At 41.1% G+C, this 123,031-nt stretch overlaps 8 protein-coding genes across 16 annotated transcripts in view; 6 read left to right on the top strand and 2 right to left on the bottom strand.

Annotated features, from left to right (window-relative positions):
• Nucleotides 1–10,534: 10,534 nt before the first annotated feature.
• Nucleotides 10,535–20,318, top strand: LOC147137614 (14-3-3 protein beta/alpha-1-like). 3 transcript variants are annotated; one of them, XM_086048964.1, is made up of 6 exons: nt 10,535–10,699; nt 11,274–11,665; nt 17,558–17,681; nt 18,060–18,223; nt 18,299–18,394; nt 19,259–20,318. In XM_086048964.1, exons 2-6 carry the CDS (start codon nt 11,372–11,374, stop codon nt 19,331–19,333), a joined length of 753 nt encoding a protein of 250 aa, XP_085905090.1. In that variant the 5' UTR covers nt 10,535–10,699; nt 11,274–11,371; the 3' UTR covers nt 19,334–20,318. The 3 variants fall into 3 exon arrangements, with proteins under 3 accessions (XP_085905090.1, XP_085905091.1, XP_085905092.1); XM_086048965.1 differs by having other exon boundaries at nt 10,567–10,699; nt 11,226–11,665; XM_086048966.1 differs by having other exon boundaries at nt 10,588–10,695.
• An 823-nt stretch (nt 20,319–21,141) lies between these two features.
• Nucleotides 21,142–34,706, top strand: adam17a (ADAM metallopeptidase domain 17a). Of its 2 annotated transcripts, XM_086049919.1 has the most exons (20): nt 21,142–21,390; nt 21,667–21,799; nt 22,401–22,534; nt 22,757–22,845; nt 23,412–23,598; nt 24,909–25,039; nt 25,139–25,225; nt 25,718–25,852; nt 25,933–26,077; nt 26,278–26,369; nt 27,080–27,232; nt 27,766–27,965; nt 28,790–28,893; nt 30,109–30,243; nt 30,336–30,466; nt 30,546–30,624; nt 30,704–30,792; nt 30,877–30,936; nt 31,572–31,608; nt 33,219–34,706. In XM_086049919.1, the coding sequence occupies exons 1-20, from the start codon at nt 21,285–21,287 to the stop codon at nt 33,593–33,595; spliced, it is 2,604 nt and encodes an 867-aa protein (XP_085906045.1). In that variant the 5' UTR covers nt 21,142–21,284; the 3' UTR covers nt 33,596–34,706. The 2 variants fall into 2 exon arrangements, with proteins under 2 accessions (XP_085906045.1, XP_085906046.1); XM_086049920.1 differs by lacking the exon at nt 31,572–31,608 and having other exon boundaries at nt 21,143–21,390.
• Nucleotides 34,626–36,258, bottom strand: iah1 (isoamyl acetate hydrolyzing esterase 1 (putative)). The gene is made up of 6 exons (XM_086049921.1): nt 36,126–36,258; nt 35,987–36,039; nt 35,754–35,899; nt 35,243–35,404; nt 35,060–35,181; nt 34,626–34,935 (listed from the first exon to the last, which is right to left on the bottom strand). Exons 1-6 carry the CDS (start codon nt 36,186–36,188, stop codon nt 34,759–34,761), a joined length of 723 nt encoding a protein of 240 aa, XP_085906047.1. The 5' UTR covers nt 36,189–36,258; the 3' UTR covers nt 34,626–34,758.
• A 1,354-nt stretch (nt 36,259–37,612) lies between these two features.
• Nucleotides 37,613–39,940, top strand: LOC147137611 (dnaJ homolog subfamily C member 30, mitochondrial-like). The gene has a single exon (XM_086049637.1). The coding sequence runs from the start codon at nt 37,631–37,633 to the stop codon at nt 38,543–38,545; it is 915 nt and encodes a 304-aa protein (XP_085905763.1). The 5' UTR covers nt 37,613–37,630; the 3' UTR covers nt 38,546–39,940.
• A 131-nt stretch (nt 39,941–40,071) lies between these two features.
• On the bottom strand, nt 40,072–47,261 carry LOC147137610 (cleavage and polyadenylation specificity factor subunit 3). The gene is made up of 18 exons (XM_086049636.1): nt 47,093–47,261; nt 46,933–46,996; nt 46,588–46,685; nt 46,110–46,238; nt 45,850–46,027; nt 45,206–45,295; nt 44,949–45,099; nt 44,417–44,592; nt 43,544–43,702; nt 43,164–43,310; nt 42,066–42,218; nt 41,612–41,720; nt 41,448–41,546; nt 41,035–41,129; nt 40,870–40,957; nt 40,687–40,753; nt 40,515–40,611; nt 40,072–40,425 (listed from the first exon to the last, which is right to left on the bottom strand). The coding sequence occupies exons 1-18, from the start codon at nt 47,161–47,163 to the stop codon at nt 40,300–40,302; spliced, it is 2,097 nt and encodes a 698-aa protein (XP_085905762.1). The 5' UTR covers nt 47,164–47,261; the 3' UTR covers nt 40,072–40,299.
• Nucleotides 47,262–47,359: 98 nt separating this feature from the next.
• Nucleotides 47,360–51,315, top strand: itgb1bp1 (integrin beta 1 binding protein 1). Its single transcript, XM_086049638.1, has 7 exons — nt 47,360–47,636; nt 48,316–48,434; nt 48,656–48,734; nt 48,807–48,937; nt 49,721–49,813; nt 50,465–50,614; nt 50,716–51,315. The coding sequence occupies exons 2-7, from the start codon at nt 48,363–48,365 to the stop codon at nt 50,785–50,787; spliced, it is 597 nt and encodes a 198-aa protein (XP_085905764.1). The 5' UTR covers nt 47,360–47,636; nt 48,316–48,362; the 3' UTR covers nt 50,788–51,315.
• Nucleotides 51,316–53,996: 2,681 nt separating this feature from the next.
• Nucleotides 53,997–105,317, top strand: asap2a (ArfGAP with SH3 domain, ankyrin repeat and PH domain 2a). 4 transcript variants are annotated; one of them, XM_086049404.1, is made up of 28 exons: nt 53,997–54,525; nt 73,320–73,392; nt 80,090–80,235; nt 81,260–81,334; nt 87,432–87,481; nt 89,346–89,475; nt 90,167–90,252; nt 90,610–90,685; nt 90,762–90,848; nt 91,578–91,681; nt 91,884–91,953; nt 92,106–92,193; nt 92,750–92,798; nt 93,052–93,218; nt 94,340–94,473; nt 94,756–94,850; nt 94,939–95,128; nt 95,513–95,598; nt 95,834–95,949; nt 97,565–97,632; nt 97,707–97,814; nt 97,927–98,152; nt 98,931–99,083; nt 99,243–99,327; nt 100,341–100,399; nt 100,586–100,665; nt 100,764–100,883; nt 103,689–105,317. In XM_086049404.1, the coding sequence occupies exons 1-28, from the start codon at nt 54,400–54,402 to the stop codon at nt 103,761–103,763; spliced, it is 2,922 nt and encodes a 973-aa protein (XP_085905530.1). In that variant the 5' UTR covers nt 53,997–54,399; the 3' UTR covers nt 103,764–105,317. The 4 variants fall into 4 exon arrangements, with proteins under 4 accessions (XP_085905530.1, XP_085905529.1, XP_085905531.1 ...); XM_086049403.1 differs by having other exon boundaries at nt 99,222–99,327; XM_086049405.1 differs by lacking the exons at nt 53,997–54,525; nt 73,320–73,392 and adding an exon at nt 77,567–78,512 and having other exon boundaries at nt 99,222–99,327.
• Nucleotides 105,318–108,531: 3,214 nt separating this feature from the next.
• Nucleotides 108,532–123,031, top strand: part of mboat2a (membrane bound O-acyltransferase domain containing 2a) — a 53,798-nt gene continuing 39,298 nt past the window's right edge. The window contains exons 1-2 of one of the 3 annotated variants that reach the window (XM_086050539.1): nt 108,532–108,636; nt 108,993–109,222. In XM_086050539.1, coding sequence (XP_085906665.1) covers nt 109,139–109,222 — 84 coding nt within the window. In that variant the 5' untranslated portion in view covers nt 108,532–108,636; nt 108,993–109,138. Of the gene's footprint in view, nt 108,637–108,963; nt 109,223–123,031 lie in introns of those variants that run through there. The other 2 variants (XM_086050538.1, XM_086050537.1) reach the window with 2 other exon arrangements.

Here is a 123,031-nt window from a genome sequence, read left to right as displayed (position 1 = left end):
ATTCATAAAATTGAGTTAAAAAGGCCAAATGTATAACATGTAAATCAGACTTCATTCATGCAACAAAACCAAAGCATATTCTAGAGTGTAACAGATCTAAGCTGTTTGGTGGTCTCCTGTGCTTGTGCAGAGTAAAAAAAGAAGGCTTTTAAGAGGAGCAGAGCAGCAGATGGGGGATACATGGCACATAAGAGGAGGGAGGGGGGGTTGACGAGTGTTGCTGCATTATAACTGAGTGAGGTCACCTTGGGAGAGGAGAAGAGGAGGCCTTCAACAAGCACTTTCATGAAAGGAAGAAAAAACATGTTTAGAATACATAGGGCAAGATAACACACAGTCACTTATCTAATTGTCTTTGTCATACTTTACATACCTGGTTTTAACATGATGCTTTTTTCAGCTAACATTACAACATCAAAAGCTACACTGCAAAATTCTGTTATTGAATGTAGGGGAAGCAGTGTCCATATTTGGGACATGAATCCTTCCTTTTGGGAGCAGGACATAGACGAAGTGGCACTTCCTCCAGGGATATCCTTTGTGTGTTTAGACAGCAGGATATTAGTACCAGTCCTGGCTCGACGCCTGTAGTAAATATAGATTTTACTGCAAGTGGACTTTACATAATACAAAAAAGAGGACAGACAGCCACCAAAGCTAAAAATATGAGTCACTTACGAACTCAACAAAGGAAGATCTAGGATCTTAATAGCTAAAAGGAGGAAAACTTTGTCAGCTGATCGGCAATCTGTCCAGGGGGAGTAACCTATAGTAACCCTGCAAAGAATAAACTGTTTAGTAGATGTTCTCCCCGTGCTTGCATGAGTTTTCTCCGGCTTCTTCCCACATTCCAAAACATGCTTCTTACAGTAGGTTAAAAAATGGATCAATGATCAGTACGATATGACAGCTTCCGACAAAGCTTCTGATGCATGAAAACACATTTTTCAAATGAGATCATTTGAGGAAAAACAAAGTATTTAGAAAATATTACTGTTAACAATGGAAATTTTTATGTTATTATGTTTAATATCCTGCGATTGGCTGGTAACCGATTCAGGATTTCCCCCGCCTACTGCCCGAAGACAGCTGGGATAGGCTCCGGCACTCCCCGCGACCCTTGTGAGGATAAGCGGTATAGATAATGGATTGGAAGGATGTTTAATATCGAAATTAGTTCAAATCTGATAAAACTAGTGAGAATAGGTTTACTAAATTAGGAAATACTAAAAAAATAAATAATACAAATACTAGTTTAATTATCTCTGAAGTTGACAGATTTCTTGTTGGATCATCACCAAAAGTTAATTTGAAAAGAATCCAGGTTGCCAACAGGAAATTGCACTTAAACAAACAGCCTCTTTGTCGGAAGTCATGAAGACATAAACATTACAATCTCCAGTGATGTGTAGGTGACTATTATCAGTGTCATATAGAGCTCCCATTGGAGCCATTCTCTCCAGTGATTGTGCAACACTGCCATAAAAGTAACTGTACTGTGACGTTTAAACAGAGATAACAGCACCATATTCCTGGTAGCAATTTGCTTTCACCTAACTGCCATGGCTTTGATTCAGCGGCGTGACCTCCTTTACCTGCTGCACAGTGCCGCTGTCTCCAGTCTGAGCCACCCTGCCCGCCCCCCACATAAGCCATCTCGCTGTTACTAACTTTATCTTCTGTGCCAATCAGTGCCCCAGAGGCATGCGGGGCCAGACCATGAAAGACAGGGAGCGCCGCAACCAGTTAGCCAGACTCATGTTAAGAGAAGGCACACTATATTCTACACAGGCTGTAAAATGCAGAACAGTGTGGGCGAAGACGTGCGTTTGCTTTGGTGTGTGTGTTTTCATCTATTTTTCAGCAAGTGGGTGTGTGATAGTGAGAGAATGATCAGAATCGTTGAATTTGCCCTCGCATTTGCATTACGTAACACAGCCACCACAATCCTGCGTAGGGCTGCGGAATGACAGCAGCACGTGCTGTGACCTTCTGCTGGTGTCGGCCTGCAAAGCCGCTTGGATTAATAACGCACACAAACTGATGCAAACCTGTTCAACCCAACTGTGTAGATGATGCTTGTTATCAACATCATGAATTAAGTTTGGATTATAATATTATTTTTTATCATTATACTATATTATTCTGCTATACAGAAAAAAACTCATTACAAATGCATTACCAGGGGTGCACTGGAAAAAATGCTCCAAACTCGTCAGTCAATAAATCCATTGGAAATGAGGCATGCTGGTGAATAATTGAGTCTGCAGCCTGCTGACATCACCATTCTGCCGCTGTAGCCAAAAGCCCCCCTGGCCAGGACTGGGGAGAGCTCTAGCCTGCTGGTCCACACTGGAATTGGATGACATAGTGAAACACTAAACAAAGATCTTTGGAGCCTGACGTTTACACTGAAAATAGAAAGTAACAGTTTGGTTTGGGAAGACATTAACATTTTGGAGTATGAAAATAATACACATTTTCATTTCTAAGTGGAGTTGGGGTTTTATCATACTGTATGACACCATTACCATTTCCATGTAAAAACGGTCGTCAGTTAAAACAGAAACTATTTGCCTCCATGTTAAAAGGAGCATATTGTATTACACAACAACTTCATGGAGCAATAAAGTATTGTAAATTATTATGATTATAAGCCAACACTGATATATAACCATATTTCTCCCTTATGCACACAGAAAGGGTGCGCCCATAAAGATTCTATTTCATCACTAAGCCACTGAATTGCACTTCTCAATTATGCAACGGTGTGGCACATGACATCCACAAACAAAAATGTGCTTTACGCTATGTCAACAATTTAGACGAACATTATATCATTATGATCAAAAGCTAATGCTGTTAACACTGTTAGCTAATGCTAATCTGTGCTAACACCGAAACTCTGCTTGCCTTACAGCCGTGACACACCGCATCAAAGTGGGTCTTTTGTTCTAGAATGTCAAGCAGCCTATCTTATCATGTCAGTAGCTTATAAACTTGAGCCTTTTCTCATTATGAAGAACGCAGAGTATACGGTCATGTGAACTCTCTGTCTTCCAAAGAACATGCGCGACAACGTTCTTCCTAACAACATGTCTCTTTGTAAAGTGGAACAGCTGCGTACTTATTAAATTCCCCCCCGACTCTGATGTATTTCTGTGATAGCAGCACGAAATGCGTCTTGAGATATTTCGGCTAATAAAATATTGCCTACTTCCAATTGAAACAGTAGTTGGGCCCCGCCTGATAATGTTTAACACCATCCCAAGGATGTAAGAACGGACAAAAATGCCAATTGAGAAATGGATTCGTTGTGTAGGAGGTTATTATATTAATTAGCCCTACTGTTTCGTCACAGTGCGGCGGAAGTTCAGAACGGCTCGTTCATGGACACTTTTTCAGAAACTGGCAGATAACGATCCTGTACACTTGATGCGTGGGCAGGTACTAGAGAGACTTAACTATTTGTATACAGACATTAAAAAATCAATCCATATCAGCTTCTGCTTCACTTTTGCTCCTCTGCTTCCAGCCGCGGCATTTGAATGTATTTCAAACTATCTATCAAAAGCCGTTGTTACTCTCATTGGAAAATCACTCACACTATGATTGTGAACGCTTATTGTCTGTGGCTGTGCTGTATATGTTAGCAAAAAAATGTTTGCGTTGACTTCCACTTTAAATTCCTGTGTTTTTTACATCGTAGTTGCCCTGCAATTAGCTGGCAACCAGTCCACAGTGTACCTGCCTCTCGCCCAAAGTCGGCTGGGATAGGCTCAAGCTCACACCCAACCTTAGTAATGGCAAGCTCGATAAAATGTAGATTGTAGGACTCCGGTTGACAATCTTGAACATTTGTAAAGTCTACACAGCAAAAACCTGAGTGTTAAAATAACTCCCACAGAGTTAATTTCAATACTTTTTCAGGGTTTATATAGCTCTACACTCTACAGTGGAATGAACATTTTGCAATGAGTTACCCATTTTACACTGTGCCAGAGTTACTTAACAACATTATAGGAGTAGAGGGGTAACACTGCTGAGATATATTTAACAACCTGGTTAGTGTTAGTTTCACTCCCACAAGTGTTAAAAAAATTTCAATTGATTATATTTCTGTTTTTCTTCGTTGCATGAACTCCTATTACACAAATTAGCTTTAGGTGAATTGATTATCCTCATTTCACCCTAACTGTGAAACCACAACATGACAGGTACAGGTACATGTAGAGAATTCTCTTGCTGTTTTGTGGCAGGAAGTCATCTGACACACTGGCACTTTCAGTCACAGTGCCCCACTGCTAAAAAAAGAAAATACTACCGATGCAACCCTGATGTAAGAGTGAACTTAACACGTCTTTGGTTGTTTAAGAATTAAACATGAACAGCTACATTTAACTGTAACACTTTGCATGCCCAGAAGTCTTTGCGGCAGAGCAGTTCTAATCGAGTGGGCGAATCTTATAATTAACTCTATGCAGAGTTGGTTAACACCAAATAAATCAACTCTGTCAAATAACTCCAACACCAACTTCCATTTGAACCAGTCAGTGTTGAAAATACACTTTTGGGATTGAAATAAACTCTGAAACATTTGACCCCTATATTTTAACACAATTTTTGCTGTGTACTGTACCGTATGCCTTTCATTTCCAAGCAGCAACGTTCTTTCTATTGCATGGTTGCAGGCCCACTGCCTACCAATGACTCATAAAAGCCAACATGGTAACGCTATTGTGCACGGTTGCCCTGCAATTATGCCCATCTCCAGGTCTGTGTGTGTCAAATAGATTCAGCATTGACCAATCTCACTGGTTCTGCGGTACTGAGGGAGGACACGTCGGTAGTAGAACCACAGGGAGTGTCATAGAAATTTGAAAGCAAATTTGCCATTGCATTTTACCTCACGCAAGAGCAGGAAGGGAGAGGCTTGCGTGGAAGAAATAGGGGAGGCTCCGTGGATGTGACTGAGCTCTTAGTCACTGATCATGATTCAGGCAAGTACCTTCCAAGCCCAAAGAAATTTTGCTGATACATTTTCTGGTGGCGTCCGCACAGAAGAGGGTATGAATATGTAACAAGGAAGTGACATAGGTGGTAACTGAAAGAGAAAGTCTCCCACTATGGATGGGAATACTGTTGTGTAACACTTCATTCCTCCTCCACACCATCGCCAAACTCTGCTGCAACGAGGTTGAATCACAACAGCTTTTGCCATCCGTTGTGGGATGTTTCACCCTTTTGCGCTGTTTTCATGCCTCCACACTTTCACTACATATTGAGTCAACACCAAGCAGGCTCAGTTAGATGAACAAGCACATCTAAACTCATATATAATTAATTAGCTCAAATTGACACATTTATTACCTGTACAAGCACTGTTTTAGGTGACATTTGAACATTCTTTATTGTCAGTGTGCACTCTAAAAACAGTTGGGTTATTTCATGAACCCAATTTTTGGATTGTTCGTGTTGGGTCAAAATTCTGGGTTATTTCTTATAAATTAACCCAATTGTTGGTTCAAATTAACTATATATTGGGTTATATGCCAGTAATGTTTTATGTTGGGTCAAAAATCAACCTTACAGGCCTTTAATTAAGTATGACTGCCGACTATGAACGGTGGTTGACTGGTTAGCACGTCCGCCTCACAGTTCAGAGGTCGTGGGTTCGATCCCGGCTCCGGCTTCCCTTTGAGGAGTTTGCATGTTCTCCCCGTGCCTGCGTGGGTTTCCTCCCACATTCCAAAAACATGAATGGTAATTTGATTGGACTCTCTAAATTGCCCCTAGGTGTGATTGTGAGTGCGGATGTTTGTCTCTGTGTGCCCTGCGATTGGCTGGCAACCAATTCAGGGTGTCCCCCGCCTACTGCCCGAAGACAGCTGGGATAGGCTCCAGCATGCCCCGCGACCCTTGTGAGGAGAAGCAGTATCGATAATGGATGGATGCCGGCCTTGACAGCCACTGACATACTGTTCATGTCGACACACACTGCATCGTGGTTAAGTCAATGACAATTTTGACATTTGGATTTCTTCATTTATCACACTGTTTTGGTAAGTACTTCACACTGTAATCTTTTGAAAACGATTTGCTTGTAACTGAGTATGTGTGTTGGACAGGACGAGTGCTGGAATCGTAAAAAAAAAAAGGCATTAGTCTGCTGCCATTGTAGGATTTGACACTTCACAAGAACTGTGCGTTCTCCAAATAATGTTCCATATTAACATTATGTGTTTACTGTAATCCACTGGAACAATTCAATGATTAACAGAGTGGTTCTGGTTACCTTGCTTGGAGATTGAAAACTGTTGAGCACAAATCTCCTCAAGAGGTCAATATATCTCAACACACTTTTCAAGATGGACCTACCACTCATCACAGCCCGTGTGAAAGTGTGAGGCAGTTGTCTAGTGATGAACGCAAGGAAGCAATGCTTGGTTGAAAGAACTGAAATAAATTGTATACCATTTTACACATTCATCTATCTCATGCACTGATTGCATTTCCTGGCTGACAGCCAATCAGAGTGACTGTCACCTTATTGTCACTGACACCACTTTGCAGACTGCCATTGGTGTCTTTTTCATTCAATTCATATCTAAAAAGCACCATGACACAAAACATATGAATTTGCCACAATTCTAAACACTACTTTTTAATTTAGATTTGTTCTCACTTAAACCATGAATGTACTGAACAAAATTCTGAGCACGTATGCATTCTACTTTATGACACCACGACTGAGGACCGCTAAACAATGACGTCCCTGCCATGTGAACATAAGCATATCACTGAGTAGCCTGAGATGAACTTCGGTTGCCTCGTGACCATGCCACACGCATGAGGACTGCTTAGTGGGCTGGATTAAAATCCACTTCTGCCCTTGCTTAATCAAGTCCTTCAAATGGGCGTCCGGCCGGTCCAGCCCTGGAACCGAGTGCCCAGCTCTGATCACATGTATGTACTGTTATTGTTGCTGAAATTATGTCAACGTCCGATGAGATCTACCTGAAAATAAACACAATTTTTTAAAAAACTTTTACTTGTTGCTATTAATACATTTTTGGGAAGGGGCAGTATCCTTAGCATTATAAATGAAACGAATGAATAAATAAATGAATAAATAAATACATAAAATAGTGCAACAACCAATTATTTGCATTTTTTGACCCAATTTGTTGTGTTAATTTAACCCTAAAAGTTGGGTCAAAACTGAATAACCCAATTTTTTGGTTCAAATTGACCCAAGTCTGGGTCGGTCCTTAATTAACACAACAACTGAGTGAAATTTAACCCAAAAATAGTTATTTTTGACCCAACTGTTTTTAGAGTGTGAAATTAAGATATGGACTGTTTAAACAAAACATGTTCTCAACTTTCTTCTGTAACTTTAATGACCAGAGATGAAAGTGTATGGCGAAGTGGAGAAAGAGGATAAAGAATTCACACATTTCACTTACCGGTATTTACATTTCCAGCTGTCATGCATGGAATGAAAAATATTATATTAATTTGATAAATTAATTGCCCACCCCTGACTTGCAGTATGGGACCCTGTGATCAGCGAGCTCACTTAGTACAGTTCTCTAGGGCAGAAGTCCAGTGTCCAATCATTTTTGGGCACCACGGCACTGCTTTCGTGTAAGGACACATTTTCACAGGCAGTCAAAACTGCAGCGCAGCGACACAGGGACAACTGACTCGCCGGCCACCGTCTCACGGCGAATTTAGCTGTTAGCTGTTGGCCAGCCTAGTCAAGCCAGCTGCTACAAGTTGTTTATGGGCTATCAAAATAAAAGTGAAATAAGTAATACTCTACAGGGATATCAATGCCTTACTTAGCTTTGATTTTTTTAGTTGGCCCTCAGAGGCATTCATTATGGTGGCTGACTTAACTTCAAATTGAGCCTGGCCTAACCTGTTATAGAGCGCAAAAGCACGGTGACAGACTTGAACTAGAGTGCAATATTAATTTTCTAGTCCTCATGCGCACCGGCGCACTGCTTATGTACACCCCTAATTATGAGCAAACCTCAGACACACCGCCGCTTGAGTGAAAGAAAATAAAATGGGGCAAATAAGGTACAATAATAGCGTCGCATACAGGCATGGAGAGTCATAATCGCTGTTGTACTTTCAGTCGTTGAAACCTCCAAACGTCTCATTTGTCACTGGCCTTTTGCTGACTAGAACTGATGAAACAGCATTTTAGTTCATTTTAATGGTGAAAACTGATCTAATATATGCGTCATGGAGGTGGAAGTCCAATTCATTACATGATTTTTTTTTTTTTTTTTTTTTTAGTATGTGCTGAGATGATCTTGCCTTCCTCATTCTAGGATTAATGGAGTCAGAATAATAAAATGGCGTCCACATCAGCATTGGATTGTCTCTTACCCCATTGTTCTGTACTGATCTCTCACTGGACCAGTCCAATAGCTCTGCCGCTGACTCGGCCAGTGCGGCTGTCAGGGTAATTACTGCCCATCAATAATTGATTGTCATTGCAGTTTATCTGCTGCAGCAGGGAATATAAACAATGTAATGGTAAAAGCATTTGCTGGACCTCATTCTTTCTCCTCAGACAGGGAGGGGGCGGGGCTCACAAAGGGGCTGCAGCCGGGTGCAGTGATGCTTGGCGGCTCTGAGGTAGTCAGTACTGCAGCTCTGCAGCATGTCGCATGCATGGGACTGCGGAAAAGGGTGCATAGAGTTGATTGACAGGTGGAGAAAGCACGTGTTTTAATTGGCCTAAATTATTGGTAAGACAGGCGTAGAGAACTGAAGAACAAAGTCTTAAATGCCATGTGACAAGCTTCCACTCACTAGAAAGGCATGGCACACCTTTTAAGCATTTTACTCAGTCATGATTTTACAGTATCGGTTGTAACATGGAAAACAAGAATTCGCTACTCATCATACTTGGTGTGTTGAAAACACAAGAATGGTTTATCAATGGGAATTACATTCCAGGATGTTGGTCTACTTCCCATTTGTTGGTGGTGGCTACCTAGTTAGGAGCTAGTAGTGACTAATGTTAGCCGCTAGCATTAGCAGCTGACTCCGCTGTCTGGATTTCATCGTCGCTTCAATCTGAACATTTTCACTCCCCACTCCATCTGGCTCGACATCATGTCAGGCTTCTCCTCGCAATCCCCCTTGAATTGTAGGCTGAGATTTTGAGAGACATTACACATTTTGTAGCTTTTGAAGTAACTTTTCTCAAGTGTATAACCTCAGGAGTCAGGACTGTGAAATCTTAAGGTTCCATTATATAGCATAGCAATGCTTTCTATAGTACTTATGTACACAAATGTCAATTGACTTGAATATCTTCATGTTCAGCATTCAAATCAAAATGTTTCACACATTCGGCTACAGAAGGCCTGCTGCTCGCTAATATCAACGGGAGTGGCTCAAATCTAGAACTGACGCGGTGGGATTTCCTATCCTATTAATACTGCTATTTCTAGCCATCTGGCCTACTGTGGACAAGAAGCTCTATAACTGAGAATGCCACTTCTGGTAACCGAAATAGATGTCTTACTTCCTAGACTGGAAGGCAAATGTGAGTCTGCTAAGAAGAGAGTGGGGCCTAGTTTCATTTGGTTGCGTACAGGATGTTAGCCTTTATGTTCTTTCCTGTTGAGAGCAAATGTTGCTGTTTCGGTGTCCTCTGGCCTACTTCACAGTGTGTGCACTGGAAAGTCTCCATGAACACGTCCCATTGGGTAGGAAGGCGGTCTGGCTTGGACAAGAAGAAAGTTGAAATTGCCACTCTGTACTCATACATTTCAGTCAAGACCATATAATATAAGCCCGTATCGAGCTGTGAGTTTGGTACCTGGGCCTTCAACAGGGACTTGCTCGACTAAATCTACTTAATGTCACCAGTACCACACTGCAAGTATATAAACCATCAATACTATATAAACACGCATTATAGCAGCACACAAATGTGCCATGTACATCATCTACAAGTGACGTGTCCTTTCCATGGCTTCAGTGGCTTGTCAGTGTGCCTTCCTATGACTAAAAGAAGGGTGGGGAATAAGCGAGAACAAAGGTTTGAATTTGTAGAAGGAGAGCAACAAATCTTTTTTCGAATGTCCTTTTTTCCTCAAGAATATGACTGACAGCAAATGCATCTTGAATTGAACCGTTTTTGTAACCTTTTTTAGGGCGTGAAAATATAGTAAAATTTATGTAGACTTTGATTAGCTCTCCATAATAATACGTGTTCATTTAAGGGAGAAATCATTAAAATAAAAGCTGACTAAATGGCTTTGTGCTTTGGGTGTGTGATCGTGCCACGCCCGCCATAGTGTCCACGCGTCGTGCCAAAGTAGGGAACGATTGGACCGATATCACCATGGCAACGCGATGACGTCTTCTCCCTTGCTCTAATTGGAGGAAACCCCGTGCGACCAGCCGCTGCAGCGTTCCGGTCCGTCAAACTACTCTCTGATGTCCCGCCTCTCACCCCCGCGCTCAATGTCTATTCGTCGACACCCCAAAAATCACCTGTCACTCAAAAGAGATAGCGATTTACAATTGGAGAGTCGCCCTAGATAATCCGCCCTCCTTTTATCAAGTTCAGTTGGACTTTAGCTACCGCTGCTTGTTCTTTGCCTTTCTGCCCAATCCATCGAATCGGACCAATTCGTGAAGCGAATTCGGACCTCTGTAGGTGAGATACATCGACTATTTTATTTTGTGCGTTCTAGGTAGCGTCCAAGATTTCTTTCTGGTAGCTGGTGTGATTAAATAGGACGCGGTCCGTTTTTGTGAGCTGCGATCTCTGTGACACTTTTTCATTGATAGGAGTGGCCCGTTAGCTTAAACCTGCAGCTTTAGCTTCACTAGGCTAGCTTTGTAGCTAGCTAGGTAGCTAAGTAGCCGCTCTAGACAGCTTTGTGGCGGGCTGCGGTACCGACGTGACTCAGCTTGGCCTTTTCAGAGCCCTGTTTTCGGTGCTAGAATCCCATTTTATAACGATCTTAAGTCATCCAGTTCGCTATATTACATGAAAAGACCGTTACGTAATCGCGTTAAAGCGCTATTGCGTACCGCAAGGCGACGTAGACTCACTTAAAACGTTCACGTCATTTTCTGTTACAATACATTTTAGCTTCACTATTCCCATGGTTTATAACTGGCTGGGTTTTCTTTTTCTTACACATTTTCTCCAAATGTGATCGTTTCGTTTTTCTCAGCCTGTCACGCCGCGGTGGAAATAACGCCACTCCTTGTTCCACTCCCAGTTCACAGTCCCCGACTCTCTCTCGTCCGGTCCGTGTCGTCTGATCCACCGCTCCCCAATCAAATATATATATATATATAAATATATATATAAAAAACTATGGATAAAGCGGATCTGATCCAGAAGGCCAAGCTGGCAGAGCAGGCCGAGCGTTACGACGACATGGCCGAGTGCATGAAGGTGGTTACGGAGAAGGGCGAAGACCTGACGAACGAGGAGAGGAACCTGCTTTCCGTCGCCTATAAGAACGTGGTGGGGGCCCGGCGGTCCTCATGGCGGGTGCTCTCCAGCATCGAAGGCAAGTCCGATACCAGCGAGAAGAAGCAGCAGCTGGTTAAGGAATATCGGGAGAAAGTGGAGAATGAGCTGCAAGAGATCTGCGAGAACGTTTTGGTACGTGACCTCCTCCTATTTATTTTTTTTAAATACCATAAAGCCAGGCATGATATGCAATGTAAAATACCAGAGTCCAATTGGTAATTCCCCAACCTTGCTTCCTTCAGTGTAGCTGAAGATAAAAAGATATATAAACTAGTCAAATAGCTAAAAAGTTTCTCCCATTTCAATCCCCTCAACAGGATAGTTGAATACATAGAAAAGATAGATACAGGTAATTTGATACAGATTTCATCCCACGAGGGAACCTGATTGTGTGAGCGCTCCCCTAGAAAAAAGACGACTGCATTTCTTAACCAGTTCAAACTTGATTTTAAAGAACAAAATGTGCAGCTCATCCAAGAACAGTTGAGCCACTACTTATCTCAGTTCCAACATGTATTGTTTTATTTTCTACAAAATATTGGACACAGACATTAAAACGCCATAACAGCATTGTAACAGTGTTGCTATATGCTGTAATGTAGTTCGACTTTGTTTAAAAAAAAAAAATTTAACCCAAGTGACAGGCTTTGCCAACATTCCTACACCATTCCTGAGGAGCTTGCAATTGCTCATCGGAAGGTTGTACTGTAATTTGTGGTAAACTCAAATGTTGCAGGGCAGTCATTCCATCTCAATTTAAATTGTCTTCTAATATTTCATTTATATCTACTGTAGGTGTGATACATGAACATAATCTCAGCCTTATGGAATAACACATCGTTGCTTTGATCTAGGTTGGCTATTTCAGTCCAGTTTGGTGTCAAATGCTGTCACCCTCTTTTCCTGTTGGCTGTAGTTCTGCAAAGATAGGGCTTTTCGTGCTGGGGAGTACAAGGAAGTATTATGCACTCCTCCTCCCACTGCTTCTGCCTTTCTGGAATCAAGATTTTTGGATACAATGTTATTGCACTACTGTGTGTGTGTCCTCTGATAAGGTCATCAACGCCTTGATTTATATATTGGTATAGAGAGAGTGAGCGCTACATCTATAGTGGAAAGTCACAGCCAATTTGTCAGATGCTGGATGACTTCCAGATTGTTTACATTTAAAAAAAATCCTTGTGAATTAATTACAAGTTCAAGCAGATTCCTTTATAACACATGAAATGCAGAGTCGATGTTTTAAGTAACATTTTAACATTAAATGTGGCGACAGAATGAAATGGTGAATTTTAAAACAAAGTAAAATATTGTAATCTTTGAAGATGCCTGATAGACAAACAGCAGAGTGACACTGTCACCTAGTGGCGTTTTATATGAATTTCTGTAAATAATACATTAAAGTGTATATTTATGGTAGCATCATTGTGGTCCAATTGATTGTATTGCTCATCTTGTACTTTAGCCAGATCCTTTCCCATGAGTCAGTTCCATTTTTGGTTTGACGGTTGTCACACTACTTTTTTGCTTTCATGGAAGTGGCAGCACAAAAAGTCCGAACACTGGTGGACATGCTCATGGAGCTCAATAAATAGGAAGTTTGCCTGATGACGCAGTGATGGTTTTGGGGCTTCAGAGCTTCCACTGCAATTGAGAGACACCTCACCAGGACCCATGCGCTAAACCCTTCTATGTAAATCTGTGCTGTTGTATCCATGTAGTCTCATCTGTCAGATGGATAACTAATGTGACAAGCCATGTGCAATAATTGACATGCACAAACAGTTCCCACTAGTTCAGCAGGATACCTTTCAGTTCATTTCAGTAATGACTTTGGCCTACATTTAAACTAGTTCCTAGCCTGGATTGACTACTAGTGGGGGCGGGGCATGCTTTCACTTCTTGATTAATCTATCGCAACAGCAGGGAGTGTGCTTCGCATTATTTCCATCCTGCCTTGATAGTGGATTAGAGGAGATCTGGTTGGAAGATTCCAGTAATGTCCCTGGGCTACTGTCTGACTGAGAAGCCGCAGGGGCTGTTCACTTTCAGCATGCATGTTCCCTGCCAGTGACTCAGCCTTTTGTGTTGCTCTTGCTAAGTGTTGCAGAAGGGTGTGTCCCTCCTCAGGCCTCAACTCGTCTGCCCAAGCCTTCCGGACTGCTAACTTTCACCAAATAATAAATCGCTGTTAGACCATGTTGGCCGTGAGGGAGGATTGACACAAGATTCGCAGCAGACTAGGGTTGCTTGGCTGAACCATGCTTGGAGCTAAAGGGGCTTGTCTGACTGCTAGGTTGGTTCAACTTGGATTCTATCTTGAAATATGCAATAGTGGTTTGGAGATTGCGGCCCCCGGTTGACACTCTAAGGCTGTCATTTTGATGTGGTTGGAATGCACAGCACCCCAAGCGTTCAGTCATTTGTGACTGTTACCTTTTGTACAACGCAGAGTTAAGGCTACATTTGGGGGACTTTTTTTTTTTTTTTGAGGGTCTACAATTAAGGGAAAAATGTAAAGTTCTGAAAGTTATAATTTTAACAGGTCAATGTCAAAATTCCCACAGAAATGTAAATGTAGCATTCGCAGACTCACAGCCGCAGTCTCTGTGTCTCTCGAGACCAGCCAGGCCCAATCATTATTTGTCAAACAGATTCAACAGATGGTGATTTGAGGCTGTGTAGTTTTGTTTTTCTCACAAACCTTTACACAGGTGCATTAAACCGAATGTGATTGAGCAATAATTCCATAAAGATTCTCAAATCAAATATATTAACTGAGTGTAAAACAAATGAAAAGATGAATGTGATTTTTTTTTTTCCCCTTACAATTGCTTTTCTAGTTTAATTATTGTATTTCCCTCCCCACTTATGTGTGTCCCTATCTGCCTTTTCTCAATTTACTGTCAAATAAAATTTTAAAGTCACCGTGGCCTGAAGACAAATTCTGGTCAGACATGCGAATTGAGTCAGCCTTGGACAGCGACTAGTTGGACCTTTCATTCTGCAACGTCGTTTGCACTCTCTCGTGAGGACCGGTGACTGAAATCAGAGCTTTGTGTGAAAGCACTGTGGAGAGTGCATCCCTCCTCTTGTCTTTTGTGCACAGCTTGCAGGGGGAAAGGAATGCTCCGTACACGAGCCGTGCGCATGTTTTGACCAAGCCAATGGTGGCTTGTGGACATGACTTGGGAGTGGCTCCCGGGAGGGATTTGGCTCAGACAAGGACACTTTCTTCCTGCCAAGGCTTGGAATCCAGGCTTCCTTTTTCTTCCTTAGGTTTGAGGTTTATGGTCCTTCGCAGATGGTTAATCTGTATTGTGTAATTGAAGCGCGACACATTTTCTGGTTTTCTCTCCGTTGAAATGCCCATGATGTGTCCTAGAGGGCAATCGCAGGTTATGATTTTGTGCTGGAGCTAGGGGTGGGCGATATGACGAAATTAAATCGTTAAGCGCTTTAATGTGTTCACGATCTCATAAAGCCGAAAGATCGTTTGATCGTCTACATGGCACAGTTTAGCTCTATGGTGGCGCCATAGACGCGCGTATACCCGACCAACCAATCACAGCACGCAAAGTGCACCGTACGTGACACTCCCCGCCTCACTGTTTGTTTGTGTAGCGGGAGGTTATAGCGGCCTGAAAGTCACCACGAAGCAGAGTTGGTCCCGAAAACAAACTCGACATCCCCAGTGTCGATTTGGTTTGGCTTTTCCTCGGAGGAGAAAGCGCAAACCAGTTATTTGCAAAGTTTGCAAAGACTCTGTTCGGACGTCAGCGACGGCCAAAGCAAACTGAGATAATCCATTGGTAGCTGGAGGCAGCCGCTAGCTCCAAGCTAACGCAACCCACGGTAACACAGCCAATTAACAAGAGCACTCCATATGAAAAAACAAGCAAGCAGTGTAAAGAAGTAACTGAGGCAGTGACTTATTACCTTGCTGAAGACATGATTCCCAGTAAAACAGCAGAAAACGAGGGCTTTAAAATACTCGTCAAAGTACTAGACCTGCGTTACGGGCTGTGTTTTTATGTTTACATTGTTACCTTTTATGTTTACATTCACTGCACATTTTGATTAAAAATTGTCACTAATCACTATTCAAATTAAAACCTGTCCAGAAATCTTAGCAGACTTAAAATGTCTTTTTTTTTTTTTCTTTTAGAGTTTTATACACATTTTAATTTGTTTTATATGTTTAACATGAGGAAAATGGTCTGAAATGTGCAAATTAGTCTTGTAAAAAAAGAATCATGATAAAATCGTGATCGTGATTTTATTTTTAAAAATTTGTGGTCTGATATTTTTGCCAGATCGTCCACCACTAGCTGGAGCTATAATCCAATTTGGGCAATATGTTATTTATAGATAACATAAGGCATTGGGTCCATAACGTTTTGTCATGCCTGTCTTTGGAGGGAGAAAAAAAAATCTCCCGGTTTTGTGAAAATGCTTATGAAGTTCCAGCCCCACTTTTCGAATTTTGGGGGGGATTCAATTAAATATTTTCTTAATGCGGTTACAGTGGGTGTCAATTATACACAGATTTTCGCTATTTGCAGGCTGGCCCGGTCCCCATTCCCTGAAAATAGCGGGAGTCCACTGTATTATATGTTAAGCCACTGTTAAAATTCATTCATGGGCTTCTGTTCCCAAAATGGGATCCCGCTCACAACTTAAAACATGTGCAACCACATTTCATCCCACAATATACAAAAGGTATTGGTCTGAATAGGATCTGTTTTTGTACTCTCAAAATGAGTCCACAGCCCTGAAACATTACTGCTTCGCTCGATTTCCAACCACAAAAATTGTTCCATCACATGTTCTCCACAGAGGGTGGAAGTCACAATTTAAGCACTTTTTTTTTTTAAGCCTGTGGGAGATGACCTTATGACTTTGTTCGTCACTGTTCTCTATGAAAGACAATGACACTGAAGCTGAATGTCAATCTAGGGCTGCTCGATTATGATTTTTTAAAAAAATCACGATTATTTTGGTCATTTAAATTACTATTCAGACGATCATTTATTATTTGGTACAAAACAAGAAAATGTTTTAACATAAAAAAATACAAGGACAAATCCATTTCTTTGAAACACTATGTAAGTTCCTTTTGGACCAAGCAAAATTGATTAAACTATTATAAAATAAAAAAGGTGCAAATGTATGATGTCTTTGTGCAAACAAACAGTGCGTTGGATATAAATGCATATTAAAATGATTATGCCAATTTTGTGATCGTGGAGTGTAATAATCGTGATTATAATTGAATTTCAATTAATTGCACAGCCCTACAATTTTCCATGTTTGGGAATCAAACCCTTTTATAGAAGCGGCACAGTATGGCACCTGTGTGAAGGGGAACTCTGGAAAGGCGGGGCCCAACGTTGAGCTTTGCAACTTGCGGCTCCAGTGCTGTTATGACGAAAGCAATTGTTGCTGCCCAAGTATTAGGCTAGGTTCACACCACAGGCAACTGCGACCCAGATCGAAAAATTTTTTGCCCATATGCAACCTGTATCATGATTTTTATTTTAAATTTTTTTTTTATGACAATCCGAACGACTCAATTCCGATTTTCCTTTTTTTTTAAAAAAAATGTTTTTATTATTATTTTTTAATTCGACCTGGGTCACTTGCATATGTGGTCCTAGCTCGGAATCTGCAAAGTTGTTTTGAGTAACGCTATTGACTTTATATTTTACTTTAATTTAATCCCACTTGAAACATGAAGCATAAAGTGGACATTTATGGATTGTTGTGAAATGACTTGAGTTCATTGCCACCATCTAGAGCTCTTGCGTACATCATATTTTCTGGCATGTGTGTTTCTGGTGAAGGCTATCTAGCTTGTTTATTATCAAATGGTGTTTTTGGGAATATTTCCTCTTCGCCCCCTTTTTTTAAAATTTTTTAAATTTTTTTTTACCTGATATCACATTGAGTATTTGATTTGTCCTGTGGCCGATGTCTGTTAATATCACCCCATCTAACCGAATGTTTCTCCCCCCTCAACAGTCACTTCTGGATGAGTATTTAATTGGGAACTCCAAACAACAAGAGAGCAAAGTTTTTTACCTGAAGATGAAGGGGGACTACTATAGATACCTCGCTGAAGTTGCCTCTGGAGATGACAAAAAAAGTAAGAGTACTGCATTTAACTATTATGAATTGCACATATTTTAATTATTACAACCTGCTCCATATCTTTGCACCCAAACTAGGAATGTGTCATAGTATGTTTCACTATTGGCTGGAAATGATGACACAGGGCCTCATTTCGGAAGTTAGAGTGGTAGTGGGTGGTCGCTGACTCAGCTTTCCACACAAACACTTACTGTCATTTTAATGGTCTGATTTGACCTGTCAACATTTTTGTTTGATTTAACTTATTCACCATGTCAACTAATAGGCTACAATTGATCTGTTGTCTACCCTTTAAAAGACAAGCATCAAAGGAGTGGGCTTTTGTACAGCGATGGTGTGTTTCTTGAAGCTGAATTGCGTGTTTCTTCATCAGAGATCATCGACAACTCGCAGCAGGCGTACCAGGAAGCGTTTGACATCAGTAATACCGACATGGACTCCACACATCCCATCCGCTTGGGTCTGGCTCTTAACTTTTCGGTCTTCTATTACGAGATCCTCAACTCTCCAGAAAAAGCTTGTGAACTCGCTAAAAAGGTTTGTGCACACAACCTCACGCTGTTCTCCACTCGGAGCCCGTTCAATTTGTTCCATTCTTCATTTTGCTGGCAGGCGTTCGACGAGGCCATCGCTGAGCTCGACCAACTAAACGAGGAGTCCTACAAAGACAGCACCCTCATCATGCAGCTCCTCAGAGACAATCTGACAGTGAGTGTCCTCTTCTCACATCACACAAAATGAACGCCACTCATTGCAGCAGACTTCAAATTTCACATTTTTCCTGAAATGTAATCTTGCCTCTTGTCTATCTCTCGTATTGTTCGCATTAAAGGAATTATCGATTAGGGATGGGCCAATCCTCTGGATCAATATCGCATTATTTTTATTAGAACCAGTCCGATCGAATCCATAAACCCAAACTATAACCATATTTCCTGAACTTGACTTTGTGTGACGCACCATAGCACAGACTACAATAGTGTTGAATGGCATACCAAAACACAAACTACAGTAGTGTTGCACCAAGTTACGGTACCAATACCGAATTGTGAATTTTAGGGGGCAAAAATAACACAATGGTGAAGAAAGCACTCCTACTCTGTGTCAAACAGGGCAGGCGCTCAGCTCATTGGCCGCCTTACAGAAGGCGTAAGGTTCAATCTTTCCGAGTCTGGATGTGTACTGTGCCACGTTCATGACCGTCTAAACTAACGAGCACAATTTTCTTTTTATAAAGGACTGTGTCAGCCTCGATTGCCCCTAGTCACGGAAACGCGTTACCTGCTTGGAGCCGGCGCACTTATTTCATCCAGTGTGGTACATTTTTAGAATGGAATTAAGAGTTACCAACACTCATATTAGGTGCTGCTGTGAGACTCTATGTATATGGCCGGTTTGGTCTCCAACTATCAAGTGATTGCAAGCTTAATGTCCGGGAATGTGTAAATTGAGCAATTTGTTACACTGAAGCATGCCTTTCTAAATGATTAGAATAATAGCATAGTTTCTGAAAATATTCAAGATACAGGGTTAGATATTGTTTAAAATGCAAATTGTATCTTGTTTCCTCAGCTATGGACATCGGACACCGCTGGTGAGGAGGGCGATGCCGGAGAAAGAGGTGACGGCGGTGAAACTGAGAACTAGAAGAAAGTACTTGGCCTCCAAAAAACAACAAAAGGATTAAAAAAAAAAAAGAAAAGCAAACAAAAAAAAAACTTTTTACACATCTGTCATTCCTTATTGCTCCAATCCAACATTCTTCCAATGAAACCCATTGCTGAAAAAAAAATTGTGTAATCATGGAAAAAAATAAATAAATTGGAGGAAAAAAACTGATTAGGATGACCTGTTAAAGTAAAACCCTCCATTCCTTTGGTTTGTGTGTGTCCTGGCCTTTCAGTATGTGCAATTTCAGCTGTAGAAAAGTATTGATAGCTTGACATGGTATTACGCTCTTTTCCTAAAGTTAGAGGCAGAAACCCTCAGTCGTTACATCAAACAACTGGAAGTTTATCCTCTGAGGAAGATTTCGTTTCCAGGTTATAATCTTAGGTTCCTTTTCCTGCTCTGTCTAAAAAATAAATAAATAAATAAATAAAAAATAAATTAAACAATTGTGGTACGGTTACAGCGTCTGAAATTCCACTTCAGATAGTTTTCTTGCTGCAGGGAATGCCAGTGTTCCATGCATGCTGGCAGCAAATGCTTAGTAGTGCCCCATTGGATTAATCCTAACTTTATGATGCCACTCTTTCACTGAAGCATGTCTGTTTGGGGGAGGGAGGTAGGGGGGGTTTGCGGGGGGAGGCTTGACTGACTGACACGCCGGGACCTTTTAAATGGGAAGATGAAGACAATTCTGTCATTGCATGTCTCTTGAGATATTACACTGGAATGGGAACAAATGCTGTAACACACAAGTTCAAGTGTCAAGTTTAATATTTTTCAATGCAGGTTTGTACACATCCTAAAAGAGGGTGGTCTGTTTGTCTGTCCAGTGATTGTCATTAGAGATTTGGACCACTATTGTTTTGCTATTCATTCAATTGTAGTCCCCTAAAGCCTTGTGGAACCGTTTGAATCCCTGTGTAACAGCTATGTTAACATGAATAAATCATTTTATAAACCATGCTGTGTGTTTGCGCAGAATTTTTTGTATTGTGCTGTACCTCACTTAACCATTAACCATCCGTGTCCACAACTGTGCCATGGGTGATATTTTGCCTATCCAAGCAAACCCGGTTTGCAGTCAGAGGACATGGAAGACAACCACTCATACACGTCTACGGACCAGTTAGTCTTCAATAAAATTCAAGGGGGGACTACAGCATATTGTTTCTGAGTTGTTGGGGCACTGAAAAAAGTTACCTATTTAGCTATTTTAAATTCTATAACTGTCATTCACGGCTCATGTGACGTCTGCACAAGGTAAGTTGTGATTGGTCGTTACAGACCGAGTACGTATGTCAATTCGGTCAACAGCAAGTGGCAAAATGCGTTTTTAAAGGTTTTAAAAAATAATGAAGATATCAAATTCATTATAGACGAAATATTGATAGTTGATAGATAATTTTTATTTCTGCTGATGATGGAATTTTTTTTCCCCTTACACCTCTCTTAAAGATTTGACAATTTCAAAGACACCTTGTTATATGAGCAGAGAGAAATTACACTCGTCAACATGTGTGTGTTGTTTGTTAAAATTTGTTTTTAAGTTTTATCTCGGATTTGACAATGCGTTGCACTTTATAGCTTTGTCGTTTCAAATGAAAGCATTTAGTAAAAAAATGTTGATCACTTTTAATGAGCCCAATAATTACAAAAAATGTTTCACAATGTCACAGTAACCAGTAGACTGGTGACAGATAGATGCCATGCAGTCATGTTAAAATGCTCGACCGTAGGCTGATGACGCGCTTGGTATGAAAAAAGGATCCCTGGATGACGTTGCGTGATGAATTTCTTGATGAGACTTCGAGCGGAAGTTGTCGTTCTGTCGACTTCCGCTTTGTTCCTGCTAGCTTCTCAGACGAGCTGGTAAACTCTGTGACAATGTCGGCGTCATTGTGATATTTGTTATCAGCGCTGTTTCACCATGTGGAGCGTGTGCTTATCATCTTTTCTGGCTCATTTATGCTTGAGCGGAGCTTTTAAGTCAAGGATTACGCCTGAAGAAAACCGCGAAACTAACCCCGAAATTGGTAAAAATTGCTAGCTTTTTTAAGGTCGTCATTCTGTAGTTAATGAAAATAACTTCGCTAAACAATAGCCGCTTCATGTTACTTTTCATATGTCTGCCTTAATTCTAATAATACATTTTGTTGTTTAAAATGTATCAGATTTGTTCTCGTTGCTAACAACCACAAGCGTGTGGCATGGCAGCTGTGTTTTTCTCAGATGCTCTATTTTTAATATCAACAAAATCAAAATCGCTTCATTATGTACTTATTTGTGACAAGTTTCACCCTGTCTTTCAGATGCACTTCATTCCATTCTGTCTGATTTTGAGATTCTGCCAGTGTCAGACCTCCAGTTGCACTCTGTGAGGAAGAGGGATGTGCAAACCCCGTCCCGCCTGGAGCGCCTGATCAGCTTCAGAGCCTTGCAGAGGTGCACAAGGAGCATTCAAACTCCATCATTTGTCTTCCATTGGCGTCATTTTACTTTAGGATTTGTGTTGGTTTAGGAAAAAACAGCTTCGAGTTCAACAAAGTATATGCTTGCTAGACTTGGATTTGTTTTTACTGCAGTATTTGACTTGGATAAAATACCTGAAAGAAATGCTTCAGTAAAAGTACAGTTATCTTGACAGAAAATAACTGGTGGAATTTTGATTCCATTTTCATATCTATACTGTACCGCTTATGCTGTTCAGGGTCGCAGTTGAGATGGAGTCAATCCCTGCAAAGGGGCATTCAGAGGGCTTCGGCAACGGGGCAGTCTTTTATTCGCGTAGGTGCTTGGTGCCTAACGTCCGTGAATAGTGAGGGTGCACTGTGTTGATATTCTGAACCGCCTTATGGGGCTCCCTCGGCATGCCAGAAGACTCACCAGTTCGTTCAATTTTGTGTACACTGGTGAGAATTTACGTATTTTAGGGGCCCTGAACATGAACCCCCCAGCCCTCCCTCAGTTTTGCCACCTGGAAATGGCAGGTGTATGTGATATGCCTTTGTAGCTATTATGGTTTTATTTTTTATGTTCTTTCCAGACATTTCAAGCTGTACTTAACCACCAACACAGACCTTTTCACTGACAACTTCCAAGCTGTGTTTGTTGATAAACTCGGAAGGGAGGAAAACTTCAACGTTCAGCGTCAGAACTACTTCACGGGACATGTGGTTGGTGAGTTGATGCGAAATCACCTGTATATTTAGCTGTAACTGTTGACTAGTTTGCATGGTCAAAACACGTATCATCACATTTCCAGCCCAGTGATACTTTTATTTTGTAGTCCTATTTTTTTATTTACATTTATAACTTTTAAAAAACATCTGGAGTCAATGACAGGACTTCCTTTTTTTATAGGAACATTATTTCCAAATGTAATGCTCTTTTTATTTTCAGGTGAAGAGAATTCTCGTGTGCAGGCACACATTGACGGAGATGAGTTTTCAGCTCACATTCTAAGTGATGAAGCTGAATACAATGTAGAGGTAAGGAGACAAGTCATTGTCTTGGTTTGCATATAGTATGAATTGTGCTGTTATACATTGTTCATTAATTAGTTTACATTACCCTGTTGTCGGATGCTTCTGGTTTTATTTAAAAGAGACGAGAAACGGGGATTAGTTACAGATGCATTATGCAAACAAACCTCCAAGGTCGAGCAAAATCCACCCCATGATGCTGGTAGACCTCACGTTTGTTTGTATTTGGAAATGATTTTTCTCATTGGACAAAGTTCCCCCCCCCAAAATCAATTAAATTGCCGTCCTCCTTATTGCAAGAAAAAAAAAAAAAGAAATTAAGGAAATCAAAACACACTTGTTTAGTTAATCCTTTAAATGCTCACTGAGCTCAAGTCTCATAAGAGATGTGAAGGTATTGAGTGATGCCATGCGTTTGTGTGATTTAAGGGGTGTATATTGCTGAAAATGTTGTGTATTAGTATTATTATTAGTATTGGTTATTTATACGGTATTCACTGAAGTGCAATTTTTAATGCCTTTCAAATATTTTCCACAATTCTTTAAGTCAAGTGTTTTTCCCTTTTCAACAGCCCTTATGGAGGTTTGCCGACACCACTGGCACTGATGGCAGGTTATTGGTGTATCGCTCGGAAGACATTAGGAATCTCAGCCGCATAGCCTCCCCAAAGGTGTGCGGTTACATGCACGCCAAGAACCTCTTGCCCGAGTCCACCAGTGCGGGTTGGGACGAGCCCCAGGTGACGGACAACGTAAACGGTGTGTCTGCTTTTACGTGTCTCTGGTATTTGTCGCCTGCAGAGAAAAACGAAGTGGTTTAGCGGTTGGAGATCAGGGATGATGTAAGTTGCTTAGGAAAAGCAGAGGGGGTAAAAAGAGTAGGAGGATAACAAATGTCTAAGCTGGAGGAGGCTCTGGTAGTTAGACAAAAGGATGTGGGTGTCAGATTCTTGTGCTGTCACTTTAATTACCGGTAAAAAAAACAAAATCTTCCTATGCACATACACTGTTGTGATTCTGAATAATTATGTCAAATTACTGTGCCGCTTTGGAAATGTAAAGCATATATAATGGTTAGTTGTATGCCTGAGGAGACTGCCTCCCACTGCTTAGTTGAAAATACAGTCCAGTTTGTACTGGAGGAGATTTTCAAATTGATGCAGATTCTGCTCGCTAATGTGAAAAGCATCATATTTCATATTAAGGTAATGTCATCTCTTAATAAATATATTAAGAGAATGTCATCTCTTAATATGAAATATGATGCTTCGTGTAACACATTCAAATTTCTATTTGCTCTGTCTTGAAGAGCTCCCTGAGAAAGATAAAGGTGAAGAAGTAGAACCTGACATCATTGTTTACTTTAAGGGTGTATGCTTGTGTATTTTTCCTCAATGTCAGCTAACCGTTTCCTGATTTTTGTTTGAACACATCAGTTGCTCTTTCTGTTTATGTCTGACTTAAAAGGGGAAGTCATCCCCTAATTTTTCTTGACAAGAATATGTTGTGTGCCGGCCCATTAGTCGAAACATGGGATTCCGATTGATATTGTGATTGTGGAATGAGTTAAGCGGTAAAATCCACCAGTTTTTGTCCATCTCGGGGCGGCCATTTTGTCACTTGCTGTCAACTGAAAATGACATCACAGTTGCTCAGGGCATCATAGCTCAGCTTCAGAAAACAGGTGTGCTGTGATTGGTTGTTACATGAGCCCTGAGTAACTGTGATGTCATTTTCAGTCGAAAGAAGTGACAAAATGGCCGCCCCCAGAGATGGCTACCAATGGGTGGATTTTGCTGCTTAAATCATATTCCGCAAATGCAATATTGAACTGAATTCCATGTTTGGACTAGTGAAGATGCATAGAACATATTATTGAAAAAAATATGTTTGGGTTGACTTCCCACTTTAACTCACTCACTGCCAGTCATTTTCAGACCCTTCTTTACCCAACCACGTAAAAAAAATACATCAAGACAATACCTGGGATTGAATGCCTGGATTCTTAAAAAAAACATGAAAACATCCTTGACATTGAGTAAATTTAAGATTCACCTTTCACTTTGCAGATTTTCATCACAGAGAAAAGCGACAAGTCCACGACCACAAGAAGAACACCTGCCCCCTGTTGTTGGTCGCAGACTACCGCTTCTTTAAACATATGGGCCGTCGACAAGAGAGTGTCACGCTCAATTACCTGGTCAGACACCGAAAACCTAAACCTCTGTTTGGCTAATAGAATGTATAGTTTGTGTGTTGTAATATTTCTGTGTATGTTTTTTTTTTTTTCTTGCTTCAGATTGAGCTGATCGATCGAGTCGATGACATTTACCGAAATACGACGTGGGACGATGACTTCAAAGGCTACGGGGTGCAAATACATCAGGTTTGTGTAGTTACACCATGGTGGCATGAAAGGGCCTTCACCTTTTTGCTGTGTCACTGCAGGATGCGACTGACTGGTAGACTAAAACGGTCCCCTCGTTGAGACATACATTTTAAGAGGAACTGAAAGCTTTTGTGCGCGGCTCATTAAGCTTGTTCCACTGGCGTTGCGAATGAATGGACACACTGTTTATTGTACTGCGACGAGCCTTTTCTCACTCAAAAGATATGCATTCATTATTCAGCCACGCCAAGTAATTTCTTGTTCGCCCCCAATGTGAAGAACTCTTGACCGCCATTCCACCAATGGTGTTTTTATGATTTGAAAATACATCAAATGTATGTTATTTATTGACTCTACTGCTGAGGTTTGGGGTTCAAATCTGGGCCGTGACCTCTCTGTCTGGAGTTTGCGTCGTCTCGCTGCGCTTGCATGATGTCGTATTTTGATTCTTTTGAAATATATTGATCTCATCACTGGATCTATTCTAAGATGATCATCCACAAGGAGCCCACTAAACCTCCTAAACTTCCTCCCGGGCGTGCTGGCACTGGCTGGGTCCACTACAACATGGAGAACAGCCCCGTGCGGGGGAAGCTGGTTTGGGATGTCAAGAAGCTTCTGGAGGTAGGTGGGGAGAAAGCAATCGTGTCGTATAAGGAGCTACAGTACATCAAATAATTAAGTCGTTCTTAAATTGTCTCCAGCAATTCAGCTTAGACATAGCTGACAACGCGTCTTCCGTGTGCCTGGCCCACCTGTTCACCTACCAGGATTTTGACGAAGGCACTCTGGGCCTCGCCTACGTGGCCCCCTCCAAACCTCTGGCCCTGGGCGGCCTGTGCCCCAAACGTAAGGACAATGGCCCTCATTTGAAAAGCCTGCCATATAAACATAGGGTTATGTTTGGTGCATTTTACAGTCGTTCCTTGTAGCATTATTCTGGTGCTGCCTTTAACCTGTGTTTTTATGAAATAGTAAGGGTGCATAGATACTGCATTACTGGATATGTGTAAGTAGAAGAAATACTGAAATCTCATTTGCTTTTACAGCTTATTACCCATCTCTGTCTGCCAAGAAGCCCAGTTACCTCAACACCGGATTGACCAGCACAAAGAATTATGGCAAAACAATCCTGACAAAGGTGATCACCATTAATAAAGTATGAATATGAATACAGTGTTTCACGATGAGGGAGATGTACTGCTTGGACATCATGTGCCAAAGAAGCCAAAAAAACATGTTTGATGGCCATGACAAGTTTTGTTGTAGTTTTATGCCATCTTCCATTGACAAATAATCGACTGCAAGAGAGGACATTGCGATATAGTATCTACACACCAATATTTACATAAAAGGACATTGTTTAGTAACGTGAGATTGCATCTCTGTGAGGTTCGGGTACATTGATATGTTCTATGCGGCCCCACAAGTCTAAACATGGTTTTCTTATTAATATTGCGTTTGTGGAATATGAATTAAGCAGCACAATCCAGCCATTTTTATCCATCTCAGGCCGCGGCCATTTTGCCAATTGTTGTCGACTGAAATGCAAAATGGCCGCCCCCTGAGATGGATAAAAACAGGTGGCGTTTGCTGCTTAATTCATATTCCACAAACGCAATATTAATCAGAATACAGTGTTAGAAAATGTTTGACTTGGATTTCTCTTTAATTTGTGAGTGTTTGCATCGACATTCATTAACTCATTCACTACCATTGACAAATTTACTTTTTTTTTACTAATTTTGGTTTCTCAAGAAGCTTCTGGAGGTAAACTTTCAATCCTCAGCTTTGTTTTTAATGTTTGTGAATGTGTTAGCTATGAACTCAAGGATATACTTGTCCAATTAGGAGGCAGATTTGGTGACCACTCATGAGCTGGGTCATAACTTCGGAGCCGAGCACGATCCGGACAACATTCCATACTGTGCTCCCAGTGATGACCACGGGGGGAAATTTGTCATGTATCCAATTGCTGTGAGTGGAGACCATGTCAACAACAAGGTACATACTGTCCCTCCTGCTGCCGCTTCTTTTCTTCTTATTGTTTTGCTACAACACACTGTGGCTAGGATGATTAAGCTAGTGTGTGCACCGATAATTACATTTTTGTTTAGCGATCTTTATTGTAGCCATGGGCACAGATTGCTAATGTAGGCGACTTATTAGTTTGCCAGAAGGCTCGCACAATTTAGATAAATTGCATAAAAGTCTGTAAAACTGCCCGACCAGACTTGGCCAGACTGGAGGAATTAAAAACCAGCTATAGATGCCACTGAAGGTGTGAAAGCTAGTTTTAAATGAGCCCCTTTCAGTAATATGTATTAACAGCAAACTGGCATCCACTTTGGCTTTACAAAAAATATTTTCAAGACTTTTTTTGTTATTCTGAGTAGAGAATGCATGACAAGAAAAACAAACAAAAGCAAAGATTTAATACCATGATTTAATATGCCAATTAATCTGATTTGAATTCGAACTGCTCGGGCCGTGCCACTTGCAGTCAGATTTAACCCCTCCAACGTCTCCTCCTCCAGCGTTTCTCCAGCTGCAGCAAGATCTCCATAGGGAAGACGCTGCGTTACAAAGCTCCCATGTGCTTCAAGGAGAGGAATAGCAACGTGTGTGGGAACTCCCGAGTGGAAGAAGGGGAGGAGTGCGACCCCGGCTTGCTCCACCTCAACGACGACGATTGCTGCTCATCCAGCTGCAAGTTCAAATTAGGTTCCCAGTGCAGGTATGAAGTCTGACATAAAATTCCAAACAATAATGCACTTTATTCCCTGTAAAGCTTTTCACCACATTCAAATTCATAATATTTGACAGCGAATTTCTGTAGATATTCTTCACTGTCTGAGCACACACTAAGGCTGTGCAATTTATCGAAATTCAATTACGATTTCGATTATTACACTCCACGATTTCAAAATTGGCATAATCGTAAAACAATGATTATTAATACTAATTTTGAGTTGTTTTGAGGCATGCGCACATGAGTTACTCTGCTACGCCGCCCTCTCCAAGCTAGCTAGCTAGCTAGCTAGCTAGCCAGTCAGCCCGCGCCCCGCAAGTCACTCTGCACACGCTCCTACTCAACGTTTTAACAGAATAACAGACCTAAAAATGGCACAAGACCCGCCACAGGAACAACTCCAGACAAAGGTCTAAATGTATAGATGAATAGCATGTCTGTTATTCTGTCAAAATTTGGCATTTTACTCCAAGCAGTTTACTACTTTGGCAATTTATAAGTGCATAGTAAGTTAACTGGTTTATACAAGGAAACCATACTTTAATTTATACATTTGCACTTTAAATTGAAAAAAAATAATAATAATAATTTAATAAATGTTGTTGGGTGCAAAATGAACTTAAATTATTATAGCGTTTCAAAGAATTTTGTCTCAATATTTTTTACATGTTTAAACCTGTTCTTGTTTTGTAGCAAAAAAAAAAAATCGTTTGAATAATCGTGCTTTCAATTATTACCAAAATAATCGTGATTAATATTTTTTTCATAATCGAGCAGCCCTAGCACACACCCTTACTTTTTTCTCACAGTGACCGAAACAGCCCGTGCTGCAGAAACTGCAGGTTTGAACGAGCAGGAACAAGGTGTCAAGAGCCCATCAGTGCCACCTGTAAGGGCATTGCATCTTGCACAGGTATGTATGCGCCCCCTGCTGGCCACGCAGGCACAAACAACTGAATCTGACATGAAACCATTAAAAATTACGCTAGTGGTACCTTTATGTAGGCCTATCATGATAATTATATTAATTGATCGCTCAATAAATAAAATGGACCCAATCATTTCTTTCCGGATTCAAGAAATGGTCATTTACACGCGTATTTGTTTACATACGTCATCAACATTCAGTCGCGCTGCTTCGTTCCCTCTCCTGTCAGTCACCTTGCTCGCCCTGCACACATACACGCTAGGGGTGGAACAGCTTTCTTAAAACCGTTTAAATGCTTTGGTTTGACTGTTTCAGTTCGGTTTGCATGTGTCCCGTCAGTTCATAGGCATGCTTCTTGTCATTTATTACTGAGGCGCAGCTCTGTACACTACAGTAGCGCAAATAGTAGCCAAGTAGCGCTAATGCTAGCCGGCGCAACTGTGCGCAACTTGCTTGTTTGTATGCACTATCCATTATGCAAACATTCACCACACCCGCCAGGAACTAAAGAGACCGGTGAACGCCGCCTGTTTTAAGTTTCAAGAATATATTCTATGCAGGCCCACTAGTTGAAACAAGGAAATATGATGAGTATGAACTATGAGTTAAGCAGCAAAATCCTCCCGTTTTTAGCCATCTCAGGGGCGGCCATTTTGTCACTTCTGTCGACCGAAAATGACATCACACACCCTCAGGGCTTAGATAACAACCAATCACGGCTCACCTGTTTCCTGAAGATGAGCTATGATTGGTCATTATCTGAACTCATTTTCAGTCGACAGAAGTGACAAAATGGCCACCCCTAGAGATGGCTAAAAACAGGTGGATTTTGTTGTTTAAAGTGGAAGTCAACCCAAACCTATTTTTTTCAAGAATATGTTCTATGCAAGACAACTAGTTGAAACAAGGCATTCTAATAAATATTGTGTTTGTGGAATAAGAGGTAATCCATCCGTTTTTTTAGCCATCACTGGGGGCGGCCATTTTGTCACTTCTGTCGACTGAAAATGACATCACAGTTGCTCAGGGCTCAGGTAACAACCAATCACAGCTCATCTGTGTTCTGAAGCCGAGCCATGCTAGGCCTGCATAGCACATATTCTTTAAAAAAAATGTTTGGGTTGACTTCGGCTTTAAGGATTTGACCTTCAAGGAAGTAAAACATTCCAAAGTTGTCATGCAGCTGTGTTTTACTTCCAGGCAACAGCAGTCAGTGTCCTCCCCCTGAGAACGCCATCGACAACACGCTCTGCGTGGACAACGGCCGGTGCCGCAACGGAGAGTGCAACCCGTTCTGCGAGGCTGTGCAGAACCTTCAGTCCTGTGCCTGCAATGGTATCAAACGCCGCATGTTGTGTTTTCATTTCTTACCCAGTGTGCGCTACCATTGCAGCAAATGACGAGTTATTCCGCTCTCCGATTTGCAGCAACGGAGGATTCCTGCAAAGTGTGCTGCCGGACGAAAGACGGAACCTGCGCGCCCTTCGTCCAGCTGGACGGCAGTTTCCTTTTACTACGTAAAGGGAAACCTTGCACTGTGGGCTTCTGCGACGAGAACGTGAGTGTGGAAATGCGCGCTCGAGACGAGCTGCTGTCACCTTCCGATTGATTTTATGGTGGTGTTGCTATTTCCGCAGGGGAAGTGCATGAAGCAGGTGCAGGATGTAATCGAGCGTCTCTGGGACTTCATTGACAAACTGGACATAAACACTTTTGGTAAGTGCTTCACATCACACGACCAGATGACAGATGAAATCCATTTTATGCATATTTACTTTTAATGTCTCCCCATTAGGGAAGTTCCTGGCGGATAACATTGTGGGCTCTGTTGTCGTGTTCTCGCTCATCTTCTGGATCCCTCTTAGTATTCTAGTTCACTGTGTGGTAAGAAACGAACTTTAATTCTGCCAGTGGCGTTAAACGGTTGGAAATATTTCACCTTATCGCCATGTTGCTTCTCTCTTACAGGACAAGAAACTCGACCAGCAGTATGAGGAGAACACAATGTCGCTCTACTGCCCTCTGAATGTAAGTCTATCATCGCTTACAAGCTCCCCATGTGCATTTTGAAAGTGCCTTTTGAAGAATTCTTTGGTGAGCATGAAGCATTTTAGTTCGGCTGAGATGTTTTCTCTTCGTTTCCGGTCATTTCCATGACTCTAACCATAAGAAACAGACACCAAACGTTCAATGTGAGAGCTGTATCAATATTTGTCTAACGGTAAAAGAGGAACTATAATAATAACAGCAACTGCCCCTATTGATAACGCAAATATGTTGTATTGATTGTTTCCGGCATGTGAGAGGGGTCAGTGATACAGTATGACATGACGATATCCTGATCCATATATGGACCCCAAAGTAGAAGGTTAAGTTTAGTTTAGTTGGTCAAATCAAATCAGCAACCAACAACCAAACAATTAAGCCTTCTGAACCACCAGTGTCTTACGATACAGCTCTTGCATTGGATTTTACAGGTGTTGATCGTACGATGCAGTAACGTGCAGTATAGCTAGAAAGGCTTTTTCACTTTGAAGTTTGTCCTGAGTCCGGGGCACATTCAGACTTGTGTTCAAAGTTGAAGATTAGCGTGGGTCCATGGGTCCGTGCGGGCTTTCAATGACCTTTCTGTCACTCTTGGCCTTTTCTTATTGGAACTGCAGCAGACGCTGGAGGTTTGTAGTAGAGCTCCAGCTATAGGTGAGTGCGTGTGCCATGGCTTGGTGTTGCGTTGCCATCGAGTCCATGATGATGATGATGATGATGATGCTGCATGGTCTGTGGGCCCACGTTTGGGATACTCCCGCACTCCTTTACTCCTTGACGTAATCACTGATCGCCCACAAAGTCGCCGCAAGGACGTCCCACACGCCATTCGATCAGAAATTACCTCAAGAACGCAAGATTGCAGCTTGGGAGTACTCAAACAGAGACTTGTTGTCGTCTGATGCAGTGTGTGTCCACATTTTCAGTTTGCATCTGCCGTGAGCAGATCAGGGTAATTTTATTTTCTAAATTCACTTCCTGTCTTTTACCCCTTTTTGATTTTAGTTGCCTTTTGCACAGTGGTCATTATTTTGTTGTTTAGGAAACCAAAGTTCCATTGGGAACATTCTTCACTGAACACTTTAGCCTCTTTTACACGCACTGATAACAGTTTTCAGTGAAAAAAAAATGTGTCAGGAACAGTGGCAACATAAAATGGCTGCCCCTCTGGTTATAGCCACGGGGGGGTCTTTTGATATTCCATTCATATACAGTATAAGTATGTGCTGAACAGACACAGGCGACTTCACTCCATTGTTCCGGCCCCGCTATTACTTCTGAAGGTGGAAAATTACCGGGTCTACTTTCTCCCGGATTGTGTTTATACGGAAAAAGCCGTGAAATGTCTGCTTTTCCCAGCCTTGTAAAAGCGGCTACAGTGTTGCTCTGACATCACGAAAGGTCACACACACTTTGAAGCAGGACATGAAATGGTTTTACTTGAGATGGATACGAGATTCCTGGCTGTCAAGTAAAAAATGTGGATCAGAAGTCACGTTTCCGCCAAGCTGTACAGTTCAGTTCAGTTTGCCATGGTTCCTCCTTATGGCACAGTTGTACCTTAATATCGCAATGCTAACATCACTTTTTTTTTTTTTAAGTTGTGTAATTTTTAATATGTTTCAATTGACTAAATAAATAACACATATAATGGGATCGTACTTCCCGTCTTTAAATGTTCTGAGCTCCCACTTCCATGCCAGTATTATATTAAGCAGAAAATTGCTCAATCCATCAGGTCATAGTGGATGTAGCCCATTATTGGGGGGTTCACAAGCAGATACGTTTTGCTAGTCGACTATTAGGTGACGAGTTCGCTCTGACCAACCGATCAGAAGATGGAAAAATGTTGATGTCATCGAGGGACAGCGCATGGCCCTGTATGGATGAATTTGAAATCTGATTGGTTAAAGAAACTGTCCCATTGCTCATGTAGTTTATTACATCAGCCATCAGCTTATTACTGGCTCTGGGCACCATATTGCGGCTGAAATCTTTATGGACAAAAAAAATTCACATCCACATGCATGGAGTGAAATAGTTCAACCATGAGAAAAGGCCAGTCGCCTATGAGAGAATTATAGTTTTATAAAGAGTAAGAAAAAGAAAAATGGCGTCCTGATCTGAGGCAAACTGTGAGGCTTGGTGGAAATAGAGCTAAAATGTCACACTGATTTGAGTAAAAACAGAATGGATCCCGCCTCATTCCCATGCAATTGATATCGGCACGTGACTGACTCACGCTTTTTTTTATCTCCCTCCAGCAAGAAATCCTGAGCAACCTGGAGACGGCGCCCATGCGCATCGTCAAGCCTCCTCCGCCTCCCTCTTCCTCCTCCGCCGGCCCGACCGCGCTTTCATTGCAGCCCCGCCAGGCGGCGGCCGGCACCGTTTCAAACCCGACTCCCGGCCCGAGCTATGTGCCCACGCCGGAGGGCGACTGCGGCGGGGGGCTGCGGATGGCCACCATCCAGGAGGACAACAGCAGCGACTCTCACCCGGGAGAGGAGGCGGTCCGGGCCGACGACTTCCCAACCGCAGGAGCTTGCTTGTCGGCTACGAAATCCTCCTACGAGGATCTGAGCGATCAGAGCCCGTCGGCCCGGGAGAGGCGGCGCCTCAAAAGGCAAGAGTGCTTTGATGCCAAAGAGACAGAGTGCTGAATCCAGTCGTTGTGTCACTAACATATTAGTACATTGACCTAAAGATAGCCATCAAGGATATCGAATACATTCACAAAGGACTTTCTATGCTCTTCTCAAGATTAACCACCTCCCATTGAAGTGTCATTTCCTCTTTCATCGTACCTCAAACACATTCTAGACAGTATTTGCTCACCACAAGTTGCCATGGTGCACTTGGAAACCATTTCCGCTGCGTTTTAGTGTGCAAAACAACTGAATGATCATCGTACTGTAATCCCCCGCTATTTGTGGGGGAGAGGGACCAAGTCCTGCTGCAAATTGTGAAAGACTGCCAGTAATTAAGACCCCCGCCACCATTTCTTAAATTTGTAGGTTTGCTTAGGTTAATAGTTACAACTTTTTAGTGGTCATAAAACGCTTTTAAAAAAACTCATTCACTGCCAAGGACATATTTATTTGTCCTTTCACAGTCCAGCCATTCAATCCCAGGAATTTATTTATATTTTTTTTCAAACGTTAGGGTAAAAGAGGGTCTGAAAATTTCTGGCAGTGAATGAGTTAAACAGTGGAGATGTGTCACTTCAAGGTACAGTACTTCCTTGTCACCAGTTACTACACTTTTATTGACTGGGCTTCAGCGCCATTTTGTGGCGTTACATAAAGGTCACACATAACCAGAGAACTATTAGAAATATTTATCCGCGTTTATGCTGGTAGGAGATTACTGAATACACTTAGCTTGTGTCCTGTGTCGTGACTGGCTCGTTTTTAAGTAAGTCTGCTTTGTGTCACCCTGACTCCAAAACACTGTTGTGCCTTTCTTGGACTGTTATTCACCCTCATATAGAGCGATGCAGGGAAATGGAAATCCTGCTGCAAAGCTGTGAGGTGCTTGAGTTGTGTCACTGTTTTATTTGTGTGCTCGTGTCAAATTGTGGTCACGGTGTCTCGCCACTGTTGCCTGCTATTTAAGTTTTAAGCCAAAACGGAAACATGGCTGACATGAACTGAACGGATGTGAAACTGTTACTCGGTGAAATGCTTTTATTCATGGCCGCTGCTTGCATTACTTACATCCCAATAAATGATTTGATTACGTACAGAAAATGTGACGTCCAAGCTCTTTAAAAGTCCGTTTGTCGTCTGTCCATCTTGTTATTCACTGGTCGCACAGCAGGCTGCTCTCGGGGACGCCGGCATCCACGTCCCCCCAGTAGGGCAGGATGAAGGGTAGATGAGCCACTCTGCTGTCCAGCAGCTCCCAAAGGCGTTGCATCACAAACTGGTTGCCTTTTTCAGACAGGTGGAGTCCGCCCGAGAGGTAGACCGTGAAGTCCTGTGGAGATGAGAACCAAACGTGATTTGGATGCGTTCACGTATACACAATGTATGATTCTAGCCGGGATGTTGTTTTTTTCCCCCCCCCCATGGAATACAAAAATAACACGATAGAATGAAACCTGTCCGTCTTTCTGCATGAGCGTCCACAAGTCCAAGACGTCAGCGCCGCACTGAGCAGCCGCCTGGACGCACGCTTGAGCGTACTGGCCCGCCACAGAGTTCAACCGATTGAGAGGACTGCCTGAGACGCAAAAGACACTTGATGAGCTTCAGCGGGGACACTAATGTACATGTGAAGCTACCTTTCAGCTTGCACTCTTTCTCCCAGGCTTCTTCGTGGATGGGAGGAGGGGTTATGAAGATGACCTTGCCGGCCGGGACCCCTGCCGTGGCCAGGTAGCTGCTTATCGCCTTTAGGTTCTCCGAGTACTCATGCAGAGGGACATGCTGCTGAGGGTTCTTATCTACATGCAGATGGGAATAATTTCAACGTGCGAGTCACACAATGCAACATCCAGTACAGGAGGTCCAATTTAAAGTGTTGCAAATAGCTTGAAAACAAATGTATTAACTCGCTTGACCACTGAACTGATGTTTTTGATATGATAATGAGTGAAAATAGGTTAAATACATTTAAGCAAGCCTGTTTTGTTAAAGTGGATAACTGTAATGCTTTGGTGCTGAAGGAAGCAGCCAGCCAGGAAGGTAAGTTGCGAACAGATTCATTTCTGCCTATTAAGATGCAGAAAATAGATCGCAACGTTGTATTGTCGGGTCGGTTAAAGCCAGGAGCCCGTATGTGAAGTTGTATACCTTGCAGGGCGCAGTCGTTGGCTCCAAAGAAGACAGTAACTGCTGCGACGTTGGCCGACCCGTCTTGATGCACTATCCTGGGAAGAACAATCCTTCCCCATCTGGAGTTGTAGCCCGACAGCCCTCTGTTGACAACGTCACACTTCCTGCTCCAACAACACACATTCCCGCCGATTAAACTCCTAAATATATATCGACTACGATAATACAGAAATGGAAAGGGCAATAAAGACCTTGCTAATTTATCGGCGATGCTCGAACCCCATCCGTTCACTTGGAAGGAAAACTGAAAGAGGAAAAATGTCAGCTAGCAACAAAACAAAGCAGGCAACAAACGACAACAATTGTGTTCCATTCCTAAAGTTAGCTAACCTGAGTGATGGAATCCCCAAATAGAATCACTTGAGGCCAGATTAAAGTTTTCAATTTGGACATGGCGGCTTGTTGTCATGCCGTTCATACACACTTGACGCTAGAGTTTTACGGCGCATGCGCAACTCTCAATTTACTTTTTACGCGAACGTGTCAAACAATGAAATTGTCTAGAATTTTACACAACGTACAGCACAATTTACAAACTATGTTAGTTAAATGTATATAAATAAAATGTCATATTTTTACATTTACCAACTGCTTCTGGAGTACAGGATATGCATATAGAGCTACAGCTACTTGGGTACTGATTAATGCGAAGGACTACCACTTAGTTACACACTTCTGAAATAACACATTTGCTCAAATTAACTTTATTTATGTTCTCACCCTCTTAAAATAATGGCCTAAGGCATGTTTTCCCCCAAAAATATATTTGTGGGGAAATCGGCTACATCCTTAGTTAAATAGATCAATAAACCCTACCCCTGAAATGAAATTATTAATAATTATAATGTAATCAGTATTTGATTCAGTTTTTCATGCTTTCAGAAATTTTAATCAGGGATGGCTTTACGTGTCCCTAAATGTATTTTAGACGCTGATTTAAAAAGTATATTTTCTTTTTTGGTAAAAGTGTTACCTAGAAAAGTGTACTGGCATCTGAAATAACAAAAAAATGTTGACCAGTGTTATTAATAATGAATGATATTAATAAATGTGAAGTCACTGATTATGTGAAAGACTTCCCACTATAAATAAATACAAATACAACAGTTAATTTCTATAAATCTCCGTAAGTTTTTACATTTGATCACATCAACAACATTCCTCGGAAATCACAATGTCCCATAGTGAGCTACATAGGTTACTCATGTGGTTCCCAGGGGCGACCCGATGCCCCAGAGCACCATATGTTGGTGATCCCTCGTCTATATATGAAGCTAAAATGCAAACTAAATACCGTACAAAAATATATATGGAGTGTAAATAAATAAGGCGATAGCATCAACAAGTGTAAAGTTTATTTATACAATATTCAGTTGAGAAGTAATACTCAAAGTGTGAATTTAATGTTCAAACTGTGTATAATATACAGTGCCTTAAACATTTTTTAATCCAGTCCAGTACATTTTTAAAGTACAATTCAATTGTATTTAAGTACATGCATTTGCATTTGATCTTTTAGAACTGTTTGTTTGTTTAAGTACGGTTTTTAATTTGCTAATTTAAGAGCAGTGTTATTGTTCAAACTGTTATTGTTACAGATGATTATACTTTTAGGACCAAAACTTCCCTTGTTTTCTTTTTTTTTTTTCTTCTTTTTTTGCTTTGTAGCACCCTCTTCAAAGAAATACGAAATACATAATGGGGGGGGGGGGGGCACTCCATTCACGCATTTTTTACCTTCACTTTTGCCATCCGTGGCAATAGGGGGCGCTGAAACAAACAAAAAGGCATTAACAAAAAAAAGACAACCATTTCCGTGTTTGAACTCCACAAGTATGGCGGAGGTCATACTCCGTTTAGGCAGAAGCACGTTGAACGTTTCGCCGAGAATATGCAACTATTCTTCACTCAAACCATCTAGAAAGCATGAAAAAGGTACGGTGCATTCATCGACGTTATCCACTCAGGGTTTATTTCTGGATATTAGCCGTGACGGATACGTAAAGAACTGGGATGTAACGGTTGGGATTTCGCATGATGTCAATGGACGTGATGTTGATTGTTGTTTAGGAATGAAGAATGATAAAAGTGTAATTCAAGGACATGGTTCTGTATGTCGGGGCCACAGTGACTCGTTGGGGATTTTCTTCCCGCAAAACAGTGCTCGTCTGGGCTGGGGTAATTTAACGTTCATCAGAACTTACGTCAATTGTGACCGAGAGGAGCCACTTTACAGAAGCAAAACAGGCTACTACGACATCCTCGGTGTGTCTCCCACGGCCACCCAAGCTCAGATCAAAACCGCCTACTACAAGCAGTGCTTCCTCTACCACCCGGACAGGAACGCCGGCAACGACGATGCCACCGTCCGCTTCTCGGACATCAGCGAGGCCTACGCGGTGCTGGGCCACAAAGGCCTGCGGAGGAAGTACGATCGCGGCCTCTTGAGCCAGCTCGATCTGAACAACAAGGCCCAGGCCGGATCCTCCGCCACCAAACCCGCCAGAGGAGGGAACTCGGCGCTGGACCCCCGAAGGAGTATGTTCGACTTTGACAAGTTCCTTCGCTCGCATTACGTCGACCAGCTCCAGAGGGACAGAGACATTCGGCAACGCAAGGAGGGAATGCTGAAAAAAACCCAGGAGTCGCTCGGCGAGAGGAACAAGGAGAGGGCAATGGAGGTGGGCGTTGTCATGCTGCTCGTTGCGACCGTGGTGTTGGTGGCCACCATGAGGGGTGCGGCGAGCTGATGAGGGGAACTGGACCACTTTTCACCTTGACCTGTTCATTTTTCATGCACACGTGGTTTTACCTCATATGTCTACATATCATATTATTAACTACAAAATTTCAAAATGTAATAATACCGTTTCAGAAAGTAATAAATGGATGATACTCAATTTTAGAGAAAAGTTAAAGTGAATTTTTTAAAGCTACAGTACAGTACTTGGTTACACTAGCACTTGCAGGGCGGTACCATTTAGATTTTTTTTGAGGGACGGGGGGTGCTGGGCTGCGGTTAAATTGGGTTGAATCCACCTCATAATACAACTACTATCACGTTGTAATGACAGATACGATCAAAATTATTTGAAAACGCAAAACAACAGCAAGGAACTGTGCCACGCACATCTGGAGATGTTCAGAATCACTATCTGCTCACAAGTGTTGCATATTATTAAATGTATCAATGTGAGCATATTGCGACAGATGTGTTTTGTTAAGTTGGCAGTAATAAGTTTTGCTCTGCCCAACCAATAATAGAGCGGAAGAAGAGTGACGTCAACGAGGGCCGGCTCGCTACCTGGATATGTTTCTGTGGCATAGGCTCTCTGCGCTTCAACTTACTGTATTGGGCCTTTTATTTAGTTTTACGATGACAAAATGACAGCTTGATAAAAACGAGAAAAGAACAAAGTCAGTGGTGACTTTTTGACAGTACTGTTTTGGCTGGTGGTGCCTATTTTTATTGATAGTTTATTTACATTAAATGAAGAATGTTTTATATAGATTGTATCTGAGGAGTCAATATTTTTAAGGGCGCACAGTATGTGCAGTTAAATCTTTACCTCATTACAGCCACCAAGGTTATGTTTGCGTGCAGTATCTGATTTAGAAAAAAAACGGTAGAGGTTCTGAAAAGGGTACTCTTCCACAGATGTTCCCACAACTGATAAATTGATCAGAATTTGGGTGGGGGGCAGTTAACACTTTGATGGTGTAATGCCATTACCAAAAATGTGTCTTGTGTAACTCACAGACACACACACAATGGCAAAAGTGACAAGACTTTTTCGAGCACTTCAGATCTGATCAACTCCAATTGTAATTTATTGTGCTTGTGTTCATGCTTTAGCAGAGGTCTTTTTGTTTTTCTTTCAACCTAAATTAAAAGAATTGTTGCTACTTCTACTGTTAATCTGTCAAAGCGGAAAGAACTTGACTAACACGGTTAAGATTTTTGACTTAAAATAAGTCATGTTGTGCTTGTATTTATGAAAACTATTGCTATTATATTATAAATATTTTGTTAATCAGTCTGGTTGGGAAGTGCAAAGTTCTGGAATAATGTGCCTTTTATTAGGTCGAAAAAATGCCTTTGTCATTCACAGTGAAGCAATAAATGAGCTATACCTGGAAAAGCACTGTAGAGTTTTGAGCTTTGTGTTCATTGTGTCAGTCGAAGTTATTTTGAACTTGTATGTCTGTGAAGCGTTCTTGCAGTTGAAAGAAAAACAAATTCAAATCATTGAGAAAAGAGGACCATTGACACTGGTTTGTTTTTAAATACTGAACATTTACTACATTTAGAAATTCACAAACAAACACAAAAACTCTCAAGTCAGTGCATATTTTTTTAAACTAACACAACATAAATAAATAGAAGTGCTTGCAGGTAAAACACAACACATGTTAAAAATACTGGCAATGAACTATTAGCTCTTGAGTGAGTCAAGTGTTATCCAGAGCATATAAATACAGTGTGTTTAAAAAATGACATCACTTAAGGCTTAAGTGATGGCATGAGCGACGTGATGGGGTTGAGGGCATCAAAGAGGCGCTGCACGGCTTGCTCCACCAGCTCCCTGAGGGAATCGTCCTCTGTTTCTTCGTCATCGTAGCTCACCGACTGGTTGGGGTGAGAGAAAAATGTAAATTGGGTGCAATGACACAGGAGTGAAAATGTCCAGAATCAATGCTGCATAAAATGAGTCTCACCCGTGTTTCTATGCAAATATTCACCGTCTTGCCGTCGACGGTCACTGAGATGTTTTGACCATTGCTGATGTCCACGTAGTCCTGTCCAAACATGTCCCTGAAACCAAACAATGCTTAACCCTTCTGATCATTACAACATGAACTGCTAATATGATGGAGTCGTACTACTCACTGTAACATGATTTCTAGTCGACTTTGAAAGACGTCCATGTCCAAAATGGAACTCTGGGTTTCCATGACTATGCACAATCAAACTCGCAATTACTTCATGTGATTTTTACTATTAGACTGCATGAGATCAAACAATAATGTTTGATGCCACTTTCTCCGATACCAGTGTACAAGTACTGCCCACCTTTCTGAGCCTTTGGATTGGATTGGACCTCAAGCACCACAGTGGTGATGGCATCGGCGTACATGTCGTTGAGAGGATTAGCGATCCACTGAAAGCAAAATACAGTACGAAGAAGTTGCACATGCAACTGCGACAGAATGGATGTTCGAGCGTCCAAGCGCTCACCTCCAGCAGAACCATGCCGACTTCGTGGATTAGCGTGACACTTTGGAAGACCCTCAGGGTTTTCTTTTCAGTACCATCAAGCTCTTCCACATCCCCTGACGGAGAGAAGACTCAATGCTCAGGACAGCGTAATACAGGGGTACCGAGCCGCGGCAACGCCCCGCCCCCCTCCCGGAAGCCAAGTTGTCTCCTAATTGCACAAGCTAGCATCTCCGTAAGCGTAACGCTAATATTAAATGCACAAGCTAGAAAATGAGTAAAATAAATAGACAAAATGTCGGGCAATATGATTTCTTAGTATTTCTATTTTTAACACATTTGAAAAAAAAAAGTAAAAAAAAAAACACGTCAGTAAGGGGTGTTGAGTGTCGAATTTTGAGGGTAAAACATGCTCTGTATGCATGAAGGCTCACCTGTGAGGTTCCTCAGGTGGCAGACAAGCAGCGAGTAGGGTCCAGTGAAAGGGATGGCCTGGGTCTGCTTCACGGTGCTCATGGACAGCTCTGTATACACTGCAAAAACGTAGCATGGTGACATGCACCGTGTGGGACGACAGGTGATTGAAGACTTGACTCACGGGAAAGGTCCGAGGGGTTGAGGATGTGGTAGTTGAAGTTCTTCTTCACCAGGATGCCTGACACCCTCTGACCTTGAACACACTTCTGATCCGCCAGAGAGCCCATCACCTGAACACAGCAGTGCAGTCACGTGAGGACTATGAGAGCTCATCAAACAATCAATCCGTGGCCTAATAGGATAACTGTCATTTTGCTCTGCAATGTGCTTGCTAAAAAAAAATATATTTTTTGTTATGTCTGTGTAGATTCTGGTCACAGTGATTTGTGGTTGACTTCACACAACTAGATGCTTCTTGTGTTGAATTTGCAGTTTTTTTCTCTGCTGTTTTTGTTTTTTCCAACATAAATTCAAATATGACTTATAATAGCAACCACGGTATTAGGCTAGCCAAACGAAATATGGCGACAACCGAGCGTGCCCTCTTGTGCCATCAGGCGAAGACGTTTAAGAACCTTGGCCAGTTTCTCTCCTCTGAAGTTGAGGGTGACCGACTCTGTGTTGCGAGGGTTGTGGACTTCGATGTGAACCTGGTCGTTGTCTTCGTACTCTCGGATAAGCGCCGCCTTCAGGCGCGCCATCTCGTTCTGCTCGCCGTGGACCAAGATCTGAGGGCGGCAAGAGGCCAGTTTGAACATATCGACCATATGGCCCTTTGACACTTGAGTTGAGAGAGATTCTACTGTATATGCAGGGACATCTCAATAAATTTGCATATTGTGTAACACTTAAAATTTTGCTTTAAATCAATTGAAAAACTAAAACTCCCTATGTACATTCAAAACACATAGCATGATTTTATTTGTCATTTGACAATTATACTTCTCAGCTAACAAAAAGTGAAAACATTTTGACAGTCAAAATGATTTTTAAAACAGAAATTAGAATCAGGCCCTCTGAAAAGTATTTGCCTATGTGTTTAATTTGTACAATAAGTGGATTGGATAATGGATGAAATCTATTATATTGAGATATATCTGTAGCTAAATCAAACAATGCGCTTTGTTTCTAATACTTTGCCCTGCCTGTGTGGCTTACCTAGTTAAAGAGGAAGTCAACTCCACAATTATTTTGCAATATCTTCCATGTGCCTTCACTAGTCTAAACATAGAATTTTGATTAGTATTGCGTTTGTGCAATATCATTTAAGCAGCAACATTTTTAGGCATCTCAGGACGTGGCCATTTTGTCATTTCTGTCGACAGAAAATGACATCACAATTGCTCAGGTCTCAGGTAACGACCAATCGACTCACCTGTTTTCTGAAGCTGAGCCATGATTGTTTGTTACTAGAGCCCTGAGCAACTGTGATGTCATTTCCACTCGACAGAAGGAACAAATTGGCCGCCGCCTGAGATGGCCAAAAACGGGTGGATTTTACTGCTTAACTCATATTCCACAAACATAATATTAATCAGAATACCGTGTTTAGACTGCTGGGCCTGCATATAACATATTGTAATGAACATTTTGGGATTGACTCCCACTTTAATACACTTGCATAGTCCAATTTTTTGACAAGAGATTTGAGTGATGCGTTTCGGTTTCCCTACCACGTGTGGAGGTTTGAGAGCGCGGATGAACTCGCTGGTCTGCTGGTAGTCTGTGTGGGCCGAGAAGGAGATGTAGTCCACAGACATCTTCAGCTGCAGCTTCTGTCCTGACATGGTGGTGATCTCCTCCGGCTCCGACATGATATGCTGCGCAACAAAAGCAGTCAGCACTCAAAGTTGCGTTCACGTTCACATGCCCATAAAATACCATATAGGCTACTAGCAAAATCTATATGATGTGTGTAGTTTTTGGTTACTGTACTGTAGTTGGAAACGTCAGACGGATAAATTATAAAGGTTGCTAAATACCAAAATATAAGAAACAGCACAACTCAACTTTATTTTTGTGCTCATATGGGACAAAAAAGGTGCCAGCTGACCTTGGCCAGTGTTCCCTCCACACAGTATCCGGCAATGATAACTCCATTTCTCTTGTCCGTGCACCAGCTTTCAAAGAGCTCCCTGGAGAGGCCGCTTTGCATCATACCAGGGGACGCCATTACCACACTGGGGCCGATGTCGTCAAAATGGTCCATGCTCTAGAATTTGAAGACACTTGAGTAAGTTTTCATTCTTCCTCTAAGGAAAAGGTATTTATTTAACACAAACATTAGTCCTCCTAAACACATCCTGGCCGCCTTTTAATTACTAGCATGTATATAGAGTGGGTATAAAAAGTCAACACACTCATGTTCAAAGTTATGAAATAAAAAATGAAAATCAAGACAAATCATTTTAAAACTTTTTCCACCATGAATGTGACTTAAAAAAAAAAAGAAATATTTTTGAAAGGGGAAGTGGAGATAAACAGTAAGATGTGGTTGCAGAAGTGCGCACACCCTGTTGTAAGTGGGGAAGTGGCCGTGTTCAGAAGTACCTGTCACTGTTTGAAGTGCCTAATAAAGTTAGATGTTCTAGTAGATTTTTTTTAACATCGTCACATTTCACAGAACAAGCCAGGGTCCGCAGACAGCTTCCACAGCTTCAGAGGTCATTGTTCATTGATATCAGGAGAAGGGTACAAAACCATTTCCAAGGCATCATATATACCGTGGAAAACAGTAAAGGCAGTCATCAGGTGGAGAAAATATAGCACAACAGTGACATTAACAAGAATACATACTGGTATATACATTATGTATGTATGTATATATATGTCAAATTTTTTTAATCCCACAAAATCCTGGCATTTGAACAAGGGCGTGTCAACTTTTTATTTCCACTGTGCATCGGTGACCAATTTTGTCCTCTACCTTGAGGTTGCTGATGTGCTTGAAGACAAAAGGGTTGTTTATGTTGATGGCCTTGCGGATCTTGTCGTTCATGGCGTTGACGTAGGTCTGGTACACGGCCATGCACTTCTTGGCCAAGGACGAGGCGTAGTAGATGGGGATGTCATGGAGCTCCGGATGGTTCTGCCAGTACTCGTCTGCAGAAAGGCATTCAACAGGAAAAAAGAGAGACATGACATGATAGTGGAGACATTGCATGGCATGTTTTACCCTTGGCATAGATATTTTTAATTTAAGTGGACCACCAAAGTTGAACACAATTCGTTCCATGACGTCACTTGAATTACCAGCTGTTCTAATTTCCTAAACAATTGTTACCCTAGGAGATAAGGGCATTCATTTGTTCCAGGTTCAAATTTAAAACCGTTATTATCCGTGCAGGCGATGTTTTAAGTTTTTTGTTTTCCTGTTGTTTTGTTTTGTTCTATTATGTAAAATTTCTCAGCGGTGAAAGTGTTGACACCAATGGTGATAATTCCACACGGTGTCTCACCCAGTATGAGCAGCAGTTCCTGGGCTCGCCCCAAAGCGAATACGGGGATCAAACAGCGGCCCTCTCTGTTGACGATGTCGTGAACTGTGTTACAAAAGCGAGCCTCGCGCTCTTCGCGCTTCTCGTGGATGTGCGTGCCATAGGTGGACTCCTGCACAAGAACGATTAACGACACTTTTGATCACCTCAAGATAAAACGAAAACAAAAAAACAATAACACATCATCTGTCAGAAAAGTTGAATTTTGGGGGATATACAATTATTAAGATGTCCGGTTTGACGCTAGGGATCTCAGCCGCCATGAGGTGCCTGTCTTCCTGTCGTGAGAAGTCTCCTGTGTACAGCAGCTTTGTAAGGAACAGAATAAACAAATCACGTTAACCATAAATAATAATACGAGCAGTCAGAGGTGGGTAGAGTAGCCAAACATTGTATTCAAGTCAGAGCACTGTTACTTTACAATATGATTCAAGTAAAAAGATGTGTTCCAAATAATTACTTAAGAGTAAGTAATCAGTGAAAAAAATATGTAGTGAGCGCAAAGTAGACCAAAACAACAGTAAATGTAGCATTTCTTTCCAACAAAAATACTCAAGTAAAAGTTAATGGCATGCTTCATTAAGAATATTGTAATTACAATTATCCAAAAAGTTACTTAACTAAATGTAATAGAGTAAATGTAGCGCATAACTATATCCACCATCTCTAGTAAGTAGTACAGCGAAACCGCCAGAATCAAATTTCCTCAAAAATATATCTCAAGAGTCACACAAAACGTGGAAATCACAATCACCATGCGTAAATCTCATGAGACTTAAGAGCAGTAAAATGCTACTTCAAACGCAATTCTACCTTTCTTTGTTTTATTCTGCAGGTTCTCTACTTAAATAAAAGCTGTTACCTTGACCCCGGCTATTTCAATCATAAACATGGCAGCTCCGAGCACATGGCCGGCATGGTAACACCAGAACTTAATCCCCGCCACCTCCTTGACCTCGTGGAAGTTAATGGTCTCAATCTTATCCATGCTCTCCTCCAGATCCGTTTCGGTGTACAACATGTCATCTGCAGAAATGTTGCTGCAATGGGGGATTAAAAAAAAAAGCACAAATTACATTATTGTATTCTAACTGAAACACAATAAAGAGTTTTGTAACTTACCTGACTTTGACGTAGTCCGACAGGAGCCAGCGGTAGATGGCCTTGGTTGCGTGGGTCATGAAGGTTCTGCCTTTGAAGCTGGTCTTCTGGAGGAACCAAGGCAGAGCCCCACAGTGATCAAGGTGGAAACTGGACACAAAATAAATCAACTATATAGTCACACATTGTATGATGATTCAAAGGGGGCCTTTAACATAGAAAATTGACTTTTTAATTGATTGTATGTACGATAAATAAATGGTTGGGTCTCTGGAGTGCCTGCTTAAACATCAAGCATGAAATAAAACAACAAAATAAATCTGCCTGTTTTTGACCATCTGTCTGTCCATCCTGCGATTTCTACAAGACAAGATACTTAGTACATTTAGACGAAAGCATGTTCCAGACATGTTAAGACGCGTGTAGACGATTTTCAATTGCGACCCCAAAATAACAACAAAACCGGTGCAATCTTTCTCCTGAAAAACGAGCGACTTACTGGCTGATGAGCAGCAGGTCAATCTCTGCTGGGTCGATCAAGTCTATGTAGGGGAGGGCATCCATTCCCTCTAAGCCAGGGTGGATGCCACAGTCCAGCTGACAAACACAATTTAAAATTAAAAACAAATTTATAGCCCGCAAACACGTCTCTCTCCGTTTAGCTGTCAAAAAAAAAAAAAAAATATATATATATATATATAATATAATATATAAAAAAAAATATATATTTTTTTTTTATATATTATATATACATATATATTTAAAAAAAAGAAAAAAAAATATATATATATATATATATATATATATATATATATAGCTGAGATTCCAGTCAATAATTAGTTACCATAATTTTTCTTCCTTTGAACTCCAGGATAATACAGGACCTCCCAACCTCCTGCCCAGCACCCCTGGGGAAGAAAAAAGAAACATAGCGAAAGGTAACATTTATCTTACATAGAGATAAAATCATGTTGAATTCATAATTAATTAATGTATCGTCGTACAGCGGACGAATGTGAAGCTGGTCACTCTCCTCTGCCGGGACGATCATCTCCACTTTGCGTTTTGAAGCCATAGCTAGCGAAAAGCAAAGGGTAGAATGACAAATCTCACAATCAAATCATAGCGCAATGTTTTGAAAATGATGAATGAGGAGGCGGTCCCTCGCCAAGGGGGACACTTCCGGTCGTGTATCAAAACACCGCCGGCAAGAATGAGGTTTAATGACGAAAGTTCCGGGACAAATTTTCTGTTCCAGAATAATGAGTATATTAGGACAAATGATAATCAAATATTCAGTATACAATAGAAGTAAACATGCGTGCAGTTTTATTGGTTTGATGTTCAGCTCTTGTGACAGCAGTCTCTTTTTAGTGCTGTCACGGATTTAAATTGGATAGGTCCCTTTAAGAAGCGTTGGGCGGAGGCTGTGAAACTACGGGAGAAGCTAAACTGAGAGTGAATAAAAACCGACAAACGCCCTGTTCAAGGCAGGGAAATAAAGCAAATTATGTTAACGGTCCACTGACGCGCCAACACAGCGGTCAGGTATGCATGTGCTGTATTTGTTTTAATAATGGCGACCTTTCGAGGGAGTGAAAGTTAACCAACTTCAGCGTTAAAACGAAAGCGACGTTGAGCGTCGGTGGTCAATAATGAATGGTTTTGCGCAGGTCTTTGTGTTGCTAAATTACACGCTGGTCATAACAACTTTATCCATGCTAAAACATGTAATTTGCGAATATAAATTAAACTGCAGCCAACAGCAAGGGTGTAACAGATATGTGACACCCCTAAATATTTTATGACCCACCTACGGACAAGTAACTTTGGGTCTGCAGAAAGTTGACATGGACACGTTTAACCAAAATAATCACTTAAAAAAAATAATGTAATTTGACTTTGTATGTGCATTTACATTGGTGCCTCGATTAGTTAATTTATTCCGTCTTTGATATATGTCAATCCGCCCCCCCAAAACACCAATACAAATGTGTTTTTAAATAAGGAATGATCTATCTATCTATCTATCTATCTATCTATCTATCTATCTATCTATCTATCTATCTATCTATCTATCTATCTATCTATCTATCTATCTATCTATTAATATTTTAATGGTGCTCAATCCATAAAAGGAAAACAACATACTGAATAAAATACACATTGTCAAACGAAAAGGGGACTATTTTGTAGTCTTCTATGTTAAATATTTAATGGTGTTTAGGTTGGAGGTGGGCTGGGATGCGGTCGTGCAGGATGCAAAAGTGAAAGATGTTCCGCAAGGTGAAGAAACGCCACAGCAGCAGTAGCTCTCAGAGCAGTGAGATCAGCACCAAAAGTAAGGTACGCTAACCGGACCCACTCTGCATGAGCGTTCACTCACCAGACAAACATTAACTACCTCAATGCAGTGTAATTACATCTGGCACAAGTGATGTGTAAAAAGTTCAACTGAAGCTGTTTTTTAAACATTTTTATACATGTGTTCTTTTGGATCTCACTAGATCATGCACTGTACCTACTGATTTGAATTTGAATGGTTTTAAGATCTTTCTCTTCCATAGTCTGTAGACTCCAGTTTGGGAGGACTATCCAGGTCCAGCACAGTTGCCAGCCTCGACACAGACTCTACCAAGAGCTCTGGTCAGTGGGATTACATCATCCCGACTTTCTTATTCAATTACTCCTCTCTTATTGATGCCAAATCCTCCCTAGGAAACAACACATCCGAAACATGCGCAGAGTTCCGGGTGAAGTATGTGGGAGCCATTGAGAGATTGCAGTTTGACATGAGCAAGAAGCTCCAGGAACCTCTCGACCTCATCAACTACATTGACGCCGCTCAGGTAAAAAAAGTTAATCCAATAATGTACAGTCCAAGAGCTGTATGAAATCAAACCTGCCTTTATAAAACTATTGCTGGTCAAGCTTTTATTGACACAGTCATTATTGTGATTGAAGTTTGCAGTATGTACAAGTGCCATGCATCGTATTTAACACAAATATGTTGCCCCTCCCTTCAGGTGCACTGAATGTAAAAACTTTACACTCCTCTGTTCAAATGGCAGGTTTTGTGGTATTAAAAAAGGAGACCAAAATAAATAATTTCAAAACCTTTTCCACCAAGTCAATTACATTTTAAAAAATATTTTTGTTTTAGGATTAGGGTTAGTAGGCTTTTCCTGTCATTTTTTTTTGCAAAAAGTTTTGTGCTAATGCTGACTGCAATTTCAAAACTGTTAATTACTTCTTCCACCTTGACTAAGGGCCCAGGTCCACCTCAAGAAAATCATTCTCAAAGCATGATGCTCCCACCACACGGAGTCACAATAGATATGATGCTCTTTAGGTGATTCTTTCTTTTTTTTTTTTTTAGCAGTGGTTGAGTTATTAGCATGTCTTCCTCATAGTTGAGAGTCCCATGGATACATACATAAATTGGCTGTCATTCCTAAACTGTAAATTCCTCTTCAAGCTAAAGTCTACCCTTCATTCATATCTTGATTGTTTTATTTCAATTCCATTGTGGAGGAGTATGAAGGCAAAGTGCTAAAAATTCTGTCATTGTCTAACTACTGTATATCTAGACCTACTTTGTTTGTGTTATTGTTATTTTTCTTTTTCTTTAGCAAGATGGAAAGCTGCCGTTTGTGCCAAGAGACGAGGAAATGATCCTGGTTGTATCGAAACACGGAGTCAAAGTGGCCTCGCTGGATCAGTGTGTGAGTCCTCCTTGTTTCTTTACCAAAGGAAAGGGAATCATAACGGTATATTTTGTGCTATGAATTCAGGTTTGGCTCAACAAGTGTTTTTGTGTTTCTCTTTGGCTTTTTTTGTGATCTCACCACTGAAGGGTGATGATACCGACATAGGAAGGTGTTACAAATATCTCCTTCCTGGCTGCTCAGTACAGTATGACTAAAAGGGACAATAAATTGACATCCGTGATAAAAGAAGAAACATTTAATGTCTTATGTCTTATGTTTTTCTTAACACCTTTTTACACTTGTATGGCAGAAAAGAAGCAGTCAATCAAAACAGAGCATTATTTTTGTGAAGGTACAATACATACTGTATTGGCTTTAATTACAGTTTGAGTGTCCGAGTCCTGCCACAAATAGTGAAAATCTAGTGGACCCATAAAAGAAGGTTAATAACTTCCGCATGATGCCACAAGGTGGCAGTAAAGTACTACATTTATCTGAGTGTGATTCCCAACGCATAGAATCGATTTTTATCTCGTTTTGTTGTAAGTGATTAACTCATTTTTGCACGTATGATAGCTAAATCACTCCTGTTGTAGGAATAAACATTTGATGATGGCAACGGATAATAATTATTACTATTATTATTTTTCTATACTATTCCTCCAGGATGTGTTGCACCGCCACCCTCTCTACCTGATTGTGCGCATGCTGTGCTACGACGACGGCCTGGGCGCCGGGAAGAACCTCCTGGCCCTCAAAACCACCGACCCCGAACAAGAGGGGTGCAGCATTTGGGTGTATCAGTGCAGCAGCTCTGTGAGTGATAGCGAATGAATGTATCGGTGCTATTTAAAAAAAAAAGAAAGGAATAAAAGGAAAATACTTGATTGGCTGTTTTCTTTTTTTAATGTAAACAGGAGCAGGCTCAGTCCATCTGCAAGGTGCTCTCAGCTTCCTTTGACTGTGCACTCACAACAGACAAGTCGTGAGGATAGCGTGCGAAAAGTAAAACCAGGAAAGGGAGACAACCATGACTGACAAATGCAACCCTTTTTCGTTAAACCCATTTTTTTTTGTTTTTTTTTGTTTCCAGATACTACCTAGATGGCATATCAATATCTGCACCCACAAACTACCACACAAACAATCTGATTTCGACTTTGCGTTCTAAAGGAAAGCTGCTGGGGAACAAAATGAAATGGTTGCATTCATTTTAATGTATTTGAGGTGTTTAGTCATTTGGTACAACATATGCCACAAAGCGGTAGATAGTGTCTTTGTACAAACCCATTCCGCAATAGTTCGGTGCAACTATATTGATACGATACTTTGAAATGTGGCCACTGGTCCTTAATTTGTGACACTTGAATTTATTAATAGCATACTTTTTTTATTTGTGACCAATAATATCAGAGAAGAATTGCGGTACGTCCTCATTTATTTTATGTTCCTGCCATTGTCACTTTCATCTATTTGTCGTTTGAAAATGTTTGTGACATTAAATGAGTGAAACTGTTCCTATTTTTGAGCGTCTTTTTTTTTGTTTTTTTTTGTTTTAATGTACACCAGAGGGGGCTCTTGATGTGTAATACTTTTATTATAAAGAGACTCCAATACTATATAGTTCAATTTAAAAAAAAAAAAAAAAAAGTAAAAATAATAATGGTCGGAATAGAACAAAGCATTTATTTCAAAAATAAAAAATAACAGTATAAGTTTGGTTACCCTAAGATGAGCGCTTCTGAATGTTAAAAACCCCTCTGTTGTGCACGGGATACAACAAACCACTATAATAAATAAATAATGTAACGTACGAACGTCATTTCCTATTAGTACACACTGAGCGTTGTTATTTTTGCAAAGAAACGGTTCTTGCATTGGCTAGCATGAAACTGTTGTACCTGTGTGTACCTGATGACGAGGTGGGTGTGTTGCAAGCCAAGAATGTCATGCACATTGTGTGCATATTTTAAACAGGTTGTACTTGGTGTCATTAAATGTGTCAAGTTTAAACTGGACTGTGTGGACTTTGCCTGATGTAGAATGCATTCTGTGGTTGGTTTTGCAAGATAGCGCCTTGCTGTACGTGACACGTTCTAATCCCCACAAATGAAATGGAAGAATTAAATACATTTACATCATGCTGCTGCTTGCTGAATGAACACATGCTGCAAAATATTCATTAAGAAATAACTGGTTGAGTTTCCATGTTGATGTTTTATAAATATCCTTTGGAAATAATGGGAAACGATTTATGACTTGCATGAAAAGGACCAGAGAAGCTTGCCAACAATTTTTACCTTTTCATTTTATTTACATGAGCTTTCACCTGCAAAATTTGGTATGCTAATGCTCATACACGCCTCCTAACATGGCATTCTGATTAATATTGCGTTTGTGGAATATGAGTTAAGCAGCAAAATACAGCCATCTCAGGCGGTGGCCATTTTGCTACTTTCTGTTGACTGGAAATAACATCAAAGTTGCTGCGGGCTCAGGTAACGACCAATCATGACTCACCTGTTTTCTGAAGCTGAGCCATGGTTGGTCGTTACCTGAGACCTAAGCAATTGTGACATCATTTTCAGTTGACAGCAAGCGTCAAAAAGGCTGCCCCTTGAGATACAGGACAAAAATAGGTGGATTTTACTGTTTAACTCATATTCCACAATGTTAATGAAGGTCGTGTTTAGACTAGTGGGACTGCACAGAACATAATGTAGTAAAGATGTTTTGGGGGTGACTTCCCCTTTAAATTTGTTCTTCTATGGTTATTACATTTTTCCTCTTTGCTATCATTGGTTCTTATCATCTGTGGTGGTGTTGCGCATGAAACAGAAAAGACTAAGAAAAAGCTAATGAAAGTTTTGTTTGGCTTTTTTCTGCAAATATCGGTATATGCCCATACAAGTGAAAAGCTGGATGTTCTGCTGGCCTCTAACTGAGCTACTGTGAATCTGGATAGCAGATGTTTGTCAGGGTGTGTGTCTGCATTTTGATTTTGTAAGGCAGTTGAGGCCTTCGTGCCAGACAGGGTCAGGCCGAATCTTGAGCGCTTCATTTAGTAGCTTGCCAGGATACGCTGCAGAACTGCAAGAATGTGTTAACACTGCCCACTTTGTGATTTGAAGTCTGGCTAGGCTGCTCTCATACTATTTATACCAGTTGCTCTGCCTTGGGTTGGAAACAACTTTTTTTTTTAAACATCCAAAACCCAAGGAAAATGCATAGTACACTGAGAGACGAAAATGAGACTGGTAAATCGTGACAAGCTGTATGCAATGCTCTTTGGTAACAGTAGTTTGTTCAAGGGAGAAAAAAAACCCAAAACATAAATGTACATGATGAGCAATAATTACAGCAACAGTGTAGAGCCTGTTCATCCTGTTCTTCACCGTCCACAGAAGTGTGCATTACAATGAAAGAACACTGTTGTGTTTTGGTGTCTCTGGTGATACATTCAAACACTAGTAATAAAAGCATAGGGCAGAGCATACAGGAAGTGTACATGAATTTCCCTCACGGGATAAATAAAGTAGCATGCTGTATTTGTTTAATTAGGAATGATGCCTATTTTAATCCATTTGTTCCAAATTGTCAGCAAAATTTGATTATAGCATGAAACAATAAAACTAAGTGTCACTGTCATTAACATCATTAATCCCCCATGGGATTGATAAAAAGCTGATCTATATCTAATTCAGCATTATGGAGCTCTTGGAAACAACTTTTCAAGACTACCGGCGCAATTCTGTTTTAGCGTGATAAAAGAGTAAAATATAGAAAAAAAATTATTAGTGAATGTTTTCAGTCATTCATTCAATATCTTAGTTTTAAAAGAAGCCACTGGTGAAAATGTAACCAGTATGCGGCATTCAAGTACTACCAGAATTTTTTTGTTATCACCAATACAACTAAAAGAAAGTCAGTAATTGTAAAGCATAGACACAAAAAAAAGTTACAATGGCACTGAGCAAACAAGAATAAAAACTTAGAACTTGCTCAGTTGAGTTTCCTTTTAATAGTCTCCAGGCAATGTCTTCAGAATTGACAGAGTTACTGTGGTTTACATCGGGTATATGAAGGTAGCATAAAGTCGCGCCCATGCTCAATTCTGATTGGCTCCCACTTGCCGGCCGCCGTTTCCTATTGGTGACTGCCGGTCCATTGAACCCCCTCCTCTACCTTTGTGGATTTCATACGCTCCGGGTGAAACCGATTTCTTGTTGTTTCCTGACGCTCGCTGTAGTGAGGTAGTCTTCCCCTCTCAAGTCCCACGTTTGGATACACGGGAAGACAATAGACTCCACGGAGGGAACTTCAGTCTTTCCATCAAACCGGGGGACAACCATTTAACCCGAATGGAGTGGCGGTACTTCAATTGAAAAGCAGCCAGAGGTTAAGAAAACTATCCATCACCGGGGAGCACCGTGTCGGGGACCGAGCGTGATCTACCCAGACATGGTTCACTGTCAGCCGAATTCGTCAAGGACTTTATTACCGCTTCTTTGAACTTTTTTTTTTTAAATACCATAACCGAGAAGAAGTCTTCGCCTGTTTATCCGGTAGTAAAGAGGGAAAAGGTGTTGGGAGTATTAACTATGCCTGACCAAATCACAGTATCTGAGTTTGTGGTGGAGACCAACGAGGACTACAAGTCACCCACCGCCTCCAACTTCACCACCAGGATGTCCCACTGCAGGAACACCGTGGCCGCACTGGAGGAGGTGAGTGCAAGGGTTGGGAATGCTGCAAACACACCACCCTCCGCTTGTGGTGTTTCCCAACTTTTATTGAGTCAGGCTACGCATTGCAATTTAGAAAAAAAAAACGCATGACGTTTAATCAAAGTAAAGTGTCAGAAAAAGATCATAGACAACTTAATTATGTACCTTCTGCATTCTAGTCGAACAAAAATTGATTATCCAATATACACAATTTTACAATATACATTGTTGGCATAGATAGATGGCCAAAGATTTTTTTTTTTTTATATTTAATTTTTGGACCAATTAAGTGGAATTGGATGATCTGTAATAAATAACGTGATTGACAGACACTTTAAAAATACACATTGGCAATGTAGATACGTACTGGTTTTCTCTGTAACATCAGGCGCTGCCATGTTAGTAGGGATGTAACGATACCCAAATATTACAATATGATATCATCACGATATGAACCTCATGATACGATACTTATCACAATATTGTGAGGAGCTTGGCAATATACGTAAAAAAAATCTCACAAAACTGTATACAAACTTACTGCATTGTAAAAGAAAAAAAAGAGAAAAAAAAGCTCATGATATATTAAAAAACAAAGAAGAAAAAAAAGAAAAATATTGTGTTTTTGGACATAACAACATTGACAACGAAATGGTCTTGGCCGGTCCTTCATTGTCATGTGTTCCTATTGGCTCAGCGGCTCAAAGTAACATCTATTAGGGGTGGGAATGATAATCGTTTTTTCAATGCATCGTTGGGCGTATTAAAAAGATTCTGAATTGATTCATAGGTATTAATAATCGATATTTAAAGTGTAACTAAAAAAACTAAAAGCATGCGCAAGCGTTTACGTGCGTTTGTACGTCAGACGTCTGTGCTAGGCTAAGCTAATACGTGACAAGATGGCAGAGCAAGCAAAACCTCATATGAGTGGAGCAAAGTCAAAGTGTGAAATATAAATCTTTTCTCTTCCATGAGTTTTTGGTTTTAAAAAAGGTACCAGTGTTTTACATGGACTATAAAATGTACGCCAATGTAAGTGATGCATCGGAATCGCAATCGAATTGAATCATAGGCCTCAGAATCGGAATTAAATCGAATCGTGGGCCTCTAAATCGGAATGGGATCGAATCGTGAGGTACCCATAGATTCCCACCCCTAATATCTATGTAGTTCACAATGATGTTTAAGGCTAAACTGGGCAAAAAACGTTTTTTTTTTTTGACAGAGATATGCTGCTTTTGATATCGTGACATGTCGACGACAATGATCTGGCAATTTTCATATTGCGATATCGCCATTATAATTACATCAGTACATCTTAAGGCCTAGATAGACCAGTCGGACGTCGATAAGCGTTGGGGTGTCGGATTGCGCCGGCTGATTGATGTAGCAAACATCGTCGTAACATCGGATCCTGTTGGGCTGGTGGGCGTTTCGGCATGTTGAGTTGTTTTTTTCACTGTTCTTATTTTTACGTGAATGGTGATTCAGATTAATGTGAAAATTATTTTTTTTTCCCAAATTGGACATAGGTGTTTTTCACAGGACAGTGACAATTTGCACAATTACAGGCTTCCTCCCTTACAAACACACTTTATAACTGTGTAAATAAACACCCATGGCCACTACATGAGAGTATGTCTGCCATGTATAAAATGTAATGCTCATTTATTAGAGATGGCGTGAATGGTGATTGAGCATGTCTAATATATTCATCCATTTTCTGCAACGTTTGACCTCATTATGGTGGCACGTGGGCTGGAGTCCTCCCTGTCTTTGGGCGAAAGGTGGGGACACCCTGGACTGGTTGCCAGCCAGTCGCAGGGCATATATAGACAAACAACCATTTACACTCACATTCAACATTGGGGCTATTTAGTCTTCATTTGAACCTAAAATGCACATTTTTGGAACCCATGAATGAAATTATTAATATCAAGTCTTGTTGTTTTACATTTGAATGCGCATCAATCAAAAATTGACATAATATTTGCAAAGGCAGATTTCTTGTATTGGTTCTGATTAGGTAGTGCAGGTGTACCTCATGAATGAGTCAGTGTATGTGACATTCCAAGAAATGGATGCTTTACGTACACACACACTGAGCTCTGAAGTTTTCAGTATTGACTTAACAAGATACGTTAATGTGCAAATATGATGCTGCTGTCCGTTTTTTTAAAAAAGTTGCATTTCATTCTCTGTGTGTACACAGACAAGCATTTCTGCACGATTCCCTTACATGCAGGTTTTCTGGAGGAGGGCTTCCGTTTTGTTCCCGGTCGGCATCCCTCTCCCTTGTTAGAGTTTCCCGACTTTGTGTGCTCCATGGATTAGAGCCTCGCCCAGCCCCGGTGGTAAAAATAGAATTTCCCACATGAGTTGGTTGGCAGCGGGCGGTGTGTGTACTGTATGTATATGTGTGTTAGTGTCTCTCTGCCTCTATAAGACGTCAGGTGACGAGAGCCAGTTGGTGGCTTCCTCTTTGCAAATTTGACTATGTAAGTATTTCACAATACCGTGTCAAGAACGCGATGGTTTACTTGGCGTGGGAGTTCATTGTGAGCGAAGAATATAGCTGAATGCATTGTTTACGTTTTTATAATCCGCCCCCGGCCAACAGTTTTCCGGTTGGATTTTTCTAACCATGAGAATGTAAAAAATGTAAGTACTGGTACTGTAATTGAAAAAAGTGATAATCCCAAAAAATTAATCTCTAACTATTAGTTTTGTCAACAATCAAACATTGATCGCATATGTTGACACTGGCGTATTACTGTTCTGCGTTGTGCGTATCCTCTGTGTTTTAACCGTTCAGCATTCTTAACTGTCGTATAAGTGGAAGAAGTAGCAAAACGCCGTTTAACAAAAGAAAGCAAAACATAATGAAAATACTCAGTCGTCTCACATCTTTTTCTTTTCCGAAACACTTTTTGTTGTGAAGCTGCTCTATTTGGAATAAGTGTGGCAAAAAAAGCCCCAAAAAGCCCAAAAATACAGGCGCAGTTAATCCTTTAATTCTCCCCTAACTGTGGTTGCTTTAGGTGTGACGTCATGCTGGAAGGCAATTTGACCCTATGTGCAACTTTCCTCGAAAGTCTTGGTCTCATTTGCAAACGACTTCAGTAGTTCCACTTTTCTTGGGGCCTTCCACCTTTCACATTGTATAAACATTCTGAAGAGACTTTTTTTTTTTTTTTAACCTAAGGCTAATCCACATCTGGGCTCAGTGTCAACAACTTCACCTTAAGCTGTCTGAGCTTCCATGCCTCGGTTTGTTTGTATTTTTAGACCGACAGATACCTGCTCAGGCTGTCGGGTGCCCCGCTGACATCATCACCTGGCTACACGCCGTTGTTGCTGGTTTATAATTAATCAGCTTTGGGGGTTATTTCTGTTCCGCTTTAAGGAAAATGTGTCAGTTGAGTGTGTGAAATTGGGCAGACATTACTGCTGGCCTGTGGACTAATTTGAATAGAAGTGGGCAGCTTTGTTTCTAAGTGTCACTGTTGACTCGGCTCAATTCTTGTTCCGCTGTTGTTGTTTGACTTTGACCTGCCAAATTCAAATTCATTTCTGTAGTCCTCCATTATCTTTTGTGTTGAATCATAATAAGACATTTACAAACATCTGCTTTTACATTGGAAAATAATGAGTGACATTTTTGCCTATGTTCTGCCGTGCTACAGACCAAACAAGCAAGCGAGTCATAATTGCTTTATGTTTGTGCGTTTTCTGCTGCTTTCAATTAAGGGAGTTTGATATTGACTGTTTTCTTGATGTGAATTTAAAGCAGTAATCTAAAGATGGCTACTCTCAACTTGGTTTCAACCCACTTGATTTATCCTAAAGGAAGGCAAATCCTTTAAGTGATGACAATGCGTCTGTTTGGTTTCCACAAAGGCTTTTCTTAGGGTGCAATTTGTTAACAAAGTGGATTAATTGATTTGTGTTGTGTGATTAATGCGTAAATCTATTGGACCAGATGGCTTTCAACATCCAGTTTACTTGTGGTGCAGCAAGTGGAGCAATCGGGGCAGGGGCTTATCCCTGGGATGCGTCTTTCTCTCCTAAATCTGCCAGAAGACCAGACTTTATTAAACTAAATAGATCTCAGGTAACATTTCTCTGTTTGTTGCCTGTGTTTGCTCACATACATTATTTACATTGGTTGTACAGGTAGTTGTTCTTTGTTTCGCATGTTTCCTGCTTGGTCAGAACACAACCATTAACATTTTAACTAGGGATGTCACAATATTGGTAATATTGTGATATCGCGATATTAAAATTGCCACAATATATCGTCGTCGTCATGTAACGATATTAATAGCAGCAAATCTATTTAAAAGCCCAAGTTGTTTTCTGTTTGTGCAGTTCCAGCAGCCTCTGGTGGGTAGTTTATTAGTGCAGTTTAATTTGCTGCTTGTTTTATATTAGTAAAGTCGGCCAATCTAACACACGACGTGCTAAATCAACAACAGAATTTCACATCGAAACAACAGAACAGACGTAACATCAGCCAATCGCATTCATGTGCACTTCACGGACCTCTAGGAAAACATTAAATCAAAGCATTACAACACCTAATGCAATAACCTAGTGCATGGTGCCCTCTCCTGTTGAACTCCTCCACCTGCAGTCACATCCAGTCAATGGGAAATGTATTGTATTGAATTGTACTGTCATTCTGGTTAGAGCGCCCCGAGCGGTGGAAGAAAAATCCACAGAATAGCCGCACTGGACTATAAGCCGCAGGGCTCAAAATCTTGGAAAAAAGTCGCGGCTTATAGTCCGGAAAATACAGTATTTTTTTTGTGAATGCTTTTATGTGCAAAAACTAAATATTGCAATGTTGTTGTTTTTTTTTAATAGGAGCTTTTTTTTACAATATCGCAAGCCTTTCTACAGTGTAGTGAGCTTTTTATATATCGCCAACCTCTCCACAATATCGTGATATATTATCACGTGAGGATCATATCGCGATATTATCGTATCATGACATTTGGATATCGTGACATCCCTAATTATAACACATACTATTCACAATCTAATGTTCGGAAGGTAAGTATTGTCCATTACAAAATTCAAGGTTCTATAAACTATTTCGTAAACAATACTCATTGGGCTGCTCAATTTAAAGCAAACTCTCATATTTTTATGCACGGTATTTCTTTACACCCAATTTGTATCCAACACGTGATAAATTAGGCTCTGAAACAAGTGGCTATTAGGTGCAATTCATAGCGCTCCTTTGTGTGTGTCTGTGCGTTTGCATGTTTGCACTTGTGTGTGCTGGTGCTTGCAAAACCACAGCGGTTAAAACCTGTTTGTCCACTAATAGGATGTTAGGCTTTGTGCGACGACCCCTCTTTGTGCTTCTGGAAAGCATGACTTTTGTGTCTCCACTCTTTTCACAGAGCTTATAATTATGATGTGCAATCAGACGAGTGGTGGTCTTTTTGGATCACAATCAATTTGATTAGGGGAACGGAGGAATTAGCGGTTGTCCGTTGAACTGCAAATGAAAGCCACTGTAAACGAATAGTTGAAAATGGCCGCGGTGGTTGTTGTTTAATCATGTTATGTAGATCCAATTAAATGGATTGTGTGGCAGCTTTTACAACTCGATAAATACCGTCTCTTCATATGTTGTGATGTGTCATGAAAAGATACCGTTGCCTGCTTTTCCTACACCCACATAAGCATGATGTAGACCTAAGCTAGCTATGCATGCATTTTGTCACTCTGACACCCACAGTTGTTCCTTAAAATGGTTGGTTGACTGAAGAAATTAACGTTACTACAAGTGACATTTATATCATTAAACCAATGAGTGGTACACTTCCAAAAATGATTTATCAAAACGTAAATGCTTTTCTCTTTACGTTTTTGAAATTGGCTTTTGGCAGGCAACATGATTCATATTCGCAGTAAAGAAATACAAATTCCACTTTCCGACACATTTTCAAAATATCTTGAAAAAATGGTTCGTCAAATTGTCGTTTTTTTTGTTTTCAGGTACGAAAGGGTCTCGTACAAACAGCCTCATCAGTGGGATTTCCCTTTTTTTGTGTTTCTGGCAGTTGCTGTTGAACAATTAAGACAAAGCCAATTGAGTTCTCTGCTTTGTATGTAAAATTATTTGACCTCACAAGCGCCATTAGAAGGAGGAGTTGACAATAGCCCCAGGGGCTGAGTTGACCTCCTGGTGAAGTATTGATCTTGGTTAAAATGCTTCCACCTTACCTTGGGGAATATATCTGTCTGAGGCTTGCCCCAGTTATGGAATGTTGTCAGGCAGAGCACCACCCAAAGTGATGCATTAAAGACTTGTTCTGTCCTTGATACATCTGCCTCCCCAAGTGCATCCGCTTTTACCTCAGCCTGATGGCAGGCACTTATGTTTTCTGGCTGGACTCAGGATTCTGGGTTGAGCCAGCCACCGAAGGAGTGCTCAGTTTTCAGGCTTGCGGTTGCGAAACAATCCTCACTAATTCATTTGATCCCTTTGATCGCACCTCCATCTCCACACAACTGTAAATTTGCATTTTGCACATTATAGTTGTCTGACAAGTACAGTGCTTGAGACGCTTGACTTCTTTCATATTTTTCATTTGTGTTGAAAGACTCTGTACCAAGAGTTCTCTATTGATACCTGATGTCTTCCACCTAATCCTTCAAATTAACAATTCAGTGAACAAAGGCTGCATTCAGACTGCAGTCATACGTATGTGATTCAAATCAGATTTCTCCTCAAATCCAATTTTTAGTGCTGACTGTCCACACAGTTTTTAGCAAGTGTCCAAATCGGATTAGGCCCAGTTTGAACTGGACCAAATTATTGACACATCTGACAAGTTGCTGTAGCAACGACGTTGGAACGCAGGAGTTCTCCTGCACATATGGTGTTCCACGTCATATAATTGCGACAACGGCAACACTCAAAATACTTTCAAAAATTGACTTGTTTTGATGCATACCCTCGAACTTTGCTTATATGCCACTATCTCCCTACAGACCGATTAGGCAATGTGTTTCCCTTCTCTTTCCTGGGACCGCTGTTTTCAATTTCTTCGATGTGCTCCATTCTTTACCGCTCCACACTTCGATTGGTGCGCTCTTCTCTGGCGCATTGGCTCTTGTCCAAATCGGATATGAAACTACTTCCCAATGTGGTTTCAATCCGTCTCGCAAAATCGGATTTCATGTGCTTTGTGACTGTTCGGACTACAAAAGAGCCATCCAGTTTCATTCAGGATGGGCTAAAAAATCTGATTTTGGTTGGCAGTCTGAACAAGGCCAAAGAGTTTCCTGGGCCCAAATCAAATTGTAACACTGCAAACATTGTTTGTCGTTGCTAAAATGGAATCATTTCCTTCATCCGTTCTATTTTCCCACTTGGTATCCCCATTTATTGGTCTTAATTGCCTTGGTGAATTTATTTATAGTTAAGTCATTCATCATGGGTCATGGCCGCGGGTGGTGTTGAGTGGACTTCTAAAGGCAAGTGTCTTCAGTCCTCCAGCTGGCTATCATTTCATCCAACAGAGGTGTTTCACAGCGGTATGCCAGCTATGCATTGGTCAAACAAGTTGCCTCGCTGTTGATTTTGTAGCTGGATTACTGTGGAATTCCTCTGGGAATGGTGATCGTATTCCCAGCATCAATTAAGCAACGGCTGGCACTGGCTGTGAATGCCATACCAGCCTTTCAGATTCCAGATGGTTGAGTATAGCAATGTAATGAGGCTCGTTAAAAAGCAAGTAGCTTTCTATGAACTCAAGAGTTCATAGAGCAGTTTATGAGGTCCTTGTGTGAGTATGTTTAGCCTATTATATTTTTGTAGCCACAATGAGCCCACAATCAGGATACCACTTGATTTCCTCCTCACTTGATTCTGGTCTTCGTCTTCTGTGATACGATCTTGTCAATTGGCCACACTTAATAACTCTCTGCGCTACATGACTGTTATTCTTGTTCGCCACTACCGGGTGCTCAAACATCTCATTTAATACGATCCATTTTATGGCCGATGTGATGACACTAGTTGGCAAGTGTTCTCTTGTGGATCTTGACCATGTGTTGATCTGTCGTCTTGGGTTGTTTCTGGGCTTTCTACAGCTCCGTTTCTCCCCCTCAAATGTTTGGCGGGAACGGTAGCGGCCATGCTGGGAGCAGCAGCTGCTGCCTTAGAACAGGTGGCTCAGAGGAAAGTTTTAACAAGGATTCAGACACGTGGATTATCAATGCGCAGAGAAATCCACATCTAATAGCCTTTGAGACACATGGATGGATGGACAAGTACTCACACGTATTGCCTAAATGGTCAGTTGGTCCCAAGTGAGCAGATATGGCCAGTCTTGAGTACATCTCCTAAGAAGCTTAATGCTCCCTGTAATTGCAATGGCATTCTGGCAGGATTAGCACAGTGCTTGTGTCTGGCTTCAGCCATACACGTCTACATCCAGCACTTGTGTTGATAAATATACTGACAAAAAACAAGACTTGAGATTTATACAAAATCCCCGTTATCAAAAATGTTTCTGAATAGGAACTGTCTACGTCCTTTTATGAATAAGAAGCTGGTTATTCACAAACATTTTTGATTTGGGTACTGCTGTTAAAACAGTTGTATCATGTATCAAACGTGTATCATTGTCTAAAGTGGACATACATACTGTAAGTAATAAACTGTGATCCTAAATGTCATCATTGTGATGCAGCTACTTGCGCTGCACCAGCTAGCTAGTGTCAAGCTTTGGCTGGCTACTCATGCGGCTACATTGTGGGGTTGCTCCTCTTACTGGACCACATGCAGCAGCACAAGCACAGGCAGACACACAAATGAAAACAATGTAGGACAATATCATTGCGGTCTGTATCTGTGAGTACTGAGCCAAAAAGGAGCAGGCATGGAGAAATTGGAACGAGGAAGTTGGCGTATCTGTTGAGTGTATTTACTTGGTTACAGCAGTTGAATTGTCAACCAAGATGGCATTTAGCAGCCAAAGTAAGAACACAACCACCATCGGTCACCAGATTGACTATATAGCCATGTTTTTCTTTTTTTTTTCTGTCGGAGCAGAAGGAGGAGCTCCTCCTCTTCTCCACTGGAAGCCACTCCGGTCTGAACTGGCGAATGAGCCACAAGCCATGCTAATTTTTAAGATAACCTAATATTGACGCGGCTTGCTTGTTTAACACCGGAGTTAAGTGCTTGGGTTATTAAGTCCACTTTTCTCACACGTCTGGCTGGAACCACGTTAAAACTTGAGCGTATCCAACAAGATATCAGGCACATTTATAAAGGTCCAAGATATTTAAAGTAGAAAAAGTAAAGAATGGTAGGATAAATTTAATATCAATAATTGTATTTGATTGTTTTCACAATAGATTCCTGAGTTTTGATTTTTACTTTTGAGGTCCGCACAATAAATGTTCTCAAAATTACATCCCTCGTCTATACTGCTTATCCTCACAAGGGTCACGGGGAGTGCAGGAGCCTATCCCAGCTGTCTTTGAGCAGTAGGCGGGGGACACCCCGAATTGGTTGCCAGCCAATCGCAGGGCACACAGAGACAAACAACCACTCGCACTCACAATCACACCTAGGGGCAATTTAGAGTGTCGAATCGACCTACCATGCATGTTTTTGGAATGTGGGAGGAAACCGGAGTACCCGGAGAAAACTCACGCTGGCACGGGGAGAACATGCAAACTCCACACAGGGAGGCCGGAGACGGGATCGAACCCACGGCCTCTGAACTGTGAGGCGGACGTGCTAACCAATCGTCTACCGTGCCGCCTCAAAATTACATCATTAGATCTTTTTTTCTTTCCCCCACCTCACCCCACCTTTGCTTCTAGAAAAGAAAATACAGTTTTCTGGATGACTTCATGGGAATTCATTTTAAAACTGTTGATTATATAAAAAAGAAAACCAATACTTTCATATTGTATTAACGCTCCAGAAAATTATAGAATTGCTCCTCATTCATTCGCAAACTGCTCAACAAAGGAAAAAATATATATTTTAAGCTTGCAATATACTCTTAAAAAGAAAAAAAAAAGGGTCAAATTCTCATTTAAAGTCAGGGATAAGCTGCTTTTATGCCCTGCTGTTGACTGATTATTGCCAAACCACTTCTCAGATTTTGTTTGGTACTACGTAATTCCTGTGGGGTTCTTGGTTTGAAATAAGAGGCGTTGCAACAGCCCATCGGGACTCCTACTGTAGAGTTAACGTTATCACGCAGGGACACACTCTGTCAAGGCCTTCATTATGCAGAAGCTTTTTCTGTCGCTCTTTTAGGGGCAAAGGTTACCGTCTGGACCCAATCAGTGCAAAGCCACCATCTTAACCAGTGCTTTATCAGAAAAGTTCAAACGCTCCATTCGACCATGGTGATTGGGACTTAGTGGTGGTGGTTTTGTGTGCGTGTAGGGGTTGTGTGTGTGAGTGTGGCTGGGTCAAAAGCACATGACATGATCCTCATCCATCAGTCTGTCCTCTCCCAGATTTCCTGAGACAACCTCTGTTGCTGGCTATTGTCCTCTGATGGGCTGCACTTCTTCCATAATGAACTCCGCCATTGATTTGTAGTCCGGACCACTCTTAGGACTGTTTATGTGGGTGAGTGGGAGGGTGGCTCCTTACAAGATGTGTTGTCCTGTTGTCACTTTCACTCAAAGACGTGACCCAGAATTCTTCTCGATGGGAGAATTTATACCATAAGTCAAAGGGGGCTCTTTGAGCAGTCTGAATGAATTTGTCACATTTGACACCAGACCAAAACATGTGATTCAATTGTATAGTAAAGTGAAGATAATTGGGGAAGTCTGTATTATTGTAGTAACTCAAAAATACCACTTGAGGTGTGTGCCACAATATGGCAACATGTGATCTGGAACAAAATATTTGAACTATATGGGTACATCTCTGGAGCATTAGGCTAAAGAACCCATAAAAGTCCAAATGAGCGAAAGCTTTTTTTTCATAATTGTCCTTTTATCATTACATTGTGGCACCTGGTTCACTGAATTATAACATATGATACAAAGTATCATCTGCATTTTCTGCGTAGTCATTTTGGGAAACGTGGCTTCAAGATAAATGGTTTGCTTGGTGATCAAATTGCACAGGCGAATGCAGCTGTCATAAGATTATTGCTTTTTGGAGACAGTGAATCCATCAACTATCGCAAAAGAAGCTCCAATATTGGCATGCTCCAGCCTCCTCCTCTTTCTTTCGACTGTAATCCCGCTTGATATTGCAGCTGATTAGAAGCCGGCATGCACACACAATTTCCCTTGCAACTCTCCACAACACTCTCGCGCTCCATTTAAGAGTCCAGTAACAGCTCCCGCTACTGCTCTGACACCGGGGGGGTTTACGCAAATGTTCATGTGAAAGAGTCAAAGTGAGTCTCCAAGGTGAAGTCAACTGTTTCTTCTTTCAAAAAAGTAGCACGTTTGGTCCCGCCAAACATACTTTGATGATTCTCCTGCTGCTTTATCACCTTTTTGAAATACTCAAAGTGTACAAGGTGCCATCAGGTCTCCACTGTCTTTGTGTTTCATCATCTAACAGATGGGATTGAAGTATTCTCTTGTGCTCATAACTCACTTATGCTCAGAATGATGGAAAAGGCTTGGTGGAAATGCCTCAGTCGCCTGGGAAAACCAAACGAAACAAATGGCCCGCCCAGGTCCTTTAACCTTGTAAAATGCGAAACGTCTCAGCAGTGAACATGAAAGTTTGTTTTCTCTTTGCACTGCAGCTGATGTTGACACCCTGGCGTGACTTTTTACAGTTTGCGGCAGGCCCTGGAGCTGCTGCTCTCTTTATAGCGAAACAACTTTGGAGTTGTGCAGAAAGACCTTGACAGTTGACATTGACAAAATCTTAAGTGTTTCTATGTGAATCATTTCCTGATACAAAATGTAGCACTTAGGCTTTGTTCATAGGAGATTTACCCAGTAAAATGTTTAAAACAGTTTTACAAAGGTATTGTCCTCATCTGCCAAACTCAGCGCTGGCCACACGCTGCCTGGGCCTGAGGACAAAAAAGCTCAAACTCAAAAGCTTAAAGAGACGGTGGGGCCGGGATTGTTATGTTTTCACTAACAAGTTCATTTTATATATTTTTTTTTATCAGGAAAATGAAAAGAGTTGTCATTTTCTATTCTGTCAATAAATTTGGGAGAAATTAGGAAATAAGTGACTCCATAAATTACGCCTCTTGTTAATGAGGAGAATAACCACGCCCCCTACCGTTCTATCCTTGTTTGGTCGGAGTCACGGGAGTAATCGATTCCAAACTCTCCATTGGAAATCATTGTACTTTCATTGCTTACAACGTTCAAAAACGGTGATCAATTGGCACCAAAATGTATGTGGACACCTTTACTAATGACTACTTCAACATATCAAAAGGATTAACCTCTCCGTGGCTGATTTATATGAGAATGAGGAAACGTGGAAGTGAGCAGAGCTGCAGAGATTTATGCTGGGACGAGCGCACACTGCTTCTTTGCTATAAAAAAAAAACAAACAAAAAAAAAACACTGATTCTTTGCTGATCACAGTTAGGACGGGCGAGGCATTTAACACCAATCAGGATATTTACAGAGACTGAAGTGGGAATGAGTGGACGTGCACATTTATTTGGATGAGGAATGCCCCCAGTTTTTCGACCGACAACACGCCGTCCAATGGAACGTAACAGCCGAAACGGTGCGTTCCTTTTTGGACGTGACATCAACACGAGGTTCAAAAGACAGTTTGTCAAGGACCACCACACCCCGATATATGTACTTCTCCACCATCTCACCATTGGCACCTTCAATAACAGTAGGGAGTGGAATAGAGGTCGACTTCCTAAAATCAATAATCATGTCTTTGATTTTTGACCATACACATTCATTGCCAGATGTCTGAGACAATCTTGGACCAAGCAAGCCGTCCGCTTAATGGGAGCCATTTACCCCAATCCCGTTTTTGAGTTTCATCACATGCACTCCAAATCAAGTCCGTCCTCTTCCTGTTGTTGCCTTCATCAGACTTTCCAATGACTTACCTGGGAACAGAACATGTTTGTAACAGCCCGACTGTAGCGTTGTCTCGCCTCCTCCGGTTACTGCCCGCGGGATTATTTCGGGCCTGCAAGATGGAACTGTATATTTGACATATGTTTTGAATGAGTCACGGCTTTTCCGCAGGACGCACACTGCTGTGTTTACACTGACTGCCAACATGTTGAGAGCTGCGGAAAGCAGTTTTGACTGACCAGGAGAAAACAGGTGGAGAACAGCCATGCAGTGTATCTTAGTGTGCCCTTCAGGATGCTCCCAATTCAATATACATATATACTTTTACAGAGTTTGGCTCATTTTGAGCAGTCTGTTTTTTTCCACAGCATCTTGCAACTCATTGACTTAAAAGTTACAAGCTGTCTACACCAATACGCACGTCCACCAATTAAATGGGATAATTAAATGCCAGACTGCTGCCTTCTTATTGCCTGATATCATCTACCTCATGTGGCAGACTGTTTACTCACATGACTGCCATGGGAAGGGAGGCTTACTGGGTTAAGTAAGGTTAGGACTAGCCTTGTAAAGTGAGATCAGACTCCTTCGAACTGTTTACGTTTTAGTTTATTTGTATCTCTTTGTTTATACGCGGGCGGCACGGTGGTCGACTGGTTAGCACGTCCGCCTCACAGTTCAGAGGTCGTGGGTTCGATCCCGGCTCCGGCCTCCCTGTGTGGAGTTTGCATGTTCTCCCCGTGCCTGCGTGGGTTTTCTCCGGGTACTCCGGTTTCCTCCCACATTCCCAAAACATGCATGGAAAGTTTATTGGACTGTCTAAATTGCCCCTAGGTGTGATGGTGAGTGCGGATGTTTGTCTCTGTGTGCCCTGCGATTGGCTGGCAACCAATTCAGGGTGTCCCCCGCCTACTGCCCAAAGACAGCTGGGATAGGCTCCAGCATGCCCCGCGACCCTTGTGAGGATAAGCGGTACAGATAATGGATGGATGGATGGATGTTTATACGCATGCAGAATGCCGACTGATGCTTTGAGGAAAGTGTAATAATATAGCAGTGCAGACATGTTGTCATTGCAGGTACTTGAGCGATACAAACAATGAGGTCGGGTCTCTTGTCTGTCAGTCATTCCAGCATGAAATTGTTCAAAAATGTCTTCAAAGAAGAAGAGAGCAACAGTTAAACAGCACAGCTAGATGGAGCTGCTGTTGTCAGTAATACCTCATTGTAAAAAAATATATAAACCTAAACCAGCAAAAATATTTTACACATACAGGTGACAGCCATGAAAGTTGTTTCGACTATTTAGTAACAAGAAGGCTGCCATAGTCTACTAGGTTTACTATTGTTTTTAGGACCGCTAAACAAGACTAGTAATGGCCACTTCAATCTCCTCAAAGGATGCTGATTAGGTAAGGAGAACAGTTATGTAATTTGTTGATTTTTGATTTATGTGTGTGTTTGATTGCAAGATTACACAAAACCTATGCAACCATATTTCACAAAACCTGATGAATTGAAGGAAGGGGCCAAGAAAGAACCCATTCAGTTTGGGTGCAGATTTGGATAAAGATCAAGATTGGCCCATGTTTATGTTTTTCAGTTACAGACCTCTTGTATTGGGACCAAGTGAGGGTAGTGTTGTGTATAGCAGCTACCATTCCTTTTGTAACATGCATTACCACCATCTCCAGGACTGGAATGGAACGGTATCAACTGGATGGCCAAAGGTTTTCTATCATATGAATCATTATTTGGATTGTTCAACCTTGGTGGAGGTCTACAATCAACTAAGGTTTGTTCTTGTAATGGTGATTGGTTGCATCTTGGACAAAAAGAGTCCTGATATGTAATTCAGTTCTGTCACAACATTAAGACTTAAAAGCATTCCCCAAATACTTGTACAGGGTGTCCTCTGTTTACGATGGAATTCCCAATTTTTTGGTGCGATCTAACATAAGTTTGTCACTAACCTACACTTACACAGTAATAAAGTCATGATTACAGTAAGTATTTGTATGAAAAACACTTCCAGGCCATAAATATTAAATCAAATGAAAAACATTAAGTATGACAGTATGTGATGATAGTTAATTCCACGATGTTCGTCACCTCGAAATGCTGTATGTTGGTACCATAAATCGAGGATCCCGTCCGTATCGCTTTTGACATGACATAATGTGCTTCTGCAGAATTACACGGTCAAGTAACTTACCACACATTAGCGAATTTATGCACTTACACTCAATGTCCCAGTCACTTAACATACTTTGCATCGAAACTCAGTAAACGTCTAACCATAAGTAAATGGATCTCCAAGGCAACGGCCCTCATGACCCACTCAGCCATGCTTCGATAGTGCCTGTAGATGTCCCGCAACAGATGGTGCCTGATTGTAATCACGTTGCTAGTCATAATGATGTCATGTATTATTTTAGTTGAGTAAGAGAGATTTGGAATTGTCGCCCATGCACGAGCTGCTATCGAGGGAAATGCTGACGCTGCAGCGAGCGTGTTTTGTTAAGCAGCTTCTATTGTATGAAGATTCTCCTGATCCTCCACTTTTCGGAAGCCCCCAAGGCAGCGGAATTCCCCTGGGAATTGTTTCTGGGTTGAAACCAGCTAATTTTAGAGCAGGGCCTGCGCTACAAACAAGAGGGTCGAGTTACTTGCCTCAAGCCTGCAGAGTGCAAACATGAGAAAGCAATTGCCACTTTCACATTGAGAGGCTTTGCCTTCTCCTGGCTGATTCAGTGAGCGGCCGTGTGTTACAGCTTGGACTGGTCAAATTGATTCACAGGGTGATTACAGGCGTCTTGTAGCGGTCAAGCAGAGGTTAATCAGGCCCATCAGCAGTCTGATGGATAGAGCTTCTTAGCTGATATGTGACATTTGATTTTATGAGGTAAGTGGTCCGCAAAGGCTGCTCTTAAGGTTTTCTGGATAAATGTGGTTCTTTGCCAATATGCACTTAATGCCTGGTGTCTTCCTTGCATTCACTAGACTCATTTTTGTCAAAGCCTCAGTGAACCATGCATTTCAATATTGCAATATTAGTACAGTACCATGGTTTGTCTGCAAAGAGCCATCTTTGTATGTTTGTGTTGTGGAAAAGGCACACCAAAGATTTTCAGTCGACCCTCTCTTTTGAGCCCAAACACAAGTCCATAAATGTTTTAGTGAACTAGCCATCGTACAAGTATAAAGAGAGGCTAACCACTGTAAAAATAAAACTCAAAGATGCCAAATAAGTAGGTAATGGAGTGGCAACAGGATGCAGAACACGTCACCTTGACATGAGCTATCGGTATTGCTGGAATTAATGTGTTGTTCAGTGTATAATACGTGTCTTTACACACAGTAACATTAATTTGTATATTTAACTGTTATTTGATCAATTGTATTGCTTAGACTGTGAAGCCAGATTTTTTCCAATGTCAAGTAAATTCAATTCTTGGTTTTATGACTTTCATCACACCTCTCCATCATTTTACCATGCTGGTACACAGAAATAAGAAAAGCTCAATTAAAAAAAAAAAAAAGCGCTATTTTGCGTATTTTTCCTGTTTGCGCTGTTACGTCGAGTTAACGCTTCCTAATGGAGCTGCAATGCATCCAGTTCAGTCTTGCCCCCGCCATGTCTTTCAGCGCGAAAGACAGGGACAGGGACTTCTACTATCTTCCGTGATTAACAGAATCGCGTATACTGTCACAAACATGAGCGGTAAAGACGTTTTTTTTTCCGGAATAAGTGTTTCTATGCGCGCCGATCTGATTATCAATTGACATAAACCACCCCTCTGGTTCGGAGTAAAATCATGATCGGAATGGGCTTGATTGGGTCAGAATATTCCGAATGTGGTTTGTACATGAAGCATTATTCTGATCAGGCTTTTCATCCGCTTTTCAATAAGTGTGTCCATGTAAACGTAGCCAGTAGTGTCTTGTTACTGTAGGAATAATGTACACATATACCATTTTTACAATATTACATGATAGTGTTGTAGTCGAGACTACACTAACCATGACCAAGACATTAGCAGGACCAAGACAAGACCAAGACTCTATGTATAACAAAAATCACACAAAAAACAGAACAAAATGACCAGTATTTTTTCTTCCATTATGTTTGCAACAAAAACAAATTTTGCTATGTTGCTCTTAAAATAGCACAGTAAAACAAATTTCAAATTTATCTCTCATGTCCTGACACGCCGTGATAAATGTCATTTTACAAAGAACATTTTGCCTCTGTTGTGAAAACTATTTTTTTTTCCTTTTTTTCCTTTTTTTTTTTTTAAACAGTGCACACTGGATTGTGTGAAGTCTGAGCTGTGAATTTCTCTTTCTGTGGGGCAGATGCAACTAATTGGATAATGACACATGACATAAATGAGTAATTTTCCAGGCGCCTAAGGAGACAAAACCATGGCTTTTACATACTTACACTGTTGAAAAAAAAAGAAGGGTGTATACAGTGTTTTTTTTCCTAATACTTAATCTAGACATTTGTCGTTTTATTTTTTTCCCCCCTATTTTCTGTAGCGCTCATCCTCATTAGGCTTGCGGGTGAGCTGGAGCATATTATCTCTTTGGGTGAGACGTGGGGGTACACCGGACTCATCGCCAGCCAATCACCGGACGCCTGTAGACAACTAGATGTTGTGACATAGCATTGAATCTTCCTGTAAAGTCTATTTAAATTGTGAAGTAGTCTTAATGGCTGTATTTAAGTAAATTGGCACCTTGACAATTTATTACTTCGCCAAGTAAACACATGACTCTAACAAAGCCATGCTTGATCCTGCCGGCTTAAGCGATTCTTCGCCTGAAATATGAGTTTGTGTGTACAGTACTGTGGATAGTGCGTCTGAATGGGAGTCATTGTGCCATTCTTGTATGCAAAGTGTCTGGAGCATCTGATACATGTTAAGCAGAGGTGGGGGGGGGGGGGGGTGCGTGTAGGTAAACATGGAGCCAGCTTTTTCCCGCTTGAGCAGACGTGCTGAATAACCTACAAAAGCCCCCCCCAAACCCCTCCTTTTCCTTCGAGACTCACTCACTTGTCACGGGTACAGTGGCGTATTGTCTCAGGCTCAGCTACATTTTCTGACTATACATTTATCAGTCATAACATTAGGTAGACCTGCACTATATAATGAGATGTAGGTTGAAGAAGAATTCTGTATTTACACATTTGATAATGCTGTCTTGTCAGTTTGACCGTGCCAAAATTAAACAATGTTGTGGTTGTAGTGATGCACATTACACCTTCTACTATTTACCTAACCCTAGTTACCTTATTGAGCTACATGAGTAGATGTTCTGGAACTGGACTTCCTCATGTTTGTCTCTCACGTAGTGAGTGTTAAAATAGCAAACTACTGTTATCGTAGCAGCTCACACACTAACAAACACACACACATCCCATAAAATACAATAACTGCGGGGAGCACATGTCTATTTTTAGCACCTTGAATAATGCATGACTTTGCAGTCAGTGTATACAGCACACAGACTCTGCTCTCCACATGCATGCAGAGTGTGACGTACAAAGAAGCAACACTTGCGTAGCTCCTCCGCAATGCAGCGCGCTATCATTTATTAGCTCCATGTTAGAGAAATAATGATGACGTGAATTGCTGTCATTTCCGGGAATCTCCACTATTAGTTTGTGTGACCTTTTTCTTGAATTAAATCCTGCTTGTCTCACATTTTCTTGTGTTCATTTGTGTCTTTTTCAGGCCTTAGATGTGGACCGCAGTGTTCTATACAAGATGAAAAAGTCAGTGAAGGCCATCTACACATCTGGTTTGGGTGAGTTTTGCTACTTTTTTTGTACCAACATCAAAAACGCAAAGCAAAAGGTTAATTTTGGGTCACTCTTGATATGCAGGATTACGCACAAAACACCAAAACCAGCATCGGGAAGTAGGCAGCGTCGAGAACCCAAATACAGGGAAGCAGGTGAAGCAAGGCAGGAGCACAGGGAGGACAGAATAATATCTATTAACAAAAACAATAGCATGAGTACTGGGATAGGATCTTAATTTAAAGTCAACAAAGTCCTTATAAAAAATTCAAAAGTGAAAGTAACAAAGAAACACTGGGAAACAAAACTCACACTGCTGCAAGTAACAAAGACTGGACAAGGGTACATGTCAGCGACAAAGACCGAACAAAAGGAGGGGACTAAACACCACCAAAGTGACGAGGCAATGACAAACACCTGAACAAGACATAAGTGGCATAGGGAGCTGATTGGAAGACACAAGGGACTGGGCTGATGAGAACAGGTGGACGGTTTACTCAAGACAAGGAGGAAAAATGATGACTCGGGTTTAAGAATTGTTTTTATATTTTGAGCTGTTACAGTCAACTTGTATTGGGGCCAAGCGGAGACAATGATGTCTCACATTCAGAAGATGGCCCTTTAGTGGAGAAAAAGCTCATTATTTGAAACACTTATTTTGGAAGCAGCACTGCAATATCTCCCAGTGTGTTCGGTTGTTTTAATCAAACAAATCAAATGGAAAACTTGGTGTCGCTTTACACTTTAGTGTCTCAGAGTTAGGGATGGGCACATTAATCAGATAATGCATTACCAAAGATTTCAGTTTATGCTAAATTGATTGTTGACTAATTGCGTCTCAAGCAAAATGGAGTGCATTTCTTGGCTGCAACCAGGAGATGTGATGAGAAAGTAGTTTGCTTTCTAAAGTGGAACATGCTGCAGTGCCCGCTCTGGGAAACTGAGCTATCGCCATGCAGAGCTCAGTTATGGCTCTTTCAGGCAGCAATATTCTGCTCAACACAACACTGGCATAAAAACAGGAGTTCGAAATATTAATATTATTATATAGGGCATTCGGATACCACTCTTTGGTCAAAAGTAGTTTTCAATCAGCATGGAGTCATGCAGTTTTTCCAGGCTGCTCAGCCCCAGAGAGTGCCTTTTTTCTCCCCACAGAGGTGCTACACTGGAGCTGCTTCTGTAGTCGGAACACGTACATATTCTGGTTCAGAGAGTGGAAGGATGCACAGTGTGTGTGTGTGTGTGTGCGTGTGCGTGTGCGATTGGCTATGCCAGTGCTGAGTGTTTCCCAGTGTCTTTTGTTTGACCTGACAGAGCCCCTGCTGATTGCGAGAAAGAGAGGGAGCCAGAGCGAGAGACATGCGAACAATGTGCTGGGCACGTCTTTGGGTGAACACTGCGAGCTCTGTTGTGGTCCCCGCGACAGCTGTCTGATCCCGACTCTCAAAGGAACAGCTGGGAGGGCCACTGAGGCGCGGACACACGCCTGCTTTCACGTCCCGTCACTCAGTCATTAACACGCATCACTGGAATTGCGTCTTAGTGGGCGTCTGCGTGAACATTAGCAGTTTGCTGGTTTTCCTTGCAAATGCTCCTGTTTGAATCTGCATAATTAGTACGGGAGTTGGAGTTGAGTAAAGCAGTGTGCACATCCATTATACTAATATTCAGCGTTATTTGAGCATTACTCCTCTCTTTCAATCAAAGTCGGCTAAGGCCCAATTGTCAGGTGTCTCCAAAGTCAAGTCAAATTTATTTATATAGCCCTTAATCACAAGAAAGTCTCAAAGTGCTTCACATGCCCATAGCTGACAACATATTAACCACATCGCCTGATCTTAACCCCCAGGAATGCAAGGAAAAACAAAATGGATGCCGAGTGGGCAACATTTAACACATATGATACTATACAATGTTGGTTAAAATGATGTGAAAGTCAATCAAATGAAGCGCTGCAGGAAGATAACTTCATTAAAAGTGGGTCCCTGCCCAGTTGGTCAATGTAGAATTCTCCATAGCAGCGCCTCACAGGATGTGGTCAACCTCCGATCTTGTAGCGGTCAGTTGCTGTGGGATCGAAACAGCAACCTCCAATTTGGTCATCTTCACCTAATTCCCAAGCCTAGGGAAAAGGGAGCAGAGAAAAGAATAGAAGCGGCAGTAAAGAGGCTAACAAATACTTCAACTAAATGCAAAAGTATACAAATAAGTCTTTAATCGTGTTTTGAACATTTTTACTGAGGTAGCGCCTCTAATATCCATTGGTAGGGGTTTCTAAAGCACTGGTGCCCCAATAGAAAACACTCTAGAACCTGCGGACTTCTTTTTGGCTCTCGGGATCACTAAACGGCCGGCATTTTGTGACCTAACGTTTTGGAACGGAACATATGCTATCACTAGATCGACGAGATAGGAAGGTGCAGCGGTGCAATATTTTATAGGTAAGTAGCAAAATCCTTGAAATCGCATTTTAAGTGGGCAGGGAGCCAATGCAAATTGGCTAGTTTCGGAGTGATATGATCGAACTTGCTCGTTCTTGTCAGGAGTCTAGCTGCAGCATTTTGGACTAGCTGCAGATTTTTAATACTAGGCATGGGAAGACCAGAGAGCAAAACGTGACAATAATCGAGGCGAGACATAACAAATGCATGGATTATAATTTCTGCATCACTATTGGATAGAATTGGACAAATTTTACCAATATTGCGGTAATGGAAAAATGCAGTTCTAGTAATATTCTTAATGTGTATTTGAAAAGATCGAGTTGAGTCAAATATAACACCGAGATTTTTTTGTTGAATCACTTTGGGTAATTGTACATTTATTGAGACTCGGAGTGGTTTCCTTAAATAGGTGCCTTGGACAAGCAGGGCCAATAATCAATATCTTGGTTTTATCTGAGTGAAAAAGCAAAAAATTGAAAGACATCCATTGTTTAATCTCAGCAAGGCACCCCTCTAGATTACAGCAATTACGCGGGTTTGTTATTTCCAGCGGGATATATAATTGGGTATCATCAGCATAACAGTGAAAACTAATGTTATATTTACATATAATATCACCAAGCGGAAGCATGTAGATGCTAAACAATAGGGCTTCAAGTACAAATGGATCCCTGCGGGACTCCACATGTAACACTACAGAACTCAGAAGTCGCATTACCATGAATTACACGGTGCGTCCTCTCTGAGAGGTAAGAATTAAACCAAGAAAGTGCTGACCCTCAGATGCCAACACACGCTTCAAGGCGTTCTAATAGTATGTTATGATCGACGGTGTCAAAAGCAGCGCTAAGATCGAGTAAGAGTAGTATTGATGAGGTATTGGAGTCCATAGCTAAGAGATCATCATTCACTTTAGCAAAAGCTGTCTCAGTAGAGTGGTCGGCTTTAAATCCGACTGAAGAGCAATCTTAAGCGATTATCCTGTGATGTGTGGTGTGTTAAGAGTGATTTGTCACTTTCACAGATGCATCCAAACTCCAGACGATGTGATTGTGTAGAGGGTTAGGGTTAATGGGTTAGTGTTAGATGACAAGATAGATCAAGTTATATAAAAATGACAAGGAAAATAGTTTGCAACCGCAATGTAGTTAACCGCATATAAGCAAACAGTTAGCTTAGTTTTTTTCTGTTTCTTGTACAGCCGCTGTTTCTCCTTTGTATTTTACGGCAGTCTGTATAACTTCTGGAACGATGTACTGTGAATACTACTATGAATAGGCTCCGCACTACATTTTATTTCCTCTTCGTGTGTGGGGTCTCGCATTTAAAAAAAATCGGAGGTGCTAACAATCGTGATGTGTGCAGCCCGCTTTAGGAGCAGGTCAGTGTTGCTTGCTTTCATTGCAAACAGCATCATGAGCTGTGACAACAAAATGAGAAATCCATTATGGTGTTTACAGTAAAAGCACAGTATAAGTCACTGGGCTTCTGATTCAGTTTAACCAATAGAGCCTTGCATAAACATTTTTTATTAGAAAGTCTATGACCAAAATCTACCCGGAGTCTCATATGTTTAGAATACAAACAGGTTGGCTTCATGAAACCCTGTGCGGCGATATTCTTTTGGTCTCCTCAATTGTCTAAGTCTAATATAAATATGCAGGGGAGTATTTGTGAAAACACGATCATGCCATTATAGTGTTAGAAGATACTGTAATAATATTTGGGGCATTGCACATTTTGGATGAGAAGTGAATCAATACAGTATAACTAAACCCAACATTCTATAATTTATGTCTGTATTGTGCCTTACCACCCATTCCTACAATTGCGACTAAACTTAACTATAAAAGCATGCATGGTGGTTTGCACATCTGCCCCACAGTTGAATTTGCGCATGACTTTTCCTCCCACACATATATGTGTGAATGGTTGTTTGTCTGTATTTGCCTTGTGATTGGATGATGACCACATTTGAGAGAGTGCAAATAGATTTTAATTTCGCTACCTTTACATCTGTGGCCTGTAACATTTGCAGATTTTGTGTATCTTTTTTGTTGCTGCAAAGCTTCTTGCTCCACACTTCAGCCCATTTGTCATTAAGTGAAAATGAGTTGAAATGTAAATATTAACTTTGCAAGTCGATTCACCTTATTACCCCTAAATGTTTTACTTGTACCCATAATATTTCAAGTCGGGGGCCACTGTGCTCCTAGCAAAAAAAATTAGTCTGGACTCTGGAGCTCTGCACATTATGTTCGACGTTTAGTGCTTCTGCTGTATGAGACTGGATGTTAACCTTGCGAAACGAGATTACAGAAAGTAAATGATGCGTCATGTTGACACGTGGGGAAACAACCCTTTTTTTCTCTGTGTGTTTACACACGGAAAGTTCCCTAGAGAGGATGCTGCGGGAAAAAAAATCGACTAATGAGCACGGGGAGTTTCGTTCACCAGTGACTGCCTCCTCATTGGGAGTGTACAACCCCCCCGGAATTGCCATGTCCTGAGCCCCTTGTGAGGTTGTGTGTGAGTAATGATGACGAGGAAGAGGATGAGCAGAAAGATTGGAGGAGAAAATGACATCAGTTTTTCTGCATGGTTAGCATGTTGAGACGGAGCCACAAGTTACTTGCAGACACCGAGGGAGGAGGAGTACTTGGGGAAAGTCGAGAAAGGTGAGCAAGAGAATAAGAGTTTGCTGCAGTGACCTGTCAGCTTGTCAGACAGACAAAGGAAATTACTGCATGCATGACGATACACAAATGACGATAAAAAGAGTAGAAGAGAGTCTAGAATGAGCTATATTAATATCTCCCTTGTGCGCCCAATGTAGTCACCAATGGTGAAAAAGGAAAAGGAAGTGAAAAAAAACAAGTTCTTTGTACACCGCGTGTGGGGTAAAATATTTGGTGAAAGCCTTGACGTGACTTGACCTTGTGTCTTAAATTAGATTTGTCTGATGAGTTTTGCACTTAGTGACTCAGAGGCTTTCAGCTAATAAGTCCGCGCATATCTGCCAAGCCACAGACATGATGTTATCCAGCCCCATCTATAAACCTGACACATGGCTGAACACGGATTCTGTCTGCTTTTCATCTACAGTATGTCTGCGTCTGTTTTTGTGAGTCACGGCAGCGTCGCTCCAGGTGTCTTTTAGTGCTCACCTTTGCATTTTTACACACTCCTCCTCTCTGTCTTTTGAAGCGCTAACCTACCAGTGCCACGCACACACACACACACACGTCATATTTCTTAGTGATGGTTGTCATAGCAACAGCCCCCCCGAGCCCCTTCCCAAGCTACGTTGCTGTCCTGATTATATTAGCTGTTCCCCTCGCACCCAAGACGACATGTGGATAAGCTGCTCTTTAGACACAATGGAAGATTCTCATCACTAGTAGTAGTTTGTGTGTCTTTGTTTTTTGTTTTACACCTGCTTTATGGTGTTGCTTTTTTTTTTTTTTTTTTTTTTTTTTAAATTTTCAGCCACAAAACAACGGAAATGACATTTCTTTGGACTTTACATATTTGACTATCAAAAAAAAAAAAGAGTGTTAGGCCCACCCTTAGTGGCAACATTGAAAAAAAGTAACGCTCTACATTTACTGTGTTACATTTACTCAAGTAACTTTTGCAAAACTTGCTGCTCGGGTGCTGTTCACCAATGAAACGTATTCATTAATTAAGTTTGACTCCATTTCACAAATCAAACAGAGCCAGGCAACCACATGATTGCACATCCTTTGTAAATACAGTATACCTTTATGTAAATTGGCATTTGCATTGATTGTCATTTAAAATGGAAATGTATTATTTCCATTTGTGAGGAAGTTTAAATGACAAGATCAACTGCCTTACATTGGGGATTCCCAACCACTTTGTGGCAACGCAGTAGTGTGCCGTGAGAGGTCATCTAGTGTGCTGCAGGAAAATATCCATTTTGACTTAATTGGTACAAAAATGATTACCAGTATTCAAGATCTCTGTTTGGCGTTCTTCAATTCCTGCAAGTACAGGATATCAGTTTTGTCCCAAAGTACTCAGGCTCAGATTTCACACCAAGTAAACGTGTAAGCGAATCAAGATGACATTTCAGCATGTCTATATATATTTTGTAACATTTTTGTTTGGTGGTGTGCCATAAGATTTGTTCTGTGTCAATGCATTGGCTCAATAGCGGGAAACACTGTCTTATATAGCCTTTAACCTGTCAAAACTAACCTAGATGTGCATGTGTTGTTTTTTTGTTTAGCTCACGTAGAGAATGAGGAGCAGTACACTCAGGCGTTGGAGAAGTTTGGAGAAAATTGTGTGTACAGAGATGATCCCGATTTGGGGTCGGCGTTCCTCAAGTTCTCTGTCTTCACCAAGGAGCTCACTGCGCTTTTCAAAAACCTGGTGAGTCGCTACAGTGAGGAGGGGGACCAAGTGGATACAGGGGGTGGGGAGAGGATTTCCATTTTGTCTTTAATTGTCTCAATCCCCTGGAGGCACACACACACACTGAACAGCAGTGTGTGCGTGTGTGGTGTTGACCAGCAAGCTCCGGTTTTCCACGGAGGCGGCCAATGAGCCGCTGCGACATCTCATTTCAGCTCGATGTAATCAAGTCTGATCCTCCTCTAAAAGCAGCTCGTGTGCCCAGTCCAACTCTATTATATACTCACTTGACTCCTTCATGCTCACACCGAGATGATGCGGTTTTAGTAACAATGATACCTTAAATCAAAGTAATGTGAGATGCTGCCGAACCAGGATCTGGATGTGAAAGCTTGCAATTGGAGCCAACCTTTTAAACGGTAAAACCTAAAGTCCTAAAGAAAATGCAATGTTTCCCCACGTGTGTGCGCGCTTTCACACAGCGGCACAGCATCCCTCAAGATGTGTGACGACATCAGGTAAAGCATCGGGTTTGAATGTATAAATTACTTTTGCTTTCAAAACAGCAGGGTGGGAGGAGTGTTAAAATACACACCCATATCCCGCCATCTTGGAATAGGATTATGCACAGATGATGTTGAGCCTCATAACTGATCTGACACCGCACCCATAGACATGAAATTTCTACTCAAGTCCAGTCATTTATATTTATTAGTATAGCCCTTAATGACAAAAGAGTCTTAAAGTGCTTCACAGACCAACAATTCACAAAAATCTATGGAATCCCCATGGTTACCCCTCCAATTTCGGTTTATACAGTGCAGCAGCACTGCTAAAGTCTGGGAATTTGTCTTTTACAGCCTGTGTGAAACGGGCAAGCACAATCCACTTCAGTCAACTATGTAAATCAAAGTCTGAGGTGCAACCTTACAAGAGCTGTCGAAAATGTTGTCCTTATTAAGATTCTAAACCTGTGCTGAAACATATTGAGAGGTGTTTCTAATAATTTGACCTCAGCAGCTTCTGTGTGTTTCTTGTCCAGTTCCAGAACATGAATAACATCATCACCTTTCCTCTGGACAGCTTGCTGAAAGGAGACCTGAAAGGAGTCAAAGGGGTAAGTCAGCAAAACAATGTGTCATCTGTTTCACTTCACAAGCAAACTTTTATGAATGGGATGGATAACAAGCAGGGACGTTTTTGCAGAATCGGCATCAAAGCTGAAGTTATGTGCTTTGCTCAAAGGCATTTGAGCCATGAAAGAGGTGGTGATAATCGGGGATTTGTTGTCATATTGGGGGGGATTTAACCTGTGGCCTTTCTGTCATGGGCTGCATTCTTAACCATGGCTACGTTTACATGGACAACATTTATTTAATACCATCAGAGTTAGGATTAAAATTATGACAGGATGCACTATTTTCATGGACACTAGAAATATTGATCCGATTAGGACTTGCGTGTTCATGCTTCACATTTAAATTCGGAACAAATTATTTTGACATGTGCAGATTGACTAAAACATACCGGAAATAGTAGTAGAAGAAGAAGAAGAAGAAGCCGTAGCGACTTGCGTGTTAGAAAAACATTGCTCTGTCCATTTCTACTTTCAATTCAAACTAGACAAACAAGGGATCTTTAATAATATATTTTTAGACAGGGCCGCATAGTTGTGCTTCTGTGACCTTTAATTCCCTGTATTTGGCTACAGTGACAATATGATGAGATTAAGTCAGTTCCAATGAGGCTGGTAGCTATAGTAACGTCCCCGAGACCCTGACCCACATGGTTTGTCTCCCTATCTCGGAACTGTTTGTCTCTCCTTGTTCTTTTTTGTCCCGGCATCAATGTTTTCTCCAAGCGTCTGACATGGCTTCCTGTCATTGTTCTCGCAACTCTCTGCACCACTATGCTCTTCCCCCTTTTACGAAATTCCACACTCTACCTACTCCCGCTTCCTCCTAATGCTTGGCCACTTATAGTTTATTAGACCTTCGAATGATTCTCAATGCAACGGCGTTAATGAGCCGGTGAACTTTTTGTAACCTCACGTATTTTGTCACAAATTTGTAATGTGAGTAAAACTCTCCTCTCCAACCTGTTGCTCAAGGCAATATTCGGGAGTATTCCCACTCCTCTTCTCACCTCCATCGTCTTCTTCCTCCTCCTCTATTATCGCTCCGCATGGCTTTCCCACAAGACCGACCTGTCAGCAAATGGGGGGAAACAGGATCATGTCCAGACTCGCTTGACAAGCTGTTGAGGCCATGGGGAGAAAAAGACAAAGTAACAACTCGACTTGAACGTAATGAAAGGAGACTGGAGATGTCTTTGAAAAGGAAAAGAAATCAAAGAACTACGCGTAATGAATGTCACTCACAAATGTTTTCAAAGTGGATAAAAAAAGGTGTAATCGTGTTTGAAGAAATGCTGCAGGATTGGAAAAAAAAAATGTCTGAAAGCTTTTATGCTCATTAGCACTTGACAGTTGAATTGCATTCCAGACCTGAAAATATCACAATTAGAACATCAAACGTCTGATCTTATGAAGTTTATTTGAAACGTAAAGAAAAAACATTGCTGGCAACCTTGATAAGATTTGTTTTTGTTCTATTTGTTTTTGTTTCTCAGCTTTGATTATTAAAAAAAAAAAAAACATCAATAATGGTATATCTTAATGCTGAGAGGATACAGTGACGTACACTACTCATGAAAGCGTAGAAATATTCGGCTTTCGGGCAAAATTTCAGGATGAACCTAAAATGGTACTTCGCCATGGCGATGCTTCAAACAGGGTGTCACAGAGTGTCATTGAAAGGTCAAAACAGAGATACAGGAGGACTGGAGGAGTCACAAAAAGACATGGAAATGGATGTCTTTGGGGGAAAAAAAACACCTGTTGTTGCTGTTCATCTCCTTGATAGAGAACAGCAAGTTGTTCAGAAAGTTCAGAAAAACTGAACATTTGGACATTCAAAACTGTAGAGAAGGTCAGATTAAATTGACCTGTAGTGGTTATACTTACAGATTTCTGCATCTCAGTAACAGTAACTTGCAAAAAGGTACTCCAACCCATTTCTTTTAGTCTAAAGCAGGGCATTTTGGACTTCCCAGTTTTGTGGAATCCAGCATTTATTTCCAGGTGGTCAATGTTTTCCACAAACATGTCAATACTCCCCCACTGCAGTCTTCGGTAATAATAATAATGATAAGAATGTCTTGCTAGTGACTAATCTAGAAACCTTTCTAGCTTTTACTCAGCAAAGAAAAAGTACGCCACATCATCTCTTCTCATTTCGCCACCCAAGACAATCTGGATTTTGTTTGGGTTAGTCTGAGTCCAGCTCCAACAAAATGACCATGGATGGGTTCCTACAGCGCCTGGTGGTGTCCCTCTTAAAGATAAACAGACATAATACACTCCCAGGCAGTGGAAAATGGAAAGTGCTGAGTCTAAAAGTTGGTTGTGCTAACGGGGGATTTTCATCATGGACACCAGCATGATGTCATGCCTGTTGATGACCCGCTCGGAAGCATCAGCCATCCCATGGTTGGATGGACACTGTAGAATCATCAGTGTTTGCACAAGTAAGGCGCGAGATGAGAGGGCGTCGTGGTTCTGAATGGAGCCACAAGAGTCCAGCTGAGCCTCGTCCCGTTGTGGTTCAGTGGCTCGTGAACCACACACTCCTGCTTACTGCTTGAGATTTTAGATAAAAACAGTTCCCTGTTCAGACAATCTGCAAACGACGGAGCCCATGGTTTTAGTATTCTTAAAAGTGGATAATACAGCTGGATTGTAGTCATAGCTAAACCATAATAATAGCCAATGGTCGGATAGTTACCATTATTTATTGTCACCCTTTTAGATTAACCAAGTATTTTACTTTAAAGAGGTTGTTTGTTGCTGTAAAAACTAGAGTCCGACCTAATAATCAGCTGGCCAAAATCGGCCAATTGGCCGATGTTTGTCGATTGTATTTACCTTTATGTACTCCAACCATTTACAGCAGTTGTATACATGTAACATTTGCAATCATTAACTATTACACATAAATCTAATAACCTTTTGCCCTGAAATATATATCATGACATTTGCTGATAAAGTCATTCTATGGGCCTGCCATTCAACACAAAGTAAATATTAATATTTAACAAGCAATGCTTAGGGGAGCAAAGCAAGTTGTTCAAGGAATTGTCATAGGATGTCACTATTTTACACACAACCTAAAGTCACCATTTGTTAATTAACTAACTAACTAACTAACTAAAAAAAACAGTGCAACATAAATCAAACATGCCGTAAATGTGTTAAATCACACACATTCAGTTACTGGTAACACAAATGCACATATGAATTAATGGATTAATGTTCTTATAACTTAATTAATTAAATACAGTGCATCATGCAATGCATTCTGGGTACCGAAAAGGAAGTTAGTTCTTTGAACAATATACTTTGTATTTACCTTTCTATTATGCATTATATATTTTTCTATTAATCGGCCAATTAATCAGTAATCTGTACTTTTTTTCTACCGAAAATCGGCATCGGACTGCGTGGTCGCAGTGTGTGAAATGGTATAGCAGAAAGGCACGTTGTATTGAAAGCAATTGTCGCTGTCTAACAAGTATTGCATACACAGTACGTCGTAATAATAACCCTTGCCAAAAGATCCTGTTTCATTGCTGTTACTAGCAAAGATTAAAAAAAAAATGTGTGGGCGAAACCATTCCAATTTTGTGTGGATCCAGACTGATGATCCGTCCATTTTCTGTGTAGTTATCTTGTTCAGGGTCTTGGCAGGGGCTGGGCTATGACAGCTGAATTTGGGTGAAAGACAGACTACACCCTTGGCTTGTTGCCAGACGATCGCAGGGCCCTTGTGAACCGGCTATTCAGTGGGAATTGATCCCACGCCAGTTGTATGGAAGTCAGAAATGTGAACTGTCCTTAGATTGCACAAATGGGATTTTTTTTAAAAATGAACATTTGGGAAAAGTAAACTCTACTGCATGTGTGGTCTTGGTGGACAGCTGCACTCTGTGCTCTTGTTTGATCTATTTTGGGTAAATTGTACCTGTATGTAGTTTGACTCTTTCCTTAGTACAAAACCTGGTCTTCGCTGCCCAGTCAGCATGGAAGTGGGAACATGACTGAGGAAAGTGTGAGAGCAGCCAATATTGCTGGTAGGAGGTGGTAGATTTGCTAATGGAAGCAATTTTTAAGGGCATGACACGATGTTCTAGCTTCTCCCACAGGGAGTATTGTGCCCTGTGTCTTGGCCTATTCTGCCATTCCTTGCCCAGCCATAACCTAGTGTGATATTTTTAGCAATTACTGTTTTTCTCGTCCTCAGGCGTTGACGTTTCCTTCCCTCTTCCTTCTACCCTCTTCCAGTTTGTTTTAGACGCTTCCTGCGTGCTCTGAACTTTGGTTTCCAGGCTTTTTCTTTCTACTCCTCACTCTGATGTCTTCTACCCTTGAACTGTTCCATGAGTGGCAGAGTGCTCTTGGATTTGGTTCAGTGGACCAAACCTGATCCCGGGATTTGAGAAGTTGAGCATGCCACTCCTCCGCAGCTTAAGCAAACATCAGTAGTGGAATCGCTGCTCCCTGTGGAACTCCAACAATGGCACTCCAACCTCAAGCTGGCTGTCTAGCCCAATGTTGTTTGCTTCATATTATTTTACAGAAAAAATCAAATCTATTTTATATGCACAAAACCCTTTGGTAGCCTCATAATTCAGACTCTTTTCTGAATCTGTTTACTGTGGGATTGTGTGATACTCATTTGCATTGGACCTGGTCTGTGTTTAATTAGCACCACAACAGCGGGGATGCTGTTTAATCAAAAGTTTTGTTCGAGCTGTCGGTTAAAGCTCACCCTTGACAATGAGAAATCAGCGTTGCCTGTCGTAGGCGTGACCCGGGGAATTAAATGTCCTCCAAACAATCACATGGAGCCGCCTGGCCTCCCTGTGCCCTGCTGAGACAGCTGTGGGCTGCATCTATGTGGAAGGGGATTCAGTTTTTGTTGATTCTCAACGTCACATTCACATTGACTTTGCTCATTAGTCAGTATTGACGCTCTCGGCGTGTTGCCATTCCACCTGGTGGATACTTGCATTCCTGTATTAGTTTTGCTGTATAGCCATGGTTACTTTGTCTTTACTTTTTTTTATTATAATATAGTCTACTTCATTTGCAGATCAGTGATGATACACCCCTTGATTTTTAATTTAATACCAGTGAATAGAGCAAAAGTTCATACCTGCTATTTTTGTGTGATGAATACAATACCAAAGTTCAGAGGTGGGCACTTGACCCCTTTTTTGCCCGTCCGGCCGCGACCCTCCACCCTTGACCTGGGTACCCTTCCGGCTGCGACCCCCCGGCCATATTCATAAACATTGTCGGCCCCCGCCCTGTTCCGACCACCAAACCCCCCAAAAAAGAAAAACGTGCATGATGCTCCCGCGGGAGAGATGCTAACGGAAGAGGTTTATTTAAAGACAATTAGCTGGCTAACTTACTATTCAAACCCGCTGTGGACACGCTTCAAACACGCGTCTTACTCATGTACTTATCCATGTAGTGTATGGACCTACTTTTCCAGGCGTAGTTATTCGCCCTGTGATTTCGTCAGTGCACCGCGACATGCGCGGAGTGATATAATTTCAAGTGTTATCAGTGATTCAACTCGTCTGTGAATGAATGCTGTTCACGCAATAAAAAGAAGCTGAGCTCCGAGACTTCTCCAAGTTATTAAGTTGTGAAAAACACAACAACCCAGCTGCGCGTACTTACTTCCATTGCGAGCCACGGGGTTGGTTTTGTCGTATTGTATAATTATTTGGGTCCAACAGATGACAAGTCTGCAAGCATTCAACAAGTTACCGGTACTTATTTTCCACACTCCCCTCCTTCACACTTCCCGGCCTTCAAAATAAAAGCATGCCAGCAAACCACTACACAGTAGGTTTGCTACGGCGTATTTCCGGAAGTAGGGAAGTGCATGATGTGCCATACTTGAGTTCTGCACGCAACTTGAATATACTCCCGGACACAAGTTGTTTTGAAAGAAGCCTAAAAAGAAGCCTTTCACAGAGTAGGCTGAGATTGGCTTGCATCCACATCAACATTCTGCTCTGGATTCAGTTTTAAGTCTCCATAAATGTCATGTTCCACCTTTTTCCCTTTTTCCGCACAGGATCTGAAAAAACCTTTTGACAAAGCCTGGAAGGACTACGAAACTAAAGTGTAAGACGGCTGTTTCGGCCAATTTGAATTGTTCATTTTGAAATGTACAGTACCTTTTGTTTTCTTGACTAACCACTCTCCCCTGCTTTAACATCATCTTGTGATTTTGTCTCACTTATTACACAATATTGTAAATAACCGCCGCCGTCATGCCTCCTCCTCACTGAGAAGCCTGCATCCTTGTGGTTGTGCATGCACCAAAAAAATATGATGTTTATAGCTTTTTATATATATCTTACAAGCTGCAAAGGACATTCTTTACTGAAAGGGTAATACATCCTCTTTCCAAACTAGACACTTCAGTCTTGGTGCCAACATCAAACATTCGGCCTGGTGCTGCATGGCATTAAACTACCATCAGTAAGGTCAAATTTTGTGCCTGAAGGGATAAATCCGGCAAAAGCACTTGCGATCTGGTGCATTTGAATTTCCAATATGGAGCGTCATGTCACTTTTGATACTGTTTGTTCAGGGATTGTGATTCATTTTGTATTTCCTTACCAAAATCTGGATAGTTGCACTACAAAGGCATTCTCGTACGATTAATTTTCAATGGATACAGATGTTAACGGAAACACTTCCTGAACTGACGGCGAAGGAAGTGAATTCATTCCCCGCTCCGTCGTCCGTTGAACAACCATCGTCTTGGCTTGTGGCCAAGCAGCATGGCAAACATGTGTCTTTTGATTAGCGACAGCCATGACGACTCTGTAAAACCCGGTCATAGCTGAGGACACATGTGCTGACACAGTTTGGCACGTTCACATCAAAGAAATGGCAAGGTCAGCATTAAATTTAAACTCGAAAACACAATGGTGTCAAATTCATTTTCATTGCGGGCCAGATTGTACAGGCCTGTTATGACTGTTAAGATCATATGACGATACATACATGTACGCAATTGTCCCTGCTTTAGGGCTGATTCATTGAATGATTTCAATAAGCGTCATTTTACAATTCAAAACAAAGGCAGTGTCTCTACCGCAAAGCAGAACCAACAGACTACAACAGCACGTCAACGATCGCAACACAAGGTATCAATGCTAGCTAATTTAATGTAGCCGTATCGTAATTCCCCAACAAGTGGCCAAGGATAGACACAATCACTGGTGCATTGTCAATCACATTATTCAACAAATGGTGATAGAATAGGCGTGTAATAAGCACATTCATACACCAACTGCTACAGCCCAATGGACATCCAGGCACTCACTGCGCGGACTGGCTAATAATTAGCCTTTCAGCAGCCAGCTGCTAACCTGACACAAACATGCTGACTTTTACAGGCTGTTAAAAATACACCCCCTTTTTTTTTTTTTTTTTTTAAGGCTGTTTAAAATACACGCCCTTTTTTTTTTTTTTACTCTTATTTTTTTAATGCTTATGTTCTCGCAATGGCCCCCACTTGACTGCGCTGAGCTAATTTGCAGACTGAAGCTGAAAAGTAGTGATTTCATATCATATCTACGTTAGCACCAATCTGACATGCTGCAATATTTCTGAGTTCTGTAGTCCAAAAGCTGCATCCTTTTTGCAATACTTTATAGGCCAACGAATATCAGTTGTTGCATGGAAATGGAGCCACGCCTCTAATGTGTGGTTTAGTACGTTTCTCTCATTGCCTGCATGAGTATGCACCATTGTTGGTCTTTGTGTAAAATCACATCCAGCTATTGGCAAGATACTTTGTCAAAGTACAAAGTATGGATCCTAATTCATTTGTTTGCTTTGAAATTCAATAGTTATCTAAAAAGAGTGAGTTATTTTATTTTTTTTTCACAAAGACCACTGTTGACTGTAGTTGTTTTCACCGTCGGAGTTGCAGCGCCTCAAGTTCACTCGTGCCATGTTTCTCCCTTGCCAGCACCAAGATAGAGAAGGAGAAGAAGGAGCACGCAAGGCAGCACGGCATGATCAGGACAGAGATTAGCGGGGCGGAAATTGCCGAGGAGATGGAGAAGGAGAGGAGATTCTTTCAGCTGCAGATGTGTGAGGTTAGTTTAATTAGCAATGGTAGGCAAGTTTCACTAGATTGCTGCTATTTTGAAACTTCTCAGGTTGAACGCAATCCATTCTGGACTTTTTCAACCTTAAATTTGTCGGATTTGAAACAATTCTTTTTACAGAAAATGATGGAAATACTGTAGAAATGTCGGCATCATCGTACTGGCGATGTTTTCTTATAAACAATCTATGTTAAAGATAAGATACATGCGAAAGCCAGCATTTGTAAGATTGGATGCATGAATGTGTTTCAAACTGCTTTGTACAACTTCAGTGGCATATTTTGGTATCATTCTGTATTGTGCCTCTTCAGGTCTGTTTGACTGTCATGTTTTCACTATTTTACCAATTTAAAAAAATGGCCAAGAAAGTGCCAAACATAAGTAATAGCTGTTTAGAAAAATAACACTTTCACCAGAAAGATTACAAATGTCATTGCTTGACAAATATTTCAATCCAGAACGTGTATTCTTTGGATTACAGACGCACACTTGACATGCTTTATGAATGTAAAGTCTGAGCCGTTTTGATTTAAGATTTACTTTCATGAACATGAAAGATAACATTTTCACTTTCAAGCGAACAAGATGAAAAGGGGGGTGAACATGTATTTAGAAGAAAAATGTTCCCTCTGGCTGAACCTTTGTCTACTAAGCGAGTCCATCTTGACAATGTTCATAGTACCTGCTCAAAGTCAACGAGATCAAAATCAAGAAGGGAGTGGACCTGTTGCAGAACCTCATCAAATACTTCCATGCACAGTGCAAGTAAGAACTATTTAGATTCATGCAATCCTCTTCACAAATGTTCATAGGAATATATTCACTGGTTTTTGCTCAACATGACTTTCTTGGTCTCGTTAAAACCTGACTAGGGTTGTAATTGTTTTGAAATTTTCATTATACAGTAGTTAGTCTTTGAAATGTAATAATTAATTAGTTTTCAGAGCCGTTTTATGAAATTTATTAGATTTAGTTTAGTTTTTAAAAATTCTTTGTTTTAGTTTAGTTTTTAGTTTTAGTTTTTTTAATTCTTACAATTTTAGTTTTTTTCAATTTTATCTTTAGTTATTGTGTTCGTTTTTGTCAAGCACAATAACCTTGAACCTGATTGTTCTTGTCCAGTTTTTTCCAGGACGGTCTCAAAGCTGTGGACAACCTGAAACCTTCCATTGAAAAACTGGCCACAGATCTACACACAGTAAGGGTTATCTTCTTTACACTTGTTGAACCTCCATTCTTTGCTCTTTCCTGCATTTTGTATATGTCATCACCAGATAAAACAAGTGCAAGATGAGGAGCGGAAGCAGCTGACCCAGTTACGGGATGTTCTTAAGACGGCACTACAAGTGGAGCAGAAGGAGGTAACACACAACACTTAAGATGTATTTTGTTGGTCATAATATGCGCTAAAATTCATCACTTTTGGAACTGTACATTTTTTTCCTAAAGTTTAGTGTGAATTTGTTGTTCCCTGTGGGCTAATTAAAAATTGTGCAACCCCTGGGGTATTCCACTTTTGAGGTTCCACGATATGCACGCACACGTACTCATTGGGTTAATACTTAGTATGCACAAAGAAGTTTTTAAATTGTTACAAATTACACCTTGTTCTTATCTGAAGTTTTCTCCTCTCTCTCTTTCTGCCTCCACAATTTCTGAAACAAGTCTAGAAGAGTAAGTGGATTAAAACAACCACATTTACGTATTTTTTTTCCCTGTTGTAATTGTGGTAGCAGTTCCACTACTTTGTGCACAATACCATTTTTGCGTGTTTGACTTTAATTTGTTGCAATGTACTGTTTTTTTAGAGGGTTTTTGTGATTTTATTTGATTTTTTTTTTTTTTTCAAAAGAAATGCTACAGTTGTGATCCTGTTGGCTGTATGCATGTCTGCTGAAAAGAAATCAATATCAATACAATTCTATTAGTGTCATCACTGGCCTTGAGAAGTTTACATTTTCCAGACAGTACTACATGCTTTATTTTTGAGTAGGCACTACAGCGGCATCATCCGCCCGTCAATATTGATATTGATTATTGATGCATAAAAGCTCCTGCTACAGTATTTTCTTTGTGTATGTTTTTTTCAGGAATCCCAGGCGCGGCAGAGCACCACCTACAGTTTACATCAGCCGCAAGGCAACAAAGAGCACGGCACTGAGCGCAGTGGCTATCTTTACAAGAGAAGTGATGGGTGGGTTATTGAAACGTACAAAAAACTCTGCCCTGTTCTTGTTGACGCGTTTAGAGTGATATTCATGTAAGAATATGTGGTTGTAGTTTGCGTTGCTATAAAACTAGTACCTACCACGCATTTGTAAAGGTGATCATACGAACTATCCAATGTAACGTCTTATCTACGTCTCCATGCCTCTGCTGATAAACTTGTGGTGCAGGTTGAGGAAAGTATGGCAGAAGAGGAAATGCACAGCAAAGAACGGATACCTCACCATCCCGCACAGCACCGTAAGAAAACCACCACTTCCTATCCAAACAACATTCATAGGTTATAACTCAGTTCTGATGAAGTTTGTTGTCAATTGAAACAGATTTATTTTGTGCCCTGCAAATATATGATGTTGTCAACCCCACATTCCCTTCTATTGTCCGTCCTGCAGGCGAACAGACCGCCAGCCAAACTCAATCTGCTCACCTGTCAGGTGAAGCACAATCCAGACGAGAAGAAGAGCTTTGACCTCATATCCCGTAAGCTCAGCCCTCCTTTTTACTTTTTCTTCCCGACTGTCGCCATCCCCCATTTTTCCTTCCTGCCCTCAACCTGCTGCTCAAAGGAAGTAGAAGGTCGCTGCTGGGTAGAAAGCAGGATGGGGTTGTTTTCATTTTTACCTCCAGCAAGGACGTTATCTTCTCACCTCTCTGTGGGTTAGTGTAGGTGCAGTTTAAAAGAACGGTAAATACAGTACATAGCATTGCTGCCGAGGCAACGCTGAGGACAGAGTGGACTGAAGGATCACGAAGGGCCGTAATGTTACCTGGATAAATTATTTTTAGTGTTGTAAAAAAATGTCTGTAATATTAATAAAGCAAGTTTGTATTTTCAGTGCAACCGTAATACTCATTCACAGAAAAAAACAATTCTATATGCTTATAATCAAGCCTAGATAACATAAATTGATCCTTGATGAAGCTTTCAGAAGAAGAACATCAGACAAGGATTTAACAATTTTGATTTCAATTTTAAAATTTTGCCAAAGCAACTCAATGAAGAATTCCCCGTTGAACTTTTTTCCCTTCCTTTTAGATGACAGAACGTACCACTTTCAGGCCGAAGACGACCAGGACTGCCAAATGTAAGAGCCCGTTCTGTCTTCTTCCTTAAGAGTCTTCACTCTTTTCGGCCAAGTTCATCCTGTTTACTCCCTTTAGCAATTTTCCACTTCACATACTTCCTTTCTAACACAGCCTGACACTTTACCTTATTTTTATCCTTCCACCCAGAGACTATTTACCCCACTTTCACTCCTCCCTTTGTTCATTGCCACCTACTTTTTCCTCCTCCTCATCACTTCCCGTGTGTCTCTTCACTCCTGCTCCTCCCCGCAGCTGGATCTCAGTGCTCCAGAACAGCAAGGAAGAGGCTCTGAACCAGGCCTTCAAAGGCGACCAGCATGTCGGCGAGAACAACATCGTGCAAGAGTTGACCAAGGCCATCCTGGCCGAAGTTAAGAGAATGACAGGGAACGACGTGTGCTGCGATTGCGGAGCGCCCAGTAAGTGGTGACAGTAGGAAATGATTGACAGCATCTAATATAGGCTATTATTTTGAAAAAGAAAATATTCAAATCCCCCCAGTAAATTTGACCATGTGTCCTTCCAGCAGTCATATAAAGCCAGTTTGGACTAAAAAGTCCCCAGGCAGCTGTTAAACTTCTACAAGGACATATCACAGTTGATGCATATACTGCAAAAACGGATTATTCCAAGGTCATTACATTAAAAAGTGTGTGTGAGTTTCTGATATACTATAGCCTTTCCCTCTGGCCATCTAAGTTGGTATTTTCTCAGCTTTTTCCCAGCTCCCTGTCCTGTGTTTAATAGCCCAAAACAGGATGGAATCGGGCTGTGTTGTAGTGGACCCTGAATTTGTCATCTTCGGACATCATGTCAGAGGTATAAAAGAGCAGCAGGCCGTGACCACAGTGGGATGTTTAAGACACGAGAGACACTTTCCACGCACCTTTGTGTCGAAAGCAATAGTTGTTCCAGCGGTGACATCACCACTGTCTGAAGTGGACAAATAAATCCTACTATTACGACTCTCATGTGCTAATTTACTGGGAACGCCGAGTGAAAGAGGCTTATATTTCCACAAACGGTGGATGGTGGGAGGCCTGGATATGTACATATGGCACATTTGTTTTGAATAATATCAAACCGGCCGTAAGCTAAATACGGCTTGGCTGCCACATGGTCTGCCCACTGGGCATTTACATTATCAAAAGCCCTGTTATATTTGTTGCATTTAAAGTTTTTTTTTCCTGAAATTGCTTAAATAGAATAAAAAGAGTTTTACAAAAAATAAAAAAGAATATTATCGAGAAATGTAGATAAGAAACAAGGCATACTGAGCGGAACTAACTCTAACCCTGGAACGTTGCGGAGCAATCACTCAATCAATCATCATGTGATAAGCTACTAGAACGCTTGCTGTTACAAGTGTCATCTCCACTTAACGTAAGATATTTAATAGTGCAGTCGTTTCAAGTCATTTATAATCTTCGGTAAATTGCCATGCTTGAATCGGAGAGATCGTTTTCACACCTTGGTAAGTGCGCCATAAACTATTTGAGGAAATGCAATCCAATGTGCAATTTTCTTATTCTTTTTCCAGACCCGACGTGGCTGTCCACCAACTTGGGCATCCTCACATGTATCGAATGTTCCGGCATCCACAGGGAGCTAGGAGTCCACTACTCAAGGATCCAGTCGCTCACTCTGGATGTACTCAGCACCTCCGAGCTCTTGGTAGGCTACTGTTGGCATCAGTTTTTGCATCCATAATTCTGGAATATCATGACAGGATGAAAGCAGGAGAAGAGGTTGTCATACTTTGAATAGCTTGCATTTTTTTGGAAGGCTTACAATCTGTTTGACTTAGAATCACTGCCTGTGGCTGCGTGCTAGATCAAATGACCCCTTGTTGTTAAAAGCAGGGTATTGTTTAGGCTGTCTGTTGCGCTCCTGATTTAAGTGTCGAATCAATGCCATGCTGTTCAATGCGGTGCCTAACTACTCCACGTTCCACAGCTGGCCAAGAATGTGGGGAATGCAGGCTTCAATGAAATCATGGAAGCGGGTTTAAGTGCTGAAAACGCAGTGAAACCCAACCCTGCCAGTGACATGTAAGTGCTCTCCTCCCCACTCATCGCCGCCATCATTACACACGTGAATGACAACGCTGATGAGCTGACACTCTGCACCTTCCATCAGGCAGGCGAGGAAAGACTTCATCATTGCCAAGTACACCGAGAAGCGCTTCGCCAGGAAGAAATGTCCCGACTCTGCTTCGCGGCTCCATACGCTGTGTGACGCTGTCAAAGCTCGTGACATTGTCTCCCTCATTCAGGTCTACGCTGAGGGAGTGGAGTTGATGGAACCCATACCGCTAGCCAACGGACATGTCAGTACCCCTCTTTACACCCACGGGCCACAACATTAGGTACAGGTCAAGCTCTGTCAGAAATTCTGCCTTCACAAAGGTAATACAGTAAATCTACATTTATTGCGGGGATACATTCCAAACTTACCCGTATTGGGATTCCCGCCATTTTACCAGAACATATGTTCCATTAAAAACAATTGTGATGCTGCAGGGCCGCAGTAGGTGCACGGCGATATCGTAGGGGAACGATGTACCATTACAGTAATGTTGTGGCCTTCCGGCATCTTTTACGAGTGACTTTGAAACCTGATCTTTTTTTTGACTTGATTTATGTCACGCTCTGTTGCTTTGTCTACTCTGAAAGGTCCAATAGCTTTAATGCTAATGTATTTTATCCCTTAGGAGCAAGGAGAGACTGCCCTCCATCTGGCTGTCAGGCTGGTGGACAGGACCTCTCTTCACATCGTCGACTTCCTCACCCAGAACAGGTGAACAAAAACCACACAAGTGAAAATCAGCTAGAAGACGGCTCATTTGGCTAGCCTATTAAACGGTGATCTGTTATTATAGTCCATTTATCCATGTGACATTTAAAAGGTGCCATCTATCTAATGTTGACTTAGCCGGAGCTGTCTCTAAACCTGATTATGGGTACAAAATGTTGTATTTTACTTCATCACAACAACTGCTGTTATTCTTGTTTTTTTTTTTCTTTGTTTGCAGTTTAAATTTGGATAAGCAGACGGTGAAAGGCAGCACGGCGCTGCATTACTGCTGTCTGACTGACAACAGTGAGTGCCTGAAGCTGCTGTTGAGGGGGAAAGCCTCTATAGACATTGGTAAGCAGATGTTCTTTTCTCTGTTTTTATGTACACTCGGTAAAGTATTTAAAATGATAACGATGGGAGGAGTTCAGTAATGGAGAGCTGTACTGCAGCATACTGAGAGCGTGAGCTTTCTTTTGGTAAAAACAAAACCCTCAAAACTTTCAAAACAATGGCAGTGCAGTTTCTGATACTGCTCGTGTTGGGTCTTATAAGTGTCCGGTGAGCATGTTTTACTAACATAGAGGTTATGTGGTGTATTTGCATGTGAGCATTCTTATTATCTGCATCTTTCATGCAGTGTTCTTCAGTTGACCAAAAATGTTTTTGGACAAATGAAGCTGAAATTTACAACCACGCCTTATGCAGCAAAAGCATTTTTGAGAAGGCTTGTATTTATTGACATAAACAATTTCAGTGTTTCATATTATTTTATTCAATTATGGTATATTTGTTTAATTAGATTGATTTATTAAATTATTAGTTTTTTTAACTATACTGTTTGATTTAATTAAAAATGTAAAAAATAATCCATATTTTTATAGTATAATGTATAGTTAAAATACAATAATATAATAGTGATCACAATGGTTACACCAGTATAATATATTTTCCTTTAGTTATATTTAATCTCAACTTTTTTATTTTCACTTTTGTTTGAATAGTCGCTAATTGTCTGACATGAATCACATGGTTCTTTGTGGACTTAGATCCTAAATAGTTAATTCAGAGATTTGTTTCTAAATAGATTATGTTTAAAGGTAATTGCTGAAAACATGCACAAAGACTGAGAGCTATGTAGTATTGAATTGTGGGGATATAAAGTTAAACAATTTTTCATCATTTCATTTCCCTGATTTTTGTAGCGCGGCTAAAATGGCGACCAGTGACACACTTGGGAGTCCGGCATGAGTCCCCGCACTCCCCACAATATATGAACTTGAGCACCATTGTTTGTATCAGCCGGTATCCGGCACATTTATGAGTTACTATCTACAAGGCCCAAGCCTATTAGCTCACGAGCTTTAGTGCCTCTCGTCATGGTGTGAAACCTATGCAATGACCCTGTGGGATATATTCCAGCCACCGGTGGCTTTAAGCGGATATATTTTCACAGCTTAAACATGTTGAGATATCTAGGCCTAAGGATGTAGAATCAATTTCTCAGGTTGTAGCAGTGATATTTTATTGACAGTTGAGCAGATTGTGGTTTCGGCGCACATTGCCCTATGAAGGAAATTACAATGCAATAGCATTATTCATTTCGGAACAGCTTATATTAAAAAAAAAGTACATGAAGACACATCAACAAAATTTACTGTCGCAGAAATCATCTCCTGACATGAGAAGCCTGTATATGGACATCATGCTTGCGCACGATGATTTTCTCTGACACAAACACACATATGTGAGGTTTAGTTCCCAAGAGGTTCGGCTCCATGGCGACTACTTTCTCACAACACTAACCTTTCCTCTGCTGTGGCCTGTCGTCAACAAAGCACACTGATAATGTCGACAGAGAGGCAGACGACTCAGTGTGGGAAACATCTCGTGTCAGTGAGGGGAAGGAAAGCGGGGTCGAATGTTTGCTCCGTTATTGACTCCGCGTTTCTCCGGTGTCTCCTTTCAGCTAACGAGGCCGGCGAGACGCCGCTGGACATTGCTCGCAGGCTTAAACACCTCCAGTGTGAAGAGCTGGTGAGCTCACTGCTTTTGACTGCAGACGCTCACAGGTCACTCGCAACATGCTCGTTCATTTCCTCTGTCTTCAGTTGAACCAAGCGCTGGCAGGGAAATTCAACGCGCACGTCCACGTGGAGTATGAATGGTGCCTGCAGCATGAAGACTTGGATGAGAGTGATGAGGATCTGGACGAGAAGGTGGCAATATTTCCACTTGATTGAAGCACTTTGATCTTTAAGTATGACACAAAGCGTACATGCCTGTGTAGCACTGAGTTAAGACCTCCATCCTCCTCTGTGCGCTTTACAGCCCAGCCCACACCGCAGAGACGAGCGTCCGGTCAGCTGTTACACACCGAGCACCAACTCCCACCTCCATGGCCGCGACACCTCGGGCCTGGCCAAGGACAAGCAGCGCTCCTATCTGCCAAATTTGGTCAACAACGAGACCTACGGCACCATCGTCAACAACAACCCTCCTCAGCACGGTCTGCCCGCCACCACCTCTGCCCCACCACTACCCCCAAGGAACCTGGGTACAGTGTTCTCCGCTATATTGCTTTTGTTTTTGTTTTTTTCAAACAATCTTCTTTACATTTTATTTTTTTGCACTTTTAATTTACTTAATTACACGCGAGTCGAACAGGAAAACCCAATAAGCACACTCACGCAGAAGTTGCTGTCAGCCACAGCTCTCACAAAAACACTCACATGCCGACGTGATGATGTCACGCCACCCCACCAGGCACCGCCTCTTAAAGGCACATGCATGTGCACAGACGCTACACTAGAGCCAGTATTTTCTTTACGTTTTATGCCTATGCTGCATTTATTCGTGTTCATATAAATGTTCAATGTGTTTAAAAAAAACGTAAGTTAAAATGTGTGGGAAGAGTAAAGCTAAAGAAAAATATATATGGCCTCTCTGTATTGCAGATTGATAAAATTGGTTAACTGTAATGCTTTTGGCCTCTTGTTAAAAACGACTGACATCACGTCTGTATTTGGACGCTGTATAACTTCTGCATCAAGCCAATTTAATTTCTTAAAGGAAAGTCTCGGGGATTGTGTATGTGCTACTAAAACAACGCAGCATAGCTCCACTGGCCAACCGCACTGTGACATGGCCATCTCAGGCCCTCTTTAATAACGTTAGTGGTCGTCTGGAGGTCCGCCAAGGCGCGCCTCGTCTCCCAGCCGCACCATTCCTCACCTTCCCTCCCCCCCGACGAATGTCCCTCTCAATTTCAGTCACGTATTATCAGATTTTCTCGTCCCTCTTTTAACGAGCCTCCTCTTCTCCCTCACTCACAGTCCAGTTAGCAGGCCTCGGCGGGACGAGCCAGCCCTCGTCGTCCAGCGGCTGGAAGCCCGCTTCCTTCGACCTGGATGGTCGCCAACGATCGTCTTCGGACCCCCCCAACATGCACCCCCCCGCACCACCTATTCGGCTCACCTCTACAGCAGGTAAGCTTGACACAAGTTGGCTAGTATTAGATTTTTAAAAATATATTTTAAAAAAATATTCGAATCATAGTATGATTTGCCAGAGTTTGGGTGTGTCAAGATATGTGAAATAAAGGAGGTGTCACTAATGCGCCACAGGTTTGGGTCCTTCTCCTGCAGGAAAGATTGACACGCAGAGTTTACACTCCAAGTCGGGTCAAGGACCTGCTGGATCTAGAAGCAGTCAACAAAAGTCACCGGCAGGGTGAGGACATAAGAACATGGAATATGAAATTATTGTGTTTTCTCATTGTCTTGTCATGTACATTCACTAGCCACAACATTCGGTACATCTCTTGATATGATATAGAGCAGTTTTCCACCAATACAAACTACAACTGCAAACTATATTGTTAAACAAATACCTCTCTGACAGTGTAAAAAATGGAGGTTACTAAAAAGCATGATGTGAAATGATGGCAAATCTCGTTTATTTATTTGCAACCACCACCTTCCTCAAATGTTCAAGAAATAAGATGCTCACTCGTCGATGTCGTCGTTTCATGGAGACGTCAATTAAAGGTGACATCATGCCACAAATGATTGTCTCCGTAACTGACTTATTGCAATCACACTCACCAACCACAGGCTACTTTAGCTTCGAGTGGAATAAAATGGATATGATCACCGCAGTTACTATTTTCAATTCTGCATATTTATTTGTTGATTGATACGTGCCATGATAAAGAAGAGTCATTTGAGTGAAACAAAGCAAAAAATTGTGCAAGAGGAAAAAAATCCCAAGGGCTGAGAAAATAAAATCAATAAACTGTATTTAGTTTTTTTATTGCAGTACAGTATTTACAGTAGTTTGGGAAGTTAGGATTGTGTAAAAATAACATTGTCCTAAAACTTTGCAGTTTGTTGGTTATGGTAGTTAGGTCGGTACAGTAGTAGTTTAGGTAGTTAGCTGGACTGGATGACAATACAGTAAATGCATGTTTTGTACGTTGTCACAAATATTGGTGTTTTTTGGCGTTGTTGTTGGTTAGTTGATTGCGCAAGCCATTGTAGTTAACATGGTAGCGGGATTACTATTAATGTTATATGATTGGTTAGTGAGTTAGTTGTCTGCATTGTCAGCTCTTGTATTGCAGGTGTGTCTAATGAAGTGTCTCGCCATTGTAAAAGTAACAAGATGACCTCTCGCCTAGTAGCCTTTCCACTTCCTGTACTGCATTCCGTCAGTGAATCTCTTGTTTTCCTTCTGTTTTCCAGCAATGATAAAAGTTTCAACCGAACACCGCTAAATCGAACAGCGTCCATCGAGCGGCCAAGTGAGTAAACTGAAAAAAAAATTTAAAAAAAGAAAGCCTTGCGTCTGCAGGGGGACTTGATAACTATGCAGTCCGATTAAAAAGCTACACGTCAGTTGTTTCTCTATCCGAGGACTTGATCGTTTGTGCCGTGGACGTGTGCAAACCTTGTTGTCTTTGTGATATCATTTCCTCTTCCCGGTCCAGCTAAGGAAGTGCCAGGATGCCCCCAGAACTCCATAGGTCACGCTCAGCCTCCAGCCCACCACTCCAGGAAGGCATACACTGTGAGTTAATCCCTCTTTAGAGCCCCCCCCCCACATTTTCTTTTTCACTAGTTTGCATCAATGTCTCACTACGTTATACTGTATCATCCACTTCTCAGAAGCACAGGCCGAAGAGAGTGAAGGCCATGTACAACTGTATGGCGGACAACCCAGACGAACTGACCTTCTCGGAGGGCGAGGTCATTGTGGTGGATGGGGAGGAGGACCAGGAGTGGTGGGTCAGTATCCCAATGTATGAATATGAATATTTGTTTGTGCCTTTCAAAACTAGCAACACGCATATTTGAAGAAAAAAATCGGAAATGTGCCTTATGAACAATGCAGGGCAAATCTAGACTGAATACACAAATATTTGAAAACAGATTTGAAAACAGCGTTCAAATGGGCTCAGCATTTAATGCTTGCCGTGAATGTCTGTGTGTGTGTCTATCAACGCTTACTACCTATTTTCTGTTTTACGAATGTGGGAAAAAGGAAGCATCTATTTGATTGAGGTATTTACAAAGTATGTGTTCAATTAATTCATACTCTGCATCTATTATAGTCGAGGCCGCAATTTGTGAAAATACGGTAATCGTCATGTAAACGTACCCTCAAGACGATCCCTGGTCTCATTTCCACGGTAACCATGGTAGCGCTAGCAAAAAGCTATGAGCTCATCTTGAACCGTGTCTCACACACGCACACACAAAAACCCCTTCCTCACCCTCCTTTACCCCCACTCTCGCTTCCTCTGCGGAGCCCCTTGTGTGAAAGTGAACCAGCTGCAGCCTCTGAATTTGGCCGTCCTCACTGTCCCCCCCCCCCCCCCCCCCCCCCCAAAAGGTCTCCAACATCCTCTCCCAGCATTTAGCATTGTTAGTGCCGCTATGTTTTCTTCGCCAGTGCACAACCATGTTCTAGCTTTGTCATTTTCAGGTATAGAAATGACTAAATGGAGCTTTTCAATGTTGTCTTCACTGTCAAGGTAATGGCCGGGCAATCTTGTTGTCCACATCTTAGTCAATTCGCCGTTTTGTGACCTGTGAAGTAATGAATCTCCTTGCCATCCACCAATATGAAACGTATACCGTATTTTTCGGACTTACGTCATTTCGGAGTTTAGGTGGCACGAATGAAAAAAATCCGTCATGAAGAAGAAATTAACATGGGTCACATTTTGGGTTATTCAACAAAAACAGAGACCAAGAACAGTAGAGCTCAGACTCGCATCCAAAAACTCCCATTCTCACTGAGCGGCACCTAGTGCACGCACCTAGCGGATGTGTTTTTTTCGACAGGGTTCGTTCAAGGTTCAAGACGTTCGCCAACAATTTTATGGTCTCAAATCGTTTTTCTTGAAATTTTGTACCTGCTCACAGTTTTATGGCAACAAGAAAAACTGTTTTGAAACCATTAAAACTGTTTGGAAATGCCTGGTGAATGTCTTTGCAACTGTGTGCAACATTGAACAAACCCTTACCAAAAAACAACATTCATTAATGTGTGCACACTTAATCGTGGGTGAGTTCGGCAACACACTCCGAGCGCCATACGGAAACTCAGAACGTTGTTCAAATGTGTCATTCGGTTATTCAGAGTGCCCCCAAAAAGGAGTGCTGGAGCCCAGTGCCTCAGCCAGTACGGATGAAAACAGTTCAAGCATGTGCTGCTGATTGGTAAACAACATTGGCTTAATTAGGAAAGTCTACGGGAGGGGAGCGCGCTCTGCCTCTACGAACACACACACACACTCTCTCTGAGTGGTGTAAGGGCGTCAGAGTGAGTTTCCGAACGCACCCCTTGTTGACGGCAGCGAACAAGTTCCGGTTGTTTGCTTCATTTCTAACTGCCGAAAAGTTTTTCTTTTTAGTTAAAAATGTCGCATTGTGGCCAAAGGTAGAATCCTGGTCGGTTATTGCGCCTTTAGCGCTGTAAATATTAAATACTTGTGGTGGCAGAAGCTGCATGCTGAACTAGCGATATGTCACCCGTTAGTTGACATGACTACTACTACTACTACTTCCTCTTCTTATTCTAATTTCTTCTTCTACTTTCGTTTGGCGGCTGGCAAATACTTTTGGTGTATTACCGGTGGCATTGCGCCAAAAGTATGAGCCAACCCCTAAAAGAAAGTGAGCATGATTCAAGAATGGGGATTTTTGGTGCCAGTCTGAGGTCTAATTTCAATGCATACAAGTCACACCTGATTCTAAGGCGCAGGGCTAGCCAAACTACGAAGAAAAGTGCAACTTAAAGTCCGAAAAAAACGGTCCTTAACAATAGGCACCAGACATGTTCATCCAAAGCCCTTCTAGCAAGTCCTCTTGTGTAGTGCGTAACATTGTGTGCTTGATTTAGAAGCTGAATCCTTCTGTGTCTAAGATCCTTGAAAGTTACAAAAAGGAAGCCACAGGAAGCCCAAGGGGGGAAAAAGTGTTAAATGTGGTGCAAGTCTAGATAAAGGGGCAAATACTTTTGACGACATTGCAAGAAATAGCATTTGTCGACATTTTCAAGTCCGGTGAAACCTCAAAAGTGTATAATCAGTTTCATTACGCTGCTTGTACAGTTCAACCTATTTTTCCCCATAGGAAATACAGTGGTGCATTGATGTATGAGTTCTTTTATTCCCGTGACCACATTTGTAATTCAAACTCAAACCCCACATTATCATTATCATCAAATTGTTCCTCTTTGAACATCACTGTAACCCTTCTCTGGTGTTATCATCACCCAATAAAGCCGAGGAAAAAGCAAACCAACTGTAATCCTTTAGATCGGACACTACATTTTTGTCTGTATTTTATTCTTGTGAAATTAGTTTGAGCTCCAAATTGTACAACTTCGGGGGTGTTGAACTTTGTAGGTTCAACTGCATCTAATCATGAATATTGATAACAAAATTCAGTTATATGCAGGAGGTGGTGATCTATAAAAATGTCTCCAATAGGTGTGCACTGTACTAATTCAGGACATAAAATAGTTGCCCTCATATAGAGGAATGTTTTGCGCTTATGTTCTCCTTGTGGCCTCCTTTCCAGCTGGGCCACATTGAAGGAGATCCGATGAGACGAGGAGCCTTCCCGGTCACCTTTGTACACTTCATTGTGGACTGAAATGTCACTGCAGGGAGGTCAACAACTGCAGGAGTTCATCGTCCCGGCTTCCCTTCCAAAGTGATCGTGATGACATTCAGCGTGTTTTTGAAGCTAGAACACAACTGAATGACATCCTGACAATAAATGCACTTTTCCTTGCCGCGCCGTCACACGTGATGAAGGTTGTGCACCACTCATGTCCTCCTCCTCCTCTTCAAGCAGTCAGCAGGCCTTCAATGTGCATGAAGAATTGTAAATACATTTAGAGCAAAGGATGTCTTCATGGTGCCACTTTACGAACAAGCTGGAGGCTTCCCACTCATCCCATTTTGGGGAGAGAGAAAAAAAAAAACGACCAATCACCTGTCATGTCACGCTCGCTCTGCCTTATAACGAAAAGTGAGCAGCAACACTCCTTCTCTTACTCATTCATGTCAAATGATGAGGCTTTATATACAGTAATATTTGTGTGTGTTTCACCTGTCATCTGCCTTATTAAAGCAGCTAGGATATGTGTGTTTGTCATAACCTGACAATGGAAAAATATAACCAAAATGATTCATAACTGGCCCCATTTTGAGTTCAAGTGCATTGTTATTATTTGGTCAGCGCATAGGGAATGTTTTTAGACGGCCATGACACAAGAAAGTGGTAAAAATGTGCAGTTTTTACAAAAAAAAAAAGGTCACACTATTCACACTAATAATTAAAAAACAAAACAACTCCTTTTCACATGCTGTAGGTTATGCTAGAAGTTACCAGGATTCTTTAAAATGTGCGGTGCAAAGGTGCGTCAGAAACATCTATATATATATATGACTCATTTTCCAAATGAAAAAAAACCCACAAATGTTGAATATTGTAATATATACCATATACCGCAATGTCTTGGTGTTTTGCCACTCTTTGAATTATTTACACATTAAAGAGAACGCATTCAACTCCAAATTTGGCCAGAATATGAATACCAGTACTTTTGAATGTACCTGTATGAGTGTGTGTGTGTGTGTGTGTGTACGCTCATTCTGTTTGTGCGACAACCTTTTGACATTCTGCCTTTATTGTGTAGACATTTCTCTTGTGTGTTGACATTTCCACTGGTCCACAAAAGAAAAATGCTCGGATAAGCTCCATTGACTCCAGTAGACATCTAACGTCTTCCTTCCTGCATTTGTACAGAAAGTGTGTTGTTTTTCATATTAACACGAGCATTCTGTGTTATTAGTTTCAAGTCGTGTTGCAGAGCAACTGTGCGCACACAAAATTGAATGTTCCTATGTAGGAGGTATTTGACGCTGACACCTTGACGAACGACACAAAGAGAATTGCAGCTAATATTCATGGTGTTTATTATTATTATTATTTTATTATTATTATTATTAACAACTCACTGGAAACAGGATGTAATCTATACATGTGTACATAGGTGTGAGTGTGGTATTTAAATGTAGAGAGACTGTGGGCAACACTTACAGCTGGACTAGTATGAGTGTAAAAAAATGACATCAGTTGTCATTATTGTCTTTGTATGTAAATGGGAAATGAAACTGGAATAAAATGATATAAAGTGTGGCCCGTTGTTGCTTCTGGGAATCGTGATTAAAGTGGCTCAATATGTGCAAATGGTCATTGATTGTAAGGCTTTTAAAGCAAGGTGCTTGTTCTGTTCCATTAATGATGAGTCGACTTTAGGCTTGACTCCAGTGAGTGCAAGTATATCAAGTGTCCTGCACTTTATTATATCCTGACAGCTTCTTTCCATCCTCTGTTCCACTGTGTAGGTGAGAAGCGATGCGGAACCGAGAAGCCATGCGACTGACACAATGCTTTATTAGCCTGTTAATTGTATTTGTTCCTGAACAGAAGCCATTCATCTCACTCTGAGAAATTGTTCATTTTACCCAAAGGAAACTTGAGTTGACAGCTCAGTTTGCCAGTTAGCTAGGCCGAGATTTTTTAGGACAGCCGCCAGATTAACTTGCTATTCAGCCGCTAGCGCTTCATCTAGACCAGGGGTGGGCAATTCCGGCCTGCGAGGGCCGGTATCCTGCCTGTTTTCCATCTGGCCCTGCTGCAACACACCTGATTCAAATGATCATATAATCAGCAAGGTCTGCAGAAGCTGGATAACGATCCTGATCATTTGAATCAGCTGGTTTGCACCAGGGTGACATAGAAAACATGCAGGATACCTGCCATCCAGGGCCGGAATTGCCCACCCCTGATCCAGACTATATTGGGCGAGAGCAGAACTAAGTTTGTTCATAAATAAGATATACCGTCTGTAAGATAGATCGACTTGTGAATGTCCCTATCGGCAGTAATTAATAGTTCCAAGATGTCAAACAAATCATGCAAAATTATAGACCTACAAAGTTTTTTTTTTTTTAGAAAGAGAAAATGAATGTAGTAAAATTTTCATTAGATGTACGTGCGATACAGGTGAAGTAACAGGTTAACATTCCTTGTCATGCAAATGTAAAGAGACGCGAATTAATTAAAATTGTAAAAATAAAGTAAAATTACTTTCTCTTGAAGATGCTATGCTATTTATTTTGGCATCTGCTTAGTTGCTTCTGTTTGCTTGCGAGCTGCTCCTTCATGTATTATTTTATTTGCTCATATTGTCAATAGGGCACACTTGCATAGCACTGTAAGGGCTAGTCAGCTTCCGTTTTTCGTAACATTTTGGACAAGCTCCAAACTGTACCACTATGGAAGTTCTCAGTGCACAGTAGGTCTTGTGTGTTTGCCTGCACGCTCGGCAAAAGCAGAACAATATGAATGTGTGTATGTGTGAGTGCAAGGTTTCTATCTTAAGATGTCTGGTCCAGTGGGTTCCCAACACACACAAACACTTCCTGTAGCATACCCCTTGTACAACTACTGACTATATAAGGAGCTTCGCAACACCAATACAGACCACTTGGAAAAATACGTTTGTGGGACATTTTTTTTTTTTTTTTTTTTTTAGAAGTGGGGAAAAAAATAGACATTCAGTTCTTCTTATGGATGGTTGGTAACTCCAAGTGTGCTTACTGTGGATATAATAGAACCTCAAGTAGGTCCTATTGAGAGGAAAACCTTTTAAAGTTATCCATCCATCCGTTTTCTGTAACATTTATCCTCATTAGGGCTGATCACAGCTAATTTAGGGCGAGGGGCACGTCGGGGTACAACCTGGACAAGGACTGGTCGCAATCCAATCACAGGGCATATAAATACAAACAAACAACCATTCACACTTAAATTTACACTTATTGACAATTTAGTGTTCAGTGATTTGTCAGTGAATATTATGATACAGCGGCTCGCTACTCTTTACAATTGTATGGCAGTTTTTTATTTTTTATTTTAAACATTACCTGTAGATTACGTTTTTTTGTGTGTTTTTTTTGTAATAGCGAGTTTGACCCAGGAGCAGATTATTCAGTGTACATTATCGCAAATAGTAAAACATGTTTTCAAATTCAATCAACTAAGAAGTTGACCAGCATTACACAAATTGGACTGTTTTGTACCTTTGAGTTTCCATTTAGTGATGATGTTAGAGCAGAGGAAAGTCAAAACTACGTGTCCCTGTATTTACTGTAATTACATCAATTTGAGGAGATATATGTTCAGTATTTTTGAGGAGACACAAGACTACAATTAAAGGTACATAATTATGAGATGAGTGCAGTGGATGTATGCCAAGTGTGCCTGTGTCTTCATGTCAATTTGTCATTGTGGGGTTATGAATAAAGAATATTATGTCGCTCTGTACATGAATGGCGAGTGTGTCAACTTGTCAAATGACATGAATGGACATCATGAACATCACCTGACATGTGCCTGAATTTCCACTATTCAATGATAACTCACTGACTACACTGTTGCATTGAGGTCTTTTGTAATTCCCCATAAAGTATAATTCAAACAAGGTAATTACTTCTTTTTCATCTTTATTTTATGTCTTTATTTTATTAGTCAACTGATAATAGGCTTCAAACCTGACCTTATAGCGCCCATTCTTTTACATGTGCTACCCTCTATCGGCAGTACTGAATAGTTACAAACGACGTCAAACAAATCATGCTAAATTGTCTACTTTCTTTCTTTCTTTGTTTTTTTTTTGTGAAAGGAAAAGTGAATGCAGTAAAAAAAATCGCTCTAAATCTGTTTTAGTCTAAATTAAATGTTTAGAGCGCATTCAAAATCCGAAGATGTTTGTTTTCAAACCCTTTGGTAGAGTAATGACACTTACCGTTAGGTGGTGTTGTCAGCCAACTCCAAGAAAAAATGTTGTGCTGCGTCAGATCTGATCCCGGTGACAGACATAAAATTCCAAAAACTATATGTAAAAATCTCATAAAAAATACGACCACCGCTAATTAATATATATATATATATATATATATATATATATATATATATATATATATGCTTTAAATGTATATATGCATATATATATATATATATATATATGCTTTAAATGTATATATGCATTTATATATATATATATATATATATATATATATATATATATATATATATAAACATGAAAGAAGTGACGCAGCTGTTCCAAATGTGGGATCCCAACCCACTTTTACGTCACACTTCCTGAGGAACGCGAGAAATGTGGGAGGGTTCTGCAAAATTTTTGACCGATCCCAATTTGCCCCGAGGCTTGTAACTCAAATCCACTTCCTTTTTTTCTTCGTCGTGATTGGCTGTCGAGATTTCACTTTCTCCAAACCACTGGAAGCTTTCCCACCTACTCGCTCCCTATTTCACTGCCGCCGAAGCTACGCTGCTTTCAAGAGAGTAACCCACAATTCTATTGTGGTCGTATTTATTTTCTAACAGGTTTATATTACGCGATAAATGCTGTGTTAACACACCTTTAGAAGTAAGTTAGTGTTCCCACGTCTTCAAATTGCATGTCTAGTTTATTATCTGATAAAACACTAGGTTTACAGGAATGTTCCTAGTTTATTGTCTGATAAAACACAAGGTCTCCACCGATGTTCCAGGCGGGGGATGTGTGTTGATCGTGCTGTAGAGCTGTTTGAACTTCCCACTAATGCTGGTTGTATCACATTTGGTGAATTGCACAACCAACGGTAAAATTATGAAACAAACCAATTGAAAAGGCATTTCTAGGGTTGTCACTTTGTTGAGAACGAACCAGTGATGGTTATTCTCTCACTTTACTTGTCTCGTCTTTGTCTGGATGTGCGCCCTGGATGACAACCGCCCAGCCAGACGCAGTGGCAGCGGCAGCAGCAGCACCGGCACCGGTGGCGGCAGTGGCGGTTTATTTATCATCGCGGCAGCCGAGGGAAGCGAAACGCACCCGAGGGGAAGTACGGAAGGAAGGAGAGAAGGATTTAGGCGTCCACCATCCAAGCATGGCTACCCAAAGCACGGCATCGTGCACCGGATCCACTCTGCTGCAACCGATCAGCGACATTATCAACCTCCCTCTTGACCAGGTACGACTGGGAATGGTTCGGGTTTTGGGTGGAAAAATGCAGCCCAGACTGCATATGACGCCGCGGCTCGCTAGCTATGTGTGCACACAAGGCTAGCGGAATGATGCGCATCGTTAACCATTGCCAAATGTGTGTAAAAAAACAGATTAAAACATCGGATTTATGCGAGGAGCACTGGTCAACATTTTGATCTTGAACATCCCATCATTGACGTTAGCTTGCAACTACAGTTATGCCTTTTCCCTTTTGTCTCTTCCACAGCCTGTTTGTGCCCCCCCCCACCCCCAATCAGGCTTTTCTGATGTGTTCCCATTATAATCTGGATTAACTAGTTACATCTCATTGACATATTCACTTGAGGCAACTAACTGGTTGTCCAGTTGTAATTGCTTGTAAGGTGACACATGACCAAATATACTGTTCTGAAACGAAATTTAAATGAAACCAGTGTGATATCTGATGTGATCCAATACTACTTTAAAGCAAATGCCAATTTATTATGTGCAGAATAAAACGTGCTTTTCTTATGGTTTTGTTTTCATGACGACTATGTGAGTAAATGCACTCCATGCTGAATCGTGAGACTAGAGTAACGTAGAGTAGTGGGGATTGCGTCGCAAGCATTTAAATGTTTGTAATAATGTAAAGGGTTTTTTTTTTAGATTCACGCTTCATACAGCTTCACACTTGCATATAAAAGAACCTTTAAGTGTCCAAAGCCAAATTTTGGGTGCTCAAGATAAATTTTGGAAGCCCTCCTAATCTCTTCTGTCTGGTGACCTATAACATCCTAGGCAGGTGTAGTAGTAGGCAGTTTGGTCTCGTTGTAAGTCGCTAAAATACTCTGCCCATCCTTGGTGTTGGGCTAAAATGTCTTTGCAAATGTCATTTGTTGGACGTGACTTGTTCTGTGCTCAAAAATTAATTAGGTAACTTATATATACAATACAGTAGATGGTTTAGCAAGCAGAATCAAAATGTACCTCATCACTCTTCTTTCTCTAGACCTTCCAATTGATGTGTTGAAAGTATGTGCTGCACTCACTAGCCCCCAAAGCCAACCTGCATGAGTTATTACACATGGTGCCATTGCGCTAAAGCCAAGCTTTATTGCATTAATTAAGATGACATCATTGACATTCAAATGAAATGTCATAGCTGCCAAGCCAAGATAACAATATGTGTAGTGTTGGCTTGTGTGTGTTTTTGATTGATGATTTCATATTTTGCTGAACAGAGAACGGTGCAGTGCTTGGCTTGTCTGACAGCGTGCGTTTAGTTCCCACTCAGTGATGGTGTGAATTTGATTTTGAATGGTTGTCTGTCCTAAAATGCGCCCTGTGACTGGTGACCAGGCCAGGTTGTAGTCTGTCTTTCGCCTGATTGTCAGATGGGATAGGCTCCATCTCCCTGCAACCTTCAATGGGATAAGCACGATAGAAAATGGATGGATAGATGCAGAGATGATGTGGATGAGTATGATTTATATTGTCTTTTATACACCCCTTTTCCACTGGTACAGCTAGATCACAATTTACACTTTTCCACTGGCAAAACCAGGTACTGCCAGGTACTATTTGTTATACCTGGTCAACTGGGATTCTAGTCGACCAGGGATGGGTGACTTAAATTCTGGAGGGGGGCCACAATTTTTCATCAGTTCTAGTGGGGGGCCACATTGGACCATGCACCTTCTAACCAGATGTATGGCAAAATGTGTGCATAACATATGTGCTCTGAATATATTTCAGTTTTGATCATGCATTTTTCACTGCTTGTATAAAAGATCCACTATGCTATCCAACAGCAAAAGCTTTGAAGCCACAAACTAACCACATAATGTGTTTTGTTTTCCAGTGCAAAAGGCTCGCTTGCATAAATATAACCATTCAAGGCACAAAACCACTGAACAAGAAACCAACATTAAGTGCAAGTGCTCATTTGAATTTTTTTTTTCATGAAAATCAACCCACTCAAAACGTTAATACACTTTATACAGATGTGATTGGCTGAATTGGACATGCAGATATTTTGCATTTCGCATAATCGGAGATCAATTGCAGTTTCATAATTTGCCGATCGATCAATGCCGACGTTCCTCGGATTCGCAAAGTAAGACATTACAGCTAACGGAATCTCATTCACTTTGCAAACGTTATGTGCTGCCATCGTTACAAATCCAAGGATTCTCATCATATACAGTCGGATTGTGCCCCGCCCCCCCCAAAAAAATCCATTTGGAAAAAAAACAACATTTTTTGGGAGAGTGGCGGTCAGGTTCAATCAGTTGCCCATCCCTGCATTTAACAATAATGATGATATAAATGACTACATGCCTTGAAATGACAACATTTAACACTAATATTACAGTATCCTACCCTGTTACTTTGGAAAACCACACACCTCAAATAGAGGAAAGTGGAACAGAGTTGGTACTGCGACGTCCATGGATGTTGCCATAATGTGATGTCAGACATCATGTTGAAGTTGTCACTTTGCGACTTCTTAGTCAGAGGCCTAAAATGTCTATTTCCCCTTTCCCCTTTCCCCTTCGAATGCAGTACAAGAGCGAGTACAGTCAGTCAGGTGACGTAAACGGCTCCTCGTTGTTCAGTGGATGAACAGATTTGTCATTGCCACATGATTGTAACATCTGAGGATACATAGCCAGGAAGGACAAAAGTCAAATAATAGCTTACTTTGTTCCTGTGTCTTAGCGCATGATACTGTGCTTTTTATTGTACTCCACAGTCTCTTCTTCTGCTTCCAGTCTCATCTCAAGTAGAATTTGTCAACTTACATAAAAATAAATACAGGAGACCCTCGTTCTTCTCCATTCTTGTTTGTTAGTGGGTCTCATTTTGACAAATACATTCAATGTGCCATGTTTTTATGTAGTGGTACTACAGCGGTGCCTTGAAATACGAGCGACCCAACTTACAATTTTTTTTTTTAAATGAAATTGGTCAGTTTGCTTTGACTTGCAAGTGCTAACTTGCGATATGAGTGCTATATGGTGGCAGGTGACTCAATTCACTTCCCATCAAGCAGCAGTTAGATAATAGTAGTAAATATTCTTTTAAAAAGAGGTTTAAAGCTGTTTATTGCCACTCAGCTGAAGGTTAGTGTCAAATTAAACATAAAACAAAGAGTATTAGCAGGCCTCCACTAGCTTAACTCATTGAGGCATAAAGCGCCTGGCTCAACATTCGTGGTAGAAACGCGTTTTTTCGCTCCCGGCTTTAATGGGTTAATACTAACATACAATGGGAAACACACACAAGGCACACGGGCTAACAGTTAGTATCTACGTGGTGTTGTTGTTTCATTATTTATTTTCTATGTTCAAACATTTTTTGTGATGTTCCCTTCAAGTGTGTGGTAGAACAGTTTGAAAAACGTTTTCATGTGGTCTCTCTGTATCGTGGAGCTTAACTCATTGCAGGCGGGTCTGGAACATATCCTTCACGATGAATGGAGCTTCAGTGTATTTTAAAGTGGTGCTACACTGACTAAAAAAAACATGGCGTGAGACACCTGCATCTTGAACTGATCAAATCCTTACAGCACGACCAGCACTAGGAGGTTGTCCATTGCGACTTTTCCAGTCGGAAGTGTGAAATTTCGGTTTTCTCAACAACCTTGAATGCAGCATGAGCAGAGTAGCGTCTTCGAGGAGCGTGATGGGGTGGTAGTCACAACCACCACAATGCTGGTGTGGGATGTTAGCCTCCTGCTAGTCACGTGTGACTGTGCCTGCAGTGTTGCCACTTGTACCTCCTCAGCCTGCTATTATGTTACGTGTGGTCCACAGATTGTTGTGATTGTATCACTGTGTAAGTTGAGCGATTCCCCTGGGAGAAATAGGCTTCGGAGCTATAATGGGAGTGTGAAATGTGCACCTTTTCCTCTCTGTACTTCCACCGCCATCTTTTCCTTTTTATAGGAGTACGATGCCACTCCTCTTACTTTAAATAAAGCTCATGAATGATATACTCAATGTGACAGAACCTCATTCCGAGCTGGCTCGTAATGTTGTCAGACATTGGCCTGTCTTCATCCACCCGTCATAAACCTTGACTGACTCTCCGGTCTTGCTCTTGAAGGTATTGACCCGACAGTGTTGATTCCAGAAGAATCCTTGACATTTTACCGCTTACGCATCCGCTTCTTCCTCTGTGGCTTACTGCCTCTTATGTCCAGTAAACTATGCTCTGTTTTCATTGGAGTATTTTTAAGATAGAAATGACTTCTTTTTAGATTAAGAACTAGTGTCGTGCCTTTTCATTTGAAAAATGAAGATTTGTAAAGTTTGCCTCTTATCCACGCCTTACAAACTGTACACATTTCATCTTACTGTCAGTATTATAATATAAAGAGCAGAGGCATTCCGCTTATGTGACGTCTGCCTATGACGGACGCACATTTTGTAGGCGATAAACGATAGAGGGGAAACTTAAAAAAAATAGTCGGACTAAGCATAGTTGGAAGCCATTTTTTTCCGTCTATGTAATCGTCTACGTTTTTCAGAATGTCCATGAATATAATGAAGAAGCTCATATGGTCAAAATGTTACTTAACTCCTCCCAAGGTTGTCGGTTTGGATTATCCCATCGCAAGAGACTGTAGTGTGTCACCTTCAACATTATCTGGAAATATTCGTGATTAATCAGGGCAAGTAATTTTGATGAGATACGTCTTGGGTCAGGCACCGATCAACTGCCACTATTAATCCTGTCCAGGGTCTAAAGAAAGCTGGAGCCTATCTCACATGACCTTGGGCAAGACACCAAGACTGGATTTATCACCTCTCAATCGTCAGGTCACACAAAGAAACCGACAACCATCCACATTTAACTCTTCGGTTTTACATGTTTTTGGAAACTGGAAGTACCCACAGTACATAACAGAAAGAATATGCAAACGCCACATAGACAGGCAAGGTATAATGTTGTTGCTGTGGGCAGTAGTAATAGCCACTCATTCATTTGCAGCCCCCGAAGTTCAGTTGTAGTCCCTTTATTTGTTTAAGCATGGGCAAAGCATTTCACACAAGCCAAACCCTTAAACGGGAAGTCAACCCAAACATATTTTTTTTCAAGAATATATTCTATGCAGGCTCACTAGTTGAAACAAGGCATTGTGAAAATATTGCGTTTGTGGAATAATAGTGAATCCACCCATTTTTAGCCCTATGTGGGGACGGCCATTTTGTCACTTCTGTTGACTGAAAATGACATCACAAATGCTCAGGGACCAGACAACGACCAATCACAGCTCTGTTGAGCCACGATTGTGATCATTATCTGAACTCTGAGCATTTGTGATGTAATTTTCATTGGACAGATGTGACAAAATGGCCACCCACAGAGATGGCTAAAAATGGGTGGATTTTGCTTATTCCACAAACGCAATATTAATCAGAATGCCGTGTTTCAATTAGTGGGCCTGCATAGAACATATTCTTGAAAAAAATATGTTTGGGTTGATTTCCACTTTAAATTCCATTTAAGAGTCAAAATGTGCATCTGTCTTGAGAATGTAGTCTTATAGGTGGCAACACTATTTCTCCATGCACTCATTGCCAGCTAACCAACTATGCAATCAGTCATCTGTTTATGCTGCACTTCGCCACAGTAGTCGTCTTTTGTTGCTTTACAACAGGCTGTCTTTTGTTATCATTGTTGTTGTTGTTGACTTTTCCACCAGGCGGTTGGCCACTTTGCCCACATAGTTTGGAGAACCAAACACGACTGTTTCCTTTCCTGTTATGTTCTGTCGTAGTGTTATGCTGCGAAACTGTTAGTAAAGAGAGTTTAATCAGTGAAAAGTAGTCAAGTGCCTTCATATCTATAGGAGCCTCCTTATATTTTTAACATTCCGCATCGCCATGCTGCCTCTGTGACACTCATTCCAGCTGGATTGTGATCCGATAGTGGTCCGCATTGTGCTAGCCAGGGAGGTTAATTGAGCAAACATACATCCCTGAAGTGGTTTTCTCACATGACCTTTGAGGAAGTTAGAAGTAAGGCAGACTAAACTCGAAATTGGGGGGGTTAGGTTTCACATGATCATATTTCTTATCTCGTCCAGTCACAGACTGCAAGACATGTATCTTTGATGTCCCATCACTGGGTCAGCTCAGCCTTATGGGCAGGGCTGATCTTGTTGGCACTGATGTTAATGTTTCCACTCTTTTTCTGGCCCGAGAAACATTTGTGCACCACTACTCTAATGCCCAATTCCCATTTAGCACCTTTTACAGTGGAAGTCAACCCAAACATATTTTTTTATAAGAATATGTTCTATGCAGGCCCACAAGTTGAAACATGAAATTTTGATTAATATTGCGTTTGTGGAATATGAGTTAAGCAGCTAAATCCACCCTTTTTTGGCCATCTCGGGGGCGGCCATTTTGTCGCTTCTGTGACTGAAAATTACATCACCGATGCGCAGGGCTTAGCTTCAGAAAACAGGTGATCTGTGATTGGTTGTTACCTGAGCCCTGGGCAACTGTGATGTCAATTTCAGTTGACAGAAGTGACAAAATGGCTGCCCCCAGAGAGGGCTAATAACGGGGGTGTTAACTCTTATTCCACAAACGCAATATATATCAGAATGTCTTTTTTCAACTAGTGGGCCGGCATAGAACATATTCTTGAAAAAAATATTGAGTTGACTTCCACTTTAATTCATGGTTTTCATGGAATTAAATTTCTTGGTTACATTCACTGAACACTTGAAACAACACTTCTGTGATCGTGTCAGAAATTGCATGTGAACAATTACACAAGATATGTTGTAGTGTTCTTTGTACTCCTGCTTAATCCCCACATTCCAGAATAATGCCAGTTAGGCTAATTGACAATTTAAAATTGTTCATAGGTGTCCATGTAAATCCCTTTTTTCACAGTGGACTTGCTCAATAGAAAGATGACGGCACCCTGATGCCAGCATGCTCATGCTCACATTTGGAAGCACTGACGTAGCAGCGGACGTAACCACACAGACTTTTGCCGCTGGTTTAGACGAGAAGTAGACCGCACCTCAGCAAGATGTATCTCTCAGTGTGGCAAAAGACAGCCCTGGCTTTGCTTATTTTAAGGAGGAGGAGGAGGAGACAAGCAGCAGAAAAGACAATGGCTGCATCCTTTACTAATGGCTCGGTGGGAACTTGGAGAGTTTAATCTCGTTCGTAAACTACAGTTCCACCAAGACCGCTTCAAGGTAGATTTCGGGCTATAAAGGCTTCCTCCATTGTTCTCATGCTATTACCTGTGAAATAAGTCCGCCAAAATAGCACAAAATCACTTCCGCCAGCCCCTTTCCAATCAGACGCGCTTGTCTGACGTCACGGCGACACTCTCAAATAGAATTTTTTTTTAAAACGAGGTGCCTCTCTGTCACAACAGATGGCCTCCTACCATAGGAATGCTCCATTCCATGGGGTCCCCCCCTTGCCACATACGCAATGAATGTGTGTCCACGGCAAACGGTGTGTACCCTGCTAAGTGCAGTGTGAAAAGGGCGTAAGAGTGAATGGTTATGTCTACAGTAAATGTGCCCTGGGATTGACTGGCAACCAGTCCAGGGTGTACTGTGCCTTTCAGCCAAAGTTAGTTTAGGACTGGCTCCAACTCACCTGCGACCTTCATGACGACAAGCAGTATCGAAAATAAAAGGATGGATTTTATAGTGTTTTGTTGATATGGATTGAATCCCCTATTTAATTTAACTGAAAGTAACCAGTGGCAGATAACGGATTCATATCCGTTTTTTATGCACATGGGGACACACTTTGTTCTTGCTTCTATCCCTAAAGTACATGACTTGGGACCGCTGATTTTATTTTAAAGCCCAAGAGCCCAGTCAAAGTTTCTCCCAGCTCTGCTTTGAATTTAATTGGCTGCCCTCTGGGGAGTCTTAAACCGCCAATTGATTTCTTTCCCCTCAGCTCTTATGAATGGAGTGCTGCTGGCTGCTGCCGTTATTATTATTATTACTATTATTATTAGTACTGTTATTAATGTTGCACAAGCAACACAAAAATGTGTACTTCAAACTGAAAAGTTTGAAGGGTACTTGACAAACGGCCTTACACATTTACCAAACAGTTACCAGCAGGTCCTCGGAGGATTGTGGTGTTATGTGATTGAGTCTTGATGGCTCCCAGCGTGAGTGTCAACCACAGATGATGATGATGATGAAGAATTGGCTAAGTGGGAGGAGCCAGCACTGTTGTAGGGCAAGTTAGTCGAACGAATACACTAGGAATGAATGTTTTGTTGCGGAATATGGATGACTTGGCTCCTTTTTGCACTGATTTTAAGTTTTTCAAACATTGATACTGTCACTAATTGTTGTGTTTTGGTGTTTGGATTTGAATATTGTAATGCTAGTTATGTAAATATTTAATTTATTACAACTACCGGTTTATTTTGAAGGATATAATTCAGTTAAAAAGTTACTGACCTTACAGTACACTGATTATTACAGAATCACTGTATCATGCTATCGTTATACTGTACAAATAATTCTGTGAGGCCATATTAATTTTGGCATGGCAATGGAACTCAAAATGGCGACAAGATTTTATTTGTGTGTCGGTTGTAGTGGCTTGCTTCCCTTTCATTTGTTGAATACATGATGATGGAAATCCTTATTGAGGATGTCCTGCACTATTTTATATATACAGGTATGAGTGCTGACAAAAGATGTACACATCTATGTTCAGCGTTGTTTTTTGGCACTTTCACTCACCTAATGGGTCAAACGAGTTGAAGACATTACTTTGAAGACATTACGTCCAATATAAATGAGAGCACATGAATATTCATCAGCATGCACCGTCACTTGTACCTCCGTTGAAGTGTGTGAGTCCAATTCGGGCCGAATGACCTTCACGGTAGCAGATACAATCTTGACATGTCCAACATGTTTTTTTTCAGCTCCAATTAGTAGTCGGTCCCAGTATTGATCAGCCTTGGCTGCAACCCGTGCTGTCATCTGCAAATTTGGCCCCTTCACTCTGAATTGATTGTCAGCGGAGGGGTATCTATCTGCCATTGATTCCTTCAAAGCACATCACAGGTACACCAAATGGAAACATTATTTGTAGCTGCAATTTAATGAATTTTGAAGATTTACCCGAGACACTAAATGTATTGCGTCATTCCTTTCTAATTGAAACGTGTGTGACACAGCCATTTTTGTTTTAAGATGCCCTCTGGACTACTGCGCATTCTATTCCAAGTCAAAATAATGAATTTCAACATTTTCTTCTTATTCATCATAAAGTGAAGAAAAACATTTAATTGTATAAACATTGTCCCTGAGAATTGCTTCACATCAGTGCTGCTATTCCAACCCAGGATTAGAATATGTTCCACAGTTTCAACAATTCCACATTATAGTATCGCAGTAGAGTCTAGTTAATGGTTTCCCAACCCTTTTCCAAACGTCATTATACATTGCTGGCAAAGATCATTAATAGAAGTAATAAATCATCGTTTTTAGACAAGTTCATTGAAATTTGATGATTTCCCGCAGCACCCCTGATGATCGCTCACTGCACACTCGGGTGCCACAGCACCTTAGTTGAAAATCACTGGTGTAGTATTTATATTCTTTTCATATGGCGGGGACACTCACAATAATTAAACAGCTTTTGAAGCAACTGATGTCAAAGGATGCTTCTGCTGGAGGAACAAGTAGTCCAACCAGCAATATTCCAACTGTAAAACGCCCACATTGTTATTTTTATTTTCTATGTTGGTTAATATGCACCCTACTGGTTTTGTCACGCTACTCCAAGTTGTGCCAAAATCACATTGGCACCTTAAAGTCTAGTGTTTTCTTTGTCAAACTCTGTTTTCACACAAAACTTGCTCAAGTTCTGAGAAAATGAGCTACTACTAACCCAATATTGGAACAACGAACCGGATGTACAGCAAAGGCATATTAACATGCTGAATTTAAATAGCATGTGTTACCATAACAGTTTGTAACCCTGACTACAAACAGCAAACGGTCATACTGGATATAACCGATGCCTGTAACAAAAATGAAAACATTAACTTTATCATGTCACTTTGTGAATTCTCACCCAAAAAATGGTTGTTTTTTCAAAGAAATTGCCCTTTGATCCTAGGGAAAATTGTCTCTTTTTTTTTTTTTTTTTCAATATGAATTTGATAATAGATTTTTTAAATAGGGGAGCACAGTGGTTTAGAAGACAACATGTTTTTTTAAGCATATATATTAGATTAACATAAGAATAAAAATTGCTCATATGTCATAATCAGTAGCCAATGAAAAAAAACATCTTTGGTGAAGACGGGTCCATTTAAAGGGGAAATCAACCCAGACACATTTTTTTCAAGAATATGTTCCCAGCAGACGCACTAGTTGAAACACGGCATTCTGATTAATATTGCGTTTGTGGAATAAGAGTTAATCCACCCGTTATTAGCCCTCTCTGGGGGCGGGCATTTTGTCCCTTCTGTTAACTGAAATTGACATCACAGTTGCTCGGGGCTCAGGTAACAACCAATCACAGATCACCTGTTTTCTGAAGCTGAGCCCTGAGCATCGGTGATGTAATTTTCAGTCACACGATCATTGTAAGGATGACTCTCATCAGTGGATGAAATTTTAGCAATTTTTATCTTTGGCGTCTGCTCGACTACCTAACCGCTCTCCAGTTTTGTCCATCTCGAAGCGAAACCCGAGTACTTGACTTGAGATGCCCGCGAAAGTGCTAAGTCATTTAGTAAAGATCCATTGTTTCAAGTTTGTCTTTTCACTCTTAATGTACAGTTGAGGACTTGCATGCCAACTGTATCATAGCAACTGACTTGTTCTTTCTGACTTCTTTTTGGCATTTAAGTGCTGATTGCCAACGCTGAGAATGTTACGCTGATATAAGTGCAATTTTCTCCATTTGCAAAGAATTGAAGTTGACTTCTGTGCCGGACATACCTACAGTGGGGAAAAAGTAGGATGAGTTGCTCACCCGGATTCTCAGCTTCAGTGGGAGGTTTCCATAACAAAAGATTATCACCTTGGATAATCTGTTAGTCCAAACCACATGCATGATTCTAACGCTAATATTTTACGTTTGATGTATTAGGGTCATGTTTGCACTGAGATGACAACAGTGTTTGAGTGTGAGTGTGTGCGCATGAAGCCCAGCTGCATCCTGTCAGTCACTTTAGTTTCCAGTAGGATGTGGCTGGGATATTATTATAAGATCGCAACATTGTTCCTCTAAGGCAGGAATGGGAAATTGGCAGACAGCACTCTGAGTAGCTACTTCATTAATTAAAAAAAACAACTCTTTTTGAAAAATAGGGTTCATCTATTACAGTGGATCCTCAAATATTCATGGCTCGGCACCCACAAATTCACTTATTTAAGATATTAAGACCTGTTTTACCGAAGAGTATTGCATTTCACTTGAAAAAAAACCAACCTGTTTTTCTGAGTAATTTTTTGGCCTTTATTTTTGGCCTTTGGTTTTTTAAATTTTTTAAAAAATTTTATTTATTTTTTTCATTTTTTTTGGATATTTTTTTTCTCTCAAAACAAATATTCTGAAAAACAGAAAACAGATTATTCTGAAAAACAGAAAAAAATACTACAAATAACAGGGGTGAAAAAATATTCTGGAAAAACTGAAAAAAAATGACACCGATAAACAGACAAAAAATTACACGAAAAACAGACAAAAAATTACACTGAAAAACAGACAAAAATTACACCGAAAAACTGAAAAAAAATTATTACGAAAAACAGAAAAAAAAAGATTCTGAAAAACAGCACGCCAGTTTCTGTTTTTCTGAATATTTTTTTATTTTTTACCTGTCTTTTGATTTGTTGCAGCCTCGCTAATAGCGGACTCCTTCCCGCATACCTCAACCTGCCTTCAACTTTATACCTAAACCGGTGCTTACAACCGTCAACATGTAACTTATTTGCTCTCTAATCACAGGGGCAGAAAAAATATTCTAAAAAACAAAAAAAAAATATTCAGAAAAACAGAAAGAAAATACTTTGAAAAACAGAAAAATAATTCCATAAAACAGAAAAATTTAAAAAAAAAACAAAGGCCCTCCAAAAATGAGTAAGAAAAACAACATTTGTTTTCTTTGTTTTGGGTGGGGAGCAAATCCCCATGTTTCGTGAAAAATGTATAGTGGAGGTTTATCAGTCTTTTTTTGTAGAATTTTTGGAGGTTTACAAAAAAAAACATACATAACAGTCCCTCCAGGATTTCGCGGGCATATTTTATGATTGTTTTGAGCTAAAATGCCTGATTTCGTAAGCAATTTTTCACAAAGTTGCAATAAAATTTGCAATTTTATTTATTTAATTTTGCTAAAACCCTCTGTAAACTTTCAAGTTTGTCTGTAGACTTTCAATTAAGAGAGTGTGGTGATATTCATTTACTTGATAATTCTACACATTTCAAATTTGTCTGACGTTTAAACTTAAATCAAAACATTTAAATACATGTTTAATAATTGATTTGCGTCAGGCTATCGCCCAACTCTTGGCTTAACACGCATTATTTCCATACAAATTATATACAACTACTATACGTTTTTCACCTGAATTCGTTCCGTGCTCCAGATAGGCCTTGACTCCATCGCTTCTGTGAGTCTGATTTGTGGAGATGGCATATTTATACATGCATTGAGAAGTATATTATGAAAAAAAAAAATATATTAAGAGTATGTATTTTGCACATATACTATGCACGTATTTTGTCAGTATTTAAATGGGCATTTTTGTCATACTGTACATCTGGTTAGGAAGCGAGTGGTTCTTTGTGGCCACCCCAGTAGCGCTGATGAAGAATTGTGGGCCGGTCCATTATTTAAGTTTCCCATCCCTGCTCTACGGCCTTCGTTTGGGGAAAAAAAGTTTCTCGAAAGGAGGAACACACACGCATACCCACTGCTTTGATGGGGAATGGCTAATTGTTTGGCTATTTATAGCAAGCCTGCTCTAGAGTCCGCATGGGATCAGTGGCCCAGCTCATGGAAGAGAACACCTCACTGTAAGGTTTCACAGTCCACTGCCTGCCACCTCTTACATTCTTGTGTTCTATTGTTTTGAAGTTAACATGGAAAAAAAACAAAACTTGTCTTTGATAGTGAAGAGAACACATGCATTGTTGTTGCTTAACAGGATATTCCAGTTGAGCTCGTAAATGTGTGTATTTCTAGCCATGTGGCAGACTTCCTCCTATGGTGTTTTCCCCATAGCCAAGATGTTACAGAGGTCCGCTTTTGTGCCTCGCTTACCTATCTCCCCACATTCCTTTCTTTGCACTCATTGTTGCATTTGCAAACATCAGCACTTTTTTAAATCCCGTGTGGGAGTTGAACATCAATGCTCTCTCCATGTGTTAACTCTTCTGGGAATACCAGAGTATCACTGCTTGCAAATATGTACACTGTACTTGAAACAATAGAACAAGGAATTTGAAAATTAGATTCGATTTTTAAAAGTCATTTGTCATTTTCTTTTTTGGGTTGTGCAGTTGTTCACATAGCCTCCTTTCATATTGATTGCGTGGGCTCATTTCCCACTCAGTATCCTATTCACAATCCTCCTGAGTGTCAGGTGGTGAGTCCAAAGTGTAGTGCTTGTGATTTTTGTGCTTGTGATTTTTACACAAGCAGATGGACCCTGAATAAGATGACTGCGTGTCTTGGGGTTCGCCAGGCCAATGAAAATATTATAAAAATATTAAGCGAATTACAGTGTAAAAAACACTGTTGAATATTCAGTATGCATTTT

Source organism: Filicampus tigris, chromosome 13 (assembly GCF_054856515.1).
Source record: "Filicampus tigris isolate MCC_2025a chromosome 13, RoL_Ftig_1.0, whole genome shotgun sequence".
NCBI lineage: Eukaryota > Metazoa > Chordata > Actinopteri > Syngnathiformes > Syngnathidae > Filicampus > Filicampus tigris.
Note: the sequence above shows the minus strand (reverse complement) of the source record. Positions and strands in the feature narration are given on the sequence as shown.

What these genes read in the sequence shown, in the direction of transcription:
- LOC147137614 (XM_086048964.1), top strand. Translation starts at nt 11,372, where the DNA reads ATGGATAAAGCGGATCTGATCCAGAAGGCCAAGCTGGCAGAGCAGGCC. An exon ending in AGATCTGCGAGAACGTTTTG is followed by an intron (nt 11,666 to 17,557) that starts GTACGTGACCTC and finishes CCCCCTCAACAG; the next exon opens with TCACTTCTGGATGAGTATTT. An exon ending in TCCTCAGAGACAATCTGACA is followed by an intron (nt 18,395 to 19,258) that starts GTGAGTGTCCTC and finishes TTGTTTCCTCAG; the next exon opens with CTATGGACATCGGACACCGC.
- adam17a (XM_086049919.1), top strand. Translation starts at nt 21,285, where the DNA reads ATGTGGAGCGTGTGCTTATCATCTTTTCTGGCTCATTTATGCTTGAGC. An exon ending in GGTGACGGACAACGTAAACG is followed by an intron (nt 23,599 to 24,908) that starts GTGTGTCTGCTT and finishes TTCACTTTGCAG; the next exon opens with ATTTTCATCACAGAGAAAAG. An exon ending in AAATTAGGTTCCCAGTGCAG is followed by an intron (nt 27,966 to 28,789) that starts GTATGAAGTCTG and finishes TTTTTCTCACAG; the next exon opens with TGACCGAAACAGCCCGTGCT.
- iah1 (XM_086049921.1), bottom strand. Translation starts at nt 36,188, where the DNA reads ATGTCCAAATTGAAAACTTTAATCTGGCCTCAAGTGATTCTATTTGGG. An exon ending in CAACGACTGCGCCCTGCAAG is followed by an intron (nt 35,405 to 35,753) that starts GTATACAACTTC and finishes ATCTGCATGTAG; the next exon opens with ATAAGAACCCTCAGCAGCAT. An exon ending in GAAAGAGTGCAAGCTGAAAG is followed by an intron (nt 35,182 to 35,242) that starts GTAGCTTCACAT and finishes TTTGCGTCTCAG; the next exon opens with GCAGTCCTCTCAATCGGTTG.
- LOC147137611 (XM_086049637.1), top strand. Translation starts at nt 37,631, where the DNA reads ATGGCGGAGGTCATACTCCGTTTAGGCAGAAGCACGTTGAACGTTTCG.
- LOC147137610 (XM_086049636.1), bottom strand. Translation starts at nt 47,163, where the DNA reads ATGGCTTCAAAACGCAAAGTGGAGATGATCGTCCCGGCAGAGGAGAGT. An exon ending in GAGGAGAGAAACTGGCCAAG is followed by an intron (nt 41,721 to 42,065) that starts GTTCTTAAACGT and finishes TGCTGTGTTCAG; the next exon opens with GTGATGGGCTCTCTGGCGGA. An exon ending in CAATCCAAAGGCTCAGAAAG is followed by an intron (nt 40,754 to 40,869) that starts GTGGGCAGTACT and finishes GATTGTGCATAG; the next exon opens with TCATGGAAACCCAGAGTTCC.
- itgb1bp1 (XM_086049638.1), top strand. Translation starts at nt 48,363, where the DNA reads ATGTTCCGCAAGGTGAAGAAACGCCACAGCAGCAGTAGCTCTCAGAGC. An exon ending in AGACTCTACCAAGAGCTCTG is followed by an intron (nt 48,735 to 48,806) that starts GTCAGTGGGATT and finishes AATCCTCCCTAG; the next exon opens with GAAACAACACATCCGAAACA. An exon ending in ACTACATTGACGCCGCTCAG is followed by an intron (nt 48,938 to 49,720) that starts GTAAAAAAAGTT and finishes CTTTTTCTTTAG; the next exon opens with CAAGATGGAAAGCTGCCGTT.
- asap2a (XM_086049403.1), top strand. Translation starts at nt 54,400, where the DNA reads ATGCCTGACCAAATCACAGTATCTGAGTTTGTGGTGGAGACCAACGAG. An exon ending in TGGCCACAGATCTACACACA is followed by an intron (nt 90,686 to 90,761) that starts GTAAGGGTTATC and finishes TGTCATCACCAG; the next exon opens with ATAAAACAAGTGCAAGATGA. An exon ending in AGGAGGACCAGGAGTGGTGG is followed by an intron (nt 100,884 to 103,688) that starts GTCAGTATCCCA and finishes CCTCCTTTCCAG; the next exon opens with CTGGGCCACATTGAAGGAGA.